This window comes from Puma concolor, chromosome B2 (genome assembly GCF_028749965.1).
Source record: "Puma concolor isolate L17-30 chromosome B2, mPumCon1.1.hap2, whole genome shotgun sequence".
NCBI classification, from domain to species: Eukaryota; Metazoa; Chordata; class Mammalia; order Carnivora; family Felidae; genus Puma; species Puma concolor.
The window spans coordinates 51,628,797-51,772,975 of NC_141671.1; the positions used below are offsets into that span (position 1 = coordinate 51,628,797).

The 144,179-nt window shown below is 42.7% G+C and overlaps 1 protein-coding gene and 1 long non-coding RNA gene across 5 annotated transcripts; both read right to left on the minus strand.

The window, feature by feature from the left end:
* Window positions 1–25,246: 25,246 nt before the first annotated feature.
* Window positions 25,247–31,848, minus strand: LOC147580988 (uncharacterized). The gene is made up of 3 exons (XR_015251293.1): window positions 29,394–31,848; window positions 27,738–27,833; window positions 25,247–26,996 (listed from the first exon to the last, which is right to left on the minus strand). It is a non-coding gene; the product is annotated as an uncharacterized LOC147580988 (long non-coding RNA).
* A 1,667-nt stretch (window positions 31,849–33,515) lies between these two features.
* Window positions 33,516–108,883, minus strand: ELOVL5 (ELOVL fatty acid elongase 5). Of its 4 annotated transcripts, XM_086707081.1 has the most exons (9): window positions 108,729–108,834; window positions 92,296–92,416; window positions 60,933–60,998; window positions 57,442–57,629; window positions 42,783–42,860; window positions 41,871–42,042; window positions 39,980–40,104; window positions 36,513–36,647; window positions 33,516–35,393 (listed from the first exon to the last, which is right to left on the minus strand). In XM_086707081.1, exons 3-9 carry the CDS (start codon window positions 60,988–60,990, stop codon window positions 35,250–35,252), a joined length of 900 nt encoding a protein of 299 aa, XP_086563207.1. In that variant the 5' UTR covers window positions 60,991–60,998; window positions 92,296–92,416; window positions 108,729–108,834; the 3' UTR covers window positions 33,516–35,249. The 4 variants fall into 4 exon arrangements, with proteins under 4 accessions (XP_086563207.1, XP_025781950.1, XP_025781949.1 ...); XM_025926165.2 differs by lacking the exon at window positions 92,296–92,416 and having other exon boundaries at window positions 108,729–108,883; XM_025926164.2 differs by lacking the exons at window positions 42,783–42,860; window positions 92,296–92,416 and having other exon boundaries at window positions 108,729–108,858.
* Between the last annotated feature and the right edge of the window lie 35,296 nt (window positions 108,884–144,179).

Here is a 144,179-nt window from a genome sequence, read left to right on the forward strand (position 1 = left end):
AGGCCTGAGCTCTTCTGGCGGCCTTTCTGCTGGTGGGCACGCACGTTCTTCCAGTGAAGGTCTTTGTTTACGGAGTGGGGGGAAGAAAAGTTAGGACTTCTAATTCTCTCTTGGCACAAACGGCCTTTTCTGAAACGATTTACCTATTTATTAATGACGGTCATCAATTTACAAATAGCACATGTTTTGTATGTGGCATTGAGCACAGAGGCCTTCATTATGAGTCAGAAGATAGAAGTTCTGCTTCCCATGCGAGCTGGAAGTCTGTGACACATTTCTTTACTCTTCGGATTTTTCAGTTCTCGGTTTCTACCTCCTCCACTCAACCGAGAATAATTTGAGGGGCGGGAATGTTCCGGTCTTCTTCATACCTTTAGTTTTAGTTTTAGTTTTTAAGTTTATCTATTTATTTTGAGAGAGAGAGAAAGAGCAGAGGAGGGGCAGAGAGAGAGGGGGACAGAGGATCCAAAGCAGGCTCTGTGCTGACAGCAGAGAGTCCGATGTGGGGCTCAAACTCGCGAACCATGAGATCATGACCTGAGCCAAAATCAGATGCTTAACTGACTGAACCACCCTGAACACTCCCTTCTTCATACCTTTGGTATCTAGTACAGAGCCCCGAAATGTTTGAGGGTCGAAATAGGAAGGGGGAGAAGAAAGAATGAAAGGGATTCATCAGGTAATATGGTCATGGGATCAGCGATATGATTACAAAATTTTGCAGGCTTTGTTGAGAGACAGGTGGATCTGGGTGGCAAGCTTTTTAGAAGGAGATGGGGCCTGTGATGAGAGCCTCTTTTGCATAAAGGGCGCAGAAAATAGAATTGTGTGTACGTACAGTCAAATGCCTAGGCAACCTTCCCTTTCCTTGTTCCTCCCAAAGCAACTAATACCACAAGATGACAAAGCGGTTCAACAAGAGGACGGCTGTCAGTGACAACTCTGGCCACTTTCTTTCCTTTGGAGATGGCAGTAAGAATGGAGAGGTCGGAGGAGCCTCAACACAGATGCAGAATGATGACTTGGTTTTGTGCCACCAAACTCACCTAATACATGTTCTTTGGTGACCTCGATTCTTCTGACCTTTACAGAGCGAACTCCCACTTTAGGAGTGTGCCAGGATTTTAACAGGGAGCTTCAGCTGCAGAGGGCAAAGGAGTCACGCTAATAAGCTCTCCAATTCTGCTTCTTGCAGACGGCTTCAGTTTTGAAGGAGAAGGCATTATTTTTAGAATTCCTTCTTGCTTTCATCCTGTGTCTTGAATGATTAACTCCTAGTGTTTCCTCTCCAATTGCTCCTGGGGAAGCAAGTGCACTTGCAACCCAAACAGAGACCGGATGTCTTTTAAAAAAATCATTTTCAATCTGCTCCCTCCCACCCCCCACTCCATCTTCTGTCCCCACCTCTTGCCCCTCCTCTATTGAAATCATCTCCTTTGAGTGTCCAGGACAGTGGCTTGTCTGGTAGGCGCTAACCCAGGAGAGACACTTTTAATAATGTTTAAAGTCCAGTTTAACCCTTCTGGTGTCTAGAAAACATGACTTCATGGATCTTCAGGCTTGACTTAGGTCATTAGAATACAGAGGTCGGGGTGAAGGGATAAGGGAAGCACACAGTCTGTGTTTGGGGGGGTTTGTTTGAAACTCCCACAGTCTTTCAGTGAGTAGGCAGTTGCGGTCACTGTTTACTTACAAATCTACAAAATGTTTTCAAAATGTAACTTCACGCTGCTGTTTGTTTTTGCTAAATTATCCTTTGCTAATTTTTGAAAAAGAAATCTCAGAGGGAAAATTATAGTTTTCAAAATTAGATGCAAATCAAAATCCATGAGCATCTTTGAGATTAAGTTTCTTAAGAGAAAAATAGATGCAAATAGCTGTATGTGGGGGACAATCTGTGCCCCAAACAAAAGAACATGCATTACGTGAGTGGGGAGTAGTTCCTAATACGGACATATTTGACTGAATGTATTATTTCTTTTTTAAAACATGTGACTATGGTGGCCAGTAAACAAGCCAAAAAAGATGTCTGACTTTATTATTTTTTTTTACAAATTTATATGTTACTTAAATTTTTTTTTTACTGTTTATTTACTTTTGAGAGAGAGCAAGGCAGAGTGCAAGCAGGGGAGGGTCAGAGAGAGAGAGGGAGACACAGAATCCCAAGCAGGCTCCAGGCTCTGAGCTGTCAGCAAGGACCCCAATGTGGGATTTGAACTCACAAACCATGAGATCATGACCTGAGCTGACGTCAGACGCTTAACCAGGTGTCCCTATATTTTCCTTTTTTTTTTCAAACATTTATTTATTTTTGAGACAGAGAGAGACAGAGCATGAACGGGGGGAGGGGCAGAGAGAGGGAGACACAGAATCTGAAACAGGCTCCAGGCTCTGAGCTGTCAGCACAGAGCCCGACGCAGGGCTCAAACTCACTGATCATGAGATCATGACCAGAGCCAAAGTCGGCAGCTCAACCGACTGAGCCACCCAGGTGCCCCTATTTTCCCTTTTTTTTTTTTTTTTATAAAGTAGGCTCCACACCCAAAGTGGGGCTCAAACTCAAGATCCCGAAATCATGAGTTGCTTGGCTCCACCGACTGAGCCAGCCAGGTGCCCCAAAGATGTTTGACTTTAAATGCAAAAACCGTAAGTGGATTTGAACTTGTAATGAAAAAGGGATGCATTTTGTGACCCTGCCAAAGGTATGTGTGTGTGACTATAATGTGCTTATTTTTTTATTATCTTTAAGGTTTATTTAGTTATTTTGAGAGAGAGTGAGAGAGAGAGAGAGTGAGAGAGAGAGAGAGAGAGGGCATACACACCCTCATGAGTGGGGGAGGGGAAAAGAGAGAGAGGGAGAGAGAGAATTCCAAGCATGTTCTGTGCTGTCAGAGCAGAGCCCAGCTTGGGGCTCGAACTCACAAACCAGGAGATCATGACCTGAGCTGAAGCTGGATGCTTAACCAACTGAGCCACCCAGGTGCCCCTAGTGCAATGTGTTTTAAGTCATATTGAGTCTGATTTGGTGGCTCCGAGATGTAATGATTAACATTTTAAATAAACATAACTTATCCTTTAATTCTTTAGAGCAAGTTTTAAATAAGCCTGAATGTGATAAGAAGTCTTACTATTCATTCTTTGCGAAGTTTCAAGTAGTCAAGTCATAAAAGTAATTTCTCAGTTTCTCTGATATGGCTCGTAGAAATAAAATCTGTGCTCTAAAGAACACAGTGTGAAGCTCTGAAATACAAAGGACTTGGGCAGAAGCACAGATGGACAGGGGGGGGGGGGGCAGGGGGAAGGGAGATGAAGGGGGAGATTGCTCTCCCCTGAATACCTTGTCCCAGAAAGGTGCCTTGTGGATAATTTTTAGGGTCCATGTTGACACGATGGTTGTTAAGACTTTGGTGCAAAAAATTTGAGGAAGCCAGTGTGAAATACTCGGATGAAACGTCAACAGTGAGATCATGAGACATTTAAAAAAAAAAAGTCATCAAAACTTGGAGTCTCTTTTATTTGCTCTCTCTCCCACTAAAACTCCCTGCTCTCATGTTAAAGAAGGAAATATTTGTCGAGAACACATTCATCCTCATGTGCTTAGGGAATGAGAGAATGTTGCAATAGTGTATGACAGATTGTATTGGTTCTTTTGATCTCAAGTACTTCACGTTGTCCTTTACTGAGCTTAAAGTTTGTCCAAACAAGTTTAGTCTTTAGTCTTTAGTCACACTCACATGCAAACATCAACCTCCCCACTCCTCCAGTAAACCCGAAACAAGTCTGTTCGGCTTGAAATAATTCCTTCGGCAGCTCCCACTTCTCTCAGGATTTAGTCTGATCTGGAAAGGCAGACACAGCTCCCTTGGGAGCTGGCTCCCAGGCTCTCTGCATCCATCCACCTCATCTCCCTATGCCCCTACGGTATTGACTTTGAGGTTCTTGAATGTGCCACATTCCCTCCTCACACCCCCCAAGCCTTTGTTTTTCCTTCTCTCTTTACCTCCATGTCTGCCTGACTCTGGCAGGTCTTTCTACATTTAGCTCAGATGTCACCTCCTCCTCCTCCTGAAAACCTTCCCAGACCATCTACTTGCTGAAATCAGGATTGGTGCCTCACCAGTGAGTTTCCATGCATCTGTCTGTGCCTCTAAGCAATATTACACCAAATCAAATCCTTTGCCTTTTCCTATTTACTTTTTTAATGTTATTATAATTTTTTTATGTTTATTTATTTTTGAGAGAGAGAGGGAGAGTGCTCGAGCAAGTGGGGGAGAGGCAGAGAGAGGGAGACAGGCTCTGCACTGATAGCACAGAACCTTATTTGGGGCTCAAACTCACAAAACCTGAGATCATGACCTGAGCCAAAGTTGGACGCTGAACCAACTGAGCCACCCAGGTGCTCTCCTATTTACTTTTAAAGTAACACAAAAACTATCCCATGGCAATTGTCCTTTGCACATTTGGTGGGTGAATTTTTTAATCAGAGTTTGTTTCTAGCCCATGTTAACGTACTTGTGTGCCTAAGTGGATGAGGACAAATAAATCTTACAGTTTGTTTGACCAAGAATAGTTTCCTGATAGTGATTTGGCAACCTGAAAGTTAGCGAGGGAAGTAAACAATAGTTACTGAACAGACTGCCATTGATTACCTTCTATGAATCATTTATTTGAACTAGGAATGCTTTAAATTATTTTTGTGGATGGACTTAGAGCCGTATCACAAAGCTGTAATCATCAAGACAGTAAGGTACTGGCACAAAAACAGATACTCGGATCAATGGAACAGAATAGAGAACCTAGAAATGGACCCACAAATGGATGGCCAACTAATCTTTGACAAAGCAGGAAAGAATATCCAATGGAATAAAGACAGTCTCTTAAGCAAGTGGTGCTGGGAACACTGGACAGCGACATGCAGAAAAATGAACGTGGACCACTTTCTTACACCATACACAAAAATAAACTCAAAATGGATGAAAGACCTAAATGTAAGACAGGAGCCATCAAAATCCTCGAGGAGAAAGCAGGCAAAAACCTCTTTGACCTCAGCTGCAGCAACTTCTTACTCAACATGTCTCCGGAGGCAAGGGAAACCAAAGCAAAAATGAACTATTGGGACCTCATCAAGATAAGAAGCTTCTGCACTGCAAAGGAAACAATCAGCAAAACTAAAAGGCAACCAACAGGATGGGAGAAGATATTTGCGAATGACATATCAGATAAAGGGTTAGCATCCAAAATCTATAAAGAACTTATCAAACTCAACACCCAAAAAACAAATAATCCAGTGAAGAAATGAGCAAAAGACATGAATAGACACTTCTCCAAAGAAGACATCCAGATGGCCAACATGAAAAAACGTTCAACATCACTCATCATCAGGGAAATACAAATCAAAACCACAATGAGATGCCACCTCACACCTGTCTGAACGGCTAAAATGAACAACTCAGGCAACAACAGATGTTGGTGAGGATGCGGAGAAAGAGGATCTCTTTTGCACTGCTGGTGGGAATGCAAACTGATGCAGCCATTCTGGAAAACAGTGTGGAGGTTCCTCAAAAAATTAAAAATAAAACTACCCTACAACCCAGCAATTGCACTACTAGGTATTTATCCAAAAGGTACAGGTATGCTGTTTTGAAGGGGCACATGCACCCCAATGTTTATAGCAGCACTATCAACAATAGCTAAAGTATGAAGAGATCCTAAATGTCCATCTATGGATGAATGGATAAAAAAAATGTGGTATGTATATATAATGGAGTATTACTCGACAATCAAAAAGAATGAAATTTTGCCATTTGCAACTATGTGAATGGGACTAGAAGGTATTATGCTAAGTGAAATTAGTCAGAGAAAGACAAATACATGACTTCACTCATATGAGGACTTTAAGATAGAAAACAGATGAATGTAAGGGAAGGGAAGCAAAAATAATATAAAAACAGGGAGGGGGACAAAACATAAGACTCCTAAATATGGAGAACAAACAGAGGGTTACTGGAGGGGTTGTGGGAGGGGGAGATGGGCTAAATGGATAAGAGACATTAAGGAATCTACTCCTGAAATCATTATTGCACTATATGCTAACTAACTTGGATATAAATTAAAAAATAAATAAAATTTAAAAATAAGTAAAAAAAAAAAAAAAAAAGAAATGGGACAAAGAGCCTTTCAATGTGAGAAACTTGTATGCAGCTAAGAGATGAGAGAGGTGTGGAAAGGTTGGAGGAATTGATAAAAGCTTTTGTGTATTTAGAATCTAGAGTTAGAGGCAGTGGGGGCCAGCTGACCCAAGCTGTGCCTGAAATGTGGAAACCTACAAGTTTGTATAGTAAGAATGGGTTTTGAATACTGTTTACTCTAGAATGGCAGTGATATTCCACAGCCACCTATGTAGGAAGATTCAGAGAACTGAATTCCAGTGGATTGGCAAGAGATTTCAGAGGGGAAAAAAGTCCAATGGTTTCTTGGGTCAATTGTTGGAATGACATGATGTCAATTTATTTATGACAGTCACTTTGTAAGTCACCTTATTATTGAAATTCTAGCTAATATTCCACTCACCTCCAGAAGAATAATTATTATCTTACAAGTGGTCTTTCCAAGGTAGAGTCCAGAGAACATATGTAATGTGAGGGCTGGTTTCTAACTATTATGCTGTCTTTAGTTAAAAAAATTTAATTTGCAATGTTGTTAATCTGATAATTTTCACAGATAATATTTAGTTTTTAAAAGTCAATGGTTACCAGCTAGAATGCTTCTGTGTGCAAAATCCAATAAATTAATTAAAAAACAGTCAGTGATAAATATCTGTATTTTAAGGGCAACATTTACATTGAAAATTGCATCTCTGTCTTGCATTTATGGTAAATAAATAAATCTAGTTTTGCAAACAAAAAATTCATTTTTGTGGAGATAACATAATAACTAAATATAAAATAATAACTAAACATAATGAAGGCCACATTTATTATGGATATATGCTAAACATCTTTTTTGTTGTTCCAAGTGCTATAATTGAACTTCAGAATTTATCTTGGAGTTCAATTATAAATTCAAAATTTATCTCCTCTACCTGGCTGACCCCCAAAACACACACACACACTCACACACACACACACTCACACAGACACACACACATACACAGTACACACCTCACATGCATTCCCTTAGAGCCACCTTACTAGATTTTGTCTTTATTAGTCCCTTGAGACAAATGTCACCACATTTCCAAAGTTGTAATAGATCTTGTAAAGGAAAACAGAAAATAATGGTAAGAAGATCCACTCAATTGGCATATGTGGCTCCCTGCTGACCTCTTCAAACAGAGAAATCAAGAGCAAAAATCATCTAAGAAGGCAAAAGTTATAATATTCTTCCAAAGCCAAGCATTGCACCCAGTCATGCGGACCTGTGCTGCACAGAGTCATTTCTGCAAGTCAGCTTGTAGAGAGAAGAGTTATTTTAGAAAGATCATCTCAGAAGCTTATTTATATTCTCTTTGAAGGGATGAGTCCAATGAACTCTTGAACTGGACACTTGAAATCCTTAATTTTTGCTGTCACTTGGAAAAGAATTACTCTTGATAATTTGTAATATAATTTATTGGAGAGCAACAAAAGTGGCTGACAATATTATTAGCTGAACTTTTGGCCTGCTTTGGTAAATACCAGATAAAATGTTTTGAGGGTGGAGCTTGAAAGTCTAATTAGACAACGGTAAGATAAATGTCTCACTATCAAGGAGAGTTTGTATTTTTAAATGGATACGAAAGATTGTTAGAACATTCTGCCCAGCAATTCTGTGTGCCAGAAAAATGAGGTGAGAGATCTGGCATGGAATTTGGCATGGAATGTTTTTCCACAGGTATAATGAGAAAGAATGTTGAGCAAGAGGCTTAAGACCGTCAGTTTTACTGAGGGTTGGTGGGGGTTGGAAGGGAGGGGAAAGTGGGTGATGGGCATTGAGGAGGGCACCTGTTAGGATGAGCACTGGGTGTTGTATGGAAACCAACTTGACAATAAATTTCATATAAAAAAAAAAAAAAGACTGTCAGTTTTAGTTCCAGTTTTGCCTCTGTGACCCTGGCCAAGTCACTTCACTGTGAACGTGGATTTCCAAAACTACCAAATAAGAGAGTTGGACTTTTAGTCTCCTTACATCTCTGATGATCTGTGTTGGATTACTCCACATCCAAATAGAGGAGGCCACATATTTTTGGCCATACCAACCACCATTTAGACAAATAACTCTCTCTGGTCTTAATGGAGGAGGAGATCATGCAGATGCCTGGTGGCCTCCCCCTGGGCGAATGCAGATGAATTCCAATCAGCAGGCATGGGCTGACCAATGTGTCTACAGTCTGTTCCAGCTCCACTGGATTGGGAGGCTTTTGGAGGCAGTTGGGTCACGCTCCCTGACCCAAACTGGCGAAGTGGGAGAGCAGTCAGATGTGCCAGCAGTTACATAACCCATCCCCAGGAGGAAGAATGGAGTGAGTGAACCACAGTTCGAGAGAAAAGCTTCATGTAGGTTATTTGCTCTGTGTCAGGGCCCAATCTCTTCAACTGCCCTCTATCCACTTGTCTTTGCCTCTTGCTTCTACTTTTCCCCACACCTTCTCCGGATCTTAGTTCCCTTCTCACTAGTGAAGCTGGATTCTTGTGGGCTCATACAGAAGACAATGTACCGAAACCATTCACCACCACCCTCTTCCTTGTTGACAGAACTCTGATTGTGATCAAGGGTGCCCCCAGGCTCAGGTAGCTAAGAGAAGAGCTCCCATGCCTCAGCCCGAGGGGAAAACCCTGAATGGTGTGAGCCAGGCACTGTGTTCCCATTTTCCTGTTATCCTCACTAGTGATTGGCTTGGGTACGGGTGTGAATTACAGTTCTGGCCAATGTGAGGGAGATCACTTGAGAGACTTCCAGGAAAACACATATTGTGTTGTCAGCATTCAATGCCTTAAATGCCATGGCCATCTTTTGAAAATGAGAGATAAGCTGACAGGCTGAGTGAAGTTGGTTGAGTAGAGAAATGGAAAGAATCATCTGGGTCGTTGGTAATATATCTGAGTTGCTTAATCAACCCTGGAACCCATCTACCTCTTGAATTCTGGCTATATGAGATTTTTTTCTTCCTGTTTGAGTCAGAAGCCAAAAACATCTTAATACAGTTCATGCTGGTGCACTGATGAGGCAGTGAGGAAACTCCTGGGCTTTAGAATTATGGGCACCTGGTTTTACATATTAGTTCCTCCACTTCTAGGTTGTTGCTGACGAACAAACTACTTTAAAACTTCATGACTTAAAAAAAAAACAAAACACTAAGCATATATTGTCTCAGATTCCATGGGTTGCAAATTTTGGGGATGGCTTAGATTTTCTCCTCTCATGAGATTGGAAACAGGTATTGGCTGGGGTTGCAGTCACCCGACAGCTTAGCTAGAACTGGTGGATCCGCTTTAAGGGACTCACTTGTGTGCCCAGTGGCAGGCCTCAGTTCCCCACTGCCTGCCCTTTCCAATAGGGCTGTTTGAGTGTCCTTTGTTTTATTAATTTTTAAATTTTTATTTGTTTTTTTGAGTCAGACAGAGAGAGAAAGAGAAAGAGAGAGCAGGCTGGGGAGGGGCAGAGAGGGAGAGAGAGAATCCCAAGCAGGTTCCGTGTTGTCAGCACAGAGCCTGACACGAGGCTTGAACTCATGAACTGTGAGATCATGACCTGAACCGAAACCAAGAGTCATATGCTTAACCGACTGAGCCACCCAGGCACCCCAAGTATCCTCTGTTTTAAATAAAGATCTTATTATTTTGGTATGAGAGGGCTAACAGATCAAGAGATGAATGCCAATGAAAAGATAATTTGTTACACAGTCAGGTCACAAGGGGAAGGCACATCTCCTCCACAGGAAGGCACTGGGATTGGCCTGGGGGGCAGAGGCAATAAGGGGAAGTGGGGGCAAGAGCCTTTACTGTGGTTTCCATGGGAAAGAAGGGGTGAAGCAGGTTGAGTAGGTGTATTAGAATTGGTTAATTTGAATTATTGCAGCAGGCCCTGGGGCATAACGGCCGTTCCCTCGTTGTCTAGTACCTGGCCTTGGGGTTTACTAGTGGCCCAGAGTGTGGGAGCTCAAGAAAGGAGGTGGTTGCGGATATGGGTCATGGACTGGTTGACTTGCATGTGAAAAGTGTGCTCACAGACACATTGTTTGTTATCTCTAGGAATTGGCTTGCCCAGGGAGCGGCAGTCCCTCCAGGGTCGTTAAAGCCCTAGATGTAAAAGCATAGAAATACAAAAATAAAAGAAATGATTAATACACCTTCACAACATGGTGGCTGGCTTTGCCCAGAGTAAGCAGTCCAAGAGAACAAGGCAGAAGTTGCAATGCTCTTTGTGATCTAGATTCAGAAATCACACACCATCACCTGTGCCATACTCTACACAGGCCAGTCCTGATTAAATGTGGGAGGAAACTACTCAGGGTGTGAACACCTAAGAGGTGGAGATCATTGGGGGTCATCTTGGGAGTTACCACACGTTTGAGAAATTACTTAACCTCCAAGACTCAGTTTGTCTGTCTGAAAAAGATGGTAATAATATTATGGCAGTCAGACTTCTTGGTTGCAAGCAACAGAAAACAATCCTGGCTTACTCAGGCAAAAGGTGATTTTGCTAGATAAATTCAGGGCAACTCACACAATAGAGGGAGGCCTGGGAGCAGGAAATGTCGTGCAAGGTGAATGGTTTGGTCAGGAAATCGGTGTTGATGTCACCCCCACGGGACACTGGATATTGCTGCCTGAGCTGAATTCCCACCACACAGCTGTTGCTATGAATCACTCTTCTGTCTCCTGAAGGTTTCACCATGCTGGCAGAGTGGGGACAGGACAGTCTGGCCCTTTCTGCTTCCAAGAATTCAACAAATGTCCACTGCTTCTTGGGATCCTCATGAAGATTAAACAACAATACATGAGGCTTTGGAAAATTGAGAGTCATCAGTAATTGGTTGTTTAATAGAAGGAAGAAAGCAGTCACCTTGGGGGTGACAAAGTGGGTTCAGAGATCTCAGGTAGAGAGGGATCTTACCTTAGACTCCGAAGCATCCTCATAACGTGTCCAGACACACTGATCACTTCTAATCACACCCTCATCCCTCCCCTGCTCTTATACACATGTACACATTCTTTGTTTTTCCACCTTTATTGAGACATAATTGTGTAAGCTTAAGGTGTAGAAGGTGATGATTTGATACATGTCTATATCGCAAATTCATTAACCATAGTAAGGTTAGTTAACACCTCCATCACCTCACATAATTATTTTTTTTGTAGTGAGCATATATGCACATTCTTAATTTGCTGAGTTTTATACAAATCCTATCTCCATTACGATGTGGTTGTTCTGTGACTGGGTTGGAGATTAGGAAACAGTGTGACTAATTAAGAAAAGCTAAAGTAGGGGTGCCTGGGTGGTTCAGTTGGTTAAGCACATGACTTCAGCTCAGGTCATGATCTCGCGGTTCGTATGTTGCAGCCCCATGTTGGGCTCTGTGCTGACAGCTCAGAGCCTGGAGCCTGCTTCAGATTCTGTGTCTCCCTCTCTCTCTGCCCCTATCCCCCCCCCCCCCACCCCTCCCAAACACATGTGCACATGCGCGTGCTCTCTCTTCTCTCCCTCAAAAATAAACATTAAAAAAGAAGAAGAAGAAGAAAATCTGAAGTAAAAGCTTCCTGTGAGAATTGCAACCGTGATCCCTTAGTGCTCTGATAGGAACCACCATTAATTGCACTAACTGGTGTTGGTTCCTCATTGTGTCATTATTACGTTTACTTGTCTCTCTGAATCGGCAAGGCATGGCAAGATGCCTCTTCCCCGAGAGCCTGCGCTTTCCTAGCTGCTGGTGTGGGTCTTACTATTCAGACTCAATCATTTCATTCAAAGGGCCTCACCTGTCTTAGGTTTGAACTCACTGTGGCTGATGTGTTTAACTTGTCAGTGGTTTTGAAACTTTAGTGTCCCTGAAGATCACCAGGAGGGCTTGCTAAAACACAGACCGCTGGGCCCCACCTCGAGAGTCTCGGATTATAGTAAGGCTGGGGTGGGATAAACATATTGCCTTTCCCAAGCTTATTTGACCACAGAGGCTTTTTAAACATTTTCCTTGACTATCTCCCTGAACTAAGTTCCACCAGACTTTTGCCAGGAAACCTTGATCTATAAGGTGTCCACTACCAGATCCCCCCAAAGTGGAAAAAGCAAATAGGTTCTTCTTGGATCAGTGGGATAGTCCTATCTATTTTCTTTTAAGTTTATTGATTTATTTTGAGAGAGAGAGAGAGTGTGAGTGTGAGGAGGGGCAGAGAGAGAGGGAGAATCCCAAATAGGCTCTGTGCTGTCAGTGCAGAGTCCAACTTGGGGCTCGATACCACGAACCGTGAGACCATGACCTGAGCTGAAATCAAGAGCTGAATGTTTAACCAAGTGAGCCACCCAGATGCCCCTATTCTGTCTTTTTTAAGAGGAAGGAAATTAATATAGGAACAGCTGGTGAGTCAGGACATGGGGTGTGGTGCCTGTCTGCTGAGTGGTACCTGTGTGAACTTGACAAGCCCTTTGTCCTTTCAGAGGTATCCTGTTCTTATTTACAAAATAAGATCTGTAGGAGATTAGGCTGCATCCCAACAAACTAATATTTTGCATCCTCACAGCTCCCAGAAACATCGGAAAGGGATGGCTGAATAATGTTTGTTAATGGGAGACATGGGAAGTAAGGAAAACAGTTTTGAAAAGTCTTTTAGAAGTCAAGGATAGATATGGGGAGAAAATATCTTAATGAATATGAGGGATGGAGAATGTGAGATTGCATTTAGTTTCCAATGGCTGCCTTAACATAGTACCACAAACTTGGTGGCTTAAAAAGAACAACAAATTTTTATCAGTTCTGGAGGTCAGAGGTCCAATATGGGTCTACTCCAGCCTCAGCCAAAGTGTCAACAAGACTGTGCTCCTGCTTGGAGGCCCTAGGGGGTTCACCTCTCTTCATTGTCTGGTTTCTGAAGGCCGCCCACATTCATTGGCTTCTGGCTCCCTTCCTCCATCTTGAAAACCAGCAACATTGCATCTCACTGACCATTCTCCCTAGTCACATCTGTCTCTCTGACCCCAGCCAGGAGGATTGTCCCCTTTTGAGGAACCTTGTGATTAGGTTGAACTCACCCAGATAACTCAGGATTACTACCCCCTCAAGGACATCTGCAGAGTCCCCTTTGCCATGTAAGTTAACATGGCTACATATTCTGAGAACCCCCATCCTTGGGGGATGAGGGGGCATTATTTTGTCTTCTATATGGATGAAATTTTGTGTTTAAAGAAGTGTGGGTGTTGAGAAGACTCACTCTTCCTTTGAGTCCCACTGATGCTCTGTCCATATCTGTACTTTCTCTGTAACTTAAAAAGATTTTTTTAATGTTTATTTTTTAGAGAAAGCACAAGTGGGGGAGTGGCAGAGAGAGAGGGAGACAGAGAATCCAAAGTGGGTTCCATGCTCACAGCAGCGAGCCTGATGTGGGGCTCGAACTTATGAACTGTGAGATCACGACCTGAGCTGAAGTTGGATGCTTAACTGACTGAGTCACCCAGGCACCCCTTTGTATCTTTAATAAAACTGTTCTCACTTCCAAAAAAAGTTAAAAAAAGAAAAGAAAGAAAGACAGGAAGAAAGAATGAAGAAAGAAGTGTAGGTGTTGACATGAAAAATTGAAATTAGACTTCATAATATATGGGGTTAAAAGAAGTAGAAAGGGCTGTTATGAAAAAAAAATCCAAGAAAGCAGGTAAGTTGCAGTAGGAACAAAAATAGTTAAGTGTTAGATACACATTAATTCTCTGTGAAAAAGCCAGAGCAAATATTGGAGGCTTAGCATGGGATTGTTTTTCTGTTATATAGCATACCTTCACAAAACAGAACTTAAAACCTAAAACTCACACCATTTAAACAGCAAGCCTGTGTTAGCTTTAATGAAACTGGTCCTGCATGGTCTAGCTTGACTTTCACGGGTGGAAGATGGTGGAGGGAGCCCCACGAATTGTCTGAAGTCATCACAGAACCCCAGACAGTGTTTGAAAGAATTGTTAGGAACCTGGTGAGGTGAGGACAGCCTTGCCTTTGTTTAGTGGCTTCAGGGATGTGGAACAAAAAGAAACACAGTATTTACATTCAAGGTGTGAGTGAGCCTGGGCCCAAGGGGTGGCCAAAGCATCATCCAAAGGTCAATCAGATGGTAAGAACTAAATTGAAGTAAAAGTATCCCAGTGAAGGGTGTACACCATGGTTTTCTCAGCCTCAACACTACTGGCATTTTGGACCAGATAATTCTTTGATGTGGGGGACTATCCTGTATGTTGTAGGAAGGTTAGCAACATCTTTGGATTCTATTCATCTGATGCCAGTAGCACCCATTCCCCATGTTGTGACAACCAAAAATGTTCCCAGGAGTTGCCAACTGTCCCCCTGAAGGGACAAAATTGCCTCAGTTGAGAACCACTGGTATAGACGGAGAACAGGTGAGGAGAAGCAGTGAGCCAGTAGGTGGAACCCAAGAGCCTAGAGAGATTTTCAGGACATGAACCAAGGGAACGGTCTCCAGGACCTTTTGCTGGACCTCGTGGGCTGGCTGGGAGCCACCAGGAGCGTCCAGCTGACTGCATATTGGTCTCTTAATGACTGTGGCAGCCTCCAGGTCAAAAGAGCTCAAGCACAATTTGTTCAGGTGTTGCACTCTGGCTATTGTCCATTTGTTATGCAAGCACAGCCTTTAAAAGACAATTCACCTGGGCAGGTGACATGTCGTTTGCAATATAAACAGCTTGGGATCTATTATCTTGTTTCGCTCATCTGGGTTAACTGTCAGTCCTCAGGATCCCTGATTTGTAGAAGAAGGACAAAAGGATGGCCGAGGAGAGATTCCTGATGCAGGCCGGGCCACCTCAAACCTATACCGATGATTTGATGCAAACTAGAAAAGTTGCACCCCTTGTGGATGAATTCAAAGAGGGTGTCCCTCTGGGCTGGTCAAGAGTGGGGCCGGGAGAGCAGATGGCACCTGATCTGTAGCCCTGGCCCCACTCAGCATGGCACCCTGCATGGTAAGCACGTGCCGAGCTCTTGGGCTGAAAGGTCAAGATCTGTGACCCACACTGGGTTTTATATATCACAGGAAACACGTGTGAAGCTTGATTTCAGACATGACGTTGGGATGCTCTAGCTATGAGATAACCTAATGCTTCTTTACCATCAGAAATAGAATTTTCCTACAACCTATGGTCAGGAACAAAGGCAATAGATTATGAAGTAATGAGCGAGAGGTGGTTTAGGAATATTCTAAGGGAGAAGAAAGCAGAATGCATAGCTAGAGGAGGCTGTACCTATTTGCTTCTGTGTGTCTGAACTATTCATTCATAAAATATAGGACCTAAGTGATGAGGGAGATGCAGAGATAAATAAGGAACCTGTGCTTTTTTTAAAAGTTTATTTATTAAATTTTTTTAAACATTTATTTATTTTTGAGGGAGCATGAGTGGGGGAGGAGCAGAGAGAGCGGGAGACACAGAATCTGAAGCAGGCTCCAGGCTCTGAGTTGTCAGCACAGAGCCCGACCTGGGGCTTGAACTCACAAACCATGAGGTCATGACATGAGCTGAAGTCAGATTCTTACCTGACTGAGCCTCCCAGGTGCCCCAAGTTTATTTATTTTGAGAGAGAGAAAGCAGGGGAGGGGCAGAAAGAGAGGGAATCCCAAGCAGGCTCCATGCTGTCAGCGCTGAGCCCTATGTGGGGCTCCATCTCACGAACCATGAGATCATGACCGGAGTTGGAGCTGAAATCATGAGTTGGACACTTAACCGACTGAGCCACCCAGGTGCCCCTGATAAGGGAGCCGTGATTTTATGAGTGAGGGCAGACCTCTGAAAGCCCTCCTAAGTTTCAAACACTGATGGCCCAAGGCCCCTGGTTCAGGAGATGCCATTCCGCAGAGCAATCATGATCCACTGCCTGCCTTCCTGTGAACTGTCTTCAATGACCCCAGAAGACCAGTGGTGTTGACCCTCTTCCTGGACGGCCTAGGTGTCATCCTGCCAAGGGGCAGAGAGATTCTAAATCAAGAAAACCTGCATTAAATGCAGACGTTCCCATGTTATACATGAAGACCCTGAAACACAGACCAGCCGCTACCATTTGCAAGGACCTGGGCTAAGAATACATGCGGAGACCCACACAGCTCAGGCCTGATGTTTAAAGAGAATTTGTTCCACCCTGTGTGTACATGGGCAAATATATCTTCACAGCAACAAAATTGGGGAAAAAAGTGAAATCTGTGGGTTTTATCTGACTGAAAGTTTGCAAAAATTTTTAAAAATGATGATTTTGTGATTATTGCACACTTGTGGGTATTGTTATAACACATTTAAATGAGCACTAAAGAGGGCGACTGGGTGGCTCAGTTGGTAAGCTTCTGACTTTGGCTCAAGTCGTGATCTCATGGTTTGTGAGTTCGAGCCCTGTATTGGGCTCACTGCTGTCAGCACAGAGCCTGCTTTGGATCCTCTGTCCTGCTCTCTCTCTGCCCCTTCCCTGCTGGCACTCTCTCTCCCTCTCTCTCTTTCAAAAATAAATTAAAATATTATAAAAAAATTAATGAGCAATAAAGACACACAATTCATGTATAACTATATATTTATCCATAAGTTAATGTTTTTGCTTTAATTTCAACAAAATCAATATGTTGTTACGATTAAGATTTTCATATAATTTGTGTTATATTGATAGAAAAACCAAACTAGATTAGCTTTCTTGAATCTTAGGTTGTTTTCCATTTCAAATTGGATAAATGTTGCTCTGCAGAGGCAGCAACGATTGAAATTGTCAAAAACATTCTTTTATTTTATTTTATTTTTTTTGAGACAGAGAGAGACAAAGCACGAGCGGGGGGAGGGTCAGAGAGAGGGAGACATAGAATCTGAAGCAGGCTCCAGGCTCTGAGCTGTCAGCACAGAGCCCGACGCGGGTCTCGAACTCACGGACCGCGAGATCATGACCGGAGCCAAAGTCGGACGCCCAACCAACTGGGCCACCCAGGCGCCCCATCAATAACATTCTTAATTTTAAATATCAAGCTTTGTAAGGGGGTCACATGATCCATTGCCATTATCACACACTATTATGAATATTGAAAATTTCATCCTATAAATTAATTTACATCATGATTTAACAAATCCTTTAGAACAATATCTTAAAACAAATCTGGATCCATATAATATAAAGAGTTGACACCGCATTTCATGCATATTATGTGGGTACCTACATACACACACATTCAAGAGTAACGTGAGTTGTGTGTGAATATTGTGCTAATTCAGGAGACCCTCTAGAACCCAGAAACTGGAACATGAAGAGGAACAAAACTCCATGGGCGAGGAAGGTCTGAAGAGCTAAGCTGTCCTTCCTCCCCTCCAGGAGCTCCTGCTGCCCGGGTCCTCCCCACTCTCCACGACAGCGTCTGTTTCTGACGTCAGCCGCAGTGCACTGTACAGACTTCTGCAGGTTTGCGTGAGCTCACCCATTCTTTGGGGAACAGAGCAAAAGTTAGAGGTTTGCCTGGGAGCTGAATGGTGTCAGCCACCAGCAGATGTTCAGGATTACAGGTTGCGCTGAGCCACTGTTTAGAGTCATGTGACAGAGGGCCTCTTATAGTGATGGGCCCTGGAACGCCCAGCCCAGGTCTGTGGCCAGCACTGTATTACTTGCTAAGTCACCAACTAGATATTACTGTGGAGGGTTGAATGGTGACCCCCCCAACAGATACAACTATACCCTAATCCTTAGAACTTGTTGACTGGGACCTCATATGGAATAAGGGTCTTAACAGACGTGTTAAATTAGGGATCTCAAGGTAAATCATTCTGGATTATCCAGGTGGGTCCTAAGTACCATGACGAGTGTCCTTACAGGAGACAAATAGAGAGAGGGGGAGAAGAGATTATATAGATGAGCAAAGTGAGGCTCAAATGGGCCAAGTAACTCGCCCCAGGCCACATGGTTGGTAAGCTGGGATTGGAACCCAGGTCTCTCGAATTCCAAAGACCTTTAAGCACACACAGAAACCTCCCTGCTGAGTCATATACCCCGCAGCAACTGAGATACACCCCACGCGTGGTGGTTTCATCTGTGCTACGTGGTTTTTGTCCCTCTGCTTAAAAGGGGGAATGATTCTTTCAGCACGCCCTCTGCCAACACCGGGCTCTTTACCAGCTACTCGCAAGTGAGATATAAGTTACAATGGACTGACTATTCTTCCAACTCAGTAGATCACGGGAACAGTGTTTCTGTGTCATAAAGAAACAAAAACTCATAGTTTTTTTTTACATCTATTTAGCCTCTGGGTCGTTTGGGTTTATTTGTAGATGTTGCCAAGATGAATCACAAATCTGGGGAAACTATTTGTCCTTGGAGAAGGACAGCAGTCAGGGTGGAGTTTTGTTACTTTCTTTTTGCTGATTTTGAATGTGTGTTAAGACTATCTCAACCGTCCCAGGAGAAATAGTTAGAAAAGTTTGTGTTCTTAAGACTTAAAATGTATACTCTGAGCTCATTTAAGCTAGAAGGGACTGTTCTCCAACTGCTGACAAACCCAAATATACTGTGGGTGGGTGTGTGTGTGTGTGTGTGTGTGTGTGCGTGTGTGTGTGATGGTGGCAGTTGGAGGAAGAAGGTCTGGTTGACATGGTTATTTTTATTTTGTTACCATTTATTTCTTTTCTTCCAAACAAAAATTTACCCCATTTTACAGGTGGAAACATTGAGTCTTGCTGAATCAAAAGGGTTTACTACAAGTTAATCCAACCAGACAGACTTAATTACAAATGCTATGCTTGTCTCCTCAAGAAACCATTCTATTTAGTGAAAACGAGAGCTGTTATACAATGAGTTTTGAGGCTAATTTTAAAGCAAGTCATGTGTCCCTCCCGTTGCTCTGAACCAAATATGAGACAGAAATACAAAGCTGCGCACAAGGAAAACCAAAATCAATAAGGAGGCCCGACATGAGCATTTTGGTTGATTACGGGAACTCAAGCCTCATTTTTCAGCCGCTGCGATGCTTCATTGCTTGGGATTCACCTGATGTTCCAGTTAGGGCACTGCCCCCCAAGGCTGTGCAGAGGGGGATCTGAGTCCAGAGCCAGGCCCGGAGATGACTTTGTGTCACTGTTCTCTCCAAACCCTGATTTCTAGAGCAGTCAAGAGATGCTAATCTGACCTCTCTCACAAAAATGGCCTTGCACTGTGCTAACATTAGCTAAGAGGTTTGAAACTCCTGTTCTCTCTTGAAGGGCTAATGGTTGAAAGGGAAAGAGTGCCAGGCAGCTGACAATCCTCACAGTGGCCTGGGCTGGGAAGGGGTAGTGCAGACAGAAGGTGCTGGAAGGTTACTCCCGATCTCACTTTTCTGGATCCCTTCTTTCTGGCCAAGGGTCCTGTACGCAATCTGCCTGGAACTTCTCTCTTCTCTCATTTCTCTACACCAAAAACCTGCTTCCAGGGAAGAATCTGATAAATGTGTTTGCATCAAGGAGAATGGAAAAACTCTTTTTTTTAATGTTTATTTTTTTATTGAGAGAGAGAGGGAGGGAGAGAGTGGGGGAGGGGCAGAGAAAGAGGGAGAGAGAGAAATCCCAAGCAGTCCCTGCACCTGCCACAGCACAGAGCACGATGTAGGGCTTGAACTCACGAACTGTGAGATCATGACTTGAGCCGAAATCAGGAGTCAGATGCTTAAACAACTGAGCCACCCAGGTGCCCCAAGAACGGGCAGCACTTGCATTTTGCAGACCTAAAAAAAAAAAAAAAAAATAGGGGATCTCTGTGTTTTTCGGATGTCAGGGCAGTCAGGGAAGAGGTATGCGACCGGCTCTGGGGGACTGGGAAGGTATGCACAGGAAGGTTCGGGTGAGAGCCGGACAGGCATTTTCAGAGAGGAAGACAGCCACTAGAAAGGGCTCCAGTGGTAAATGAAGGAAGCCGTGGGAGCTGAGGCGGCAAAGAGCAGAAAACCTGGAACTGAAAACTCATGCTGGAAGTATTCTTTTTCTTTCAAGTAAAAGATTCACGGAAAGCAAATATATGTCAAACTCACTCATTTATACTTTCATTCATTCATTCAAAGGAAATGGTATTTGCTGTCAGAGAGGTAGCAGAGAGCGAGCCACGGACAAGATATACATGGTCTGTCTATACCTGGGAGATGGAACTTTCTCTCCAACTAGCAGGGTGAGGCTAACGTAATTTCACGTGGTTGTCAGTGCCTTGAAAAGACAAAACAGGGTGAGGAGATAGGAGAGCAGCAAGGTAGTTGCTTGGGGCAGGGGTGTTTAGATGAGGTGACTGGTCAGTCTTCCCAGGTCAGGTTTCCAGATTTAACAAATAAAAATACAGGACACCCAATTAAATCTGAGTTTGCGAGAAGCGATGACAACTTTTTCAGTACAAGCATGTCCCATGCAATATTTGGCACATACAAGTACTAAAAAAATTATTTGTCATTTATCTGAAATTCATATTTAACTGGCCATCCTGCATTTTATCTTGTAACTAACCCTATCTTCTGAGACCCCCGTGAATGAGGTGAGGGAGAGTTTCAGGAGAGAAAACAGGAAGGGCCAACGTTTCCAGGCAGAAATGAACTTGGCTTGTTCAGGAAGCCTCATGTTGGAACAGGGGGATAGGGGGGCGGGACCCCAGAGATGTGGGCAGGAGCCAGATCACATGGGGTCACAGGCCCGTGTGAAAAGTTTGGATTTTATTCTCATTTGTGCAATTTTAAGGAAAGCCCTCAGCACTGCAATTACTTATTTCCATGATGTTCCAGTTGAGTATTGCGTTTCCCAAAGCAGGCATCACTGACATTGCTTTAAGACCAGAGTTTAGAATGAGAGAGTAGGTGCTTCTGCGTTGGCGGGGGAGGGGAGGAAAGAGTGAGCAATGCCTCCCTTAAATTTTCCTGACCTCACCCTTCTTCCTCACTCACTACTGCCTTCAGTTTTCCTAGCACTGGAGAAAGCCTTTCATCATACCATAAGGAATGAGCTTAAAATGCTACTGGGAGAAGAGATTTAGGGACTCAAATTCTTACTAGTCTGTAAATGACTACTCTAAAGTGTTTTGAAGGTGATGAATGGAAAAACACGTAGCAGGAGTCAAGGCAAGATGGCAAAAATATGAAAAAGGGGCATCTGACGGTGCTCACGTCAGGCACTGGCAGTGTGACTAGTTGCTTAGCTGTGACCTTGAGTGTGGGCCAAGTAGAACTCAAAACGAACTCTCCCCACCTCTCTCTATCTAGATGGCCAAGAATCTCTCGTGGAAGAGATATTCAGAACCAGGCTGGCTGCAAACCACTACTGCCAGATGGCGGAGCAGTCAAAATATTGAGCTGTGAAGCCCACACTGTTTGGGTAAAGACTGAACTTGCATTCATTCCTGCTGCAGACCTTGGTGGGCCCCAGTCTGAGAACGCTTCCTGCCGCCTCTGCCATTTCCCTCAGGGACTCACTGAATGACTCACAGCTCATTTCCAGCAGTTTGCTCCTTGCAGGGATTTCTCCCTCCCAACCAGCTTTTTCTCTGGCCTTCTAGTAAAAGACACCCTGTGCCGAAAATGGAGTCTGGACTGTATTTCTGTGAGAACAGACCTACCTTCCTTTCCATGTAATATGCATTTTAGGGACTCAAAAAGAATCTTGTGAGGTGAACAGAAAAGCAGCAATGCCCCCATTTTCTAGATGGGGAAACTCCAAGAGGCTGTCTTGTCCCAGGTCCAAGTGGAGGAGTGTGGACTTCTGACTTGTGTCTTTTCTCACACACGAGGAGCCATCAGTCCACCTGAAAATTATTTAATGGGGTGCCTGGCTGGCTCAGTTGATAGAGCATGCGACTCTTGATCTCAGGGCCGTGTGTTCAAGCCCCACGTTGGCTGTAGAGATTAGTTACATAAATAAAACTTAAAAATAAAATAAAAATGTCATTTCTGTAGAAAACCATGGTCTAGAAAGCAAGACAGTATCTTCAAGGGGAAATGAGGGTCCTCTCATTCTTACAAAGGCATTTATTTCAGATAGATTGAATCACTCTGTGGTAGACTGGTTTATTCTTTCCAAAAAATGTAATGACTCCCCCATTATACACATAATGTTTACTTCAGAAACTTTGAAAAGTTAGAAAAACAGAGACAATAAATATCACCTGTAATCCTCCCACTCAGATATAATTGCTGTTGATATTTTGATATGTATCCTTCCTATCTTTTTTCATACACATAAGACTGTATTTAAAAAAAATTTTTTTTTAAGTTTATTTTGAGAGACAGAGAGAGAAAAGAGGGGCAGACAGTGAGGGAGAAAGAGAATCCCAAGTAGGCTCTGCCCTGTCAGTGTGGAGCCCAGCGCAGGGCTCAAACTTAAGAAGCATGAGATCATGACCTGAGCTGAAATCAAGAGTCAGATGCTTAACTAACTGAGCCACCTAGGCATGCCACATATGGCCATATTATATTAAAAATTTTTTTTAACATTCATTTATGAGAGACAGAGAGAGACAGAGCCCGGGTTGGGGAGGAGCAGAGAGAGAGGGAGACACAGAATCTGAAACAGGCTCCAGGTTCTGAGCTGTCAGCACACAGCCCGATGCAGGGCTGGAACCCACAAACTGTGAGATCATGACCTGAGCCAAAGTCAGGAGCTTAACCAACTGAACTGCCCAGGTGCCCCCACATACGGCTGTATTTTAACAAATTAGAAGAAAATGTGGTATAAACTGATTGATAACTTGTTTTTTCATTTAATAATACTTCCACGATTTTTTTCTCACATCATAAATTTCTGGCATCATCCTATAAATGAGGTCCCTAATCTACTCAACCCATTTGGACTTTCAGGTTGTCACCATGTTTGTTGTTGTTGTTGTTATAAACACCATCGCAATGGGCACGCTTGGTCTTATAAAAATACAGTGATGTTTGTACCCAGTTGTTTGGGTAGAGGAAACAGAGAAAGTTGATAGGTGTCAGCTTGATTTACATCCGTCTTTTGGAGCACGGGGAAAAGTGAGGCCAGGATTTCAAGTGCCCCCACTGTAAATGCTGTTTCCCTCCCCTGCACTCTTAATTCTTTTTCTCCAACTTAACTGTCATGGTATTTATGACCCCCACTTCTCGTAGCTCCTTTGCTTTCTCTCCGCCCTGCTGTTGTTGTCCTCATCGCCACGCTTGAAACCACCTCATCAGAGCCTCCCTGGTCTCGCCAGCTGCTGGTGAGTGTTTTCTGCGTCTTGACTCTGTCTTAAATTTATTGCTATTTATTTCTATTTATTTCTATTTATTTCATTTCATTTCATTTCATTTCATTTCATTTCATTTCATTTCATATAGAGAGAGAATCCCAAGCAGGCCCACGCTCAGTGTGGAGCCCCTCGGGGCTTGATCCCATGACCCTGGGATCATGACCTGAGCTGGTATCAAGAGTTGGATGCTCAACCGAATGAGCCACCTAGGCGCTCCTGAAAAGTTATTTCTAAGAGCAGTGAATGAAGAATCCTCGACACAATATCTGAAGTCATGCCTATAAAACTCTTTGGCAGACCATGGCACGGACCACTTTGCCTGTGAATACATCCCACCACCTACTTATGCTTGGCTGGGGAAGCGGTAAGAATCTCAAAGAAAATTAACAATAGAGTGACCTCTGGATTTCTTTAATTTCTTCACTGGAAGAAGTTACCATCACTCCATTCTCTCCTCATCAAGGCACTAAGACTTTGTGAGTTCTAATAATCAGAAAAGTTGGGATGATCATAATTCCCAACCTATAATTCGAGAAGCACTTAAGAAAGGTCATAAAATCAAATAAGGCTCAACTTAAAAACACACACACACACACACACACACACACACAACCTTTGTTGCCAGATCCTAAAAATAGTTCCCAATGGTGTCCTTCACCTTCACAATTATTTTAGTCTTTCATTCTAAATCCAAATGGCACAGAGCAGCAGAATTTATACATTAAGTTCATAAGAGAGCAGACAGCTCATTAATTCTTAACATTGGTGGGATTTGACTGTTCACTGTCACGTGCTCCATTCTGAAATATATCTGGTCTGCTTTCCTGAGATGATTAAGATGTCTTATTGATAACCTCAGGGCTATTAACAACACAGTGCCCTTCTTGTGCCAGACAAGGTTAAAGCCGCCCCCCGCCCGCACCCATGGGAGGGTGTGGGCAACATCTACACTAATCATCTCAAATTCATTCATTCACAAGTTCATTTATTCAGGTATGTGAGACTTTCCCTAGGTGCCCGGCAAGAGAAGATCTTGTCCTCCAGGAGGGAGACAAAATAAGTATTTAACCTAATGAATATGTTACAAAGGAAAATAAAGCCAAGTAAGAGAATGGAGTGTGTGTGTTGGGGGGAAGGTGATATTTTAGATCTGGTAGTTTGAGAAGGGCCTCTTTGGGGATGTGGCATTCAAGTGCGGGGACGAGTCATGGAAATCTCTGGGGAAGAGCAGCAAGAATACGAACCTCAAGACGGGAAAGGCTCCACCAGAGAGCCAGCAAAGACTTGAGGGTAGCTGAATGCAATTGGAGGGCACGGGGTGATCTGAGGAGGCTGGGGCCAGCTCAGGGAGGATAGGCCATGGGAAGATTCAGCATTTGATTCTCTGTGAAGCAATTGTCTAGAGGTGGCCCTGAGGCAGAGGGAAGCTAGTGACCCTTGGTCTGCTCTACCAGGTCTTTCCAATGTGCTGATTCGCTACAGACTCTCCCAGGCCCTGCACCCAACAGTGACCACCTTGGGTCCCAGCAGGCTGGAAGCATTTAGGGATTTGGGGGAGAGTTTCTGGGGTCTTGGTCACTATGACTGTCACGTTTACTGACTTGGGGGTTTTACAATTCAGATGAGCTGCTCTGGCATCCTAGGTCTATCGGAAACAGATGAGATTTTTAAGGAATGCGGACTTTATTTCTGCTACACCACCACCTTGCATAACCATCAACTATTATGTGGGGATAATTCCTTCTGAGTCCCCCTGGTAGACCATGTGATCCATATGTATTTTCTCCAGCCCTTGACAAGGTCACATTGTGTCTTAGTTCAATACCGAAGTACCCTACACAAAGTGGCTTACAGACAGACATTTATTTACTTCTCAAATGTCTATTTATTAATTTTGAGATTGAGCAGAGGAAGAGGAGAGAGAGGGTGAGGGAGAATCCAAAGCAGGCTCCGCACCTTCAATGCAGAGCCTGACATGGGCTCGACCTCAAGAACCATGAGATCATGCATGACCTAAGCCAAAATCAGAAGTTGGATGCTTAACCGATTAAGCCATCCAGGTGCCCCACAGACATTTATTTTTTTTTTAAGTTTATTTATTTATTTTGAAAGAGAGAGGGAGAGAGTGTGAGTGTGGGAGCTGTCAGCACAGAGCCCGATGTGGGGTTCGATCTCACGAATTGTGAGATCATGACCTCAGCCATAATCAAGAATCTGGTGCTGAACCGACTGAGTCACCCAGGTGCCCCAGAAACACATTACTTTCTTTTTTTTTTCTTAATTTTTTTTAACATTTATTTATTATTGAGAGAGAGAGAGACAGAGCATGAACATGGGAGGGGCAGAGAGAGGGGGAGATACAGAATTTGAAGTAGGTTCTAGGCTCTGAGCCATCAGCACAGAGCCCGACGCAGGTCTTGAACTCATAAACTGCGAGATCATAACCTGAGCCAAAGTCGGACGCTTTACCGACTGAGCCACCCAGGCGCCCCAGACATTTATTTCTTATAGTTCTGGAGGCAGGAAGTCTGGAACCAGAGTGCCAGCAAGGTCAGGTTCTGGTGAGACCCTCTTCTTGGTTGCAGACTGCCAAGTTCTTATTGTATCCTCAAGTGGTAGAGAGCAGAGAGAGACAAGCTCTCTTATGGCTCTTATAAGGACACTAATCCCATTAATAAGGCTCCACCCGTGACTTCCTCTACTCCTAATTACCTCCCAAAGCCCATCTCTTTATACCATTACATTGGGGGGCAGTGTTTCAACATATGAATTTGTGGGGATGCAAACATTCAGTCCATGATACATGGTTATCAAGTGGTGACGGGATCTAAATTCAGATCCAGTTGGCTGGAAAACCTGTTTTTGTTTTTTGTTTTCTTAACGATGTATCTCACTGGTTAATCTTTCTTGAGTACTTCCTTTCATCACATCATTTATGGAACATGTGCTGTTTGGAGCTGTACTAGGTGGGCCCTGGGGATGGAGATACAAATAAAAGACAGTCCCTGCCCTCAAGTGTCCTAGAATAGAGTGGGCTGTCTGGAATCCATACCTCATCTTCCAGAATGGAGTGAGATCATGTAACACACAGATGCCCCACGGCCAACACACAAACCATTTTAGACTTCCTGAAATGGAGATTTGTCTTCTTCTTCTCATTAAAGAACCTTGCCAGCTGCCAGGCAGGTTGTGCCATTCATGAATAGCATCCATTGAGCCATTTGTCCTTGGCTGACATTGGTACTCCCTGTTCATACTTGGATTTCACTTTAATTTGGATCGTAAACTGTCACTTGAAAAAATCTTCAGCAAGATAGCCCTGCCTATCATGCAGGGCTAGAAAGACAAGTTGTCGATGTCGAAGCCTGCTTGTCACGCTGCGGCAGCTCAACTGAGTGATTTTTTCGCCGTTGCTCCCCCAGCAACTGGCAAGATGCGTGGAGCGGAGTGGGCATGTGCAGAGGAAGAACCAAAAACAGGGGGCTGGAGGAAGCGGCATGTGGCTGAGATGCTGTGTAACCTCCCTGTGGCCAAAACGGTTTGGAATCGTCTTTCTTCTGTGTCTGGGAGAAGCTTAAATTCAAGTCTTACTGTGATGCTGAAAAAAATAAATGCTATGTAGTTGTCTAAATATAGATTACCGTCAGTTTTTTTAAAAAAAGACTTGTGAACTTTTTTTTTCCTGAAAAAATTTTTTATCACATTTACAGATATTATTTGGTATTAGCTTTTATGACTTGGCAGTTTCTTTTACCCAGTGGCATCCCAGAAGGAAGGGAATCGTGCAATAAGTTAAAGCCCTTTAAGTATTCCAAAGCTTTAAATCAGACATTTTAATATTTGGGGTTCTCTTTGAGTGACTCTCCCAACATTCTAATCCATTAACTGATAATGGGTATTTTTCAAATATATAAAATCGCACAGATATAAAACTCGTGGGCAAATTCTCTCCCTGGTTGGAAAGGAAGTAGCCAGCATGATTCCAGTCCATGCAGCTGTAAATGCCCTGAGACGAGCTGGTCTGAGGGGCTGCTGTTGGGGCGTCTCCCTGCACAGTGAGCTCTAAAGGCATCAACATGGGAACAGAACAGCTCGTTGGAAAGCGTTGGAGGCCACGCTTTCCTCGGCAGGTCACGGCAGGGCACGTACCCTCTGTGGGATTTAGCTTCATCTGTAAAATGGGGAGGATGGCCGCTCACAGCTAGACTCAGGGCGGAAAGCACCTCTGGCCTCACTCCGTTGGCACTTGGTACTAAGCACGCGTCCTGGTTCGTTCAGGCTGTCGTTAACGGAACACACAGGCCGAGTGGCTTATAAACAGTGCACATTTATTGCTCACCGTTCTGGAGGCTGGGAATCCAAGATCAAGGTGCTGGCAGATACGGTGTCTGGTGAGGGTCTACTTTCTCATAGGTGGTCATCTTCTCGCCGTTACCTACATGGCAGAACAGAGGAGCTAGCTCTCTGGGGAGTCTTGTACCAGGCAGTAACCCCGAGCTAAGGGGCTGTCCCTCATGACATAATCACCCCCCGAAAGCCCTACTTCCAGGTACCGTCAACACTGAGCATTAGGCTTCAACATATGAATTTGGTGGGGGCGGAGGTGGGGGAGACACACATTCAGACCATGGCGCTGTCCCCACCTGACTCCCTTCTGGGATGCCTGACCCAATCAGAATGCCTTCAGGGATCTGGAAGGCTTGTGAGCACACCATTTCTATTTAGCTCAGATCATAAAAACTGCTGTCTCCAGAAAGGTGCTCCTTCTCTGGTTTTATTGCACTGACGGCTCACTTTTAATCCTTTTATCCAAACTTTGTACTTTTCTTCTAATCTTTTCCTGCCTCTGCTTCTACAGAAACCTCATTGCAAATCCTACCACAGGGCCAGGGACACAGTCCATGCTCACTTGGACCTTGGGCCAGAGAAATTGCTGAATTCCTTGACTTCATTTCATAAAGAGCCACATTTAAATCAAGAGTTATTTTCAGCAAAACACGCTGTAAAAAATATAAAGCTCTTAAATTCTCCAAACACTGGGGACTAATCTAAAAGAGCCCAAATAAGGGGCACCTGGGTGGCTCAGTTGCTTGAGCGTCTGACTCTTGATTTCAGCTCAGGTCATGTTCTCGTGGTTTGTAGGATCGAGCCCTGCATCTGTGCTGACAGCATGGAGCTTGCTTGGGATTCTCTCTCTCTCTGCCCCTCTTCTGCTCATGCACTCTCTCCCAAAAATAAACAAACAAACAAACAAAAATAAATAAAAGAGCCCAAACAAAATGTTGCTATATTAAATCCAGGCTGCTTTTCTTAAGAAGTGTTGAGATACATAGGGAAGGACTTACAGTCTATGGTCCCACAGAGCCAAATAGTATTCCTTGTATCGTGCTCTGTGTGTTCAAAGTCTCACCTTCGAGATGAACAGCAAGTATGTTCTGCCTTACGTGTCAATGTCCTGACAAGGCAAGGAGCTATAAGCAAATTCGGGCTGTCGGGAGTCCTACTTTGCAATCACACAATGTTTAAGAGGGAAGGGACCAGAATGCTCCTACAACCCCCTCGTTTATTCATGAAAGACCCAGCAAATCATGATGTATCCTACCAGAATTTCATGCCAGTTGGTGCTATTAATAGATAACTTTTGAGTGACCACTTAAGATTAGACTATTATCCTACTTAATATCATTTTGTGAGGCAACTAAATTTAAGATGTTCAATTCATCCATTTTCCTAAGAAACTTGAGTTCCCTTACCAAGAGCTTTTTTTTTTTTTTAATGCTTATTTACTTTTGAGAGAGAGAGAGAGAGAGAGACCCCCGTCCATGTGGGGCTCGAACTCACAAACCATGAAATCATGACCTGAGCCACCTAGATGCCCCACCAAGAGCTATTAATAACTGAGCTTCAACCAAGGATAGCTTAGTGCAAATAATTTGTATTGAACAGATTTAAAATTGGATACAGAATTGATCAGCATGCTTCCTTGTTTACTTACCTATGTGATCTTTTCATTCTTGATAATAAGTGACTTTTACTGCAAGGCTCCGTGCTAAACACTTAATATTTCATCTCTGCAATAAAATTTTTTTTAATGTTTATTTCTTTATTTTTGAGGCAGAGAGAATGAGTGGGAAAAGGGCAGAGAGAGGGAGACAGAGAATCCCAAGCAGGCTCCACACTGTCAGTGCACAGCCAGATTCAGGGCTCAAATTCACAAGTCATGAGATCACGACATGAGCCGAAATCAAGAGTCAGATGCTTAACTGACTGAGCCACCCAGGCACCCCTCATCTCTGTATTTAAGTTCAGCTATCTATGCTAGGTATCTATATCTCTCTTTACAGTTGGGGAAACTGAGGTTCAGAAGAGCGAGGTAATGCTTGCAATCGCACAGTAAATGGCAAAGCCTTTATTCTAACATGTACACTGTGTCACTTCCAACGATACATAGACCCCTTCTAGAACAGGTAAGAGTGCCTTTTGTACCCTAAGACTTATATCCCATTGCACTCAGTTCTAAAATAAGGGTGGAATTTAGGGTCTAGGTTGGGGCCACTACAATTCTCTCTTCTGAAGCCCTTAGGAAAGCTTAATATTTGAATTCTGACTGCTCTCTTGTTAAGGGCATGGCATGACTTTGGGCCTTGGTCTTCTAATACATTTTACTCAGTAAAATGAGCTCTGGATAGGTCCATCAGCAGGCAGGAGGGGCTTTGACAACCCCTGGTCACAAAGTTTTACAAAGAACTGACAACCGATAAGGGAGTACAGGAGGGTGTGAGATTGTTGGAACCTGGTACTGACGGTTTGCTACAAACAAGTACCTGTTTCACTGGGGACATTGCTGAAAAGGGCTAGATCGGTTAAAGCATGATCAAATTCATCAGTCAAGGGAAACCCACATCTATGCTTATCACCTGAACACAGAATGCCAGTAGTAATATGTGTTGCCATAGTTGCTTCCGAATTTGTTTACAAGCCATCATGGAATCCCACCTGTGATCCTTCCTCCAGGTGCCCCAAGGTTTTTAGACTTCAAGTGCTAGGTCTTTGGCTGGAAAGAACTGTCACCAGGGTTGAGGCCCCCTTTGCATCTGCTCAACGGACAGGCTCCCATCAGTTGATAACTAACAGGAGAGTCCCAAGTCTTATCATAACCACCGCCAGGCCCTTCCTCAGCACTGCTAGTAACAGGGAGCAGGAGGAGGGCGTCTGGGCAGGAGGCATAGTAGGGATAATCTTTTCGAGGCATAATTACTACTTCCCCTGGGAACTCTGAGCACATGTCATCAGTGGGAACACCCAAATTCCAACCTCTTCCCACTTCACCTTATTTAAAAAATAAGCAGTTTCTCTCACACAATCAATAGTTGGGTGCCATGTGTCACCTCACTGGCTCAGCCTTCTGCTCATTCGCTCCTGCAGTCTCTCTCAGGCAACCTCAGCCACCACCTACCTAAATCCAGATGGTCTGCAAAGGCTCAGATTAAGCCCCCACCTTCACAGAGCTCTTCTCAACCACCTTGTTAGAAAAGTTCTCTCCCCGGGCTCTTACAGTGATCGGTTTACATCCATCTCGTGGCACTCACCACAAACCACCCTGTGAAATCATCTGTGTGCATGTTTGATCCCGATCCAACAAAGGCTTCTTTAGGAACTGAAGTATTATGTCACAGATCCCCGTTTGCTCAGGACACCTCCCTCAGCCCTCTGTACCAAGCACTCTCCCAATGAGTCCGGATGATCTGGGAAAGGGGACATTCAGTGACAACCGTGTGATTGGTTCTCTGCCACCACTATATCGTCAGGTACTGGGTTCCAGTTGGCTTACTCCTACAACTTCCACCGCAGAGCCTGAGCCATCTGCACAACCTTAGACCACAAGCTGAGTCCAGACATTATATGAAAACAATGGCAAAAATCAGTCCTGGGAACTTTCTCCCTTTGGGTGAGTGCCATGAATATGCTGGCACTCAACATATTTATGGCACCTATTCCTCAGAAAAGGAAGCTCAAAAAAATGTTAAAAATGACAAAATGAGTTTTTTCTTTTTATTTTGAGAGAGAGAAGGCATGAGTAGGGGGCAGAGAGAGAGAGAGAGAGAGAGAATCCCAAGCAGGCTCCGCGCCCAGTGCAAAGCCTGACACGGGGCTGGATCTCACAACTGTGATATCATGAGCTGAGCCGAAATCAAGAGTTGGATGCTTAACCAATGGAGCCACCCAGGCACCCCAATAGGTGGTAGTTTTAAGAGATGAGTGGAGTGAACAGGGTCTTGAAGGTAACCGCTAACAACTTAGTTTACTCTGTGCTTGATGTGGTTCCAAGGGCTCTGTGTTGTATTTGCCTAAAGGCCATACAGGCAGAACACCAACCAGGCAATTAGGCCTCCACATTGTGCTTCTCACAAGAGGCTGCACTGCCCCTCCACATACATGGGAAGGCTGCTAAGAAGGGAAATGTGAATCCTCCCTCCCCCCACCCCCTCCCGCCCTCCCAATTCCCTATATAGAGAGAAAAGGATGGGAACAGGTGCGGCCTCGCTCTGCTCTCTTACCCACTTACGTCTCTGAGGGTAGGAGGGTGACTCTGGAGGCCGAGATTGGGAGATACACTGAACATACTTTCTCAGCACGGCAACGTCACCAGGACAGAATCTGACGCTGCAAGGGGAGCTTGGAGTTAAGGTGGGTCAATTACTGGTCAATGCAAAATATTTTAATGACCTCATCACCAGACCAACAAATACCACAAACCACTGGTGTGCTAGAGCCAGCCCTGCTAAGTTTACGTCAGTAGGGTTATCGGCCGGGGTAATAAGTAAGCCCTATTGTAATCTTAGCTTCACCCAGCCAGTCTTTCCAGTGAGATGAACTATTTTGATCTTCGTTCATCTGATTTCTAGGTCTTGTGTTTTTTTCAAAGTGTTCTGGATTTAGAGGGGAAGGGCAAGGATCGGACTAATCACCACCACCAAACCCCCATAGCCCTCTGTATTTTTCAGACGATATCCCAAATACTGAATGCAGTCTCACATGACGTTTTTAAGGTGATATTGACAAGCTGGAAGGCATTCAAAAGCTAAGATTCCAGGGGCGCCTGGGTGGCTCAGTCGGTTAAGCGTCCGACTTCAGCTCAGGTCACGATCTCACGGTCCGTGAGTTCGAGCCCTGCATCGGGCTCTGGGCTGATGGCTCAGAGCCTGGAGCCTGCTTTGGATTCTGTGTCTCCCTCTCTCTCTGCCCCTCCCCCATTCATGCTCTGTCTCTGTCTCAAAAATAAATAAACGTTAAAAAAAAAAATTAAAAAAAAAAAAAGCTAAGATTCCAGCCTACACTGGGGACCATGTGGTATGAAGGGGATGGAAGGAACATGTCAGTGCTCTGTGTACATGGTTGGATCTGTAGGTCAGACTGGGGGACACGAAATGGTCTTTGGCAAAGAAAGCGATAGGGCTTTGGGACTAAGGTGGGCTCTCATTACTCTAGAGAAGGGGTCAGCAAATTACGGCTGCAGGTCTTGTGTTTTGCAAGTAAAGCTTTATTGGAACACAGCCACGCCCATCCATACACGTATTGTCTATGGCTGCTTTTGCTCTACACAACGGCATAGAAAGTCGTGGCAGAGACTGTATAGGCTGCGAAACCTAAAATTTGTATTCTCTGGCTCTTTACAGAAAAAATGTGCAGACCTCTGGTCTAGACCTAGGAAAGTAACTAATCGCCTGAAGGTGTGGGGAGGGAGAGAGGATGGGAGGAAGGGGGAAGAGGAGAATTTTGGTAGGGGAAGAGGTGAAAGTGGGGAGAAGGGTGGAATGGAGGATGGGAGGAAAGGGGGAAGGGGAGCATGGAGGGGAGGGGGTAGGGGGAAAGGGTGTGCTTAGAAAGCTGGGACCTTTGGTTGGGACATCAGAAAAAGGCCGAGAGGAAACCATTAGTGGGGACTGACCACCATGCCTCACTACATGGGGATCTGTCCTCATGTGAGCTGAGCAACAGGATAACCTTTCCCACTGAATTATTTACATCTACCTGGGTGAATTCCTACAAGGTGAAGAAAGTGGATTTTCCTCCAATGTGTCCGAATTGGTAGCATACAAACAATGTAAAACGCGAGCACAGGTAATCAAAAATGTTTTAATGATTAATGTTCAGACATTATTTAACAGTGTGGATATACCCAGGTGAGCTAAAGCACACTTTGACAGCACACTACTGAATGTTATAGTTTCTGTATTGAAATATGTAAAGACATTCGCAAACTAGTACCTAGGAAGACACACATTTACAAATATACACATTCTAGATTTGATAAGGTAAATGTAAACAGATGCTGTGACTCCTTCCAAACAGAAAACCCACAAGACTAAGAAGAGAACCAATCGGCTCCCTATAATATGAATGTGCAAAATTAAAGCATGATAAACTGATATTTACATAAATATCAAACCAACAATTAGTTTATACATTGTCGATGACCTTCTCAGATGCGTCACGAGTGGTTCAATGACTGTTTTTTCCCCGAATGGAGAAGATATTCAGAGACTAAATTTCAACACTTTAAAATGACACACACAATAGTCCTTATTTGTTTGACCACTGCCTCAAGTGTGATAGACATGATTTTATGATAAGCAGTCTTATTTTTAAATAAGCAGTTCTACACAAATCTTTAGATTCTAAGCAGAAAAAAAAAATGACAGATACCATTAGATTTACATTAAACAAATTATCTCTATCCAATTTCCCAGTTCTCTTAGGCTATAGCTATCTGTTTAATTTTACCTTAAAATTTTTTAAGGTCCCTTTTCCCCCCGTTTATTCATTTTAATAAGCTAGGCACATTTTAAAAGAAGTTTGTGTCAAAACAGACAGCAGCACAGGAATCAATCCAAATTTGGACCCTGGCCAACTAGTTCCCCATTGTTCATCTATGGGATTCCGTCAAATGGTAAATATTCAATCATCTCTTTTGAAAAGTGTACATCCTCCCTCTGACGAGTGGAAAGCAAAATGGGCGTTGTTTCCCGTATAAAAACACTTAGCACTTCAGATATTTTAAATGTCCCACTCGCCCTACATACTTCCTAAAATCTTGAAGACAAAGAATATATACTTAGGTTTCATCAAAACTGCTTTAGAGCCCCCCTTCCCTTTTTACATTATTAATAGTGGCACTCAAAATAAAAAAATAAGATCTGTTAAAAAGTTAAACTGACTGTTCCACTAGAATTGAGCCTGCCTGATTTAAAGCCAATATTATAAAACTGAAGGTGCCATTTCTGATTTCACATATACAAGTCACTTGACATTATGTGTCACACGCTAGTTCAATAAATCATGGTCTTTGATTTTTCTAAACAGAGCTATTAAAAATGAATAAAAACTTGAGACATATCCTAATTTAAATTAATAAGCTTTGGGCCCTGCTTTTTAAATTTTAAGGCATGTGTGTTTTTCTACTGTAACAACATTGTACAAATTTACAGTCACATGCATGATCTACAGTAAAAAAAAAAAGTTTGGATTACAGTGTTTTTAAATTGTGAATCACAATTCAGCACCTATCATGTTATAACTAATAAGGCAACAGCAGTGTCGTATACTACAATAATACGCCCTCCACAGTCTAGCGCAGGGTCGGTGAGAGCCCAGAAATGTTAAAAATCTTATGCCTACGTGTATAATCTGTATGGGTATTCTAGGGGTTTTGAACTGATGAAAGAGGTCCTACATGAGTCACACTATTGTAGGCCGGACTAGTTACAGCAGCTGTTAACGAGCATCGGGCACAACTCATACTGTGCTTACAATCAGACGATGGGTTTTGGAGGTCTTCAACTCTTCCGCTTCAATCCTTGCGCTGCTTCCTTGGCTTCACATGGTTTTCCAGGGAAGAAAAGCTGTTGGTGTGTCCGTTCACAGCAGCCACGGACCCATTCTGGTGGTCTTTCAGGTGCTCTTTCCTCCGCGAGGCCCCCTTCTTGTTGTAAGTCTGAAATGAAGAAGGGCAGACAGGTCGTGTGAATGGGTGCTCTGCTGGTGGATGGGGGTGCCCTGCTTCCCTAACTCCAACCTAGTTTCCTGCTAGCATCCAATACCACGAGGTCTGCAGTCAGGTGACCCTGGGTACATTTTTTGCCACCGGTTTTAATCACTTTTTCTTTTTTGAGGCTTAGCATGAGGTAAGTTCAGGGAGGTATAGGCTGCGATGTAAGTGCTATTCTAAAAATTAAGTAGAAAATTCAATTTGCACTCTATTTGGCTTTGCCCTGTCTGTATCTGGATGGCAGGTTATCAAGGTTACAAGGCCACACCAGCTTCTCCCTCTCTGTAGTAGTAGCTCTCCCGTCACTCACATCTCTTATCTTCAAGGTCTGCTCACGAGCTCACTCAAACACACCATGTGCAGGGGTGTGTGAAGAAAGGTGCCTGTGGGCACAGGGAAGGGGCTGAGACCCCAGGTGGCTGGTCGACGGACTGGGCTTTACTGCCTCCACATCCATGGCCTCTGCCCTTGCTCCTGACCTCTGGTGCCTGCCCAGAACCAGGCACTGCACGGGAGCAGGAACACACGTCATCCAGGGGTGGCAGGGAGCCACCAAGTGATCCACGGGAGACAATTTACCTAAGTGGACCCTTCTGTGAGTAAAACTTACCTCACATCATGCACTTGGGAATGAACTGAGCCCCCAAACCCAAGCAGTGGACGTGTGAGAAAACTGGGACAAAGAGGCAGATTTCTATCTACAGCTGAGAGCTGTGAGGGAAATTTCTTTGGACATTTAATTTCATCACAAAGTTCTGAGCACTAGGTCTGTGAGACTGACTGAAATCACCCATCACGTGTCTGCAGGGGGCCTTGAGCAATCCAACACGGAGCTTATTCAACAGCTCTGCTTTCCCACGTGAATCCCGAGCCCTCTTTCCAAAGATGGAGCCCTCTGGAGGTTTGGGACAGATTTCAGCATCTCCTATGTTGGCAGGAGTCCCCCTCCTGTAGGCAGGGGCTGCCCTGTCACTGTGACAGCAAGGGTCCCACGTGTTATGATGGCCCCCTGAAATGAACAGATGAGGGGCTTTTTAGCAAAGGCCACAGAAAAGTGAGATTTACCTGAATGTAGAAGTTTGTGAAGAAAGCAATCAGAGAGATCATGTATCCGATCTGGAAGTACAGCCACCCAAGAGGGAACGAACAGGGCCAGATGACCCCGCAGCTGGTCTGGATGATTGTCAGCACAAACTGAAGCTGATGGGAGAGAGGGGATACAGCTGATCAGCCATGGCCCATGGACACAGTGCCACCCCAGACTGGCTCTCCATCCAGCACTCCTCAGTCTGTGAATGAATACTTACAGGCCTTTCTGGTGCAGAAGTCAGTCACTTCATAAACACTATGCATACATTTATACATAAATTTATCCTACACTATATATTTGCCTTTGTCTTAAAAAAAAAGAAATTTATTTATTTATTTATTTATTGGGGGGGGGGAGGGGCAGACAGAGAGGAAGAGAGAGAATCCCAAGCAGGCTTCAGGCTGTCAGTGCAGAGCCCGATGTAGGGCTCGAACCCATGAACTGTGAGACCATTACCTGAGCCAATACCAAGAGTCAGAAGCTTAACTCACTGAGCCACCCAGGGACCCTGTGCCTTTGTCTTATATATATTCTTCTCCCCTTCCAGGCTACTTCAATCACCTTTTGTCTAATTCAGAACATAGGGATGCCTGGGTGGCTTAGTCAGTTAAGCGTTGGACTCTTGATTTCAGCTCAGGTCAAGGTCTCATGGTTCATGGGTTCAAGCCTCCTGTCGGACTCTGTACAGACAGCATGGAGCCTGCTTGGGATTCTCTTCTTCAATCTCTGCCCCTCCCCTGCTTGCACTCACATGCACATGTATAAGCATGCTCTCTAAAGTAAAATAAAAAAAAATGCAGAGAATAGTTAAAAATACCATATTGTACATACGCAAGCTGTTAAAAGAGAGTAGATCTTAGAAGTGCTCACAGCAAGAAAAAAACTGGAGCTATGTATAGTGACTCTAGAGGTTAATTGAACTTAATTGTCCTAATCATCTCACAATACATACATATATCCAATCATTATACCATATACTTCATACAATGCTACAAGCTTATTATATCTCAATGAAGCTGGGTAAAGAAATGAAAACTTAATCCCCCCTCCACATACAAACTTTAGGGACCCTGTATAGAGAGATGCAAGGTATTTAAAAACAATGTTTACTTATTATTTTTGAGAGAGAGCAAGTGGGGGAGGGGCAGAAAGAGAGAGAGAGAGAGGGAGAGAGAATCCCAAGCAGGCTCCACACTGTCAGCGCAGAGCCCAAAGCAGAGCTCGAACCCACGAACTACGAGATCATGACCTGAACAGAAATCCAGAGCTGGATGCTTAATTGACTGAGCCACCCAGGTGCCTCATAGAGATGAAAGATATTTTTTTGTTTGCTTTACCTTTTTAAGGGAGAAAGGAAGGGTGTGGGGGGTGTATGTTTAAAGATAACAGTGTTATCTCTGTGGGATATGCAATCCCACTGGACACTCTTCTGATTCCTTATCCATGTACCATTTGGGTTTGAAGAAGGCTGGTCTGAACTTCTATCGGGATTTAGTGCTAAGTCCATAGATAATTTCTGATGAATAAATCTTGAAAAGCATGTGGAATTGCTTGGAGAAACAGGGAAAAGGAGTGAAAATGAGATGTGGCTCCTGAAGGGTGTTGTCTGTCCACCACATATCCCAGCTCCCAGGGTTTTTATGTAGAACTGTTTTTTGTTTTTTTTTCCCTTCTTCTCTTTTTTAAGGTTAAGTATTCCCGGCTAAGAAATAACTAGGAGTGGTGCTTAAATCTAAGCAAACTGAGTGCAATCTTCTACTTCAAAGGGCAGAGCTTAAATGGGGAACGAACTTTCCCAGTCTGTTCTTTAAATGCTGCTTCTGTGTAGCCAGGGCTGGGTGGTATAAATCAATTTCTGCATCACTTCTCAAGTGTAACAAGAAGGTTAAAGAACACTTATCCCTTCTCACAGGTGACTGAAAAAATTAACAAGGACTGCAGAGCAGCTGGCAAAGAGGTGATAATGAAATGTCAAACACATAAGTAGTTCAGACCATCTTCTCAGATTTTTTTTTTGCCAGATTATTTTTAAATATTGGAAAATCATAATTGACTTGGAAAGATTGGAATCAGCTTGGTTTCTTTAGAAAAAAGTGTTGATAGGGCAGGGCTAGGGCTAAGGGTTTAATGTCTAAACCCTCAATCAGCTAGCATTGGCCTATTGCCTCAGCATCCTCATCCTCAAGATGGGGATAACAACATGAAATGAGACTATTGGAATAGTCCACGTAAAACTGCTTCCTTACATAGACTCAACAAATGTCAGTGTTTAAGATTAGTAGTAATATTAATAATTAGTTCACGAAAGAATTCACAAGGGGAGAGAAGTATGCGTCTGTAATATGCTGACAGCTCGGGGAAGCTTAACAATGGATGGTGAGACAAAACCACCAATGCAACAGTTGCCCTGGTGTGGTGAATCTCAGGAAGGAGGCTGTCATCTGAAGCACAGCAGGTGCCATTCTCACCAACAGGTGCTTTGCTACACGGGGGCTGAGAGGTCACCTGGCACCTGCCTTCACAGACATCCTCACTGCCTAACAGCTACAAGTAGCTGGGACTCCTGCAACCTCGCCCTCCAGCTCCTTCTAAAACCCCTGGAAACACACACACACACACACACGCACAAACACACACACACACACACACACACTTTGTGCACAAACTAAGGACAAAGGGCCTAACTTGAAGTCAGGAAATTAGATTCTAGTTCTCATTCTACAACCCAATTAGCTGTGTGCCCACAGGCACAATTTCCTCACCAATTAAAATTAAGAAAATTTTCCTCTCTGCAAGTAGTTTAACTGGATCAAATAAGAAAGGGCGCGAGAGGCACATGTTAGATGCTATTACTTTATTTTTAGTTTTTAAAATTTTTAATCTTTATTTACTTTTGAGAGAGAGAGAGAGAGAGAGAGACAGAGAGAGAGAGAGAGAGAGAGAGAGAGAGAGAGAGTGTGTGTGCGCGCACAAGCAGGGGAGGAAGAGAGAGAGAGAGAGGGAGACACAAATCGGAAGCAGGCTCCAGGCTCTGAGCTGTCAGCACAGAGGCAGACGCAGGGCTCCAACTCACAAACCGCGAGTTCATGAACTGAGCCGAAATCGGATGCTTAACCGAATGAGCCACCCAGGCGCCCCTATTTTTAATTTTTTTTTAATGTTTATTTATTTTTGACAGACAGAGCATGAGCAGGGGAGGAGCAGAGAGAGAGGGAGACACAGAAACCGAAGCAGGCTCCAGGCTCTGAGCTGTCAGCACAGAGCCTGATGTGGGGCTGGAACCCACAAACTGCAAGATCATGACCTGAGCCAAAGTTGGACGCTTAACCGAATGAGCCACGCAGGCGCCCCCTAGAGGCTATTAAATAACAATACAGCCAGGAAGAGGTGGGAGGAGCCACCGAGTCCTGGGAGGAGAGTCCTGGGAGGGAGAGTTACATACCAGCTGGCCCTGAGTGATATACTTCTTCCACCAGAGGTATGGGCGCATGGAAGGGACAGATGACAGACCGTAGTACGAGTACATGAGGACGTGGATGAAGCTGTTAAGTGTGGCACCAAAATAAGCTGAAAGAACAGAGGGGATTTGGGAAGGAGAATGCATCAGTCTTTTACACATAACAAGTTAAAAAAAAATCCAAAATTCTTTTCAAATCCCCAAAAAAGATGCTTTCGAATAGGGGCTGGCAGATACTGCAGCAATAAGCACTTCACGGACCTGTACTCGGAATTCAGTTGGCACTTGGGCAGGCAGCTACTGGGATGCTTTAAGGCCAGAGTCAGCTGGAGCTGCCAGGGAGGCACTGAATACAAGAGTCAGGAGGCCGCCACCCCATTCTGGCACCAAATGGTTTTGTCGCCGGACTCCTATCACCTAGCTGCTTTTCTTTACATGCCCAAGTGCCTCAGACTGCTGTGCTGAAGGCCTGGGGAAGGGAGCCGACGAGCAGTATGTTCACAGCTGGTTGTCTGATACACGTGCTTAGGTTTGAAGAGGCCTTGGAAGGCCTACACACACATATATGTGTGTTTATATATACATATATTTTTTTTCAGTAATACAATCCAGAGTCTAGTTCCTTAGAGACAAAAGACTCCTCTTTTATCGCATGATTTTTAAATTCCAGTAGAATCACCAACTCTTTTTTTAAACTGTCCTCCTCCTCCACAGCAGGAAACACAACAGAGCTCTCCAGCTTTCCCATGAGCCGCGGTCCACAAGACTGGGATCAGGGAGTGCATTTCTACTCCTGGCTAGTACAGTAACTGGCTGTGTGACCTTGGGCCAGTCACCTGCAGTTCCTGTGGTTGTTCCTCATGGGCCCAGCGGGGCTTGTTAAAATCCACCATCCTGCCAGTTCTTTGAAAATGTAACCCACTCTTCAAATGCAATGAGACACTGTTTCTATTAGAAAGTTAAGTCATTAATCCCGAGCCATAAGATGTGATGGTGGGGGAAAGAAAAAAAAAAAACATGAGAGGGGGCCCTGGAACCTGAGCTCTACCAAACCTTCTACTATCTCCATTTCTCCCAAACCCAAAGGGAGCTGAGTTTGGCAAGTTCCCTTTCTAGTCTTAAAATTCTATGACTGCGTGAACCTTGGTGGGCCGAATTAATCAAGGTCAGTGCTATCCTAGGAAAAAACACATGAATAGACCCAAAGGTTCTCAAATTCCTCAGTGCCGGATGGCAGAAATTTTGATCAGAACATGTGTTAGAACTCCCAAGCTAAATCTAATGGTGACAATTTAATCTCTGAAAATTATGAGACTTCAGACCATAAGCTTTCTAAAAACAACACCCATCCTTCTTTGAGCATTTACTTCAAATGCTGGTGCTTGCCCCTGAAGATGCTTTGGGAGGGTCATTGTATTAGCATATATGCAAGACTTCTTAGGTGCCCCTCAGCTAAATCTGTGCTTCACCAGTAGTCTTACTCCCTGGTACTCCCTCAAGGGTGTGCTTCTGTCTTCTTGGCCTGCCTGTATCAGTCAAACACCTTCCACACTGTAGAGAAACAAGGACTAGAAATTACCTGGAACAGCTGCCCTCTATGACAGAGGACACTGTCCCTATTTATTAATATGCCCCAGGCTGGAAATCTGGTCTTTCCCTCACTTTGCCAAGTTAGCAGAGGATGGTTTATTAGCTAGAAAAAGGTTCTATCATCTCAATGAGTGCACAGCCACACTATCATGAAAGCAACTCAGACACAAAGTTCAAATGCTTGACCTAGAAATCTACAGAGGCAGCACCTTCTCTAAAAGCCTTGGTTTTAATTCAGCCCTCTGCTCGCACCTGTTCCCAGACCCCGCCTCAATGTAAGACTTACAGTGGCCACAGGGGACCCAGTTCATCACAAACCACCAGATGTTCAGCATGGAGGCATGGTGGTAGACATGCAGGACCGTGATCTGGTGGTTATTCTTCCGCAAGATGAAGAAGAAGGTGTCCATGAATTCGATGAGCTTGGAAAAATAGTACCACCAGAGGACACGGATAATCTAAGAGAAAGAGGTCATCAATGTTTCTCTGGAATATCACCCCTGACATGTTTTACTAACATCTCAGAATCCCAGGTTCACTCAAAGCCCCACTGGCTCAAGTCGTTCAGCAGCTAGGAGCTCTGGTCATTTGGAGAGCATCGCTAACTAAAGAATACTGGGGGTGGGGGCAGGGGGCGAGGAGCTTTGAAATGACAACAGGGAAAAATTTTAAAAGAACCACTGACATCCTCCAAGATGAACAAAAAAAATGACATGTTGAGATGATGACCCGAGCTGAAGAGTCGGACATTTAACCAAATGAGCCACCAAGTGCCCCATCAAATAGTTTTAAGGAGCGGAAGGACTGCCATGCTGAACATATAGCAGCAGCTTTTATGTAAAACACTCAGAGTGGAAGTCACAATGTACAAATAGACCACTCTCCCAGGGCACTCTGAGGAATGATTATAGCATTTAAGGCATTATTCATAAGATCCTGTTTATATAAATGCTGAGAAATGCATGCGTTTCCCCCCCACCTGGAAACTAAAATTAATAGGACTCAATTTTACTAAATGAAACTGTAGTTTTTATCTTAAATCTTTCATGTTGTTCTAATTTTCATACCATGTGTATGTTAAAAAAAATTCTTTTAAAAATGTCAGTAGGAATTACCTTGGGCAGTGAAGTCATGAACTTTTTGTTTTTTGTACAATTTGTTAAAAAGAAAAACTATTAAAAAAAAAGAGAGACCATACCTTCATATCTGCTTCTCCTGCGCTGCGTGTGCCCTGACAGAAGAAGTTGTACCTGCCTTCCCATACTCCTGTCACTAACTAAAACAAACAATAAAAAAAAAAAAAAAAAAAAAAACAGAAAAAGCCAATCACCAACAATATCAGAACATATAAAGCCCTACTCAATTAAACTTCAATTAGTTTCTGAATTTGCGACAACTGACCTTGGGCTGGCTGAGGCAAGTCTGCTCTTTGCTCCTGAGCAAAAATCAGGATGACAGGGAGTGTGGACAAAGGGAAGTTTAGATGACCTAAGTCTCAATTTCACAAGGGGTGAACTGGGAGTCACTCCAGGGTGCTGCCTTACCAAGCTGGCTCTCTCCACAATTTTCAATTCCCCAGGCTGTCACAAGGCCTCGACCAGCTTGGTGGCAGGCTCTCTGGGTCCTGCCCACCAGGCAGCCTCAGCCCTTCCCTAAACCAGGGGCTTCTCAAACTTGACTTTGGGGCATCAGAATCCCTGAAAGGGTGTGTTAAAACAGGATCACTGGGGATTGTTTTTGATCCAGTAGGCCTGGGGTGGGGTCCAAGAATTCCTAGGTTCCTGGGCAATATGGATGGTGCTGGTCTAGAGACCACACTCCCAGAACCGGTGCTGTAAAACCTAGGATCATTCAGTAAGCCTCGCCTTCATTATTTCCTGTTGCTGTATCATCCCCTGGGTCCATGAAGCAGACCTCCACAGTGTCACAGAAAGGACCCCAGAATTGAGCTGCAAGCTCCAGGTATCACCAGTTCAATATGAGGGCCTCAGTTTCCTCATCTGTACACAGTGAGGACACCTGGTCTAGATGAGACTTAAGGATCCACTGTAATGTCCAGAGAAGAGATTTAATTTGAACACCTGTGCATGTCCACAGTATTTTTTTTTTAAGTTTGTTTATTTTTGAGAGAGAGAAAGACAGAGTGTGAGCAGGGGAGGAGCAGAGAGAGGGAGACACAGAATCCCAAGCAGGCTCCAGGTTCTAAGCTGTCATCACAGATTCCAAAGTGGAACCTGAACTCATGAACTGTGAGATCATGACCTGAGCAGAAGTTGGACGCTCAACCAACTGAGCCACCCAGGTGCCCCCGCACTATGTTCTAAACAAACACCTACGGGGTGCTACTCCTTGTCCAGGTAAACTGTAGCTCACTGCTTCCTCCCAAAGCCTATGGTGACCTTGAGTTTTCCTGGTGACTTTCTCTCTGGTGGCCAACTGGCACTAGATGGGTACAAATGTGGTGGCCTGCCTCGTGCCTGATTTCATCTGGTATCCAGCATAAAAAACTGGCCTTGGGTCTCAAAGTGTGTTCCCCAGTCCAGCTGCATTCACATCCCATGGGAACTTACAAGACCTGGAAATTCTTGAGCCTACCCTGGACCTTCAAAATCAAAACTCTGGGGGCAGATCATCAAGATAGGGCTTCAGAGTCATGATCACAGACCTTTGGAGAATCTAATACTGTGGTTTATCAAGTGTGGTCCCTAACCTAGAAGCATCGGTATCTGCCAGAAATTTGTTAGAAAAACAAAACCACAAGCCGCACCCTAGACCTACTGAATCAGAAATTTCTGGGTGCAAAGCTCAGTGGTGTGGTAACAGGCTGTTTTACAGGTGACTTTGATGTAGCTAAAGTTTGAGAACCACCGGCTCAAAGCTATGGTTCCCATTCTAGTTGCATAACAGGATCACCTGGGGAGTTTCTAAAAACTAATGCCTGGCCTCGCCCCAGATCATTAAACCAGAATCTTGAGGGGCCTTTTACAAAGCTCTCAAGCTCTTTCAACATGCAACTAGGAGTGGAAACCACGGGTTTCATGGTGGGTGAGCCAGGAAGGATGACAAGGGCCTGAAGACAAATGGTTAAATTTCCACCCAGTCTGGCCTCAGAAATGTCGGTAGTGGGTGTGGCCACTGCACTCTCACTGGACACCCAGCTTAGAAACTGCTTTTTTTCCTATTAACTTCCTTTCTGTGGTTTGCTTTCTGGCTTTGTCATTGTCTATACATAAAAAAGCATCAGGCATTAACATGGTCTTCGTGGCCAAAGACCAGCACAGTGGTGTGGAGCACACACGAGGGAGGCATCATTATGAGATGAAGAGTCTGCATTAGGAAGCGAAAGGTTGGAGCGCTGGGCTAGCTAGGCTGCTATCCTATCCACCAAGGCCCAGGACCTGAGACGAGCCTGCTGAGTTCCTCAGGCCCTGGGTACTTTAAAGTAAAAAGATGAGGTTGGACTAAATTATCTCTAAAGGTTCTGTTCTAACTTTCTACAATTTCTATGTTAAGACTTAAAAAAAATAAACCACACACAAACTACACTGCACTATCTTTTAAATAAATTTTTTAATGTTTATTTATTTTTGAGAGAGAGAGACCAAGTGTGACTGGGGGAGGGGCAGAGAGAGAGGAGGACATAGAATCTGAAGCAGGCTCCAGGCTCTGAGCTGTCAGGACAGAGCCCAATGCGGGGCTCGAACTCACAGAATGAGAGATTATGACCTAAGCCGAAGTCAGATGCCTACCGAATGAGCCACCTAGGTGCCCCTACACTGCACTATCTTTGAAAAACCAACATCCACAAGGTAATTTATAAGGTCTATTGTCCTCTTAAGTCACAGCCAGTGAAGCACACCACATGCAGACCTTATTTCAAGTTCCAAGAATCAAGACACAAAGCCTGAACCCCAAGAGGGGTTGGGAGTCAGTGGTGTTGGCATGTGTGCCCTCAGAAGAGCTGCTGCCTTTCCTTTGACCCCCTGAAAGAACCAATGAATTCTCTTCTGTGGCTGGACGATACAGAAAGGAACTAATGGTTCTTGATGAGATTTTCACAGGACTCCTGAAAATGATAAAAAGTAAGGACAATACAGCAAAGTTCTTCATGAAGATAAATTTATGCCATTTAAAAGATACATTTACAACGATAGCCTTACTGAAATTTATAAACAGTGTCCTCATGTATCTAGGACATATTTTTGAAATTTTAGCATCTTATTAATTTAAAATTCTAGGACCTACCATCACTGTTTTCCAGCTACTATTTTGGTTTATAGTGTCTTGAGATACCCTGGGTTGGCTTGCTTTTGCCAACTTGAGATCAGAATGGGGTGTGTGTGTGTGTGTGTGTGTGTGTGTGCGCGTGCGCGCGTACCCGCACGCGCACAAAAGTAAAGATGGCTGCATCCATGAATGCCTGCCTTGGAGGTAGAGGGGAAAAGCAAGAGAGCTCTCTCTCTGAGGAAGAAGAGGACTAATCCTTCCCTGTAATCCTGCAGCCACTTTGACTGAGGAAGGGTCTGTTAACTCCAGCAGAAGGGACACATGCCTTTCTTTCAAAATGTCTTTCAGAAGGCAGCCAGGTTGGATTGCCTTGCTCCTTAAACTAATTACCTTAAAATTCCATTTGTCCCTTTTCCTTTAAATGGGGGAAAGTATCCTTATCTAAAATACCCACCATCTCTAGAAGCTCAAGAACTTCAGGTCTTGGGTGGATGAACTTCCCCAGCACTGAAACGTGAAGCAGGTACACCAACCAGAAGCTCGCATCCGTCCAGTGCCATTTCAAACTGCCCCGGGGCCCGCCATCCTGATCTCCTAGTAGGGACTCCCTTTCAACCAGGCATCTCTCCCTTGCTCACCACTGCCACTCAGCACTTCCACTGGGGCCCCAGGGTCTCCCAAACCACTGAATTCTGGGTTTAAAACCCTTCAGACTCTCAGTGCCTTCAGAACCCAATCCCAAACCCTAGGCAAAGCATTCACGTTCTTCCACACACTCCCCCAAGCTGACTTCCCCTGCTCCCTGACCTAAAGTCAGACCCCTTTCCTTCTCCAAGCATACCACTCCTCACCCACCTCGATATGGCCAAGGGCACAGAGCACAGGTTTGGGCACTAGCCAGGAGGAGGTTAAATCCTAGCATCCCACATTTTAGCTAGGTGACCTTAGACAAAGTATGTCGATCTCTACACACCTGTTTCTTCATTCCCCAAACAGGACAAAAATAGCAGTCCCACCTCTTCAGGCTGCCCTGAGAAATAAATGAGATGCATGGAGTGTACAAATGCTTATCCTACCCAAGCTGGCACATGGGACAAACACAATGAAGTTAGCAGTGACCATGAACTTATTCTTTTCAACCTGAGTGCTGTCTGCACCCAGGTACCCCCATCTCTAGCTCTAAAAATCCTATCTACCTTCAAAGCTTGGTTAAAATTCTCTTCGTGATCGTTTGCTTGAGCACTCCAGCCTGAAGTCTATCCTTCTTCCTCTAAGCTCACCCTTGTGAGCTTGTGGTATGTGCTCATATGCTCCTCCTTTCAGCCCTTTGTTAAAGGGTCTGTTTTGCTCCCTTTGGTAAGCTCACAGAGGTGGGGACTGTGGCTCCTGCATCCACAGAACCCAGCCCAGGGACTTGTACACTAGAGGTGCTGAATAAATATTTGCTAAACGAATGATAAAGAGGTCAAGCCATGGCTTTTTGCCCCTCAAATTGAGGCCTAATGTGTTATTCATAGCCAAAAAAACCCCACCAAAACAAAAAAACCCCAAACCCCAAAAGATGTCATTTGCAAATGGAGAAATTGAAACAAAGTATTTTAGTGAAACTTGAATTTGACAATATTCGTCTGGATTCTTCTGTTCACAAGTTGGAAAAACCAGTCCCCATCAAATGTCATAGTGGGGGGATATCGAAAGTTGAATTCTCAAGTATCCTCTGCTTTCGAAGGGATAGAATAATTTAACACACGAGGACCAAGCACCTGACTTAAAGTTTCTCCATAAGACTTTCAGCAATTCTCCATAAAATGGGCCAGTGCCAGAAGGTTCTGTTCCCTCCATCCCCCATCAGAGGGAAACAGCATGGGGTTTTCAAGGCTATTCCCTCCAGCTCCACTAGGAACATATCAGAGGAGACAATGCTCTAGTCAAGGTCACCTTAGCTACCACTTCCCTTCAGGGCTCAGGCCTGGCTTCTTTCCAGAGAGCTGCTTTGGTCAGTTCCCCAGAAATCTGACACACTGCTGCAGACACTGCAAAGTGAGAGGGCCCAGGAGGCTGGACAAAGGTGAGGCACTGAAAGTAAGGGTAGGTCTCTCTGTCTTGGGCTTCTGGGAATCAGCTCAAAAGAGGGCAGGACTATACCTCAATGAAAAAGTGGCCACAACGCACAGCTTGCCACTACCTGCACAGTACAGCTACTCCAAGAGCAACAGTGTGCGTTATTTACCTGGCTTTTCCCAAGTAATCAAAATACAAATAGCACTACTACAAACCATATGTGCTTTCCCCTTCCTTGGAGTAAGGCAAACTTTAATTAAGCCAGGAGCATGGAAAGAGCTATAATTAAAGCTGAGCTAGAAGCTTTTTCTTCTTAGGAGACAAATTCAATAACCAAAGGTGGTTTCATGCATCTTTTCATTTAAAGAAGAAAAGTTAGGTGAATAGCACAGCTAGGTCTGGATGATTCACTTCGTGGAGTTAATCATTTCTAATATTGAGAGAGGTGACTTTTCTCATCTAACACCACAGTTAGCCACAAATGAGGCATAACCTCTAGCGTGATAACCACTTCCAGAGCACTTTCTGGAATGCCACCAAAGCATCTCAAGAAACAAGGTCATTTAACATTTAAAGAATAAGCAGAAGAATGTCTTCTTGGGTGGCCATGATCAGCCATTCACCCCAATATTCCAAGATGTCAGAGCCACAAGATAACCCTTTTCCAAAAGGGCTGGCTGCTTTTAGTGATAGGGGTTTGGTAAGCTGTGTGGTCATTACCCCCAAGCAGACATCCATCCAATAGAAGACAATGAGACTAGAGACTGTCCTTACTGGAATTCAATTGCATCTATAGGACCCAAAGGGCATTTCTAAGCAACACCAAGTGTGTGGTTGACATGTTCATAGTTTTTATGGTTTCCATGTGAATGTCCAAGTGTGTGTTTTTTAGATTTGTGTATAAGTTCATGTTTTCAATAGGGAAACAAAGATGAGAAGTGATATGGGTGCCCCAAGGTCACACAACTTTTTGGTGATACCACCAGGCACCCAGAATTCTGGCTCTCAGTTCACTTGCAATCTCAAACGGGAGTTCAATCCTTAATAAGAGCACGATGGGGTGCTCTACCCATGAAGAATTCTCTGGAAAAGCAGACTTGTTACCTGCATCTTTACTTCAGCAGTGGTTTGGTTTGAAATTAACCACCAGCTACTCCAAAATTCAAAGTACCTATTTCTTCCAGGGTTTGGCTAGTTGCTCTTGGCTGTGCTATTATGAAATAGGGTCAGATCAAAGCACGTGGCCTTTCCGGACTATAAGGATGCCCACTTAAGATAATTCACACTCATAACTTTCAAAAGTTTTTTTTTTTTCCCTTATTACCAGAAACACCCTTGAGTTACTGCTGAATGAAATACTCTTAAGTCATAAGGACAGGCTCTATACACTAGAAAAGTCTTCAGAACAAAGCACAAAGAAACAGCTTGTCCTCATCCAAACCCAAAATAGGTATGTCTGGCATTTTTCCCTGAACCCTACACCCTGCCCTCTTAAGCTGGTAGTCCTTTTCTCTCACTTTTCAGGCCTCCTGAGGAGTGGCTTCTACTAAGTTGCTTTCATATATACAGCCAGAAATGCTCATTTTATATTTCATGGGGATGTTAGTGGCTAGGGAGAGCAAGACCTCAAGCTAAAACTCAGCACCCTGAGACAGTGGTGCACAATGGTTTAAGGCACAGGCCTGAATCCCAGGCCTACCTGGGAAGTCTCCGTCCACAGAGAGGGCAGTGGCAGTGTGATGAACAGTCAATGAGCTAGCCCACTACCTGGCGTAAGGCAGGCACCTATATAAATCTTTGCCAAGATTCTAGCCAGATGTTTGCTCCTTCTGCTTCCAGAGCATGAAAGCCCATGAGTAGGCCTGAGGTGGTGTTGCCCCTCCTGTTACAGAAGCCCCAGCCAGGGCATCCTTTGAATAATTTAAAGAGAGATCTCCATCTCTCCATCTACCAACTCTTGCTTTGCAGATTAAGACTGCTTTGGTTGAGGATTTGTAAAGTAATGTGTTTTCTCATGCCACCAGGCCGCCAGGCCAAGTTACACCAAAGGCTTGTGGGGTCAGTTTAGAGGTGTCAGGCCTGGCTTTGGACCAACTCCAAAGCTTGCTCTCAACTGGCAGGTAATCCTCCCCTTTCTGCTGGGTGTGGGAAGTGAAGGGAAGGCTGCATCCTTTTCTCCATTTGCCCAATATAAGGCATTCTCTCAGGGCAGTGCCAGATCAACTGAGGGCGCATAACTGCGTGGGGTGTTTCCACTCATTGAGATAAGTTTCCTTCTGAGCAAAGAGCTTCTGTTGCAGGGGAACCGAGAGTGAGAACTATTTTATGGCAATCATTAGGCCTTTCTGAGAAGTATTAATCTCACCAGATGATTGAACTTCTCTATACCTCTGTTAAATGAGAAAAGCAGAATAGTAAATATTGTTTTCAAAGTACTTTAGTAAACAAAATCTTTTTTTTTTTTTTTTTAATAAAATTCAATGATCAACTACCAGGTCTTTTCAGTGTTTTTCCAAATCCTATTTCCCCACAATATTATTTCTATTTTAGGAAAGCCTGAAGGGAAAGAAAAACAAGACAGTTTAGAATATAGTGTTTCCAAAGCAACTGCTCTGTGGTTCTATCAGGACCTTCAAAGCCAGAGCCCTGGGAGGAACAGGCTGTCAGGTGCTTGCCTAGCTGCTTCAACAGTGTCAACCCCACAATTACAGAGAGGTCAGAAGACACAAGCAGAACACCCATCTCGCAAACTTCTTTCATCTTTCCAATAAAGAAGCATCAGAAGCATCAGAAGTCTTCAAAAGAAGATGCAAAGGAAAAAAAAGTACGGACGTCTGGTTCTGGCAATGCAGCAAACTGAACAAAAACAGAACCCACTCCCCCACTACAAACTCATATACAGAAAAGCTGCACAGAACCCTCCAAAACAAGTGCATCACCTCTGATGCCTAACTGTAAGGTGAGGCCCCTCCCCAACGCATTATTCAGAAAGGAGGAAGTTTGCCTACATCGAAGTCCTTTTAAAATCTTTGACTTGAGGAAGACACATTACCTGAGATAACCCCACCCAGCACAACTAGTTTGGGATGCTTATCCAGAACACCAAACTCTTTTTGTTTTCAAAGAAGAGATTTCACGAAGATTTAATAATTATTCCCAGAGTATGACCTCACAGATGTGGCTGAAAACAAATGGTTAAGTTTGGAGAGAACGGTCATATCTCGATCACAGAGAAAAAAAGACCCGCGATGCTCCTACATTATGGAGTGAAACAAAAGACAAGTGGCAAACTTTCAGAAATGAATGATATACAGCCATTTGAACTTAAAAACTCAATAGATGGATGAGACAGGAGACACAAATGAAAATGTGGGTGAATCAGAAGAATGCAGAGGACAGAGATAAAGAGGCACAAATATTCAAAAGACAGCATGTGTGGAGTCTGGGACTATCTAGCATGTGTCTAACAGCAGAGAGAGGAGGAGAGGCCAGAATCTAGCAAACGATGGCAAAGTACTTTCCTCAACTCATGGAATATGTAAACTTTTGGACTGAAGGCTCACAAGTCCTGAATGAGTTACATGAAAGCAGAGGGCTACCCAGGCAACTGTTTTTAGTTTTTCATGCAGCTTAACAAGTACCTGGAACAAAAAAGATTACCTACAAATGAACAAAAACAAGACTGCAGCTGACCTCCCTGGAATAAATCTTCAAAGTGCTGAAGAAAAATAATCTAGAATTCTATGCCCCACTAAAATACTATTCAAGCTTAGAGACAAATAAAATGATGCTCAAACGGAGACTAAGAGTTTAGTCTTCACAGGAAAGAACTACTCCAGAAGAAGAAAACTGAGACTCAAAGGCAAGAATGAATTTCACAGGTCAATAGCACAGAGAAGAGCAACCCCAGAGTGTAAAGATGATGACTGTTCAGGACCTTGGAACACGCTGGGACTCAACACGACAACCAAGACATGGAAGATGGCATCAGAGCAGAAACTTCTAAGGTCCTGTGTTACTCAGGAGGATAGAAAGAATAATTCACTTTAGACTTTATGAAATCATAAAGGCATATTCAAAACTTATGGGTAACACTAAAATATACAATTAGAAGGAATGATTTTTAAATCAGTAAATGAAAAAAGAAATGTACACACACACAAAAGGTCAAAGAAATTATTCCAAAATAATCACTACACTAAATGAAAATAGGTTAAATTTCCCCACTAAAAGACAAGAGACTATCAGATTCAGTCATTAAAGTCCTATGTATATATCTGGTAAAACAAACAAAAACAAGTGACATTTGCACAAGGAGACCAAGAGTACTCAATATAACACTGTCAACTGGAAACCTGTATGTCCATGCAAAGAGAACTGCACAAAATGGTATGATAAATTGTAACACTGAAATAATAAAGAAGTTAAAATTAATTACCTAAATCTGTAAGTTCCAACATGGATTCATCTCAAAATACAATGACTAAAAGGAGGCTATTTGAAAGAGTAGACACAGTAAACCATTTACATAAGTTAAAAAAATTCCTCACAATATATTACGTGCTATCAAGTATACATACATATGTATTGAAAAGTATAAAAATACATCCGGAGAAGAAACATAGGAACTTTGGAAGGAAGTTATACTTGGGAAGGGACTGTACTTCAGATGCATTTTTGTAATATTTTCTTTTGTAAGTAAACAATTCAAACTGATAATAAAAGATCAATATTTATGAGGTAGATATTGTTTATGTGATTTTATTTTTCATATTCTGAAGTAGTTCTGAAATTACAATTTATTTATTTATTTATTTATTTATTGATTTATTGATTTATTGATTTATTTTTAACGTTTATTTATTTTTGAGACAAGAGACAGAGCATGAACAGGGGAGGGGCAGAGAGAGAGGGAGACACAGAATCTGAAACGGGCTCCAAGCTCTGAGCTGTCAGCACAGAGCCTGACGCGGGGCTCAAACTCATGGACCGTGAGATCATGACCTGAGCCGAAGTTGGACACTTAACCAACTGAGCCACCCAGGCACCCCTGAAATTACAATTTAAAATAAAAAATTCAGAGGGTAAAAAAGAATACGTTTTAGATCTATGCCAATCCAGATCCATCTATTCAGTCAGCTATCAATCATTGCTTGCTTGCTTATTTATGTATGTATATCTTTGAGAGAGAGAGAGAGAGAGAGAGAGAGAGACAGAAGAGGCACAAAGTGAGAGCAGGGGAGGGGCAGAGAGAAAGGGAGACACAGAATCTGAAGCAGGCTCCAGGCTTGTTGTCAGCACAGAGCCCGATGTGGGGCTCGAACCCACGAATTGTGAGATCTTGACCTGAGCTGAAGTAAGAGGCAAACGACTGAGCCACCCAGGTGCCCCTCAATCGTTGTATTAAAATTACACGTTAAATGTTCTGAATGCTTGAGACAGTTCTAACTGCAAGGGAATACAGATACATAAGTACTCAAAAAATAATCTTGTTTGTAATCTGTGATTTTTGTTGTTAATAAAGTAAAATGGTGGTTGAGGCCTTTTCTTTTTTCTTTTAGCATTTGCAACTGTTCTGTCCCAATGCTCAGGATACATTTGATGGAGCCCTACTAACAAAGGGAAGAGACACGGAGATTACAGCCATCCTGTAAGTGCATCATCTGTGTGAGGGACAGGAGGCAGAGGCCACACCCACGGAGCGGTTTAATGGAAAGCCATGTGTCATGTTTGTTGGAATAGCAGGAAGACAAGAGAGGCTAAAGAATCACTGCCTTTTAGAGCTTGAGTCTTCTGACTCAGTGTCCTCCTGCCTTCACAGGGGAACTGATCCTTGAGTAGTTTTCAAGAATGAGATGGAGACTGTCAAATAGAGGTGGGCTTGGTTAGGTCTGAAAGGAAGTTTCTTGGGGGTAGATGGGAAAAATGAAAGACACTGGTATTGGGGGGTTTGAGTAGAGCTAAGCAGAAGGTGCAGGCTGAGAGATCAGTGTCTCCTCCTGAGGAAAGGGGCCAGAAGTTCTTAAAGTTCAAAGCCTACCATGCAGTACTGACCCTGCTTCCTCTGCAGCTACTGCTGAGTCCCAGGATGAGTGCACGAGACCCAGGCTGATCAACAGGGATGCTCCCTTTTGGACTGTAACAAACCAAGCAATGAGGTTCTCTCAGCTTAGGGGGACAAGAGGCCAGAGGCAGGTGGAGAGCAGATATATCAAAATGGTTGGCATACAGCAGCTGCCCGAGTGGGACTCCCATGTTTGGCACATTAACAAAGGAGTCAGAAGTGGCTCAGAAAGCCTGCCAGAGGGGACAGTGGAAACAAGTCCAACTTGGACATACACCACATGATGAGGAAAAGCCACATCTGGCATTGTCTGGTTGGGGGTTCTCAATCTGGACCTCGGGGACATACAGATAGTTTGGAGAAACAGTGGGGCTTCGATAAAGCATGAAATATGCCCTGCCTCTCAGAGGCACATAAGATTTTTATATTTGCTTAGTACTAAGGATAGAGATTTACAATGGTGAGTGACACAAACCAAGCTGTTTTCTATTAACTGAAATTTTATTTCTGAGCCTCGTCACTGTGATTTTAGGTAACACCTAATTTAATACGTAAAAGTTAAAAGGCTTGCCATAAAGCCCTAGACTTTCAATCTAAAACATACCACTGTTCAAATCGGGGATCCAGAAACATTTTCTTAGAAATAAAACACCAAGCTCATGAGGTAATAAGAAGTAATGCCATGTCTCTCCTTTCAATTTTCTTGCTATCAAATGCATTAACTATAAACAAGTCTAAATTTTTTCTACATTTTAAACTCTGTTTCACAGTTTTAAAAGTCATTGTTATTTTCCTTCTTCTGGTAATTTTAAAGCTATAATGACTCTCCCCCTTTTACTTCCTTGTTACCTTCCTTCTTTCAAGATTTCTCTTTGTCTCCTGTGAGTGACAGTTAATTTTATTTGTATTAGCCTAGAACTTGCCAAGGCAGCTGTGAATTCATGCCACAGGATTAAATACACACAAATATCAATGACTACGTATTTATTTTTTAAATTCCTTATGGACCCAAGTATACAGATAAGCAGAAGGGTAAATAACGACTAATAATCATGACCCTGCCAACCCTGCCAACCGTGTGACCGCAGACAAATGGCTCCAGCTCTTGGGACTTTTCTGTGGGATGAGGGGCCCAACTGGGATCTGTCCCCTCCTCACTTTGTTTGGTCATAAAACCCCATGACTACCCTCCTATGTTTTAATATTCAGTGGAATATAAATGCTAAGTTAAAGAAAAACAGTAGCTAAAATGAAATGAAAAAATTGACAAAGGTTATGTTACAGTGATATTATTGATGGGTTTATGCAAATACAGAAAAAAAGTCACACAAACATCAAACGTAAATACTATCTAACTTGGGAAGTACCAGGGCTTGTTTTAAACTCAGGCAGATCTGATTTGGGTTTATTTTTAGAAACTTGATTTAAGGAATTGTTTTTTTGAAACACTTTTTAAAATCTTTTTTAACATTTATTAATTTTTGAGAGAAAGAGACAGAACATGAGCGGGGAGGGAAACAGAGAGGGAGACACAGAATCCGAAGCAGGCTCCAGGCTCTGAGCTGTCAGCACATAGCCTGATACGGGGCTCGAACTCATGAGCTGTGAGATCATGATCAAAGCTGAAGTTGGACACTTAACCAACTGAGCCACCCAGGCACCCCAAGGAATTATTATTATTACTGCTTAATGTACTCACTCTAAATCAGGAGTTAAAATTGTTTTCCGACTGTATATTTCTTAAGCCTCTTTATCCAGTGCTGAGACTGCTCAACGTCTTCTCTAGTCCTCACCAAACTGTCAGGGAAAATCTGTATTTCCTACTACGGTGCTTCTCGACCCTTCCAAGTTCAGTCACCTGCACACAGCAGCAATTTATACAACACTTTGCTTCCCCTCTTTACCCAAGAATTATCTGTTTGAGAGAGGTGAAATGATGAGGTTATAGCTCTGTCTCCAGGGTTTGGGAAACAGAAAAGGCAGATCCTTAACCACTAGAAGATTTAATAATCTTAAATATTTTTTTGTCTAGAATATTGTTATGCATAATAATAAACTCTATAAAAGCTTTCTTAAGGAAATGGCTGTATCATCTATCAATTGTAGGAAAGTAAACAGTTCACTCTGAAAAACCTGACAACCTGCTGCACTTTTGTTCCTTAAACACAGAGATGTGCACAGTGCTGGGCCCGGGAGACACTCCTGCGCACTGTCCCTGCCTCCAGTCCTGCAATATCCACCTTGGAGGCTAATTAAACTGCCTTCATTCTAGAACAAGACAGAAAAAAGCAAAAAGGGAGGTTGTAAGCATTTCACAGAGTACCAAGCATAAAAGTAATGATAGTAGCATCTACCGTTCTAATCGTAAACTCTTTCGCTGCCTTCTGAAACCTACCTGGGAGAACAGGACACAGACCTGGCCCAGGTCCAATCAATACCTCTCGCAATCAGACAGTGTTTCACACCGGCGTATGAACCCAGACACGCTCTTGCACACAGCCACATGCAGACAGAGATGGAGAGGCCTGCGGCTGATGGGGTGGGGGGGGTTCATGCTTTCCTCTAAACACTAATTTCAAGATTGATCCTGGTTTCTCCACTATCCCATGGAGAATTAAAGCCACCATAAAAGGTTAAAAAGCTAAATGAGAGTGCTTGCAAATGTTTATGTATGGCTTAATTCCCCACCCAGAGATTCAGCGACACTTTTGTGTGGTGAGGCATTTGTGTTGCAAGCCTGAAAGGTGAAGTCCCCTCGCCTAAAAATGTACAGAGGCCGTGCTTACCCTTGGAGGGCAGCTTCCCTCCCCCGCTTGGCTTTGAAGGCTGTGTTACATAACTGCGGGAAAGAGGGAGGACCTAAGTTTTGATTCCAGTTTCTTTCCTTTTTACTTCAGCTACAATGCTAGCCTTTGAGATCATCAAACATGGCTTTCAACATCCCAGTTACACAGAAAAAATAACTTGGCCCCAACTTAGACCATTCAAATCCTAAACGCAGATCTCACTATCCTCTCTTCTTAGCTTCTAAAAAAATAACTTGTCAAATCTCAAAGCTATTTACAGTTATCAGACCAGGCAAGAGGCTGACTTACCATAAAGCACACTGAACACAACTGCCACCCACTTCCTTCCTCCCCACCTCCAAACGAGAACCCTGCATTTATTAAATGCTCAACAATAAAACGTTCACAGGTCTGTTTTTTTCACATTTTGTTCATTTGCCATTCTTTGCTCTGCTTGCGTAAAAGTATTTCTGAAAAATTTAATTCTGAATATGAAACATAACCAAAGAATCGATAGCAAAGGCTATTTTAGATGTTCTAAAAGGCATATTTGTACAAACAACTCTTGCATTTTGAAAAATCAATTTTAAAACATACTCAAAATGGAGTCATGTATTTGACCTCCAGGTGCACCCATCCCACCCCCGACACACTGCCCTTCTTCATTTAGGAACACAATTCAGGACGGCGACTGGAACGCATTTAAGGAAGAGACCTACCTCACAGAACATATAGAGAGACAGCAATGTAAGGCCAAGGTTATACACCACTAAAATTCTCCGGCAAGAGAATGGCTGCCTATTCTTCATGTATTTTGGTCCCAGCCATACAGTTAGTAAGTATATGACAGAGCAGATAAAAGTAGGTATATAATTGTCCAGAAGAAACCATCCTTTTACTCTGGTATCTGGAAAATAATAAAAGGAAAACACACAGTGATTAATAAGGCAGATAAAAAACCACAACTTTTTTCAAACATTAAAAATCTTTCCCCATAATTTTGTAACAGTCATCGAATACTCAAGCTCCTAATGCCAGCAAAGCAGTTGGAAGAGGAAGCAGGAGTTTTCAATATTTGTCATATAAGGTGAAGCTCTTTGTTACATGTTCTGAATAATAACATGTATATCATGCATGGCTTCTACATAAAATAAAAACATTAAAAAAAATCCTTTCCAAAGCATCTTAAAGAAAGCAAGGACAAAGCTAAAGTTTCTACTAACTGTATTTATGGACCAGATCTGATGAATGATGCACAGACAGGGTAATGAAACTCCAGAAATGGCAGTCTTTGAACTCCAAAGTCCTCATCTTAAGTCAAGTGTCTGCCAGTCTGCCCAGCATGTGCAGACTCAGAGAAAACATGCTATTTATCTAGCTTAGCAACAATTACTGATTAGAAAGGCAGCATCTGCTATGAGTGCAATGGTCAACAGCAGAGAGGACAATAATTTAAAGAAAAAAAAAAAAAGACAAGGCAGTAATGACAGTGAAGTGACTATTTAAGGAACCATGTGAGCAGCAGAAGCTTGAGAGGGAAGACCTACACTGATTCGGGGCAGGGGAGGGGGCGCTACAGGTGCAGGACAGATCTCCCTTCCCCCACCCTTTTCCTAGGCAGAGAGGAGGAAGATTAGTTCCACAGAGTTGCCAGCAGCAATCTGACAGCCCTCTCCTTGGATGGGGAGAAACTCTCTGGCAGCCAGACCCCCTAGGCGTTAACCTGTCCCCTGCAAGAGTCAACTTCTGCCTGTGGCTGACTCCCAGGAAGCCACTTCCGCAGCATGTTCCCATCTGCATGCTACTTTGATGAGCCCCCAAAACCTATTGCTCCTCAATCTGATCTACCCTCTAAGGCCACCCACTCTGGAGCTCAGAGGCGCATGCAGTTTTCGCCTTCTGCAGCTTCAGAGAAGCAGCATCTAGTGCAGAAAGTCTCTGTTCCTTCTTGGACCTCCTGACTGGACCATCTTGCTACATTCTCCAATGCTTTTTCTCTTGATCTTGCAGGAAGAGCACCCATCCATTTGGGGAATGGATTGTCAGTCTCCTTTCTTAGAGACATTCTAAATTCTCCCTGGGTTTCTCTGTAGTGCTCCTCTCTTGGCTTAAGAGGAGATGCCCTCCACCCTCTCCCCGCTACTTATGCTAAGGTGGTAGAGGGGGTTACCACAGATCTGCTGAACTGGTAGTTCTTAGAAGTCCTTCAGGGAGGTGGCTGGCCACAGTGAACTTAAGGAGGAGATTCGTAGCACCTTTTGTTCTCAGCTCTAGGCCCTGGTTGTCAACTGTGAGAAAGCAAGTTCCCACACAGCAACTAACATTAGACAGTTACATATGCTTGTGTGTACATACATATCACAAACACAATAAATGTACACACAAAACCCTCTCATTTCCTTTTATTTGATGTTCTATCTTACATCTTATTTTATTTTTTTACACCTTGCTTTTAAAATCTTGTAAGGCCGTATCTGCAAGTATCCAGCCTCCATCCATACTGCCAAGTGCTGCCAGAGCGGCTGGCTGCCCCAACGGTGTCCCCAGGCAGTAAATCTTTAGGGATCTAGCTAACCATGGCAGCCCTCGCCCACTCTCTGGTGACTTGTTCAGACAACGGCATGTGAAGCAGTTGTGGCCACTGAGCTTTGAGGAGATGACAGCTGGGTGAAAGGCCCTGGTGAAGAGTTTCCTCCTTAAAGGCATGCAAATGAACAGATTTTTCCCTCCTCCTCCGTAGGTGCTGCCTGGAGCTGCTGTGGTCATCCAGTAACCATGAAAGGTGGAGGGATTTTTCCAAGGGCAGAACTGCTGATATACTGAGAATGTGAAGTAGAAAATGACAAGAACAAGTGTGCTGGGTCCCTGAAATAACTCAGGAGTTGCTCAATCTTGATAATGTAAACGGATCATTTTTGTTACTGTTTCAGCCATTTAAAGTTGGACTTTTTTTGTTCTATGAAGCTGAAATAAGGCATTATCTCAACCCAAGAACACATAAAAAAATGATCTAATTTGGTTTTGCTCATTTGGCTGTACGCTAACTTACTGAATCAGTTCCCCTACTGATGGGCATGTAGATTATTTCCAATCTTTACAAGCAATGCTATAAAGGAGTATCCTTATTCACATCTTTGCAATAATGATCAAGATTAGCTATAGGATCAAGTCTTAGGAGTCAAATAGCAGAGTCAAAAGGCATGTGCTTTTTGATTTCAATGGAAGACACAACTACCCTCCAAAGAGGTCTTATCAATTAGACTGTTTCTCCACACCCATGTTTTATCTCTACCATACTAAGAAATGCAGTTTCTTTTGCTTTCTTTTGTACTTTAAAAATCGTAAATGAAACTGACAACCTTTTCATTTGTTTAAAAGCTTCTTGCAGTTTTTTAATGACTCTTTCTGTGAACCTATAAAGTTCCTTCTTTATAGACACATCAAGAGACATGACAGATGACATTCAAAAAAAGCAACATGGAGCAGATTTACTTCCTAAAAGGAAACAAAACGTTTAAGCATAAAAAGTGAGATCAGGTGTATGTATTTACCCACTGATGTGACACAACGTGAAAGGACAATAAGCCCTGAAAATTATAAAAGGGGAAGAGTTGGGGCGCCTGGGTGGCGCAGTCGGTTAAGCGTCCGACTTCAGCCAGGTCACGATCTCACGGTCTGTGAGTTCGAGCCCCGCATCGGGCTCTGGGCTGATGGCTCAGAGCCTGGAGCCTGTTTCCGATTCTGTGTCTCCCTCTCTCTCTGCCCCTCCCCCGTTCATGCTCTGTCTCTCTCTGTCCCAAAAATAAATAAACGTTGAAAAAAAAAATTAAAAAAAAAAATAAATAAAAAAATAAAAGGGGAAGAGTTTTAAACCACCACAGCAGTGCATTTTGGAAACCAGTTTCAGCTGGATACTCAGAAGAACTGAGGAAAACCCAGCACCAATAATGGTGAAATGTGCAGCATTCTCAGGCTACAAGCTTTCCAGCACAATATGATCTCCAGCTAACGTCACCAGAGGGTCACAGCAGCTGTGTCACAGGGGACACTGCACTGCTACAAGAGTGTCACAGGACTTCTCCAAGCCCCTTGTTATCCAGGACAAAGCACTGGTCTTATCACAGAAGACGCTAATGTTTTCTAGAATCTCTTCATGCAATATTTATAAGTGTCTCTAAAGAGAGGGGAGCAAAACCAAAAACCACCTTACCTCGGGGGCCTAGCAATGCCTTGAAATAGGTACTAAGTGATGCATCAAAATTTTCCATTTTAAAACCTATTAAGAAAAACAGACATTGATTAATCTCTACTCAAAATGCTTTTTATACAGTGTTTTTTTCATAAAAGAACAAGAACAAATTCTTTTCAAAGATGTGCTATGGACAAGGTTATGTTCAAACATTTTTTTTTTTTTTTGAATTCCCAAAGTAACTTGTGTGCTAGGTCTAATTTCGAAATCAAAAGTAAAGCAGAATCTCGTGAATTCATGTTATAAATGAAGTGCCAGTTTTCTGAACTTCTTTTCGCAGTTCCATAAAAATGCTTCCCGTGAAGCTGGAATCTCAGTGGGGAGAAGAGTGGAACCGGGCTGAAAAAGGTGGCAGACGGGAGACGATCCCATCTGGGCAAGAACCAAAGCTTGAGGAAAGACTGTAGCCAAGACGGGAAGAGCCATGTTAGGAAAGGAAGGCCACAGTACAGAGATTTGCTATGCCTCAATTATTATTTAAAAATACTTCATGTCCATGATAAAAAATTCAAATATTAAAAATGAAAAGAGATGGTAAAAAAAATTTCATCGCTTTGCTCCAACCACAATCCCAAAGCCCCACTTTTCAAAGGACCCTAATGGTAACTTTTCTTGGACATACCTCTAGAGATTTTTCTCTTCTGAGCACAAAAGGAGTGATGCCAAATGGGTGTTTTTACAATTGTGGATTTCAATCCATTAATAGATGATAGGTCACCTTGGCATTAATAATTTTATTAGTAATAATAGAAATAATAACCAAGACTGCTTTGTCCCTAGTGAGAATGAACATTTTCCTGTCTTCAGTGTTACTGTATTACATTAGTATGATGATGTATAAGTACTATGTACTCTGTTGTAATATAAAATATACTCTTGCTGTGGAGGTCACAGTAAAAAAATTAAACGGAAAACAATGTTATATCAAGGGGAGTACATACTACCTGCTTGCCTTCACTTGAAACATCTTAGAGATACTGTCTCCTCCCAGTAGTTACACGTCTACCTTCATCTTCGAAGACTTTATAGCTCCCTCCAACCCCTCCATTTAAGATTTCCATTTATAGTATAGCTAAGCATCTTTTCACATGTATATTGACTAGATTTTCGATATTAAAGTTAGAAGGCATACATTTTCAATTTTCCTGGTCAGTACTCTTTACTCTTACAGAAATAACCACAAATATTTTACCTGCAAAGGGCAAAGGCAAAATTGGTTTTATTAACTAAGTAAGCTGTCAATAACTTAATGATACTTCTCTTCTTTGGCTTATGGCACTGAAGTATACATATTCTTTGACGATTTATCCATGGACTCTAGTAGTTACAACTGAGTCAGTCCAGCCGGCAGTGAGACAGAGAATCCATCAGGGAGTGAGAAAGAGACAGGTGGAACCAGCAAGAACACTTAGAAAGTAGTAGTTACCAGGTTCTGTTCTGCCATTTGTCCTGCCCCCCAGGGTGGGGGTAAGGGTGAGCAGGGAACATACTGACTCTCTCAACCCATGCCTGGAAACCATGAAGCCACCAACTCCCACATGTCAGAGTGTCAACAATTAGGTCCCTTAATAAGTACACAATCACAGTACTAGGTCCCTTCTGAAACTCAGAAATTAGACAGCTTTTTAACATACTATATTCCTAAGACCATTCTGGTCCTGAGTCATCTTCCTCTCCCAGACGGAACCTCTTTGGGGGATAGATAATTCTAAAAAATCTTGAGAGGGGTGGCTGGGTGGCTCCTTCAGCCAAGTATCCAACTTCAGCTCAGGTCATGATCTCACAGTTCATGAGTTCGAGCTCCACATGGGCTCTGTGCTGACAGCTCAGAGCCTGGAGCCTGCTTGGGATTCTGTGTCTCCCTCTCTCTCTGCCCCTCCCCTGCTTGTGCTCTCTCTCTCTCTCAAAAACAAATAATTGCTTTATCTATTAAAAGTCCTGCAGTTAAAAAATAAATTAACCATATCCAATTATTTTTCATCATCTATTGGAAATCATCTAAAATACGTAAGTTTTAGAAGACAAACATCATGTTTTTGTGTAATCAAAATCACTCTAATACAGTTAGCTTCAACTGTGATGGATCGTGGACCGTCCCCTTTGCCTCCGATCAGAGCAAACAAGCACAAGGAGGAATGAGGTGGTGAACACCATGACTACTGGATGAATTACTGATGGATAAGCTGCCCACCGGGGACAAACCCACCTCTTCCACAACAGTTTGAAATCTAGATCCGGCTATTACTTAATGGGTATATAGCTTATAATGGAGCTCATTACACATATAAAACTCAGGTATTAAACACAAAGGGGCTGAGAGCAGGTATAGAGGCATAACAGGTTAGCAGGTGATTAGGTGGCCCAGTGCTGGGCTCTTCATCACACAGTTTGGGTTTGAAACCCATTTTTCCACCTATTAGCAATGTGACTTTGGACAAGTTATTTAACCTTCTATCTATAAAATGGGGGGAAATGTAAAGTAATTGCCTCAAAGGTTAAGAAAATCAAATGACTTAATATACGTAAGACCTTGAGAGCAGTGCCAGGCATGCAGTGAGCCCTCAATAAAGGTCTCCTACTGTATGTCTGCAATAGGTTCAACTCCATAATGAATACTGCCAACCATCTGTGGCCATTGGCACTTCTCAGGAGGGGCACTGCTGGCCTTCCATCCCTGACCCCTGTGTACTCAATACTATCAGTGAGCCCCCAGTCATCATGAAACCCACCCACAATGTCCCCTTCAAGTCCTAACACCCCCTATGGGGACAGCAATGGAAGGTGGGTATGTTGATAACATCACATGAGAGAGGAGCTGGTCAGTGTGAGGCATTGTCTGAACAGGGAAGACAAGGCTAAAATGAACGTACTAATCAGATACACAAATTATCAAGCACTTACTATGTACGAGGGATAGGAACAGACACAAAGGAGCATACCTAGACACCCAGAACAAACTAGACATTCGTGGTGCAGGAAGAAGCCAGATGCTATAAACCAAGACCAAAACTCATCTAGCAAATGAGTAGATGTTAGAATAATGCATACTAAAACAAGTTGCATACTTAATAGCAAGCCATGAAGATAACACTCAAGTAACAGTATTCTGGGATCTAACATTAGGAAACTACCTGACAAAAGCAATAAGGGAATCATTCTAAATTTTAACCAAGAGGACTTTCAGAGGGGCTGTAACCACTTTTTCTTTTTTAATGTTTATTTTTTGAGAGACAGAGACAGACAGACAGAGCATGAGTGGGAGAGGGGCAGAGAGAGAAGGAGACACAGAATCTGAAGCAAGATCCAGGCTCTAAGCTGTCAGCACAGAGCCTGATGTGGGGCTTGAACTCATGGACTGCGAGATCATGACCTGAGCCAAAGTCGGACACTGAGCCACCCAGGCACACCCCACCCTTTTTTAACATAAGGATACAAGAACAACATAAGAAGGAAAAAATGTTAAAAATGATTGGAAACAGATCCGTGGGAAGGGGTTGGCAGGGGGTGGGGGGTGGGGTGGGGACATCAGCGGTCTTGGAGAAAATGGTAGAATGACCTATCGTCCTAAGACCAATGCCTAGCACATAGTTCAATGTGACAATCCAGGCTACTGTCACAGCAACAGAAAAGCAGCTTGACTAAACATAAGGTAAAGTTTCAGTCCAAGAATATGGAAGCCAGCAGCAGGTTACCAGAAGAAACTGTGAAATTTAGTATTTGGAGATATTAAAGAATTCTGTCACAAGCCATCTGTCCTGAGTAATCCCAGGCTAAACCCATGCTGCACAGAAACCCCTCAGAAGCTGGCAGGCACAGGAGCACTCTTCTGTCTTTCTAAGATGAAACATCCTTACAAAAGCACACACAAGAGGTGATTTTCTCACAAACAGCACATCTGTTCTTAGACTGCACTTCTTCTTAGCTTGGGAATTCTTGTCTTAGGTTGGCAGAACTTCTCCCAGTCAAATTTAGGAACATACGAAGCAGCCAGCCAAACCTCTCTGAAAGGACACACATGGAGAGTAACAAGAGAGTGGTGCATTACTCCTGAAACGTCTACAGTGAAGGGGGAGAAAGGAAGGGCAGAGGAGGCGCCTGGCACACAGGTCCTCAGTCAGCAGAGTCCTGACTGTGAACCACAGGCCCAATTCTGGGCTGGATTCTTGACGCGTTAAATGTTTCCCTCAAACTCTCCCCCACCACGCCCACAGCCGGACACATACCATAGACATGGTTGTTTGTTATTTTCACAGGTTACCAAGAGACAGTCACCCAAGGTTTACTTTCATTGTTGACTCAGCGTACGCTCTGGTTCTGTCCAGCCAACCACGCATCCAGCATCCCCCGGCACCATATAGTCACTTTCTCACCCACACCGTCCACTTACCAAGCGCCTACTACATGCCAGGCATGAAGGCCCTGAGGGATGGAGCAGGGAACAAGACAGAATTTCAGGCTGATGGAGAAATACACACACACACACACACACACACACACACACACACACACACACACGCATACACATGTACAGATAATCTGTTATGTAGAGTGACTATCAGCAAGAACATCATATAGCAGGGGAAAGGGGGTGGGACCATGGAGCATGAACTACTTTGGAAAACGTAGTTAGAGAAAGTGACAAGAGAGCAGGCAGGCACCCGGGTGGACACAGCATCAAAGCACAGGGCATTCCAGTTAGAGTGACAGGAGAATGCAATGGCTCCAAGGCCAGCGGGTGCCTGGCATGCTCAGAGGCCCCAGGCTAGGCCAGGGGTAGTGGATGTCAGCAGTGAAGGAGGCCTTCTGTCCCCCACTCCACGCCTGGCACCCGGAGCTCACTCAGTGCTGGTCCACAGAAAGCAACCACATGGTACAACTTGCAGAGAGCATGTGCCCCAAAGGCGGAGAACAGAAGATGCCAAACCTTAATTGCTCTCGCTGCCACCGTCCCCTCATCCTCCTGGCTGCAGCCTGCCTGCCAGCACCATGCCCTTTTTCTCCTCATCTCCCTTGCTGAGCCTATCTGCCGTGCCACGGGAACAGTACAAAAGGTCTCAGCAAATGAATTCTTCACTGCCAGCCTGGGCTGGTGCACCCTGCTGGGTGAATTGGGCACTTGCTGAGTGGCCTGTGGGCCCACCTCGACAGTCTTGCACTTTTCTAAAGGAACAGGAGGGGCAAAGGGCCCTGCAAAACCCAACACTTTGCTAGTGATCTGGAATCCTGGGAATGGCATGACCCACTTTGCACAAGACATTCAAACGTACTGCCAGGTCTGCGGCTTGTCCCCTGTCATCCAAGCCACCCACGGGCCAGAGACATCACTTCTCAATAACCTGAATCATCCTACCAGCAGCTTGGGCAAGCTGGGCCAAGTGGGAACACAGCTGTTCTGTACAATTGTACTACCAGGGGCCAAGCCCAGGCACTGGGCCCATGGAAGAGGAGCTTGGGTCCTAAATGAAGCAAAAGAATAAGCCATTCTTTGGTCTGGCTGGTTCCCCACACAGACAGGAAAAGGGCATGGTCAGCACCTCTCAGGAACCAGATCATGCTGAAATCAAGCCAAGCATCGCTTCCCCATCCTCTGTAACCCTAAGTCTCTGATGCCCACTCAAACTACAAGGCTTCCCAGAATTACAGGTCACGATAGGGAGGAACAGGATCTGTTAAAAATAAATTCCAATCTTAACAGTATTCAAAGTGTTTACCAGTTCATAGGCCACACACAGAAAATAAGGACAATAAAAATGGGATAAGGGTAGGAAACAGAGGCAGGTAAATTAGAATAGATTTTAAATTATTCCTCTTTTATGCACATTTTCCAAAAGACACCCTGAGTTGAAAGCCACTTCCTACTATCAAATTCTGGAATGTCTTTGGTAACAATGCAACTGTATTATAACTGTGCCTCACTGTAAGGATCTCACTAAGGAAACTGATTAATCAAGGCTGGTCACTTTCCATAAATTACTAGATTATAAGAGGGTGTGAGAGAGTTTAGCATACCTGCATCTGAATCAAGTATTAACTCTGTGTCCTGGTGCAAGTTCCCGCCACATATACTAAGAGTTTTAGGACTGAGGTGAGCCTCAGGCCTGAATGTAAGAGAAAACATCGGAACTACCACTGCACAAAATGCAGAAACCTGGACATACTGACGAAAGCAGAACAAAAAAAAGGGCAAAAACAGCATCCTCCAAAGAGAGCCCTGCTTATGTGGAAAATCCATCTGTCAGCTCCCTCCATGAGGGGGTTATGCCCAGGTGAATCACCTGCATGAGTTTAAATAAGCATTAGTGTTCTCTTTGATCTATTATCAAAGAATTTGCTAGAGGCCTGTTTGGGGGGGAAAAAAAAAGACATCAAAATAAGTTTTAAGCAAATCAGTGTGCCCCTCTCTCTTTCTATTTGGGTCCCAAGAGGGGCAACAAAATGTGACAGAATGGAGGTGTGTGTGACAACAAAAGGGTGCTGGGGTAAATGAGAGACAGTGTAGAAAGTTGCTTCCATCACAGTTCTCAAGATGAGCTTTTGGTTTTGATAAGAATGCAAACGCTGGGGTGCCTGGGTGGCTTGGTTGGTTAGACAGCTGACTTCGGCTCAGGTCATGGTCTCACAGCTTGTGAGTTCAAGCCCTGCACTGGGCTCTGTGCTAACAGCTTGGAGCCTGGAGCCTGCTTCAGATTCTGTGTCTCCCTCTCTCTGCCTCTCCCCTGCTTGTGATCTGTCTCTGAAAAATAAATCAATGTTAAAAAAAAAAAAAAAGAGAATGCAAACATGAATCATGTTGGCTGTTTACCTCTGGAGCAGGAGGAAGCGGGAAGGCTGATCAGCAACTGTAAAGTACTAAGATCTTAGGGCAAATTGGTTTTAAAAGACAAGATTTTTAAAAAAATGATGATAGTAAAGAAAGTTAATTTCCTAAACTCACAGCAGGAAAGATCTTCAGAGTCAAGTCGTGGCTTTTCTTGCTGCTAAGGCAATGGTAGCAGGCAGCTTGCTGTGAAAACTCCTTTTCCTGTGGTATCATTCGAGTCACATTGTTTTTGGCTTAAAAATGTGTTTGCTGCAGACGTTTAACTACTGTTTAGCATAACTTCCATCATATCCTGTTGTATTTATTTTTTGAATTGTCACAGTTCATCTAAAAATGAGTCATTGGAGCTGATGAGCTGTAAGGGTTCAGGATGAAATTTCCCTCCGTTTTTTCTTCTCCTACCCATTCATCTCTTTAACAGTCAACTTGCATTAAGCAGGCATGGGAACATTCTTCAGGTTGGCTGCCAATAACACGAAAAATCAAATAGTGCTTTAATTTGGTAGTCACAACACTGTTTCCGGAATGTAAAAAGGTTTCTCTAGGTTGGAGAAAATCAGGTCCAGAATGAGAGGAGGAACATGAGCCATACCTTGCTCAGAAATGTTAACATTAAAATATAAAATATGAAACTCTTGTTAACACTCTGACACAACCATGTGTCTTACCATACATGTACAGAAAACACAGTCCTATTTGGAGCTTCAGATAAATAACTGCCAAATTCGGGCGCTAATATGCACTACAAAGGACTGCTTCAGGTTAGCCACATGGCTAAAGAAAGCTGAACAGCTTCATTCTGGTATGTTTAATTTGGGGAGGGGTGGATTTTAAATACTGCAATAATCAGGTTTCCTTAGTACATGGGTACTAAGGATCAGACAGGTTAAAAGAGAAGTGCCCATCTCCCCATCCTTGGTTGTCACCAGTTACTTAAGAGGTACTATTTTCGCCACTGTGGGAGAAGGACAGTCTTCCAAAGGAGCGGAGTCACTCTGGTGGCTTTGCCCTCCAGTGAATCAATCACCTATGGATCTTTCCTCTCTGCTCTCCCTGGTCTTCACTTCCAACCCCTCTCTAAGGCCCAGATCAGGTGTTACAAAGGCTCTCCCTTTGACCTCTTACAGCTTTGCTGTCTTGACAACTCATTTAGCAAACAACAAACTTCAACTTGGATACTTATGTTTCCAGGTATTATGGAACATACTCTGCACTTCCTCAGGTAAAGCCCACATCCCTCAAAGGGCAAGTACGCCAGTTTGTTCTATGTATGCAATGATTATCTATTGGGGATACCTAAATGAGGAGATAAACCTTCTATTACAAAACAAAACAGAGGGAAGACAGCATCAAGCAGTGGCGCACACTAACCCACAATAACAGCTTCCTAAAACACGGACTAAGTCCTGGTTGTAGAAGGTGTTCTCCAGAGAAGAGCTCTTCCATGCTAGGGATGTGGAGCTCTGACAGAGATGTTCTCCTCATAAGGTGTGAAACAAACAATAACAAAATACCACAATGATTAACACACACACCCTTAAACAGCAGAAGAAATTTCTTCAGAGAGAGGGAGAGATGGGTTTTTCTAATTTTGGAAGGCAATACAAAAATATACTCAATCTGAGAATTCAGATGTAGATACATTTTTCAGCAGTGGGAAGAGGGAGAGTAACATAACCTTCCAACTTTTCTCTAGGGGAATTCTTATCCATAGCTAAAGAAAAGACTATGCCACCAAGTTCAAAGTTCTTCCCCCCCAGTTCTCAGGAGGGGGAGGAAAGGGCCCCACAAACCAACCCACTTACCCAACAAGTGTTTGGAGAGGGGTTCACTGAAAAAAAAAATTACTCTTGTAGAATTCTATTACCTTAAAGATGACAACTTCATTCTCACTTAACACTAAAATTAAGAACTGGTGATGACTTCTACTTGGGTGAAGCACACGGTCATTGGGAAAAAGACCGTGCTAATGTACACAGAGAATACTCCTTACAGGTGGATGAAGGCCAGATGGCTGCAGATGGCTCAGAATTCTGCTCTCATGGTCTTGCTGACAATAAATAATTAATCCCCATAAGGCTGCAAGTGAGAGACCAAGGCAAAAAAGATCAAGTGCAGGGATTGGGTCAACCCTGTGACTGATTTTATTTCTGCACTTCCAAAAATTCTCACAGGACTGCTCTTCACTCTACCAGTCATCTGAGTTAACAAATGCCTACCATGTGCCACACAGCACACTGAAGCAACAGTGACCAATACAGACGTGACCCTATCTTCCTGAAAAGTATAGTACTAGATGGCGTGAGTCAATCACTTTGGGGAAGCAGTGGTTAGGAGGACATGCTCTGGAGTCACACAACCTGGGTTCAAATCCCTGCTCCATCATTTACTAGCCATGTGAGCTTGGGCAAGGGACTCACCCTTTCACGCATGCCTTTGTAAAATAAATACAATTACAGTACATTCCTCATACGATTAAATAAATCAATACATGTCAAATACTTGGAATAGTGAGTGCATGGCACATAATACATGTTGCATATATATGTGTTATTATCATCATTACAAAAGCCTTTGGCATTGGCCAACTTCACACTCAATATTTATGAAAGTTTTGCTAAGTTATAATCGGAGTTCCCCACAAAGGTCATGGGCAACGAAACATGCTCATATCCACCGCTCACAGTTCTGATATTCTATATTTTGGACGGATCACATGCCATAATGACACTAATGAATATGGAGATTTTTAAGAGACTCTAGGTAAATCTCTCTGGAATGTAAAGGGGATGTGGTCATAGACTCCTCTGTGAGTGGAAGAGAAGATCGGAGTTCATACCATCTTTAGTACAGAGTGAAAGGCCGTCTGTATCTGAGACGCCTTTTTTTGTATTCCCAGCAACTAGCATATGGAAGATGCCCTATGTAATTCATTTATTACAACTGGGGAGGTAGCTGAGTTGACAAAGGTCACAGGGCTTGGGTGGAGACAAAATGTGAAGCCAGTTTTCCCACCCTATGATCTATTGCTCTTAACACAGCCCATGTAAACTTTCACAGAAGCATTTTCATATGCTTATTAAAAGGATGGTGACTATGTATAAAGATTGTCTGAGTTCATATCCATGAGATAATTAACTTTTGTTTTTTTCAAAAATTTATTTATTTTTGAGAGACAGAGAGAGAGAGAGAGAGAACACACATTCACAAGAACAAGTGCAGGGGAGTGTCAGAGAGAGAATCCCAAGTAGGCTCTGTGCTGTCAGCGCAGAGCCAAAAGTGGGGCTCGAACTCGTGAGTGGGACACTTAACTGACTGAGCCACCCAGGCACCCCGATTAACTTTCTTTTAAACAACATCAAGTTAAAAAACCTTACCTATGATGCTTAGTAACAGAGGCCCCAGACATCTTCCCTAGATGGGAAGATGATGGAAAAGAGAGCAGCAAAATCCCCCTTGCCTCCTTTTCATGTGCCCATCACCACTTCCACTATATCTCAATCAGTGATAAAATTATAGGCTTATATTTTAAATGATGTGATTATCAGTTATACTGTAATTATCTGTTCATTTGTTCACAATCCTAATTAAGCGTTAAGCTCTTCAAGGACAACCTTCTGATGTTCCCATTTGTTATCTCCAAAGAGCCTCCTGGATCGATGCCCGACAGATGGCTGATTACTGGTTGAAACCATGAATGAATGAGTGAATGAATGCCTTCTTGCCTTTTAGAGTGTCTTACCAGAGTTCTCAAATTCGTGTGCATCTGAGAATCACCTAGGAGCTTTAAAAAATACAACGCTGTGGTCCCACCCCTAGAAATTTCTGGCACCCACTCTTAGAAATTCTGATTCAATAGTCTAGAGACTGAGAAATTTGTCTTTTTGAAAAGTTACTGAGGTAATTAAGATGAACAGCCTTCTTTGGGAACCACTGCTATATATATATATATATATATATATATATATATATATATATGTATACATATATACATATATATGTGTATATATATATGTATGTGTGTGTATATATACATATATATCAATTGGGCTTGCGAACGCTAGTAAATCCCCTGTAGTTCTTCAACTTCTGTCACCCAGACAGTATCCATATATTGCATTACACCGACAGAGTCTAGACAAGGACTGTGGTCTCAAGGACAGACTATTTTTCATTCTAACAAATTTTGTTACAATTCCCGGTTTGCTCTAACTCCACCCACCAGAAAAACACAACAACAAAATATCATTTCAACTCATCTCTCAAGCTGAAATAAAACTCCATTAAGTTAGAAATCAGTTCTCTTATCTTTCAAACACTGTGTTACACAGTACACATCACATATAACCAGCATGCATTAAATCACTCTAAATTCTCTTTCCCCATTCTGGAATGTCTGTCAGTAAGAGAGAGCCCTAATGCCTATCACCACCTCCTGAGCCAGGCATCAGTGGTGGCCAAGTATGCAAAGCTCCATGAGGGCAGCAAACTTCTCTCTCACTCCCTACAATCCCCAGCAGGTGTTCTTGGCACACAGAAGGAATTGAGTAACTACTTGTTTAACTGGATTGGACTAGGCAATGTGGGATGCCACTGAATGGGTGCCACCGCCAGAAATCATGGTACATACTTACTTGGCCACAGCCAATTGGGTGTATTCCTTGGAAGGAGATAAAGTGGGCAACCGTTAGAATGTAGACATTGGCTGGTATGTAGGCTCTGGCTTGGACCCTGTTACCATCAGTCCTAAACTGAGCCATTTCTTTTCTTTTTTTTTAAGTGTTTATTTTTGAGAGAGAGAGAGACAGAGCATGAATGGTGGAGGGGCAGAGAGAGAGAGAGAGGGAGACACAGAATCCAAAGCAGGCTCCAGGCTCTGAGCTGTCAGCACAGAGCCTGATGCGGGGCTTGAACTCACAAACTGCAAGATCATGACCTGAGCTGAAGTCAGACACTTAACCAACTGAGCCACCCAGGTGCCCCGAAACAGAGCCATTTCTTACTGGTTTCATTATCTGGATTAGATGGTCAAGGTTCCTGGGTGCCTGAGTTGGTAAAGTATCCGACTTCGGCTCAGGCCATGATCTTATGGTTTGTGGGTTCAAGCCCCACGTCATGCTCTGTGCTGGCAGCTCAGAGCCTGGAGCCTGCTTTGGATTTTGTGTCTTTCTCTGCCCCACCCCTGCTCGTACTCTGTCTCTCTGTCTCTCAACAATAAAACAATAAATGAATGTTAAAAAAAAAAAAAACAAATTTAGATGGTCAAGGTTCCTTACAGTGAATGTGGTATCTGTGAAAGGGTGGCCTTTAAGATGTCCACCCCCAGACAATCCACTCCCACAGTGAACAAGGGTTCTGTGCACGTCCAACAGAAAACAGCAAAAGGGATGGCATGACCCTTCTTGGATTAGGCTTTTAAAATCACCGTGACTTCCATAATTGTCAGTCCCTGTGTTTCTCTGTCTCTTTTTCAGATCACTAGCCCTGGAAACAGCCAGCTACATGCTGAGAGCAGTCCTATGGGGGAGGCCAGCATAGCAAGAACTGAGGCCCTCTGCCGATGACCACCTGAGTGAGTCTGGCAGCAGACCTCTGGCCCCAGGGGGCTTCAGACGGGGGCAGCACACCTTTAGCTGCTTGAAACACCCTGAGCCAGAACCACTAGGCTAAGCCTCTGTGGGATTCCTGAACCCCACAGACTGAGGGAGACAAAGCATTGCTGGCTTCAGCTGTTAAACTTCACAATAATTTGTTACTCAGCAACAGATGCAAGCAACGCTTAGAAACTAACAGGTCAGTGGGGTTGGGAGGGGAGGTTCTTCCACATCTACTCTCCTTTCTCCCTTGCTAGCTTTCCTGTTGCTTATTGACACATGATCAAGGCACCAACTGTCAGGACAGCCCTTAAGAATAAATGCTCCCCTCATCCTGATTGAGTTGGCACTGCTAAGAAAATGAAAAGGTTTGTTATCTAAAGTATAGAATTGGGTTATGAAAACAACATAATACTTTTGTTACTAGCCTGAGGCTTAACAGACAAGGAAGCTAACTTTTTTTGATTAACTGCATACCCAGCTTTTCAAAGACTCAGTAAGAAATTATCCTTATTTTTTAGATGAGGAAACTAAAAGTTCAGAGTTTAGGTAACTTGGTCAAACAACAGTCATTTACTTATCTGCAGGTTAAAAAAAATTTTTTTTTAAACCTTTACTTATTTTTGAGAGCCGGGGGGGGGGGGGGGGGGGGCGGAGACTGAGGGAGGGAGAGAGAGAACGTGAGCAGGGGAGGGACAGAGAGAGAGGGAGACACAGAATATGAAGCAGGCTCCAGGCTCCAAGCTGTCAGCACAAAGCCTGACGCTGGGCTCGAACTCACAAACCGTGAGATCATGACCTGAGCCGAAGTCGGATGTCCAACTGATGGGGCCACCCAGTTGCCTCTCTGTAGGTTTTATAACTAGGGGTGGCCTACTGTCCTGGTTATTGGAATTCCAGGGTTTCCTGAGATACAAAGTAAGTGGGGGAAAAAAGACCCTGGAAAGTCCCAGGCACACTGAGAAGAGTTGATTACTATATTCACATCTTGGGCTCTTTGCAGATCACCCTGCAGTTGATTTTGTTTTAAGTATATTTTAAAACTATAATTTTGTCAGCTCATGACTGCAAAATATATTTTGAAATGTCCCCTACGAAAATAAAAACCACAAACCTTTCTATATCTCAAGCCCATTTTTTCTAGATTACCAGGCATTTAGAGAAATGAAAACCTATGTTCACACAAAAACTTATACCTGGTCACAGCTTTATTCATAATAGCCCCAAACTGGAAAAATCATACCATGAACATTACTCAGCAGTAAAAAAAAGAGCACTCTACTGATACACATTAACAACCTAGATGAAGTTCCAGAGAATTATGCTGAGTGAAAAATGCCAATCCATGTACATGATAATTTTGAAATGACAAACTTACAGAGGTGAAGAAGAGATGAGCGGCTGCCTGGGGTTAGAGATGGTGCAAAGGCAGGAGACAAGCAGATGTGGCTAGAAGTCTGTATATTGACTGTGACAATGTCAGTATCCTGCTTGTGACACGAGACTACAGTTCCGCAGGGAAACTGGGAAAAGGGTACTTGGGATCTTTCAGTATTTCTTACAACTGCTTGGGGATCTAGAATAATCTCAAAACAAAAAGTTTAATTAAAAAAAGAAAGATCCACAAAAGTGAGGAAAACAAACCAATAAATAAGACTAAGCTTTGTGATTAAAAAAAAACAAACTCAAAACACCATTCCCTACAACCCCTCCCCAATCCAATGACACATGGCTCTGACCTTCTGACATCTGTAATAGTAAAGGAAGGTTTGTGCTGGGAAAGAACTGTGTGAAATATGATTCCATTTATGAAAGATTAACCCTTGACCTAAATACTGGTATTTTACCTTAAGTTTTATTTTCACAGTCTAACAGAACTTCTCAGTAAATGCTTATTTATATCCAGACTACCCAGGCAATGGGGAATACTTTTTTTAAAAAATATTTTACTTATTTTTTGAGAGAGTGCAAATGGGGGAGGGGTGGGGGGTGGTGGAAAGAGGATCCGAAGTAGGTTCTGTGCTGACAGGCTGACAGCAGGGAGGCCAATGTGGGGCTCAAACTCACGAACCCCAAGATCATGACCTGGGCCCAAATCAGGACATTCAACTGACTGAGCCACACAGGTGCCCCGGGAATACTTTTTGGATCAGCTTCATGTTCTGATTCACTTTGAGGGATCATACAGCTTACATGGGCCAGTATTCATAGCATAAGAAAATGACTAAATATATCAAATAAAATCTACCTAGGGGTACTCAACTGGCTCAGTGAGTAGAGCATGTGACCCTTGATCTCAGGGTCATGAGTTCAAGCCCCACAGTGGGTGTAGAGCTTAAACAACAACCAAAAACTAATAAAATCTTCTTAAATAAAATTTAATCTCTCGCAATTCTGAGGCATTTTGTGATCTGAGTGTTTCAGAGTCTGAATGATGAATGCCGAATCCCGTTTTATTGGACTGCAGATGAGCAGGCATGGAGAACTGGGATAAACCTGTAAATACACTATGCCTCTATAGTTTAAATAAGTTCCTGCAACCTGTCGTTTCCTTGCAACTTTCCATCCTCATAAACGGAATGCAGAAAACTTTAGATAGCAATCGCTGTGAGCTGTCAGATTCTAGATGTTTTATGATAATGAAAGATATTAATAAAAGGTTTACTGCACTATGAAAGATCAAAACTGTGCTTTCGTCTACCTTTGGGGTCATTTTCGTGTCAATGCACTGAGAAGCAAAGTGGTAAAGAAGCACTTTTATAACATGAAGGAGTCCTTTTGTGACATGCTTTCGCGGTTCGGTGGGATGAGCTGCATGCAGTGGTCACACGTGTGATCCACAGAGGCTCTCCGGAGGACAGCTTTCCAGAAAAGGCTGAGATGGCCTCTTCTGTAGCTCTCTGGAAATTCTCTGACAAATCTCCATCTCTTCCTAGCAATGCTTTGCTTCTTTTCACCAAGTGTTACTTTCAACAGGTGCACCACTGTGTTTAAACCCCCCCTTGACAACCATTAAAGATGAAGTGCTGAGAATTGGGCCCTAAGGTGATTACATTTTAGTGGAAATGCAAGCATTTTAGCAAGTCATATTAATGTAACTGAATATTCTGACTGGCTAATAACAAGACTTCCCCTTCATTTCAATTCTCCCCAAGTACCAATATTCAACTCTGAGCTGTCATAAAAGCCATTTTTTGCTGTAACAAAATGAAAAAAGGGAAGCCAGCGATCAAATTAACATGGAGTCAATTAGGTGCTCACCTACAGCCAGAACACCAAGAGAGAGACACTAACAAGTCCCCAAATGAAAATTAAGAACATAGTTAAGGAGGAAAAAACAAACACCTATTTGTGCACAGAACTTATCAAAAATTCTTTCTGGGAGATGTCGATCAGGTGAAAATTTTAGGCAAAGAATTTAGGTTGCAGAATGGCATATATCATTGTCTAACAACGTGCCTTTACTGAACACTAGATATGTTTACGGGATTACGGTAGGTGGTAGAGACAAGAGAACATGGTCCTTTCCCATAAGCTCAGAAATCTAGCTTTGGAATCCATGTTTGTCAGTTCACTTCAAAACACAAATTTAGCACAAATCAGCAAAACAGCTCAACAGCCCCCCCATCTCTGAAAGGCAAGAACATTTAGTTAGTGGTGGTGGTGGGAGGGGGCGATACATATAAAATGATACTTAATATCCTGCTTTGATCTGGAAAAGCTATCACATTTTCTATGAAGAATCAAAGGAAAACAGTTACTTGAAGAAAATTAATGTGACTACAGAAGCAGTGACATGTTTACAAATGTATTATGGTTTTTTCCAGTGATTTTTTTTTTCACAGACAAGAACAATACAGGGCACCATCTAGGAGAAGGGAAGGGAGAGGGTTCTAGCTCAGGCTGCTATAATAAAATCCCACAGACGGGTGGTTTCAATAACGGCCATTTATTTCTCACAGTTCTGGAGGCTGAGACATCCAAAATAAGGTGCCAGCAGATAAAGTTCCTGTTGAGTGCTCCCCTCCTGGCTTGCAGACAGCCAGGCACCTTCCAACAGTCTCCTCACAAAGTGGGGGACACAGCACTCTGGTCTCTTCTTAGAAGGGTACTAATCCTATCATGGGCATCCTCATGACCTCCCCTAACCCTAATTACCTCCCAAAGGCCTCACGTCCAAATACCAAATCACTGGGGGTAGGGATGGGGTGACAGGCTGGGGGGTGGTGTTAAAACTTCCACGTATGAATTTGGTGGGGAGGGATACACACATTCAGTCCACACCAGACAGGCAACCTGCCATTTAAGATCTAACAAGGCACCTAGGTAGCTTAGTTTTCTTTAGACACTGTAAAACAGTAATTCTCATTAGGGCTTTTTTTTTTTTTTTTTTTTTTTTTTTTTTTTTTTTTTTTTTTTTTTTTTTGAGAGAGAGACAGTGAGAGCAGGGGAGAGGCAAAGGGAGAGGAGGGAGAGAGAGAATATTAAGCAAATGCCACACCCAGCACAGAGCCTGAAACAGGGCTCGATTCCACCACGAGATCATGACCTGAGCTGAAATCAAGAGTCGGGACACTTAACTGACTGAGCCACCCAGGTTCCCCAAAAACAAATACTTAAAAAAACAACAACAACAAAACACCTGATATCTGAGGTGAGTCATTTTCATTCATCTAAGTTATCAAAACACATAATCTTGGTGAAAGAAAAGGCTATGTTCCAGATGTTAACTTGTAAACTAATCTTCTGGTCTTTGGAAAATTCTATTTTCTATAGAAATAATGCTGTATCAGTAGTTATAATCTTTTGGGGATCCCACACCAATTGTAAAAATTTGACTAAAGCAAAAGAGACCTCCTCTCTCTCTCCAAATGATAAAACTACCATTTAGAGTCTTCTAAATCCTAGGGGACCCCCTGTCACCAAATTAAGAACCCTAGCTGTAAGCGGTTGATAGATCTCCAGATTGGCCCTACATCACCTAACTGATAGTGAAATGGCACCTGTAGGACTACAGAGTCTCAATATTTCTGTAAGAAAATATAATCTGTAATATTTATAAACTGAATTATAATCCTGTGCTCTGATACAACACTGTAACATAAAAGGCTTGGAAAGCTGCTACCTTGTATAGACCTCAGTTTCCTGATCTATAAACATGTGCAAAATAATGCTTATACCTCATGGGGTTGTTGGGAGAATTAAATGAGATTATATAAAACACCTGGCACAATGCACAGTCCCTCAATTCATCGCAGCTCTTTTATTATCAGCAGCGAACATCCATCAAACATACACTGAATGCATCACGACAGAGAAATCCACAAGACAATAACTCTGCCTCCAGAGAGGTCAGAGTCTAGCAAGGGAGAGAGAAGTGATAAATAACTGTAATAAAGTGACAGAGGTGCCTTGACAAAGGACGTACAGGGGGAAATGGGAGAGTAAAAAAAGAACAATTTTATGTAGGGACAAGTGGGTCAGGTGAGGCTTCACAGAGTAATGCTTGGGTTAAGGCTTGCCAGTGGAGGATGGGATAGAGGGGAGAGGGGTGAAAAATGCTGGAGAGCAGGTAATGGCTCTAGTGTTTTAAGCTGGGGAGGGAGAGCAGGAGTGGGGGTGTGCAGGAGGCTGTAAAGAAGGGGAGATGAAGGTCACATCACTTAGAAGACTACTGCCATGGACAGAAGACTCTCTAAGGCCATGTCGGGGAGGGAATGCAGGTGCCAGAGGGAAGAGATGTCCAGGGGCGGGCCAGGTGAGGGAGAAGAAGGAGTCCAAGCTCTGGCTTCCCACTCTGCACCCTGGATGGGGTGCTGCTACTCAAAGGAGTCAGGGAGCACTGGGGCAAGCAGGCTGGAAGAAAGGAGCAGGGAAAGTTCTGGCCATCTAGAAATGTACTGCTCTCCAACTAGTCAATCACAGATCGATGATACAGTTTCAGATGTGCCTGTTGAATTACTGGGGTGCAAATTACTGAAAATTCACTACACTGACATGTTCCCTTCCAGGGAAGACATTTAGAAGATGAGCTGTGCACTGAGTTCATGATGTTAAGTACAAGAAGTTCAAGCTTATGCTGGGACCTACGCCACACCTTTATTTAGGGATTCACGCACCCTTGTCCAAAAAAACGACATTAAGCCTGCTATGTTACTACATGAATTACAACACACTTCTCAAGGCTGAATTCTTTAGCAAGCTGCTATTTCCCTTTACTAAATGGTCTGCTAATCACTGCTACAAGTTGGCTTCTCAAGCCACTCTATCACATTAACATCTCTCCATGTGAAGCTAATAACCACTGAGAACCTAACCAGCCCACTATTTCAAGTGATTTTTTTCTTATTTTCAAATCCATTTCTTTGAGGATCATAATGATTGTACTAGCAACTAATACTCAGTCCCTACAATGAGTCAGTAGTTTTTCTGCTATAAATTTCCAAGGATGATTTCACTTAATTCTCCTATCACTCTTTCACACATCCCCTTTGCACAGATAAGTACACTGAGGCAGAGAGCAGCTGAGCCACTTATCCAGGCCAACGCCAGGGCCTGCTCTCTTAACTACCACACCTACTGCCCCTCCAATGTTACAATAAAAATAAAAAAGAGATATTTACTGCAGGAAATTTGGAAAAGCAAAGGGTTTTTGTTTGTTTGTTTGTTTTGTATCATTTTAAAGTAAAAACAGGGGCACCTGGGTGGCTCAGTTAGTTAAGCATCTGACTTCAGCTCAGGTCATGATCTCGCAGTTCGTGAGTTCAAGCCCCGCATGAGGCTCTGTGCTGACAGCTCAGAGCCTGGAGCCTGCTTCAGATTCTGTGTCTCCCTCACTTTCTGCCTTCCCCTGCTCACACACTGTCTCTCCCTCTCTCTCAAAAATAAACATTAAAAAATTAAAAAAAAAAGTAAAAGCAACGAAGAATGTAGCAGAATCCATATTTCCCTTCTACCATTTATTAGAGTGATGGTGGACAAGTTAACTTCTGAAAGCCTCAGTCTCCTCATCTGGGATATTCCCTTCAACTAGCAATAAAAATCATACTTTCAGATGAGATGATTCATGTAAAACATTTAGCAAGGAGCTATGCTAATATTCTATAATGTACATATAAATATTTAAAATACGAATCTATTTCTTCTACTTTTTTCTGTACTTTAAGAAAGCCCATTCTGGGGTGTCTGGGTGGTTCAGTCGGTTAAGCATCTGCCTCTTGATTTCGGCTCAGGTCATGATCTCACAGTTAGTGGGTTCCAGCCCTGTGTCAGGCTCTGTGCTGCCAGGGAGCCTCCTTAGGATTCTTTCTCTCTCTCTCTCTCTCTCTCTCCCTCTCTCTCTCTGCCCCTCCCCTGCTAGCACACTCTCTCTCAAAATAAACATTAAAAAAAAATTTTTTTAAATAAGTAGAAAATAAAAAAGCCTATACTTATAATCTTGCATTTCAACACTGTAGCAATCATTTTCCTCAGGAACCTAATTTGAGTTCTGGAACAAGACTTCTATAAATGCTTTAATTATTCCCCTATTATTAGTCATTTAATCTGTTTTCAATTTTTACTATTCTTTTTTTCTAACGTTTATTTATTTTGAGAGAGAGAGAGTGCACACAAGTGGGGAGAGGGGCAGAGAGAGAGAATCCCAAGCAGGCTCTGCATTGCGAGCCCAGAGCCCGACATGGGGCTCAAACTCATCATCCATGAGATCATGACCTGAGCTAAAGTCAAGATATGGCTGCTTAATGAACTGAACCACCCAGGTGGTCCCCACCTTTTTTTTTTTTTTTAAGTTTGTTCATTTTTGTGAGAGAGCAAGAGAGAGCGAGAAACAAAGAGAGAATGTGCCTGTGCTCCCCCCACCAGGGGAGGGGGGGAGAGAGAGAGAGAGACAAGAGTATCCCAAGCAGGCTCTATGCTGTAAACCTAGAGCCCAACGTGGGACTCAGGGCTTAAACTCCCAAACCATGAGATCACAATCTGAGCTGATATCAAGCGTCAGATGTTTAACCCACTGAGCCACCCAGGCACCCCTAAGTTTTACTCTTTTAAAATAACACTGCTGGGGCGCCTGGGTGGCGCAGTCGGTTGAGCGTCCGACTTCAGCCAGGTCACGATCTCGCGGTCCGTGAGTTCGAGCCCCGCGTCAGGCCCTGGGCTGATGGCTCGGAGCCTGGAGCCTGTTTCCGATTCTGTGTCTCCCTCTCTCTCTGCCCCTCCCCCGTTCATGCTCTGTCTCTCTCTGTCCCAAAAATAAAATAAAATAAAAAAAAAAAAAATAACACTGCAATGAACATTTCTGCATGCTAAACTTTAGCTACAACAAGCATGGATTTTAAAAAGCATAGTTATGGGAATGCAAGCTGGTGTAGCCACTCTGGAAAACAGTATGGAGGTTCCTCAAAAAACTAAAAATAGAAGTACCTTACGACCCAGCAATTGCACTACTAGGTATTTATCCAAGGGATACAGGTGTGCTGTTTCGAAGGGACACATGCACCCCCATGTTTATAGCAGCACTATCCACAATAGCCAAAGTATGGACACAGCCCAAATGTCCATCGATGGATGAATGGATAAAGAAGATGTGGTATACACACACACACACACACACACACACACACACACACACACACACACACACACAATGGAGTATTACTCGGCAATCAAAAAGAATGAAATCTTGCCATTTATAACTACATGGATGGAACTAGAGGGTATTATGCTAAGTGAAATTAGAGAAAGACAAAAATCATATGACTTCACTCATATGAGGACTTTAAGAGACAAAACAGATGAACATAAGGGAAGGTAAACAAAAATATTAAAACATGGAGGGGGACAAAACAGAAGAGACATAAAAATGGAGAACAAACTGAGGGTTACTGGAGGGGTTGTGGGAAGGGGGATGGGCTAAATGGGGTAAGGGGCACTAAGGAATCTACTCCTGAAATCATTGTTGCACTATATGCTAACTAATTTGGATGTAAATTAAAAAAAAAAAATTTAAAAAAAAAGCATAAAGCATTTGTTGAGTTTCTATTTTGTCTAGGCACATGGACTATTCTTTTTAAAAATTTTATCTATAACCCAACCACAAAGGAGCCCTATAAAACAACAGTAAATTTGATTCTAGTAAGAGAGGGTCATTAAGGTAGCTTTAAAATAAGCAAATGTTAAAAAGAAGCAAAAAAAACCCACCCAAATGTTTCATGTATTTAATAACTCAAAGTAAGAAGACTACCAGTTGGGTTTTTTAACTGTGTACATAACATTTTGCAGAAGATAGGTCATTTTTTGCTAATCGGTAGCAGAAACAGCCAAATTCAGTTTATGTCATTACTAGTGTTGTCAATAAAGTATCATGAAACAGTCTGATTTTTCTCAATCCATGAGGGAGGAACTGATTAGGCAATTAGAAAAATATTTTGACTTGCTCACAGAGAATTTCATACACATTTCACAGGACGCAAATGAAAAACCCCAAAGAGTCCTCTCTCTTGCCCACACTTTTTAGCTCAGTCACCACATCCAGAATAAATAAGTGGCGTAAGACCCAACGGCTTCAATTTAGAAATGAACCACCTGCTACTTGGGTCACAAAAATCCTCATGACGACAAGAGGCACACTATCCAAGAATTAAGTCACAATGAAAGGAAAACTTGATCAGCAAAATGTCAGGCAGGCCCTAGGATAAGCTATCCAAGGTCTAATAGGATGAAATGGCATTAACTCTGGCCTAATTTGTTCCAGCATCAAACAAATCTCCCATCATTCTAGATTGTAATGCCTCACTAATGAGTTAAGAGGATTTCATTATGAAACCATAATATTCTTCCTTTAGACAGTCCCTGGCTTGGGGATGGGTAACATCATTAAAAATAGAAAACACAACAATGATAATCATAATTGTAACTAACACTGAACACTTAGTACTGCTAAGCATCATATCACACATTTCACATGCACTAATTTTCTCAGTAACCCTGTAAAGGGTTATTTCCTCACTTTACAGAAAAGAAAATGGAGGCTTACACACTAGAAGTTACTGCACACTACCACTGAGCCTGTGCCTGGTTTATGGGATTCAAACCCTGGCTGCCTGCTTCTACAACTTGAGCTCTTTAATTTTTTTTTTTTTAATGTTTATTTTTGAGAGAGAGAGAGAGGCAGAGCATGAGTGGGGGAGGAACCTAGGTGGCTCAGTCGGGTGAGTGTCTGACTTCCACTTAGGTCCTAATCTCACAATTTGTGAGTTTGAGTCCCCTGTTGGGCTCTGTGCTGACAGGTAGGAGCCTAGAGCCTGCTTGGGATTCTCTCTGTCTGTCTGTCTCTCTGCTCCACCCCTGTTCATGCTCACTCTCCCTCTTAATAATAATAATCAAAATTTATCTACAAAGAAAATAAAAGTATTTGCGTTGGTTTCACATATGAAAGAACAGGCCCATGGGGATGTTGCATAAGTAACATCCTACCTCTCTTCAATGGCTGGGAGCACAGATCCACTTGAAGACAAGGATTTTGTCAGACACGGATAACCCTATTCCACACAGCCTGAATAAAGGCAGCAGAGCACTGTGTTAAAGTCTCCCCATTTTGCCCCACCCTCCAGGTCTACTTTCTAATGTGAAAATCCTATCCCATAGTTAAGTTCTTTCAGGAAGGTCAGTTTCCAACTTCTCTTCCAAAATTCCATTTGTTTCCCACTCAATTTACTACTGACCAACTTCTCACATGTTTAGATGTTCTATCCCAGCACAAAATAATTTATGGAAAGAAACAGCAAGTAGAATCATTTGGGCATTAATCATCTGAAACACAAATTCTAGGCTACCCATTACCGTGTCACAAGCCAAATGTATGATATTTATATCCAAATGCTGATTTTTTGAAGTGCCCATATCTTATCTATCACTTGTGGGAATTTACTAGGACTAGAAGTCATATGTAAATAGTTGCACATGCCAACTATTTACAGGTACTCTTTTGGATGGAGGAAACTTTGAAAGAGTCTGTAATTATCTACCGTAACTGGGATTACATATACATGGAAAGTCAACACCACAAAAGCAACCAGTAAGAGGAGAGCCAAAGAGGTGAGGGCTGTGGTAAGAAGAGAGAGAGAGATATGGTGTTGGGACATGAAGAGAGCCCAGAGCAATGGCTTGACCTGACACAGCATTAGTAGGTGTGGGGAGGTCAAGGAATGAGGGAAGGGTATTCTAAATACCAAGGGGTGGAGGGATAAACAGGCTGCCATACTGTGGGAAGAACTACAATACTGGGCGGGCCTGAGGAATGTTTCAGATTTTACCTCAACTTGATCAAGCAGCTTGAATAATTGACATGCAGGTGACAACACTCCGCCTTCACTAGAAGATCAAGTCAGCAACGAGTTAAAGCACTTTGAAACATGTGACAGCCCCCTAAATATTTGTGAAGTAGACTGCTTCTGAACAGGACACAGGGGAAGCCTACACACAGGTGGTATGTGACCAGGTTATGAAGGGTTTTACAAGGTGGAAGGCCCAGGAGGCCAAGTGTTGATGGGTACTTCAAGCTGAAGGCACAGCACCAAAAGGGGTATGGAGATATGAAAAGATACAGTAGGAAGAAGGGGCAGGGTAGCAGAGCACTTGAGTCATCTCCTCCCCTGATGGTACCATCTCCTGCTATCCTTATCACATCCGCTTCCCATCTGTGCAACAATTCCAGACCAGGGCACCATTGTCTTTCACATGGACCCCAGCGGGATTCCAGGCACCCAGTCCCATCCCTGCCCATTCATCTCCACAATGCACCAGAGTATTCTTTTTAAACCAGCAAAGTTGATCAGGCCACTCCTGCCCCATCTTGGATGCAACTATGTCCCTTGATCTTGGATGTAACGTACAATCGCTCACTTAGCTTATGAGTGCCCTCTTCATGCACTGGCTCACCCCGGCTTCCAGCTCAGCTTCTGCCCTCCCCTCCTTCACTCTGCACCCCAACCACACCTGCATCCTTCTCTCTTCTCCACTGCAGCCTTTACTCTGGCAGATCCTGCGCATGGAAATGCCGTTGTCTGCCTGCACCACTTCTTACTTCCCTTTATTTAGTCTGCAACCCTCCTGTTAGAAGATCAGTTACCCCAGAGAAATCTTCCCTGACTCCTCCCTCAAAGCCCCAGGCTAGGTTAGGTCCTTCAGTTGACTCTCCACCCCAAATGCAAATGAATATTTAATTAGTATCTAAGGCTTGAGGGCTGTGCCTGGTCTGGTACACCAGATCCCAACAGCTCAGTGCTTGAGACACAGGGGGTACCCATGGTCTATCTGCGGAATGGGTGGTGTGCTGGGTCGTGAGGCTGGAAAGCAGACTCAGGACAAAATGGGTGAAGGTCCTGTAAAGCCAGTAAGTCCTTAAAACTTTCTTCTGTAGACAGGAATGTAGACTTGCTGTCAACACTACTGGCCTCCATCACTAATCTCAGCACCAACCAGAACGGCTGACTCGACTTCGAGGAAGCACAAAGAAACTCTAGGTCCGCTTCCTACCACCCTGCTTCCAGCTGAGTGAGCAGACCTGACAGCAGCAGGCTCTGCGTCACCACCCGGGAGGCCTTCCACCTGACTTGCCTCCTTAGAAACTTGGGTCTGCCCACCTACTCGCCGCAGTGAGCAGTTCTGGGGGGCCCCTGAGTGACGAACACACGACATTAACCCCCACTTTACATGGGCTCCTATTTCCACATCTATTCTCTAACTTATGACCCTAAATTTACCCTATTTTGAAACAGGACATTCCGTTCCCTCTTAAAGCAAGTTCCTTCCTATCCACTCCTTCCCATTTCCCCCATGGCAGTCATTTTGCTCCTGGTTATTAGCATCAGGAGATTCAGACCTTGGCTCCCCACCTCCCCTGCTCTGGCCCCTGGGAATGCATTTCTCTGCTCAGACTGGACCTCATGGTCAGCCACTCCATAAATGCTCTTGATCCTCATCTATCTCTGTGGAGCCTTAATCAACTCCAACTGGATGAACTGATGGTTTTGCTGAGACTCAGGGATGCCAAGATGACCTCCTTAAAACTCTTTTTTTTTTTTAATGTTAAACACTTCTTGTAAAAAAAATTTTTTTTTTACATTTATTTGCTTATTTTTGAGAGACAGAGCACAAACAGGGGATGGGCAGAGAGAGACGGAGACACAGAATCCGAAGCAGGCTCCAGGCTCTGAGCTGTCAGCACAAAGCCTGACGTGGGGCTGGAACTCACAAACCGCAAGATCATGACCTAAGCCGAAGTCGGATGCTCAACCGATTGAGCCACCCAGGCACCCCAAAACTCCTTCTAAGTCATGTCACTTTTTACATGCTGCTACCTGGATGAACCTCAAAAACATTATGCTAAATCAAAGAGGCCAGATACAAAAAGTCACATTTTTTTTAAGGGTTTTTTGTTTTTTTGTTTTGTTTTGTTTTGTTTTGAGAGAGAGCATGCATGACTGAGAGCACACAAGCAGAGAAGGGGCAGAGGGAGATGGAGGGAGAGAATCCCAAGCAGGCTCCATGCCAAGTGCAGTGCCCAACATGGGGCTCGATGTCACAATCGTTAAGATTTTGCCCCAAGCCAAGAGTCGGATGCTTAACTGATTGAGCCACCCACAAAAGGTTACATATTGTAGGATTCTACTTAAATATGCAGAACAGGCAAATCCAGAAAGATAAAAAGATAAGCAGTTGCTCAGAGGCTGCAGGGCGGGGACAACAGAGTGACCACTATGGGGCACAGGGTCTCCTTTGGGGGTGGATAACAATGTTCTGAAATCAGAAGTGATGGAGCATAGGAGCGCCTGGGTGGCTCAGTCGGTTAAGCTTCTGACTTTGGCTCAAGTCATGATCTCGCAGATCATGAATTTGAGCCCTGCATCAGGCTCTGTGCTGACAGCTCAGAGCCTGCAGCCTGCCTTGCATTCTGTGTCTCCCTATCTGTCCCTCCCCTGCCCCACTCTGTCTCTCTCCTTCAAAAATAAACATTAAAAAAAAAATTAGAAAAAAAAGTGACGGAGCACAACATTGTGGTTCAACTAAACACCACTGAATTGTTCACTTTAAAATGGTTAATATTATGTGAATTTCAAAAACATTCAAATACTTAAAAAAAAAATCATTCTTTACCTTCAAATTCATAAAGAGTGGCTCTCCTTCCTCCTACTTGCAATCTGGATCCTTTCCTGCCTCTTTCAAGAATTTATTCAACTCTCATTTTTTTTCATGTTTATTTATTTTGAAAGAGAAAGAGTGAGAGTGGGTGAGGGGCAGAGAGACAGGGAGACAGAATACCAAGCAGGCTCTGTGCTGTCAGCACAAGAGCGTGATGCAGGGCTTGATCCCATGAACCGAGATCATGATTTGAGCTGAAATCAACAGTTGGACATTTAACCGAATAAGCCGAATAACCACCGAAAGGTGCCCCAACTTTCATTTCCTTTTACCTTTAAATTCCCTTTTTCTGCTGACAGATCTGTTCAAGCCTTCCCAGCCTAAAAATCCTTCCCTTAACTTTGTTTTCCCCTTAAATCTCATCTAGAAGCATCTCAACACCTCATAAAAAGCAGCCAACATCAACAGCCTCCATTTCTTCAGCTCCAATACTCCCTCTAGTTCCCTCTCCAGTGATAAGGCAGTCTACAGATAGTGAAACTTAACTGCTCTAAAATTGGTAAGATACACAAAAAGGGTTGTAAAAATGAATAGATGAGCCTGTAAGAAACTGAGGTCAGGAATGAGCCAGGCATGAGTCATTAAAAAGAAACATCCAGACATCCCTGGAGCTGCACTGCCCAATAAGAGAAGACGGACAGGAGCCCCATGCGGCTGAATGTAAATTAATTAAGGGAAAAACTCAGTTCCTCAGTTGCCCTAGCGATATTTCAAGTGCTCAATAACTACCTGTGGCTATTAGTGACTATTACATTGGTCAGTGCAAAATATATCCCTTAGAAAATCTTGGTATATAGAAATAGTGCAGCTCAATATGCACCCGATGTAGACAACACAGAACTGGAGAAGATAAACATTTTGAAAGAATCCGCTAGAGTAAAATAAAGGAGAGGCACATGTAGGGTTTACTAGTCCCCAAACTAGAGCTCTACATGATCAGACATTACACAAAAAAGGCTAGAGAAACCTTTAACACATGAAATTATTAAGGTTAAATGGGTAAACAGAACAAGATGGAGAAGTGGGACATGATGCAGCAATTTTTTATTAAAGCAAAAGCACTGTCCAAAATCAACAGTTAACAACAAGAGCAACAAAAAGTAGTATCAAATAGGCATGAACAAAAAAAGAAACCACCTATTTTAAAAACTATTCCAAACGACAGCCAACCTGAAAGCCCAAATACTATAATGCATAAATAGCAAACAGGATAAATAAAAAAATAAAATGAACATCTACAAAGCTCTATTTATGCTATTGAGACCTTAATCTCTTTTTCTTTTTTAAGCATTATTTATTTTTGAGAGACAGAATGCAAGCAGGGGAGGGGCGGGGGGGGGGGAGGGGACAGAGGATCTGAAACAGGCTACAGGCTCCGTGCTGACAGCAGCGAGCCTGACGTGGAGATGGAGCTCACAAACCACGAGATCAAGACCTGAGCCAAAGTCGCATGCTCACCCAGGTGCCCCAAGACTATAATCCTGGAATTTACCCCTTTCTACTTTGGATTTAAAAAAACTAATACAGTGTTTCATGAGCATCCACACAGTGACCAATACTGTTAGAGGACATGGATTTACTTTTAAATATTCTCCTAAATAGGGTACCCCACACATTTATTTGATAAAATGACCAAAACGAGTCTACCTAATGATGTTCAAATATGAAGATGACATTTAGAGATCCTGTGGCATAAATCAAGAAATTTACTCAGGCAGAGAGAAACAGGAGGTAATCGGTGCTGAAATAAGGAAAAAAAAAATGTTTTCATAGCAAAGTAGAAAAGTAGTGCTTATTTAAAAATAAAATAGGGGTGCCTGGGTGGCTCGGTTGAGCATTCGACTCTTGATTTTGGCTCAGGTCATGATCCCAGGGCCGTGGGATGAGCCCTGTGTTGGGCTCCACACAGAGCATAGAGCCTGCTTAAGATTTTCTCTCTTTCTCTCTCTCTCCCGGCCCCCCAGCCTCTCTCACCCACTTGTGCGCTAAAAAATTTAAAATAAAATAAGTAGGATCTGATTAGAACAGAGGTTCTCACAAGTATAGCACAGATACCACTAAGGGTCTTTGGGCCCTTTTTTTGGGTTCCACAGGACCAAAACTATTTGTGTTACATTACCAAGAGATTACTTGCTTAATCTCATCTCTCTCATCATTGTAAAGTGTCTCAGAGACTGCATGATGTATGATAGCTCAAAACACTGAATGTAGAAGCAGATAAAAGAACCCAGCTCTCTTTCCTTAAGCCAGATATGTAATATGTTGGCAAAAATGTCAAAACAATGCCTGTTTGCACTAATTTTCTTGTTTTGGAAAATATATTTTTCATGAAAATATAGTTTTTTTAGGTTTTCATGTAATGGGCTCAGTATTTTTAGATGTATTATTCAAATCGTTACTTAAAAACAATCTAAGAATAATTTCGGATAGAGTAAATAGTAAAATATAACCCACATAAACAACAGCTCTGACTTCTCAATACTTTTTAAAAGTGTAGGTCCTGGGGCACCTGGGTGGCTTGGTCGGTTGAGTGTCCGACTTCGGCTCAGTTCATGATCTCACGGCCCGTGAGTTCGAGCCCCGTGTCGGGCTCTGTGCTGACCACTCAGAGCCTGCAGCCTGTTTCAGATTCTGTGTCTTCCTCTCTCTCTGCCCCTCCCCTGTTCATGCTCTGTCTCTCTCTGCCTCAAAAATAAATAAACGTTGAAAAAAAAAATTTAAAAGTGTAGGTCCTAAGACCAAAAGTTTGAGAGCTAATGTATTAAGAATTGCATACAGAATCTTTCCTTCTCTATAAGGTTTTATTTCTAAAAAGATATTATAAATTTAGCGGCAAATATCCCAAATACACTTCAAAAAGATTTTGTCTTTATACTTTAGTAGGGGTTAAATTTAACTTAGGAGTACAAAGTTTAAGAAGTCATTATACAGTCGGTTGAGTGTCTGACTTCAGCTCAGGTCATGATCTCATGGTTCGTGGGTTCAAGCCCCATATCGGGCTCTGTGCTGACAACTCAGAGCCTGGAACCCGTTCTGTGTCTCCCTCTCTCTGCCTCTCCTCTGCTCATGCTTTGTCTCTCAATGAATAAACATTAAAAAAAATTTTTTTTAAATGTAGTCATTGTGAAAGGAGGCTAACAATAATGAATAAACCTTATAATAAACAGATTTTAAAGTACTCCATGAGATAATTAAATTCTTACTGGTTCTCCACCAGCTCATCACATTATACATAATATGGTACGCTGAGACACCCAACACAAACAGGATGAGCTGATTTTCACGTTACTATGTGGACATAAAAACTCTGAAAGTTCCTTTAGTCAAAGCGTGATACTAACTTCCCTTTCAGATGAGGATACTCCTTGTGGAAACTCTTACCAAAAACTAAAATTTTAAGTCATAAATTGCGAGAGATCCAAATTTGCTGTGGCTAAATCACATCAGACAGTTCTGCAAACAGAGTATGTTCACTCATCAACCACTATATAAAAAGCTGATGTCTTTATACATTTTCATAAAAAGAGAAAATGCTAGCTTAGAAAGTCAAAAATTCATTTTCCTGACTTCGATTTGCCACAGCAAAACACCTTTTACAAAAACACTTTCCTTTTGTCTGTTGTCACCTCAGTTGTCCAATTTTCACCAGGTCCCAGGTTTCTTTGACTCATTTAGCAATTCAGTTCAAGCCAGCAAGTAGGAGGTTTTTCAAAACTTCAAAATGCCGCCTCCTCAGACAGAAAGCTTCCCCCCCACGGGCTGTGGCACGGCCACGATCTACTGGCGGCATCACTGGCTGGCCTGTGGGCTCACCTCCTTTCTTCCTCTAAATGGGGTGTCAGGTGCAGGCACGGCCCTGGTATTGTACAGGAATATAATTACCAGAAGCAAAGCAGAGTCCCAGCCGAAGGAAGAAAAAGCAGGTCAGCACAGAGAGACAGAGAATGAATATGACAGAGAAATTACATGACACTCCCTTCTCCTCTAAAATAAGAATCTGAGAGTGACATTTCACCTCTCCAAGCGTGACTTCCACTGTTTGAAGCATATTTATTTGAAAAGAGCAGTGACAATGAGAGAACAAATCTTGTGTGAAGCTTAACGCTTACTTGGGAGTACATTACACACTCCCATCTGTTATGAAGACTCCATCATGCTTTTCAACTAGAGCTCAGAGCATTCACCTTCAGGTCATAGCCACAGAGCAGTCATTTGTAGGTTTCTCTCTACAAAATGTTATCTCTAGTTGCTTTCTTAGTTTGGAAAATGTTACAGAGAAAGGCCTATAAGCCAAGCAGACTGTTTCATTAGGGGAAACAAGAATTCAATTCAAGGGGGAGAAAAGCCACACGACCTTGTTTACAGTGGAGAGTATAGGTGAACTGTTAAAGCACGCAGCACAGGATCAACATTTCCTCCTCCCTCACCTCCTTCTCAACAGGGCTGCAAACTGTGGTGCACTTGGTGCCTGCTCTCCGGATGTTTCGGGAGCTCTGTCTTACAGAGATACTGATTAATGTAAATGACAACCCACGATTTAGCATGCATAAATCTTAATCGAATCAAAGGGCAGAAAGAACAGAAAGTTTAGTTGGTCAATGAATGAGATCTCTTGTTTCAATCTTACTTCCTTTTCTGGAGAATGAAGAAGTATCTCATTGAAATCAAAGTGATTTCACGTGTGGCTTATGGAAGTCATTATTAGTCATACCTCCTATCTTTATAGGCTTAAAAAAACTTAAGTTGTATTCAGCACAGGCTTCATTGAAACATCTTTCTTCTCTCTTTTAAGCTTCGATTACATGGTGCAAATGCCACCAAGTGGAAGGACACTGATGAAACAGATAAAACAGCAACGACAGACAGGTCAGAAGGCAATGTGATACACAGAAAAAAATTTTGTAATCTCAACACATTCTACATAGTTGCCATGAGATGGTTTCTCTCCCATTTCTCAGAAATAGGCTGTAATTTCAATCATTACAACCAAGCACTTTATGAAGAAACAAGAAATTTGGAAACCATAACTTTCCAGATGTAACCACATCTAAACTAAGTGTACATATAGTTCAACAGCAAATTGATACTTATTTTTATTTGGCTTATTTAAATGTATTGGTCATTTACTTAGTAGTACCTTAATTGTATTTATTAAAAAATTTCAGGGTATAAGGAATTCGAATGGCAGCAAAAATAATTTGGTAGAATACTAGGAAAAACTCCTTAATTTTAAGGAATATAATGTAACTGGATTTTTAAAAAAGGGTTGCCAAGTCTCTATACTGGAGAAATTTCAAGAAACAGTACAGATAAAAATCACAACCAATGACGCCCATTCCTGCATCCCAATCCCAGACATCAAGGGCCAGTTTGCCTCTGATCTCTCTCCACCTACACGTGTGGTGCTCCTGAACTTCAGAGTCAGTAAGCCAGAAACTGAATTCATTATACTTGTATAACCTTCTCTTCCGATTCCCCTATTTCTGTTACTAGCCCCAGAACCTTCCCCAGAGTCCAGCCCCCAAAGTATGCTCCATTCCTCGCCTGCCCTGGATACCGGGCCACCAGGGCTTCGGGTCTGAGTCCTGTAAAGGTTCGGCAGTTTCACCCACCCACATCCCCACCCCTTCCCCCTCCAGTCTCACCCCATCACCTCTCTACCAGAACAGTTTTCTACTTGGCCCCCAGAACCTCCTCCTTGCCAATCCCTGTTACAAGTGAATCTGTCCCATTGATCTTTCTTAAAGCACAGCTCTCATTCACTAGGTAAACAAATACCGACCATTGTTTTAGTTTTCTATGGCTACTGTAACACACTGCCACAAAGTAAGCAGCTTAAAACAACACAATTTTGGGGCACCTGGGTGGCTCAGTCGGTTAAGCGTCCGACTTCAGCTCAGGTCATGATCTTGTGGTCCGTGAGTTCGAGCCCCGTGTCAGGCTCTGGGCTGATGGCTCAGAGCCTGGAGCCTGCTTCCAATTCTGTGTCTCCCTCTCTCTCTGCCCCTCCCTGACTCATGCTCTGTCTTTCTCTGTCTGTCTCTCTCTCTCTGTCTCAAAAATAAATAAATGTTAAAAAAATTAAAAAAAAAACAAACAACACAATTTTTCTCTTACATTTCAGGAGATCAGAAGTCCCAAATGAGTCTCAATAGACTAAAATCAGAGGTGGCAGGAGGGCTGCACTCTTTTCTGAAGCCTCTATAGGAGAATCCTCTTCCTGTCTGCATTTCTTGGTTCCCAGTCCTTACATCCACCTTCAAAGCAAGCAACACTGGGCCAAGTCTCCCTGTGCTGCCACTGGTCTGGTTCTCTCCTGCCTCCTTCTTCCACATTTTAGGACACCTGTGATTACACTGAGCTCACCTGGATAATCCGGGCTGGTTTCCCTATTTCAGTCAGCTGATCAACAATCTTAATTCCATCTGCAACCTTAATTGTCCTTTGCCTGTAACCTAACATATTCACAGGTGCTGGGACTTAGGACGCAGCCATCTTCGGGGGGGCCGCTGTTCCGCTGACCGCAACCACCCGCAAAAGCACCGAGACAAGCAAAAGTTAAACAAAATGCAGACGCTGCTGTCAAGATGACATTAAGTCCTCTGATACTAAGTGTTAACTGGCTCCCTGATGCTTAAGGAATTAAGTCTAATCCACTTAGTCTTATATTAAAGGCTTCCATGATTTCAAAATACTTCTGCAGCATTATCTTCTATTACTTCCTTGAAGTTTTCTAGAGCTGTACTCACACTGCAGAACCCAGGAGCACCAAACACAGTTGAGCTCCACACCCAGGCTCAGGTAATCTGCTCTATCCAGAGGCCCCTGTCCATTCTCCTGTGCACATTATTCTCATCTCTTAAGGCCCAGCTCCAGAGTGGCTTAGCTTCTCTTTAACTTTGCCTTCTCTGAATGCCCACAATGCCCTGTTCTGCCAAACTGGCATATCAAGCAGTGACCTAAGGGAACGAGTTCAGGCAGAGAAAGTTTCCAGGTGCTGCTCCACAGCTAGCTGGGTGACCCTGAGGAAGCTATTTAAATGCTTAACCTTGCTTTCATCATCTCTCAAGTGAAAAAGCAGACCATGGTTATTTCTAAATTCTTTCCCAGTTCTTAAACTCCATGAAACTGATAGGAGTTATATCCATCCACTTCTCTCTATCCCCAAAGCCACTGTTCTGGTAATGCCCTCCCTCCTGATGGATCATCCCTGCCTCAAGGCTTATTCTGCTCCCCACCCCCAAAAGACATCTTTCTAGGTTACTCACCTCCTCACTACCGGTTAAAAGTTTTCAGAAAAATGTCCAAACTCCTCAGTGTGGTTCCCAGGGCTCACGTGATCAGGCCTATGCTTCCTCCTCTGGTTTTCCTTACTGATTTTTTCAGTTCCTCACATGTTCCTCCCTTCCCTAGCCACCTGCCCCTCTCTCTTCAGAGCCTTTGCTAGAATATTTGGCCCATTTCCTCTTTCCATCAGACAGATTACTGCTTCTCCAGGCAAGCTTTCCTGATCCCGTATTAATTAGGTGTCCTTCCTGTTTGTTCTCATTCACATGAAGTCACATAGTCCCCATCACTGCAGTACTCATATCTGTTCATCTGTCAATATCTTCTCCTGAATCTAAATTTCACATGGGCAGGACTGTCAATCTCATCCACCACCTGTGGTACAGACTGAGCGTTATTGCCTAATTTCTGTATATAGAGTAGCAGATTTCTGGCTGCCTATGGCCAGGATCAAATGAGACTTTGCCAGCTTCACGTGGCCACATGCTGAAGTTCTGGCCAAGGAAACAAGCAAAATTATCCAGGGGCAGTTTCTGGGAACTTCTCCTAAAAGAAGGCACAATACAAATCAAAACCACACCGAGATACCACCTCACACCGGTCAGAGTTGCTAAAATTAACAACTCAAGAAACAACAGATGCTCACAAGGATGTGGAGAAATGGGAATCCTCTTGCACTGTTGGTGGGAATGCAAACTGCTGCAGCCGCTCTGGAAAACAGTGTGGAGGTTCCTCAAAAAATTAAAAAGAGAATTACCGTATGATCCAGCAATAGCACTACTAGGAATTTATCCAAGGGATACAGGAGTGTTGATTCAAGGGGCACATGTACCCCAATGTTTATAGCAGCACTTTCAACAACAGCCAAATTATGGAAAGAGCCTAATTGTCCATCAACTGACGAATGGATAAAGAAGATGTGGTTCATATATACAATGGAATACTACCTTGGCAATGAGAAAGAATGAAATCTGGCCATTTGCAGCAACATGGATGAAACTGGAGGGTATTATGCTAAGTGAAATAAGTCAGGCAGAGAAAGACAGACATCATATGTTTTCACGCATATGTGGATCTTGAGAAACTTAACAGAAGACCATGGGGGAAGGGAAGGGGAAAAAATACAGAAAGGGAGGGAGGCAAACCATAAAGAGACTCTTTTTTTTTTTTTTTAATTTTTTTTTTTCAACGTTTATTTATTTTTGGGACAGAGAGAGACAGAGCATGAATGGGGGAGGGGCAGAGAGAGAGGGAGACACAGAATCGGAAACAGGCTCCAGGCTCTGAGCCATCAGTCCAGAGCCCGACGCAGGGCTCGAACTCACGGACCGCGAGATCGTGACCTGGCTGAAGTCGGACGCTTAACCGACTGCGCCACCCAGGCGCCCCCATAAGAGACTCTTAAATACAGAGAACAAACTGAGGGTTGATTAGAGGGGGCGGGGGGGGGGATGGGTGATGGGCATTGAGGAGGGCGCTTGTTGGGATGAGCACTGGATGTTGTATGTTAGCGATGAATCATGGGAATCTACCCCCGAAACCAAGGGCACACTGTATGTTAGCCAACTTGACAATAAGTTATATTAAAAAATAATAATAAAATAAAAGAAGGCCTGGATGACCCCTGTGTCCCTTCTTTGGTCTCTTCCTTCATCCTGCTAGTTGGAAGACAGGGATCACAACCTAGGCCTGATGCACAGTGAGCTAGAAGTGAGTCTATGGAAGGTTAAACCAGCCCTGGACTGCCTCAGCAACCTTTTATGGGAGATAATGAATTTCTATTTTACTTTAAGATCCCATTGTTGAAGCCACTATTATTTTGGAAGCTTCATCACTTACAGCCAAACCTTACTGCAAAAAAAAAAAAAAAAAAAAAAGGGCATATCTGCAATACCAGTAATTATGTTGACTCAAGTACATACTTCACCTCTTCTCCTGAACTACAATCTCTTTGCCAGTGGGTGTATGGTCATGTGTTACTACAGGATTTACAGTCCTTAGCAGAGGGTAGCACACAAAAATCCTCAATGGGGAGTGTGAATGATCAATGAACTAATGACCATGGGGCTACTAACACAGACAGGCTCTGTCCAACTTATATGGTCTCCTTCAACCTCAGATTGATGTTGTGGCCCACCAAAACAAGGTTAGAAAAGTATGTCAGTCTCCATCATTATTTTCTCATGGAATAGCCAGGTGCCTAAGACACCAGAATTTACTATTCCTTCCTTGGGTGCAGTGCCACTGGCATGGTATATCACTGTCATGCTCTACTTGAATGCTTAACAAGGTTAATATGCAAATAAGCAAAGCTCTTTAAAATAATAGCATGTGTCACCTTTGCTCCTGGGTGAGTGGATATTTAGCAATTTGTATGGTCTGTGGTTATTGCTGCTTTACTCCCACAGTTTAGAGTGGGAGGATGGAAACATTACAGGCAGGGAAGCCCATCCTTCAGAGTCTCCTGCCCAGGTGGGCTCCTCATTCATGAATTATGTATTCTCAGGCTACCCAGGTACACTCATCTTCACACAGCCATTAGCACAGATTACTGTGCTGTACTGTACTGAATTGATCCTTGAAAGCTACATCTTTAGAGACTCATTCGTGCAAATAATTTCTAGACAGCTACCACATAGCTGATGGCATATAGGTACCGAGGACACAGAGATAAACATGCCAGACACTGAGCAAAAAGAAAACCAAAGCACTAGTTATTCTCACTTTAAGAATGAGGAAACTGAGGCACATGAAGGTTGGTATCAGAACCAAGAACATCTGATTCCATCAAAAGGATCAAAAGCTCTATGCTGTGAGGATTTGAAGAATTCATGAAAAACAGGGCTTTTTTTTTGCCATTAAATTTACTTTGCTCTTGTGTTCGTTTTTTTGGTGGGGAGCAATCGATGAGGAGGCATCCAAATACAGCCTATGTGGAGTAGAAATGGGACATTTGTTCTATTTTTTCTTTTATTTAAATTTTTTTGAAGTTTATTTATTTTGGGAGAGAGAGAGGAAGAGAAAGAGAATCCTGAGCCGGGCTCCACACTGCCAGCACAGAGCCCAATGTGGGGCTTGAACCCACGAACTGTGAGATCATGACCTGAGTTGAAACCAAGAGTCAGACGCTTAACCAAATGAACCACCCAGACACCCCTAGACCAGGCACATTTGGAGAAATGAAGTCTGTGGTGTGTACAGAGTGAGGAGTGCAGGCAGGAAAGTGGCAGGAAATGAAGTTGGATGAAGGATGGCCCAGAAGAGGGGGAAAATGAAATTTTTAGGATGAAGTGAAATGATCCTATTAACGTGTCAGGAGACCACTGTGGCAACAGAGTAGGAACCTGACCACAGGGAAGACCAGAAGGAGCCAGGGAGAAACTGTAGTTGTTCAGTTATCCAAAAACTCACGCGCTGCAAGGGTTGGGCCCTAGGAGGGAAAGGGGCCGTGGAGAGGGACAGAGAGGAGCCTGAATGGACACTACTTGGTGACTGACAGCTGGAGTAGAAGGAAGGACATGGCTGATGAGAGAGAAGGACTCAAACACTGCTGCCAGCTTGAAGGCTTGGGCAAACTGGTAGACGGTAGTGCTCTTCACCATGCTGGCCAACAGGACAGAGCAGTTAGTAGGACATCTAGGTGAAAACTAGCTGATGAGAGGTTCAGTCTGCAGCCCAGACGGGGATTAGAAATAAAATGGACAGTGGGTGGATACTCAAGTCTATGGACAAGGAGAACACCCACCGAGATTGGTCTTCCAACGATACTTTGCAACTACTCACCTAAATCTTGAATTTGGGGAAGTCCTTTAACATATGCCAGTCCCGTTTCTCAAAGATGATGAACTGAAGCATGAGGCTCTATCTCTATCAATGCTCAGTGAGAAGCACCTACCTCACGGCACGCTGCAGTCACAGCCGTCTTCCTTTGGGGTCACTGAGCCTATTCCAGACCTACCACTCCTTGCCAAGTCAACAAAAAGGAGCTGCTCTGAAGAGGAAGTGAGTGCAGTATTTAAGGGGTTCATCTGGAGAAGCTCCAACCTGCTTCACAGAGCAACCACCGTCTCCTCTACAAGCATGATTCAAGAAAATCAATGGCCAAAGCAGATCATGACCATCAAGACCTTCTGCATGCCTCTAATGGTTGCTTTAAAGACTAAGCTTAAGGCTGAGAAATGCTTCATATTCCTAAACGTCTGAGACTGCCAATTGCAGATAACTGGGAGACAAGGGGGCCTTTAAGCAACATTTTCTGCCACGAGCAACTACTTATAATTCTTATCTGATTGCAGTCTCTTAAGTGATGTGATTACTTGAATATTCAAAATAAATTATCATGTTCTTCAAGCTAATTTGTACAAATACACAAAGGCAGCATCACAGCCTCAGCTGAAATTAAAAGAGGGTGGAAAAACATAATTAACAAAGATAAGTTATGCAACCCCCAAGAGAAAAGGTCTTGAAAGATTTAAATTCAAACCTGTGTAACATACATAAGGCATGTGACATGAGAACACATTTCTTTGTTTAAACTGAATCTAAACACCCACATTTTACAAAGGTTATTGGGTAAGGAGGTGAATGGGGAGAAGCAGAGTTAAAATGTTTAAAAAAAAACAGCTTGCTACAATGTGGCACTTTAAAAAGCAAACACAATCTAGTAATCATTTATTCATCTCTTCTAAAGAGTGTCTCCAAAGTCAACAGTTATCACCTGGTCACATTTCATGTTACTATGTAGGCCACTCTGGGAATTTTGTGATTCTCTTATTTGAGGAACCGTGGTACTAATAATCATCATAATGTTGTCAGATCTACTGACCCAAACCCAGAAAGAAAATGAAGTTCTAAAAGAGTCTAATAATCCCAGGAGAACTAAGGATGGTGATAAACCTATCTATCTTGAGCCTGAACAGGTGGCCATTAACGGGGCCTGTGTCAGAATGACCTAGTAGATGTTTTCAAAATACACATGACTTACACCTCCGTCCAAGGGAAATCAGACAATCTGGAGACAGAGGCCCCCTAGAGGATTTGGGTGCCCTCCCCTCCCAGCCCACACCTCTCAGGTCTTATACACCTTGTAAATCAAACCCAGGTGGAACGAAGGCCAGGTAAGGAAACTGATGCTGGATGTCCTTGGCCAGTCACACTGGTTCAGCCTACTGGCAACTGGGCTTTTGATCACTGATTTTTTTTTTTTTTTTTTACACCAAATAACTATAGAGCTCTTCTGTGATCTATGCTTCTGATTACACCCAAGAAGAGAATGCTTCAGTGCAGAATTTTGAAAAAAAGACTCAGAATAAACAAAAGGTTACTCTTTCAAGGACTAATCATAAGTATTATTCTTTTAGCTTTCTTTCTAAAAACTTTAGTTACTGTCAAAAGTCCTATATTGGTTATGCTGTTAACCTCTCAGAACGTAATGATGAAGAAACTCAACTTTGTTTCTTTTAGTTCTATGGGTAGAACTGCAAATGCAAAGATGACTACTTAGGGTCTAATAAGCATACAGCGTAGCAGGGTAGCTAAGGTGACTGCAGCTGGACTGCCTGGGTTCAAATCTTGGCTCTGCCAGCTACTGGCTGTGGAGCCTTGAACAAGTCACTTAACCTTTCTGTGCCTTAATTTTCTCATCTGTAAAATTGGAGTACCTACCTTGTGGGGTTTTGTGAAGCCAAAATAAATCAATGTATGTAGAGCACCTTAGAAAAGTGTCCAGTACACTTCTCCAAAGAAGACATCCAGATAGCGAACAGACACATGAAAAAATGCTCAACATCACTCATCATCAGGGAAAGACAAATCAAAACCACAATGAGATACCACCTCACACCTGCCAACAGGTGTTAGAATGGCTACCCTTAACAACTCAGGCAACAACAGATGTTGGTGAGGATGCAGAGAAAGAGATCTCTTTTGCACTACTGGTGGGAATGCAAACTGGTGCAGCCACTCTGGAAAACATACGGAGGTTCTTCAAAAAATTAAAAATAGAATTTCCCTATGACCCAGCAATTGCACTACTAGGTATTTATCCAAAGGACACAGGTATGCTGTTTCGAAGGGGCACATGCACCCCAATGTTTATAGCAGCACTATCGACAATAGCCAAAGTATGGAAAGAGCCCAAATGTCCATTGACAGATGAGTGAATAAAGATGTGGTATATATGTACAATGGAGTATTACTTGACAATCAAAAAGAATGAAATCTTGCCATTTGCAACTAAGTGGATGGAATTGGAGGGTATTATGCTAAGTGAAATTAGATAAAGACAAATATCATATGACTTCACTCGTATGAGGACTTTAAGATAGAAAACATGAACACAAGGGAAGGGAAGCAAATATAAAAACAGGGAGAGAGAGAACAGAGGGTTGCTGGAGGGGTTGTGCGAGGGGGAATGGTCTAAATGGGCAAGTGGCATTAAGGAATCTACTCCTGAAATCATTGTTGCACCATATGCTAACTTGGATGTAAATTAAACAATAAATAAATTTTTAAAAAAAGAAGAAAAGTGTCGAATATATGCTATTGAGCAGCTACATTCAGTATATACAGAAGAGGTTCATTCTTTTTACAAGTTGCAAAGTATATTCCATTGGCCAGCTGTAATTTATTCTTCTGAAAGGCATTTATTGTATCTTTCAATCTTTTGTTATTATAAACAATGCTTCAATGGACATTCTGTACAATAGAGAGATCTTTTTACCATAATCATTAAATTCAGTCCCCTACTTAACTTTCATGTTTAACATTGATGGTTTGAACACCCTTCCAAAGTAGGCACCTGTATTATCACCTCCAAGTTCTACATACGAGTCTCAAAGAGAGGAAATGACTTACCTACCATAGCCTACCCAATCCTAAGTGGCAGAGTTGGAACCCCATCCAGATGTGTGGCTGCTAACCTACAAGGCATCTTCTTCAATCTGCTTCCTACAGCTTTGCTTACTTAAAAAAAACAGGATAGTTTCTCTTATAAATGCACCTCAGATCCACAGTAAATATCTACAAGTTCTGAAAGAAGTAAAATTCAAATTTTCAGAGGTGCATATCAGCTCACAAATATAGCAGATGGAGGTGTCAACAACTTCTGTAAATATCAGTAATTTATTTCTTCTGCCAAAGGCCGAAGCAGAGGTACCCTGAACACTATCCCCTAAGGATGCACACCACACTGCCAAACTCCCAGAGAAGTAAATGAATATTATTGAATTTGGTATCATGAGAACTGTTCTTTGGGGAAAGAGAAATTCCTAACGATTACTCTGTGGTAGTATTTGCTATTCCAAGACAAGAGGAGAATAGATACTCTGGGGTTTAGCATTAACAGATTCAGTAGAGACCTGAATGGCCAATTCTCCAGCGTGGCTTTAATTAGGTCTTTTTAGTATGGGCTTATAAAGATTTGTTCTGAATGGGTGAAACTGTGACAATGGGGATAGGAAAGGGCAAAGGGAGAACTTCACAGAGATGGAAACTTTAACCAGAATGTGCTAGCAGGAGGGTTCTAACCAAGTATTAGGATTATAGTTAGAAATCACAGGCGTTTCAAGAAAATGGTTATTTTCCTAACTAGAGAAAACATGACTGTACCAGGACTAAAAATATTTTTTAAAAAAGATTTCCTAAATCCCTGTCAGCAAAGACATCAAACAAAAGGTACAAAAGTCTAATTTAAGAAAGGTTACATACCACTTTACTTCAAATACAACTGGCAGGGGCTGGGGAGAAGGAAGGGTGGGAATTTAGTCTTTCTGAACATTCAGCAAGTACAAATAATTTATATCCAGGGACCATACAATTCTAAAAGGAAATACACATGAGACCAAAAAAAAAAAAAAAAAAAGTTCCCATTGAGAAAATATGCCAGCAGGAACCCAGTGGGAACCAAACAGTTTGGAAATGATAACATTTATGAGTTCAAATAGGGGTCGGGGATGTTTGTCAGGGGAAGGAGGGGTTCTATTACACAAACTCAAAATTAGGTCAGGTTATCTTCCTAAATATAATTCACTTTGCTAGGCCAGAACATGTCCAGTAGTTATGGTTAACAACTAACTTCCATCACTGATCCTGATGTTGCCTAAGACCTAAATGATTTCAACTTTCCCTATTCCTAGTCAAACAGAAACAAAGGGTTTGCTCTTGGCAAAAGTGAAAATAAAAAATTTTAGTTCTGAAAGGGACTTGGAAAGCACCTCAGTTTAATCTTTTAAAGAAAGAAACCAATACCCAGAGTTGATCTGCTCACGGTTGGTGGCAAATTAGGACAAGGAATCATGGCAGCCAGGTTCTATACAAGGATGAGGCACCCTACTTAAACTATGCCTTCCCATCTTCTCAAATTATTTCAGTTGTAATAAAGAAATATGCATATGTTTTACTACAATCCTGTATCATGAGGCAACACTGATTTTAATATCTGTCATATAAACTGAGGAAACTCAGCTGATGGATGCAGCCCAGAAGTCATGGTTCTTCTTCCTGGCTCTGCCAAGCAATCGGCTGCACAAGATTTACCAATACAGGATTTTCCTTCTCTCACCAATGACACTTGATTAAAAGTTGGGAGGCAGTCGGATAAAATGTGGAGAAGTACCTGCAGTGATTTTACGATGCCACTGATTATAAGCTGCATCTCTACCGAGATATGTTAAAATACGAAAAACTGTCTGAAAACGGATGAAACATGGAAACACATACTTGTAGACGGGCAACAAAAAGAAGTGGCCGCAAAGACGGGGAAGAAGCAACCTGTCCAGATATGTGTCTGGGCCGTTTGGATATTACACCTGATTGCAAAGCTTCCTCCTTCTCTCTTTGTAACACCATGTTTCTTCTACCACCCAGTCTTACAAGTGTTCTTTGTCTTGTTGGTCCTCAAATCCAACTGGTCTCCAGGTCTCATAGATCTTAACCTAGAAATAATCTTGTACAATTGATTAGTGCTCTCCAGTCTGTGCTCATGGCTGTAGTTCCCGGTGGGGCTTTATTGTTCTCCTAGGCTACCTCTAACAGCTTCCCAACCCCTCTCTACATTCTTAGCCTCTGTCCAGGCCAATCCATCTTACACATTCTGATAAGAGTCATATTCCTGGAGTACAGCATTCATAACACTCAGTTCAAAAGCTTCAGTGTTACTGTTACCTCAGGAGAGAGGGCAGGCTAGGGGATCAAGATGATCTGGGCTGGAATGTTTTGTGACCTTGGCCAAGTATCTAAACTTCTCTGAGCCTCCATTTCTTCACCTGTAAATGGGGAATGCTCACAGTACCAATTAATAGTAACTGAGACAGGGGCGCCTGGGTGGCTCAGTCAGTTAAACGTACAACTTTGGCTCAGGTCATGATCTCATGGTTCGTGGGTTGGTGCCCTGCATTAGGCTCTGTGCTGACAGCTTGGAGCCTGGAGCCTGCTTTCAATTCTGTGTCTCCCTCTCTCTGCCCCTCCCCTGCTCACGCTCTGTCTCTGTCTCTCTCTCTCAAAAATAAACATTAAAAAAAGTTGTTTAAATAAAAAAAAATGAATAAACATTAAAAAAATTTTTTTAATAAAATAAAAAGTAGTAATTGTGATAAATCCACATAAAGTGTCCACTGCAGGGTTTGACACATAAGAGCTCAATAAAAGATAGCCATTATTATTATCATCAACAACTTGCCTTTCTAACTTTTTCTTCCACTTCTGCACTGTCAACTTCAGCCAGCTGGGCTGGGCTACTTGCTTTTTGCCCAATGATTCCACATTGTTCTCCAAACTCCTCCTCTCCTAGAATGCCTGTCTTCTCTCTCCAAATCAGTAAGATTCCTCTATGAAATGTAAGGCTACATTCAAATGTTCATTCAGTTCTACTTACTTTAATCTATTCATCTCTTTAGAACTGGCATCCTTGGAGGCCTTTACAGTCCCCATAGTGGCTGACTTCCGCTATGTCCACACTGGCCCTTACTGAAGGTATGGCAGCGGCCAAACAGGTGAGGTGGGATTTAAACCGACTTCTTCAGTTCTGAGATGGGGCCCCCAGGTTATCAGATTTCCATTGTTCTAGTTACTAGTTCAAGTGACCAGGCTGAAGTTAATCACCTCAACGCCAAGGGCCCTCTTTGGAAGGTGGTGGGAAGTGAAGTTCCCATATGAGAATATGTTAACGGGGGTCCAGACTGTTGCTGGCAGTCATCTTGCAAAATCAGCCTGTGGACGTGACACCTAAAAGGACCACAGAGAAACTGATAGAAAGTTTTGCCCTCAGGACCTTTCAGGTGGTCATTTAAGCCCATCCGAGTTGGGTTTCCAGTTTCCTGTACTGAAAGCATCCTAACCAATCTTGCAGTGGTAGGCACTGATATGTCTCATGTGGATAGCTCTGCCACAGAAAGCTTACCCAGACACAGTTACACAAGTCTCCCAGAAATCTGCTTCTGAACCCTCTTCAGTCCAAGGTATAGATTCAGTATGGGAATGAAAGGATTAAAGTGTAAACTAATGCAGGAAGACCTTTGGAGTCAGAACGATGTCATTAAACTTCGTATATAAACCTCTCCCAACACACACACACACACACACACACTACACATTCAATTAACTGACAAGCCAATGGATTTGTAAAAAGTGCATTAAGTAAGGAAAAAAAGGATGGGAACAGATTTCAGGTAGATCGGAAAGATGACAAACTGTTAATCTTGGGTTGACTACCTTAGGTTTCTAAGTTACAGAGTAACAGGATTTCACAAATGGCACACAGCTGACTGAACAAATCCTGGCAGTACAAGGATAGAAGAAGGAGCAGTACCATACTGGAGACAGAGCTTTGTGAATTTGGAAAAGTCACTTGACATCTCTAGGACTCAGGTCTCAATTTTTTTTGTTGTTTTTTTAAAGTAGGCTTCATACCCTGCGCGGAGTCCAATGCGGAGCTTGAACCCATGACCTGAGCTGAGATCAAAAGTAGGGCTCTTAACTGACTGAGCAACCCAGGGACCCCAGGTCTCAATTCATTAAAAAAAGGAGGCAGGGGATAAGGATGTTATAAGAATTATATATGGCAAACAACTATTAATTGAAAGGTGCTCACATCAGCAATACCTGAAACTGAACGCACACACAAAAAAGACATATTTATGGATAACTAATGGAAAGATCATCCCATCAGTAACAGAAGAGTTAGTAGCTCAGATGAGGAATTAAAAAACAACATTTCTTAGGGGAGAGGAAGAATGTGGCCAAATAAAAAAGTAAAACTGTCGCTCACACTCTATTATCTACTTGAGCACCAAAGTTATCCGAAACGAAGTTAACAGTTTGGCCTTGATTTGTATAATTCATGTTGGAAATAAGACGCCCAAGGACTGAGACTCACCTCTAGAAGCAAGAGGACAATCAATAACTATGCTGAGAGTAAAAGAAAAGGTAGTGAAAAAAAGATCCTTGCAATCCCCAAAATTAAGGTCTCTAACCAGGGAATTAAAAAAAAAAAAAAAAAAAAAAAGAGGCTCTGCTGATCCAAGGGAATAACTTAGCTCATTTTCAAAAGTGACTTCATAGGCATACAGGAATAAGTGTAAAAAATCTGAAGTTTTGAATATTTTCCCATTTATTTAAAATTCTTGAGCTTTATTCTTGGCCACATCCTATAAATCTCAGTTCCTCTTCCCCAAGAATAAGGAAGCATTTATTAAACCACTATTTGGTGGACCCCAAGATGGGCTTTCATTTGTATCCATCTCCTGAAATCCATAAAAATTCTGCATCAGAGGGGCACCTGGGTGGCTCAGTCGGTTGGGCTTCGGACTTCAGCTCAGGTCATGATCTCACTGTCGGTGAGTTTGAGCCCCATGTCTGGCTCTGTGCTGTCAGTTCAGAGCCTGGACCCTGCTTCAGATTCTGTGTCTCCCTCTCTCTCCACCCCTCCCCTACTCACGCTCTGTCTCTATCAAAAAATGAATAAACGTTAAAAAGATTTTTTTAAAATTCTGCATCAGAAAACACCCACGTATACACAAGGAAACTGAGTCAAGGGAATGAGGTCAGCGTTTGAAGTTACGAGGTACTTTTCTTGAAAAATCTGACGAGTTTTAATACGCTTTCCACTTTCACTTTTCAGCAAAATTCTATATTCTGTAAAATTAGCCATCTGTAGCCATCAATAACATTTTCCTTTTTGTCTTCAGTTAGAAATGGAAAAGAAAATGCAAAAAGAGAGAACAATATAGGAAAAGCTCCTGGCAATGAGAAATTACAACTTTGGGGGGTAAGAACCTAAAAGGGACATGAGTTACATTTCTCTTTCAAGTGCGGGGCTTTCTGGGAGAATCCCAGGCAGCATCTGAGCTGACTAAAAAAGTGATTCACTTGTGTCCTAACCGAAGATGTAAAGTTAAAGTGTTTGTCCACAGTCATCGAATGCAAAACTCGCTACGTCGGTATCTGCAGATTCTGCACCAAATGTTGTTGGCTGAGACATGCAAGCAAAACAAGTGCAAACCAACAGGTTATCTACCTAAGTGGTTAGGGGAACACGTTACAAAACCTAACAAGCAACATTAGCTCCTCCGTACACCTCTAAAAAGCACTTCCTGCCAAGGGTCCGTTCTTAAAGAATTAAGGCTGCTCGCTGGCCGCAATTACCTCCTCGCCCGAACCTCCTGGTTTCCCAGCCCAGCTAATAAGTCAAGCACTGAATTCTTTCATACAGGACCCCTACCCCCACTCCAAAATTGGCCTAATACGCTCTCCAAATCTGCAATCAAGAAGCCGGGAAATGAGCTTAACTACAGTTGTGAGAAGAGGAAACCAACACCCTTAAAGTGCAAGAGCACGGAACGGTTGCAAGAGACAGTTTAAAAGAACTCTTGCTCCAGGCACGACCTCCCCCACCCGGACGCAGGCGGGCAGACGCGGCAGAGAGGGGCAGGTCTTATTGGCGTGGAGACTGTACAAGGGCACTTTTCCTTACAACCCCCAACAGCCGCGACCCTAAGGCTTCCCCGGCCCGGAGCCGCTCCCGCGCCGCGCGCCTCCCTCCCAGTCCGCCGCTCCCGCGCCCGGATTCCCCAAAGGGCCGCCCAGGTCGCCCTCGAGTCCCCGCCCCCCGCTTCCCCGTCGGCCTTATCCCTCCCGGAGTACCGTTGGGCTGCAGTTCTCTGGTTTTAATAAAACCCGAGTGGCCCCGGGCTAGCGGGCTTTCCTCCTGGAAGCAGAGGCGGGGAGAGGAAGGGAAAAAAGGAAAGGCCGGAGGGTCCCCTCACCGCCCTCCCAGAGCTCCGCGTGGGGCGAGGGCGGGCGCGCCCCGGCTCTCGGTGCCGACCCGCCCCGCGACCCCGCAGAGGCTCTCTGAACTCAGTCAGGTTTTGTTCTGCCCGAAAAAAGCACTCGCTCTCCCAGACGGCGCTTCCCTGGACCTCCCATCCGCGAGTTCGTCCCGACAGGGCGGGCGGACCCGAGCTTACAGACCCATCCCTGCCACCCGCGCTCAGGGCACAGCGTGCGGCCCCGCGGCGCCTGTCAGCGTGCAAACCCGCCCGCCTGCTGCTTCCTCCGCCGAACAGGTGAGACTGCGGCGCGGTGGCAACTCCCGAGACGCCCAGCTTCTCCCTGGCGGCCGGCGAGCCGCCTCGCGCCCGCCCGGAGCTCCCGCGCCCGCCGTCCGTGCCCGGGGAGCCGGGCTGGGGCCCGACAGGCTTCTCCGCCACGCGGGCGGAGCGCGGGCCGCGCGGGGGGCTGTAACTCGGCACTGGGTCTGGTCCTAACGGCGGTTCGCAGCCGTCGCGTCCCGGCCGCGCTCTCGCGCCGGTGTCATGGCCGAGCGGCGGCCCCAGGCGAAGTTTCCAGGAGCTGACGGCTTACCTCGTAGTCCGAGAGGGCAGCGGTAGCTTTGAGAGGCGGCGCGGCGGCCAGGAGCGCCCGCGACCAGCGGAGCGAAGGAAGATGTGGGAGGGAGGCACCGGTAGCGAGGAACCGCGGCGATGGGAAGAGGAAGGCGCCGGGTATCTACAATCAGAACGTGGGCTGACCGTGACGTCACAATGGCGCGGCCAGCCAATCGGGGCCCGAGGGATGAATCAAGCGCTATGATGTCATGCGGCCCTGGAGCCAATAGCGAGACAATAGAACTTTCGTGATTGTAAATTCCAGAACCCGTTGCAGTGGGGAGCCAAGGCCGGGGTTGGTGCCCTCGGGTTCACATGTGTCCTGGCAGTTTTATCCCTTTTCTTCCTAACAAGGCTGCGCGGAACGCAGAGCCTGCGCAATAGCTGCCGTGAAGTTCCTGATGCCCTGAACTCTGAATCTCTCCAAGCCAGGCAGGGCAAGGTTGAGTTGCCGCGTTTTGGACCGCAGAAGCCCACTCTCGGAGCCATCTCCTTTACAATTGTGGAAAGGGATCAGTTCTCCTCGGTTTTAGCTGGAAGGGTTAAAATGCATACGGGAGACCACTGGAGCGAAAGTCTGCTGTTGAACAAGATAAGGCAACAGCGAAAAGCACTCAAAATTGATGTTACAGCTTCACTCCCTTATGATAGACTTAATGTGATTTTTATTAAGGATTCATACTTTTTCTTAGAGGTCACTGCCAACTTTATGTCTGCTCCAGAGATTATTCCAAAGGCGTTTAAAGGGAGGAAAGGTGAAGTAAGCAACGCCTTTTTCAGCTAGACAAATGTAAGTACTTTTAAGACAGTGTGTTGTGGTCAAGGAACGAATAGAAGATCCTTGCTGTTTTTCATTGATATTGGATAACTTTGGGCCTTCATCATCCTAATATCCCACACTTTCCCCATATCAAGCCCCAGAAATTATGTCTCTCTCTTTGTGCCCTCTTATTAATCCATGCCCATTATCTCAACATAGTCAACCAGTTAATGTAGGCAAATTTATTCTTTTACATAATTACAATGTAATGTTTATCCTGTGCCAGCTGTGTTGTTCCAGGCACTGGGCCATTGCACTAAGAATACAGGTGTACAAACTGTATACAAATTAGGTAATTTAAACATACACAAATAATTGAGATTTTTGATAGTCAATTGTCATTCAATTCCATAAACACTGAATGGTTTCAGTTTGTTAGATACAACCCTAGCTTTTAGGAATAAAAAACTTAAAGGACCCCTGGTGCCTGTAAAGTGATACAGTCAGGAAACAACTACTGTGCAGTGGTAAATGCTACAGTGGAAACCAAGATACACAGATTAAGAGATTTCTGATAAAGGACCTGTGAAAAGCCTCAAAGAGTTTAGTGAAGGAATATCCTCTGTTCTTCACTCTTTTTCTTTTTGTTTTTAAATATTTATTTATTTATTTTTTAAATGTTTACTTATTTTTGACAGGAGAGACAGAGCATGAGCAGGGGAGGGGCAGAGAGAGAGATGGAGACACAGAATCCGAAGCAGGCTCCAGGCTCTGAGCTGTCAGTAAATGTTTATTTATTTGAAAAAGAGAGCACTAGATGGGGAAGAGGCAGAGAGAGAGGGAGACACAGAATCCAAAGTAGGCTGCAGGCTCTGAGCTGTCAGTAAAGAGCAGAGCCTGTCTTGGGGCTCACACTCACCAACCATGAGATCATGACCTGAACCAAAGTCTGATGCTCAACTGACTGAGCCACGCAGGCACCCCTGTTCGTCACTTCTGCTATCAGCCCAAGGCCAGAACTTGTTCAGCTCTCTATTACCCTATCCAAGTCCTGTCTTTCCAGGTTTTAAAAGTTTCAAATTTAACTTAGTATTCCAAAAATCTCAAGTTTTACACTACAGTTGCTTTTATTGTGCTCACTTATCAATAAAGTATTTTAAGCCTATACTACCAAAATATTTGTGTTTATTTTTAAATTATGGACTCATGTAACTGTCAAGTCATACATGAAATATTAAACTTTTTTTCTTATTTTAAGGTAAAGGTAAATATAAAGTGATACTATTTTATGCATGTTGCTTTCTGACTACCATCTTGCTCAATCCATGGGATGCTTGTACCCCCACTTTAAAGATCACTGCTTTAGGTTGTAAATTCCATTAGAAGGGGAAACATGTTGAATTTTGCTCATTGTTTATCTGCTGATCTTAGTACAGTCCCTGGTATATAAGCTTAATAAATATGTTTTGAGTGAGTGAATGAGTGAATTCTTACTCCCTCTCATCCTCACCATCATCCCCCTGGTGCTTTCATTTTCTGTTCTAGAATTCCAACCCCCCCCCCCCCATAGTCATGCCCCACGACTATTGATTCCTCTTAATCCTAAATGAGTGAAGTCATGTTCTCTTTCTTCCTCCAGCCAGAGACTTAGGGTTCTGGATACATATATGATTTCAGGAGAGTTTCCACCCCCCCCCCCACAACCACACCTCATCTTACACCCTACAGTGTAAACTACCATGACCACAGTACGGATTACTGTAGATTGCAGCACCATCACATTCATGGATGAAGCTTCAAGGAAAGCAGTAGAACTGAAATGAATCCCCAACTTAACTGTGGGTTTTTTTTTTTTTTTTCAAAATAAATCAAAAGAATGCCTAGGATTCAATGCCAGCATTCAAGAAAGGTGTTTTAGTTAGAGTCAGAATCAGATTCTTGGCCATCCAGGTTCTAGACACTGCTGGAGCCATCCCAGTCCTTATAACCAACATATCCAAAGTAAGCCCACATAGGGTGCAGTAAAAAAACAAACAAGAAAACCGTAGCTCTTGCCTTTTCCTTTACAATGTCCATATGATAGCTCCCCAAGAAGTGATTACTGAATTATTTTATTCCTTTTAATCTTCCTCCTCCTGCTTTTCTTTATTTTTAAATTCTGGTAGCAGAGTTTCTGCTCTTAGTTTTCATCAACAGTTTGAAACTTCCTGCAACCACACACTTCCAAGCATCTGGGAAAGTCACTTCAATATTGCTCTTGAGAAAGAAAGTATTTAATATCCTGGAAAATACGTTCCGTTACTATAGCATCTGTAGTTGAATTAAGAAATACAATTGAAAGTTTCATTAGAATGCAATTCTGATGAATGAGACGTGTTTCATGTAAGGATGAAATACTATATCATTTAGGGGATATTTGTATAACATAATATCTGACTTTTGAGTAATGTTTGCCTGTGGATGTTTGACAGTTGACTAAAATATAGGCCAAGTATAAGCTAGTTTATGTTAAGGACATCACTATGAAGTCTCTGATGGCTCCTACTGTTTCTTTCTCCCTATTCTTTATGATCTTACTTTTTTTCTTATCTTCTAATTTGTATTTTCTGTTATCTTGGGTTCCCATTGGCCTGGCTTGTCTTTGTGGGAAGCAGATAGAGACTAAAGGCAGTTTCCTTTCCTCCCCAGAACAAGGAGTAATTTCTAGACTTCCATTGTTACTTTCCTGCGACTCGTCTTCACTGTACTGGGGTTTATCTCTATTCCTGTCCTTGCATGTTCATCTTGACAGATGTGAACTACTTGAAGGCACTGTCCAGGTCTGGTCTACCATATTGTTTTCCCAATGGCTAGTAGGACCTCTGGCAAACAGTGTATGTCCATAAATATCTGTTGAGTCAATGAACAGTTTGAACTATTTCTGGATTCTCTAGCTTTCTTCTCCCCTTCTTTTTATACTCTTTAGTACTCTATCCGGGAGTGAGTGGACAACAAAAGGGGTCTGTATCCTCAGTCCTCTCTATATACATTTACTTCCTAGGTGTTATTATCACCTCTTTCATGGCTTTGGATTTTATCTATACTCTGCTGACTCCCAAATGTGTTTCTCCCAAATGTATTTTTCCCTGAATTCTAGACCTACATACATAACTGCCTATTAATGACTTCTCCTCTTGGGTGTCTAAAAGGCATCTCAAACTGAAAATAACAAAAAATGAACCCTTGATTTTTTCCTCAAATCCATGGTCTATCCCTCCTTTATAAATGACAATTCCATTCATTCGTTTTCTCAAGCCAAACACCTTAGCATTCTGTTTAGCTCCTCTCTTTCTCTCACATCCTACGTCCACATATTGGCAAAATTCTGTCTACTCGGTTTTCAAAATATATCCAGAATCTTACTACTTTTCACCATGTTTACCACAACCACTGGTTTGAGTCACTATACACTGATGCCCAGAATTTTGCAATAGCCTGGACCTCTACTTGTGGTTTTGCCTCCTACAGTCTATTTTCAACCCGGCAGCCTGAGGGATCCTCTTAAACCAAAGCCAAATCATGTTACTTGTCTGCTTACCATCAATCAACCTTTCCTCTCAGTAAGAGTACAAATCAAAACCCTTACAATGGCTTATCGGGTCCTTCATGACTTAGAACCAGGCCATTTCTCTGACCTAATGCTACTTTGTCTTCACCCACAAAAGCCTCCTTGGCACTAGACTTGCCTCAGGGCCTTTACACATACTCTTCTGCCATGCCTAGAATAATGTCACCCAGAAATCTCCAAGGCTTATATTCTTGCTTCATTCTGATCTCTATAAATGTCATTTTAGAGAACTCTCCTTAAACTCTCTAAATTTGCAACATCTCCCTCCCTGCCTCCCATTTTCTGGAACTCTTTCACTCTGCTTAATTTGTCTCCTTAAGCACTTATCACTATCTGACATACTATAGATTTATTTTTATTATTAAGATTGAATTCAAGTTTCAGTTCTCAACTTTTTCAAAGGCTTAACTGTGTTAAAGATTTTAAACCAGGACAGATTCTCAATATGTCTTTTACTTTGCTGGCTATCAACAGATAACTTTCATAATTGATTTTTTAAAATTCTATAACACATTAAAGAGCTAAAGATTTTTAGGGAGTAGCCAAAACCAGACAATAACCAAACTTCTAGCCAAAAACTATGTGCAGCTGGCAAAGAATAGCCATATGGTGTCTGTTGTTAAGGAGTATGTCTAGTAAAGCAGAGTGTTCTGGTAAAGCAGTGTGTTCTGAAAGTGCACTATATGATTTTGGTGCTGGTGATATAGAATGGAATATGCTTTGCTCTTTTCTATCATTTATGAAACAAGTTCTCCAATAATTAGTCATATGCTTTGCCTTTTTCTATCATTTATGAAACAAGTTCTCCATAATTAGGTCATGTTATATTTTAGTTATATGTGCTATAAAAGACCTGGCTTGTGTGCACCTGCAATATTAGACATGCTCTTACATGTCACAAAACCGGTAGTACAATTTCTTTTTGCAATCTTAAATTCACGGTTTGCCAAGAGTGAATGTGGCAAGTGTGTGAAGTTATGAAATTCTACAAGTGTGTGTTGCACTTCAGTTATTTTTGCAAACTATTGCTTGGCATCTGATTGTGAAGCACATTTTTGTTTTCCAAATTTATGTGAATGTCCTAATGTTAGGTTCACTAAGTCAATTCTCTTTCAGCTAAATAGCATGCAGGATTGTCTTCTAATCCGAGTGATTAAATGACACACTGCACTCTATCAGATGTATCTCAATAGAATAAAACTCAGGCATAAAACTGAAAAAGCTGTCAGATACCCTCTATGCATAACATTGAGGCAATTTTAAGCTATTTAAGGTCTAGAAATAAAAGGTACGGTAGTATGTCATTACTTCTGCATTTTGCTGATCAGTAAGATTAACTTCTACATAGTCTTAAACTTTTTTTTTAAAGTTTATTTATTTATTTTGAGAGAGACAGAGACAGGGTGAATGAAGGAGGGGCAGAGAGAGAGGGAGAGAGAGAATCCCAAGCAGGCTCTGAGCTGCCAGCACAGAGCCTGATGCAGGGCTCGACCTCATGAAACCACGAGATCATGGCCTGAACCAAAACCAAGAGCCAGACCCTCACCTAACTGAGCCACCCAGGTGCCCCAACTTCTACATAGTTCTTTTTTTTTTTTTTTCAACGTTTATTTATTTTTGGGACAGAGAGAGACAGAGCATGAACGGGGGAGGGTCAGAGAGAGAGGGAGACACAGAATCGGAAACAGGCTCCAGGCTCTGAGCCATCAGCCCAGAGCCCGACGCGGGGCTGGAACTCACGGACCGCGAGATCGTGACCTGGCTGAAGTCGGACGCTCAACCGACTGCGCCACCCAGGCGCCCCAACATAGTTCTTAAAGTATATGTAATCTTTTCATTTTTTACCATTTTCATTTCTCCACCTCTCCTATTCTTTCTACTTCCTTGAATGTGACCTGGAACAGAATGTTTCTTTCCGATTCTCCCCATAATCAGTGCACTCTATGCAGGCCTTTTTTTTCTTTTGATGACTTATAATATTAACATTACGATTATTTGCTTATACTTCTCTTCCCCAGCTCAAGGTGAGAAAATGTGTCATGTGTCATCTTTGTTCCTCTAGTTTTGTGCTATGCCAGATATTTAGCAGGCATTCAATAAATGTTTACTAAATTAGATTCTCAAAAGACCATTTGCATTCTTGATAATAAAAACAGCAAATGAGACATGGTAAGCTGTTTCACATTACACAGGAAAGACTTTTTGGAGCCCCAAGTTTCTATCATCAGTTTAATGTGCTCTGATAATATGATTAGCAACTTCTGAAAGTGCTCCCAAAGATCTTTGGCACCTGATCTTCATGCCCATGGACTGGACCTAGTGACTTACTTGCTCCTAACAGACAGAAAAGAACATGGCAAAAATGATGGAATGGCCTTTCAAGATTAGGTTAGAAAAGAATTGACTGCTATCTTACTGGCATTCTCTATCTAGTTTTTTGGATTACATACTTAAAAAAAAATGTTTATTTATTTTTGAGAGAGAGAACATGTGAGCATGAGCGGGGAAAGGGGCAGAGAGAGAGGGAGAGACAGAATCTGAAGCAAACTCCAGGCTCTGATCTGTCAGCACAGAGCCCCACCTTGGGCTCAAACCCACCAACCATGAGATGGTGACCTGAGACGAAGGTAGACACTTGACTGACTGAGCCACCCAGGTGCTCCTGGATTGCATACTTTGGTGAAGCAAGGTGCCACATTGGAGATGCTCACAGGACAAGAAACTAAGTATGGCTTCTGGCTAGGAACAGAGGTCCTCAGTATGACAGCACACAAGGAACTGAATCCTGCCAATGACCACATGAGTGAACTTGGAAGTGCCTCCTCATCAAAGCCTTAAGATGACTACAGGCCCAGTGGAGATCTTGACTGCAGTCTGTGAGAAACCCTGAAACATAAAACCCAGCTAAGTAAGCAATGCCCAAATTCTTCACCTACAGAAACTTTGAGAGAAAAGAATGTTGTTTTAAGCCACTGTTTTGGGATAATTTGTTACAAAGCAATAGATAACTGATGCAAAGAAAATCAATAGTTTTACTTTTTAAAACAGAATCAGAGACAGAATAATTGCAGTAAAGTTTATCTACATGTCAGAACAGTCAAGGAATGCCTAGTATTTTGATAACTATGTCAATATTTTAGTTACAACAAATTTGCCTTTCCCAATATGGTTTTTCTCCTATCTCAGAAAAACATTTACACATATGGCAATAGGTTGCCAAATTGCAGTAGAAGGAGGTAGAGATCAAGGCAGGCCACTTTGGAAACAAATCAAGGTACTGACTGCGCCAAAGAAGAGGGCTTACGGTGAAGGGACCTACATTCCCAGCCCAACCTCAGTAAACACTTCTGAATGCAGGGGGCTAGTCAAGTGCTTTAAATTTTCATTTATTACTTTGAGTTAAGGCATTGCAGGTTACTAATAAAACAAACAGAAAAACAAACACATTCTATAAGAAGAATGATCCACTGTACTTTCATTCACTAATAGATAGGCCTAATTAGTTTATTGGATGAGCCAATTAAGCTCTGAAAGTGTGAAAGCCTGGTAAATTTGTGGTTAAGTAATCAAGAAAAATCCCAAAGGCCAAGGATAAAGGGTGCCACGGTGGATGTACAGGACAGGTATAAAAACACAAAATTAATATTCAGGAAGCAGTTATGAATGCTCAGTCCACTTTTTAAATTACTTTGGGCACCTCACCTCACAGCATATCTGGAATCAGTGGATGCTGAGTATATATTTACTGAATATTCTTTGGGGACCTGGTATGTGCCAGGAATTGAGATAACGAAACCACAATACTTGGTGAAAAGTGATGTATCTTAAGAAGTGCAGAAAAAGTGCCATGAAAACTCAGATGTTGCAGATGAGAAAAAGGGAGTGAAGCAGCAAGACCTTTGGGAAGGCTACGCTCTCTCCTTAAAACTGCTCGACTTAGAAGTCGCCTTTTCAGATAGGTCTTTCCTATTACCCCGGGTGAAAGGAGTCACCTCTTTTCATTTAGGCTTTCTTGGCCACTAGTCAATACTTAGTTCTTAGCACTTTGCACAATCCGTAATTGTTCTGGTTATTTTTATCACTACCTTACTAATTATCCTTTAAACTTCAGGATGTGCGAAACAAGTCTACCTTGCCTACTGGGGTGTGCCAAGCATAAAGTATGCACACAATAGATACTTGTTGAGTGACCGAATGTAAAATATGAAGTCAAAAAAGGGTACCGGTGTAGGAATGGAAAAAAGCTGCGTGCCCAGACAGGGATGTCCAGACATGGATTCCAATCATAGCTCTTACTCCGGTGAGCGAGGCCCTCTTTTGCACTAGGTGCTTCGAGCACCCGGGAGGGATTCTCAGGGGCGGGGACGCCCTTTGCCCGTGGCCTGAGCAGCAGGCGCGGCTTCTCCTTTCCCCACCCCCACACTCCTAGTCAGAACCGCAGCTCCTCTGGGGCCCCCATCGCTCCCGAGCCCCCACTCGCAGGCCCAGTCCGGGGACCAGAACCCGCCCCGCGGGTCCCCTCCTCCACTCGCACGCTTTGGGGACCGTTAGCCGCCCGCGGCGCAAGGGCGGTGCCGCCTTCGGCGCGCGCCCCTCGACCGCTCTCCCCCGCCCGGCGCTCTCCGCGTCCCCGCCCCGCTCCCCCACCGCGGTCACCCCATTCATCCCGCGGCCGCACCCGCCAATCACCGCGCACCAACGGCGCCGCATCTGGCGATAGGGCGGGGCCTCGCCAGGCGCGCTCTCGCCCCTGCCCCGCCCCGAGCTCGCGCCCGGGCTGGGTTATTCCCGGGCATTGACCGGCCTCGTCCCAGCACTGACCCGGCCGGGGACTTAGGGTGGGGGAGGCGCTGAGCGAAGGAGCGGAGAGTCGTGCGGTCCGGACTGCCGAGATCGGAGAGATCGGAGGGTGGCCCGGGCCTTGGGAGAAGAATGGAAAGTGGCTTTGACTCCAGGGGTCCCCACGCCCCTCACATCCAGCCCAGAGCTTCCAGATGGGCGCGTATTACGTTCTCAGTCCGGAGACGCGCGACTGGGTGCAACTACGTGGGCGGGATAAAAGGGGGAGATGAGGCAGCAAAAAAAAAAAAAAAAAAAAAATGTGTGGCTGGGCAGCTCAGCCCAAGGCTGGTGCTGGGAAAAGCCTCTAGAGAGAAGCTTTAAATCGTTACTCATCTTTTGGTCATTTTTTAATAATCTGTGAATTAGCCTTGTGCTGTATAGACTTCGTTAACGTGTGTCCTCTGCCGTGAGAGAGGTATAACAAAAGGCTGCTTCTGTCGAGGTTAAAATTGTATTTAATTGTTGTATCCTCATAAATTGAGATATTGAAAATATTTCCCTTGGATTATTTCATAAATGCGCTCCCTCCGCCGCCGTCTGATTTATCTTCCATAACGTCTTATTCACCGGGAAGGAAAAGAGGAAACCTAGTGGCTTTTCTATTGGCGGCAAAGGTCACTCCCTCACTGCCCCCCACCCCCACCCCCGAAACACTTAAAGGCACAGAAAGCAGTTTGATCGCAAACTGCTGGCTAGATATTTTCACTTCTCTTTTTAATTCTAACCAGTCTGTAGGAATAGGTATTATCACTCTTTTCAGATGTCAGAACAGGCTCAGAGATTAATCCGGCCAAGATCACAAGTTTGTAAATTAGAGTTTGGTCCCTGTCCACATTTCCTTCCCCCAGGTTATGAAGTTTCAATCCACAATAAATGTAAGGTGGAAAGGAATCCAACGCTTTGAGAGTCCTTAGCTAAAGATGGTGCATCTAGCCAAGTGCAGACACCTCTTGGAGATGGGTTTGTGTTTCTTGAGAACTCTGTTAAGTGCATAGTTTTCTATGAACTTTGAAGGGTTCTGGAAGGAGAGTTCCTTGAAGTTCTGAAATACCGGGGTCACATATGGGCCGATGCTTTTTGCAACCCTAGCTTGACCTGAAACAAAACTCCTTTTTGTAATTAAGTATTGCCAGTGGGGATGCTGGAAGGCTGCCCAGGTCTTGTTCAGGGACTTCAGTCTTTGTGACAAGCAGAGTACAGAAAAGTTGGATCAAAGACAGAGTTAATTAGGTCACAGAATGCTTTTTGTGGGTAGAAAGTAGCAAACTATGATCAGACTTTTAACTCAATCTGATTTAAAAGATTGGCTGAGTATATCTGCTCCATGCTGCATGCTGTGGGTACACAAAGATGAGTGAGAAGCTCTTCCTGCCTGCTGGAAAGGATCACAGTTGGCTTAAGCGTATTATTGAGTCCAGTGTATGAATAACAGTAAAGGAAGGCAGCACATAAAGTGACAATAGCTAAATACAAGGCAAGAATTATGGATGAGTTTTTACCAAGCAGTGTAGGTCAAAATGCAGAAGGAAAGGAGGCCCCTTTAGGCTCCAAGTTGAAGAGTCAGGACTTTCTTCACCAAGCAGCCAGAATGGCCTTAAAAAAAAAAAAAGCCAACCCAATATCATTAAGCACTCTTTAATAGTGTTCCCATTGCACTTGGTACTAAATCCCAAATCCTTACCATGATGTGAAGCCCTGCATGAACTGGGTCCTGCTTACCTGCCCATCCTCCTGGGACACCACTGTCTGTACTTGTACCATACTCTTCATCTCCTTGTTTCTCAGAGATGAGACTTTTTCTTAACCTGGCCTTTTACACATGCTGTCCCCTCTGCCTGGTCACCTCACTACCCTGTCCCCTGTCTATACCTCTTTCCCTAGCTCATCTGTTCTTCCATCTCAGCTTCAAGTTGCTTCCTCTGAGAAGTTCCCCTTCTAAAGTCCACTGTTATAACTCTCATCAGATCTTTTTGGCCAGTGCACTTATCAAAATTTGTAATATATTGTTATTTGTGTGATTATCTCTTTGATATCTGCCTGTACTGTCATGGAACCATTTTTTCCTCATAGGGCTTATAACAATTTATAACATATATTTATTTGGGAAATGATTTGTTTTTTATCTGCTGGCCCCACCTGTTTTGGGCTCTGTGCAGACATGGTTTTATTTCTTACCATGTCCTGTGGTTAGCACAATGCTTAGCACATTGTCAGTGTTCAATAAATATTTCTTGAGTTAATGCTCAGGGGGTGCCTGGGTGGCTCAGTCAGCTGAGCGTCTGACTTCAGCTCAGGTCATGATCTCATGGTTCATGAGTTCAAGCCCTGTGTCAGGCTCTGTGCTGACAGCTCAGAGCCTGGAGCCTGCTTTGGATTCTGTGTCTCCCTCTCTCTCTGCCCCTCCCTCACTCACGCTCTGTCTGTCATTCTCTCTCTCTCTCTCAAAAATAAATAACCATTAAAAAAATTTAAATTAAAGCTCAGAATCTGTCCACCTAGAATACATGCTGAGGAAGAGTGGGAGGCAGGCTGAGAAGGTTGGATGGAGCAGATGCAGGGGGCAGAGAGAAGTGTTTCTACCCTATTGTTTGGATCTGCCCTGTTCAGTATGGAAGGGTAATGAAATGTGACTGAGGAACTGAATTTTAAATTCTGTTTAATTTTAATTAATTTGCATGTCCTAAACTATATCTGGAACAACATGGATATGTAAATCTACTTTTTCAACTATAAATTTTGGGAAATCTAAATACAGATGAATTTTGGTGAAAATTTATCATCTGAACTGGATTTTGACCTCATAGAAAAGAAGATTATAAAAGATCTCATTTTTCTCTACTGATTACATGTTGAAATGGTCCTATTTTGGATATATTGGTCTAAGTAAAGTATATGTTTAGAGTTAGTTTCACTAATTTTGGTATATACCCAAAGGATTGAAAACAGGGATTCAAACAGATACTTGTACACCACTGTTCATAACAGCATTATTGATAACAGTTAAAAGTTGGTCAAACCTAAATATCTACCAACAGATGAATCCATAAACAAAACAATATATGTATGAATATATGAATATTATTCAGCCTTAAAAAGGAATGAAAAAAAATTTAACAATCTTTTTCTTTTTAATATTTTAAAAATATTTATTTATTTTTGAGAGAGAGAGAGAGCGAGCACCAGCAGAGGAGGAGCAGAGAGAGAGGGAGACAGAGGATTCAAAGCAGGCTCTGTGCTGACAGCAGAGAGATCAATGCAGAGCTGGAACTCACAAACTGTGAGATCATGACCTGTGTGGGAATCAGACATTTAATTGACTGAGCCACCAAGACACCCCAGGAATGAAATTTCAATACGTGTTACAACACAGATGAACCTGGGCAGTGAAATAGATGAAATAAGCCAGTCACAAAAGCACAAACATTGTTTGATTCCTCTTATATGAGGTACTTAGAATAGGCAAATTCATAGAGGCAGAAAGTACAATAGAGGTTACCTGGGGCTGGAGGTATTGAGGAATTATTGCTTAATGGTATGCAATTTCTGTTTGGGATAATGACAATGTTCTGGAAATGGAGAGTGGTGACATCTGCACAGCATTGTGAATATACTTAATGCCTCTGAATTGTACACTTAAATATGGTTAAAATGTGAAAGGTATGTACATTTTACCACATTTAAAAATGCAGTTACTAGAAATATTTTATTTTTTTTATTTTTTAAAATATAATTTATAATCAAGTTAGCTAACATACAGTGTATACAGTGTGCTCTTGATTTTAGGAGTAGATTCCCGTGATTCATCACTTACATACAACACCCAGTGCTCATCCCAACAAGTGCCCTCCTCAATGCCCATCACCCATTTTCTCCTCTCCCCTACCCCTCCATCCACCCTCAGTGTGTTCTCTGTATTTAAGAGTCTCTTGTGGTTTGCCTCCCTCCCTCTCTTTTGTAACTATTTTTTCCCCTTCCCTTCCCCCATGGTCTTCTGTTAAGTTTCTCAAGATCCACATATGAGTGAAAACATATGATATCTTCTTTCTCTGACTGACTTATTTCACTTAGCATAATACCCTCCAGTTCCATCCACGTTGCTGCAAATGGCAGGATTTCATTCTTTCTCGTTGCCAAGTAGTATTCCATTGTGTATATAAGCTACATCTTCTTTATCCATTTATCAGTTGATGGACATTTAGGCTCTTTCCATAGTTTGGCTATTGTTGAAAGCACTGCTATACACATTGGGATACATGTGCCCCTATAAATCAGCACTCCTGTATCCTTGGATAAATTCCTTGTAGTGATATTGCTGGGTCATAGGGTAGTTCTATTTTTAATTTTTTAAGGAAACTCCACACCATTTTCCAGAGTAGCTGTACCAGTTTGCATTCCCACCAACAGTGCAAGAAGGTTCCCATTTCTCCACATCTTCGCCAGCAGAAAGATTTTAAATTGTGTATGTGGCTTCCTTGTTATGTTCTATTGGACAGCACTGGGTTGGGTTAGACAATGGAGACCTTGGGAGAGAATGAGTAAATTTCTGTGGTGAAGGTTTCACTAATGTCTGTGGCACCAGGAAGGCTGCTTGTAAGGAAGGCAAGAGGGTAGCACATTATGATGAATCTAAGTATTTAAGAATTGGAAGAATAAGTTATGTATAAAAAGATACATACAGAAAAGGCTAGATGGGCAATGGGGGGGCAGGTGATGCACAATAGGACTAATCTGAGAAGGGCTTTCTTTATGGCCGAAGTGGGAACCTTCTAGAGGTAGTGTTTTCTCTGCTGTAATGGGATAACTTGGCAGTTATCCCAGCGTGATGTTCCTTAATTGTTGTGGGATCAAATGAGTACCATGTGTGAAAGAGCTTTCCGATCTGAGGTGAGAGGTACAGGTGAGGTGAGAGGCAAGGGTGAGGCACAGGTAAGGTTAATCACAGGCATGGGATTTCTTCAGTGTGTTCATGGTGATGCTTTCCATCTGCTCCAGTTTCTGTAAAGCACTAGTTTAGGAGGATTTCAACAAGTGCCACGTGATCTTTGGTATAAAACTGTGAACAGGCTCCTCCATCTTGACTCCCTCCGTGATAAAACCCACTCCTCCAAAATTGCACCAGCATGATATTACTCTTGGAGATGGCTTGTCTGCACACATTCAGCATTGTCCTGTTAATCATGAAGTTTTCAATCACTCAGAAGCCAGGTAAGTACTGACCCAAACTCAGGAAGGAACACTGGGCCCAAGGACAAGAGGTATAGGAGAAGGTGACAGTGGGAGATGAATTTGTTGAATTTGGTTTGCCACTCAGGGGAGCCAGTGTAAGATGCATGATCCAGAACTGCCTGAGGGCTGATCTTGTGGGTTCTTGGGGGTCTGAGTTACACTGGTCACCTGGACTTGACTCCTTATGACCCTCCAACATCCTTATGACCCTCCAACACTTTAGGAAACAGTCTGGTTCTTTGGACTTGCCCCAAATTAAGAATGGCCATTGCTGGGGCTACAACACCAAGTCCACCCTGGGTGGAATAACATGTGCCCCTTCAGAACTAAAATTTCACCTGAGTTGGGCCGAAAACGGCTCTGGCACGGGAAGAGGCCTATAAGGGGAGAAAGGGAAGTTCATTGGAGAAAAATCCATATACTCAAAATATGAGTTTAATATTCTGCAAAACAATGCAGGGACATTCTCTGCCCAAATGGAATCAGAAGCATGGTAGAACTGCTAAAACATTTGTACCAAATAAGTTTGTTTTTTAAAAAAAATCTATGTACATTTATATTTATTGCTGTTTTTAGGTTAGTTTGGTGTGGCTCACTTCTTTTAAAAGATCCCTGGAAGGCCTAAGATTATGTTCTGGTCTGACCATTTCAATAGTTATCAGAAGTTAGTTCCTGAACCAACTGTGTATAGCATGGTTGCTGGTATGGGATGAAAGAGTAGGTTTTTAATACCATCCAAATTCCTACATCCCACCTCTGGCATAAATAGTGCCTTTGGTGGGACTTTACCCTTAGCTCCGGTTGTGTTGGCCAGATCATGGCTAAGAGTTTTCTGTTTCTAGAAATCACAACTTACTAGAGTAAACTGTTCCTTTTTGTCAGTTCTGAGAAGAAAGCTATTAGTGTGCTCCACTATATCTAAGGCATTTCATGGCTAGGTTTGCTCTCAATAAAGTAAGAAGTAGAGGTGGTTACCTGAAAATAGAGAAGATCTACTTTGGCTTGAATCTCTTAAGGCACAGCTGATTTTATTCAACCTGGTAATGATTCCAGCATCCACCAATTCCCACTTCAATGGGACATATAAGCATGACACAGATTCCCAGGGAAATGAAGAGGCATGGGGAAAAAGTACTCATCTATTACTTAAATTGCCCGAGATTAACTACTGAGATTGGGATCCAAAGTAGTAGGAGACTACTAAACACTCACTATTTTATAAATTAGCAAGCTTGTTGATTCATCCTTTTTTTTGTTTTTAAGCATATTTATTTATTTTTGAGAGAAAGAGGGGTGGGTGGGGAGCAGAGCGAGAGGGAAAGACAGAATCCCAAACGGGCTCGAGCACAGTAAGTGCAGAGCACAATGCAGGGCTTGAAACTCACAAACCAGGATATCATGTCCTGAGCCAAAATCAAGAGTCTGACGCTTACCAGCTGAGCCACCCATGTGCCCCAAACTTCTGGATTCATCTTAACTGCAGTGTAGAGAATACATTGCAGGTAAAGGTGCAAAAGGATTAAAATCTAGCAACACCAGTGAACGTTAAAGTCAAAGTTCCTTAATCTTTTGAATGGTTCTGGGAGAGCCACAGTGGTCTTACATGCATGTGACTGTAATATCTGCACACTAAATTGTCAAGATGCCAACATTTCTGGGTTCTAAATTTCTGGTAACAGTTGCTGTAGTTGTCCCTTTGTTCTTTCAGAGGTTAATGGCATGATCTGTATTGTGTTTTGTCCTCTTCTCTACTGACAAATCTAACCTATTTTGCTAAAGCCCAGTAAGTATTTACTCACTACACTAATTAGAAGTCTTTATGGGAAAGGCAGAAACCCCTGCTATTAGCTGTTTTTTTTAATGAAGGATTCATAAAATCTCAAATCCACGTATTGCTTGGTTCTGAATGAATACAGATTTTTAAATTCTATAAGTAATTACAATTAGTGTTTTTCCATGTGCTACATTATCTTTTTAAAAATGTCCATTTAATAATTGTCCCATACTGTTGCTTAAGCCATTGCTGCTCAATGCACATTTCTAGGTGTTGAACCAAATCTACTGAATCCAAATATTGGGGGTGAGCTAAAGAATGTCTGTTACATAACTTGTGGTTTTATAGAGCTGGCTATGAAAGTCATGATTTTCCATTGTTGTAAATTAATTTTGCAATAAATGTCTTTGTAAACTTTTGTTTTCTTTGGATAATTTCCTTATTTTTTGACATGTCTTTTTTTTTTTCTAAAGGAGATGAACCAAAAGTATGTATGACTTTTAATCTATTTTCCTAACTTTCTTGAATTATTTTGTCATATTAATCAACAGATATTTCCAATAATCTCGATTTTTTTTTTAGCCACATTTTAAATTCTAGATGTGAGACAGCCAATAGTTTAAATCTAAGGAGGTAAAGAGACAAAAGACCATGTTTCCACACTCTACTTGATTGACTAGGTTAGGAAAGAAGGCAGTGAAGATGCAAAGTGGATTTGTAGCCAGCCACATAGTGGTCATAATATTCACTAATGTTAGTGAATGTTCTTCATACCTAGAGAGCAATTTCATGTTCATTATCTGCTGATGTTCTCTTAATGCTGTGAGCTAGGTATGATTATTCTAGTACTACGTATAAGGTAGCCAAGGCTCAAAGTTACTAAGAAACTGCTCAAAGCAGGAGTTATTATCTGAATGTGAAAGCTTCTCTGCCTGTTGTGTTCTGTGCTGCCTCACCTCAAAGGATTTCTTTATTGGGGGTACCCTTTTCTTAAGAGAATTATCAGAGATACTCTTTATCTCTAATTTTGTTTTAAAAATTACACAGTTGTGGCCCAGTCAGTTTAATGACAAAACGAGTTAATAGCAACAACTAATTACAAGGTATTCTACTAGGTACTGTAGGGAATATAAAGATGAGAGGGCACAGCCCAGGCCTCTAGGGACATTCATCTGGGAAATACAAACCACATGTTTAAGACAAGACACCAGGGACCATAGGAGATTGAGAGGATTTCTTCCTTGATGGTTGAGTAAACAGAGGCCTAACATCAAGGATTCCCTACTTGAGTTACTCCAATTATTCTATGCTGGACTCCTTTCATGAAGTCAAAGCTCCCCAAGAATGAGACATGGTTTCCCTATGCCCTTGGCTGTCTTCAGGGCTCATTCACTGCCAGTTAGAGTGGGCACACATTAAATGCATCTTGACCTCAATTTCTTCCATATACAATATGCTTCATGACCTTTGCCCTCATGTAACAGGTATTTATGTAGTTTCTACTATGTGGCAGGCAGTGTTCTAAGAACTTGGGAGATGAGGGAACATAATAGACCAGAATCCCTGCCCTCACAGAGTCAAAATGTAAAATCATAGTTGTGTTTTCCAGGAGTTTGATACCTGCATGATGTATAGCACAGGGGAAATGTTGAGCATCTAGGCTTCCAGCTTTAGTTCTTCTGTACTCCGTCAGCTAAATAAATGCATGACTACTAATAGCTGGAGAAGTTTCAGGTATCTTCCTTTCACTCTGTTAAACTTGTCTCTACATAAATCAGCTTCATTTGAAATTGTAGAGACATGTCTGGGGAAGGACATAGAATGATGAAGGGTCTGTTTGGAGGGCGTGGCTCGTAATGATGATTAACTGGAAATTAGGGCCCAGCTAAATCAGACTAGAGGGCCTTGGAGAAGCCATTTGGGTTTTGGGTAAGTGAGAGTGCTTTGAAGTTTTGAGGAAGAAAACTAAAGTCTGACCTGTACGAGGAAGGCTTCCTTGGTGGTGGTGGTAAGGGTTCATCAGAGAGGACTAAGACAAACTAGGGTCTTCCACAGAGCCTGTTAGAAAAAAATAATCCTGCAGCAGGACAGAGGAAATGAGTGAGAGGGGAAGATGCACCAGTAAAAACAAAACAACTAGGGGCTGCTGGGGAGAATTGGGGAGAGTGATAGGTATCTGGGAGAATGTGGATGACATTTGCCATTAAAAATGCAGGGCGGGGGCGCCTGGGTGGCGCAGTCGGTTAAGCGTCCGACTTCAGCCAGGTCACGATCTCGCGGTCCGTGAGTTCGAGCCCCACGTCAGGCTCTGGGCTGATGGCTCGGATCCTGGAGCCTGTTTCCGATTCTGTGTCTCCCTCTCTCTCTGCCCCTCCCCCGTTCATGCTCTGTCTCTCTCTCTACCAAAAACAACAACAACAACAACAACAAAAACAAACAAACAAAAAAACGTTGAAAAAAAAATGCAGGGCAAGGGGTGCCTGGGTGGTCAGTTGGTTAAGTGTCTGACTTCAGCTCAGGTCATGATCTCAGAGTTTGTGGATTTGAGCCCCACATCTGGCTCTCTGTTATCAGTGTGGAGTTTACTTCAGTTGCCCCTCCCTGCTCATGCTCTCGCTCTCTCTCAGAAATAAAAACATTTAAAAAAAGGGCAATGAAAAGGCTTTTAATTCACAAATGTGAATGATATAATGAATGCAATTTTGGATATTTTCCGCCAGTTCTGTAGGACAGTATAATTCCTATCATTTATGCCAAATAATTACATTAAATTCATCTCCATGCACATTTCTAGGGTTCCTACCACTTGCTAAGTATTACAGATCACACAAAGATGAATAAGACAAATTTTGCCTCAAATAGCTTTCAGATTGATGAAGGAAATACAAAAACAATGATAAAGGTAAAACACACTATTTCATGAGAGAAGTATAGGAACCATCCAGACCTGAAGAAGATTATAGTCCTTTAGGGGCAAGCTGTGATGGTTAGGAAACAATTTTTTTTTTAATTAAAAACCCTTTTCCCCCTTAAATGCCAAAAATATCCATTGAAATAATTAAGTTCAGAAATATTAGCAAATGTTAACTCTTTGCACTCAAGTGTAGTGAACAGACAATGAAAATCTTAGTGAATTCCTTCCAGGGGGGCTGGCATGGGATGCTGTTGGTTTATAATGCCCCTGAATTTCTCTGGTGAAATCTGAAACAGCAGCTGTACCCAGAGGGCAGGGAGAGACTGAAGAAGAAAGAGGCAGGACGCCTCAGGTTCATAGATGGCAATTTTAATAAGCAAAGGGGACTTGCATACAAGGTTTATCTTAGAAGGCAGGAAGATGAGATTTTTTTTTTTTTCCTGAATACAGATACAGAAGTTTGCATGTTTTGCAAATACTGCTTCAAAGCAACATTTCTATATACAGCACCTTCTGTTCTGACAGCTTGTAAACATAGATGTGTATCAACAGTGCAATGTTGGCACATCAAGGGTCCACCTTGCATAACACCTATCATTTGAAGAAACAATGATTCGTCAAACCAGAACTGTTTTTGTCCAGGCAGTTTGTTTTGTTTTGTTTTTTTAAGGTGAATAGTTTTTCTCAAAAGAAAACTTAGGTAGTGTACACATTTTGAAATGGTAACAGTAATCTTTGCAAATAACAGTTTCCAGTGCTCCAAAGTGGGGTTAATTCATCTTGACCCAGGAATTGGGGATGGAGCCCCTCCACGTGGCTTTAAATTAGAGAAGCACACTGAGGTTATCAGAACTTGGAATCTGCCCTGTTTCCCTAAGGACAAATGTCACAATGAGTGAAATAGGATTATTTCCTTGATGGAATTTAAGCAATAAACCCAATAGCCACTTTGCAAAATGAAGGTAATTCAGGTTCCACTTCCATTTTTGAAAAACACATGAGATTGACTCCCTTAAAGTTGTAGCTTCCCCAGATGTGATGCTTAATGTATTTTCAGAGAAGAAAGATCAGTAATCTAATATAACAGTCATACCTCATACCTTTTGGCTTGCACAGACAGGCCAAATCTTAAAGTTAATAAAGTGGCCTTCACCGGGTTCAGTCATGTGTATGGTGTCAGTGTTCTCAATAACCACATCACTATCTCAAGGTTATGTCCTTGGAGCAGCCTCTGGGAGAGGCAAGCACAACCCACATCCCAGGGACAGAGGTGGGAGTGAGGAGCCTCTGGCAATCATGTCTTTTTTGATGACGTTCCCCAACAGATCTGTGAGTGAAAATCCAAGCCTATAAACAGCTAAGAAAAAAACTGGCAAAGTTGATCTGGGAGATTTCAACTTACTGTGGTCTATACACTTGGAGCCTGTAGGCATACACACTTGAGCAGCCTCTACTGCTCTTGAACACTGACCTAAACACCACAGTTTAGGCTTCCTTTGGGCTGGTCCATCCCCAGGCAACTTGGCTGATGAGGGCAGCCTCTTTAAAGACTGCCAGGGACATTGTAAGCACTGGGACAAACCTCTTTTGAAACTCGTGGGTCTTTCAGTACTATTTTCCCTAGTTTGAGAAAAAAAGATGCATTTTCTTCTAAACTGTTGGTAGTAAGTTCTTCAGTAAATGGTATGTGATAGCCAGGTTGTATAGCAAACTGGCCAGTGTCTATTTCCTTCCGCATATATAGGTGTCTCTAGAAGTTCATGCCTAGTTGAGCCTGATACAGGTACAGATAGTGTATTTTTTTTCTTAAGTTTATTTTGAGAGACCGAGAAGGAGAACCTTAAGCAGGCTCCACACTGTCAGCACAGAGTCTGATGAGGGGCTTGAACTCACCAACCGTTGAGATTGGTGGCCTGAACCGAAATCGAGAGTCAGTTAGATGTTCAGGGCACCTGGGTGGCTCTGTGGGTTAAACTTCCGACTTTGGCTCAGGTCATGATCCCACGGTTCCTGAGTTCAAGCTCCGCAACGGGCTCTTTGCTGACAGCTCAGAGCCTGGAGCCTGCTTTGGATTCTGTGTTTCCCTCTCTCTCTGCCCCTCCCCTGCTCACACTCTGTCTCTCTCTCAAAAATAAGTAATCATTAAAAAAAAAAAAGAGTAAGATATTCAACTAAGACACCCAGGCACCCCCAGATAGTGTATTTTTAATTTTTCCTTAAAATATTCAACCATTGCCTTAGAGTAGACAAATACTTCAGCAAGTATCAAGCATTACATCAGGTCCTGCTCTTTATTTTTTTTTTTTTAAGTTTATTTATTTTGAAAGAGGGTGGGGAGGGGCGGAGAGAGAGAATCCCCAGCAGGTTCTAGGCTGTCAGTGCAGAGCCTGACTTGGGGCTCCAAGTCACGAACCATGAGATCATGACTTGATCCAACGTTGGACACTTGACTGAGCCACCCAGGCGCCCCAGCTTCTGCTCTTTCTGACCAGGAATGCTTCAATCCATGTACTTTCTCCTCTTCTCCTTATGCAGTTTTGTAGTGGACTCTTGCCTTTGCAGAATAACAAGCTGTCTCATGTCTTCCAGCCTGGCAATATTTTTTTCACACCTCTAGGTTCTTTGCTTTATTTAATAATCGTGTGGCTGGCTGCTAATGACACGATCATTACTTGAAGACTGAGATCGGGAGGTATGATTCTGTGTCCTCATAATAGAGCTGATGAGTCATTGATTTCAATTTGATTGTCATTTGACCATCAAGCAAGAGAACCTGTACTCTCATGCTTTTCCAAATCTCAGGACTAGGAGGGTTATTGGGAACACTAGCCAAACCAGACTTCCCATAATCTGGCAGCCAAAGCCTCTGCCCCATCCCAGACAGGATGCTGGAGTTAGCTTTGGCTAAGAATCGTGATAGGGGCTCTATAGCAGGGAGTGTTGCATTTAAATTTCGTTTTTTTACTTTTTAATTTTTAAAGTGATTTTTAAAATTGTTTTAATGTTTATTTATTTTTGAAGGAGAGAAAGAGCATGAGCGGGGAAGGGGCAGAGGGAGAGAGGTGAGACAGAGACACAGAATCCGAAGCAGTGAGCTGTTAGCACAGAGCCTGACTCTAGGCTTAAACTCATGAAGAGCCATGAGATCATGACCTGAGCCAAAGTTGGATACTTAACTGACTGAGCCACCCAGGTGCCCCTTTGCTTTTTAGTTTTTAAAATTATTATTTTTTTGCTTTTAAATATGCACTGATTCCAGCTGTTTGGATTGAGCATCTATTTAGTTAAAAAAAAAATCCTATTTCCTTTTTGTATGTGTTTTGGTATACAAAGTAATATAGATTCATTGTAGAAAACTTGAATTATAGAATGCTAAAGTGTGAAGAAAATAACCCAAACTACCCATCATATCGTAACCCATCATTGTTTTCTTTCCTGTCTTCATAAAAACATAATTTATACCTATACATTAGCCATATATGGATGGATATATATATATATATGCATATGGATATGGATATATATATATCCATCATATATATTCCTAATTTTTCTTTCTAATTTTGCTTAGCAAATTTTGTATTTTTTGTGTTTTTTACATTTAAACACCTGATCCTTTGCACCCTGGTCACCTTTGGAGTTGTCTTTGTTTCCTTCTGTTATACATTTACTCAATACCTGGGCCTTTGTGTCTGGTCCGCATGGGACCTTTGGCCACATTTCAATAATAAGGCAAATGCCCAGGACAGGGGAATTACACCACTTTTCCAATTCTGATTAAAGTATCCTAGTGCAGAAGCTTTCATTTTAATAGCATAATGTAGACTTTGATTATTCTTCTATAGGATGAGTTGTGCCAGGAGCTGTGAATTTCATAAAGGATTTTGACCTGACCAGAGGCTATTCAGTCAAACAAACCCATACAATGCATGCCTGAAAAATGACTTGCAGAGAATTTATCATTGTTTGGTCAGATGCTCAAAATCCCCAGTTGCTGTTGTCATATTTATATAAACTCAATAGTGTCATGGTTGATGACTGGCTACAGCCGTGGGTGGAAACTAGTGCATTCAGGGGGTATGAAATTAAGGGAATCACCTACCATCATCTCCACATTTTTTTCTCTTTTGGAACTTTGCTCATGGCCACTTCAGTGCAGCCCAGGCCTAGAACTTCAATTGTGTGATTGTGTTTCTAGAAACCATATGTAAGGGGTCACTGTGATCAGTTCTTATCAGGTTCAGCTGGAAAGAAGGAAAGACCATTTCTGAGCTTTATTGATGTGTGGAATTTTCTAAGCAAGGGTATCTGAAAATTCAGAAAAGACACCATTTTCACCTTACTCCCTTGAAGAACATCCGCTTAGCTGAAACTGGCTGTAAAGTCAGCTTCCGCATTGCTAAATCCATGTTTCGTGTCCACTCAATTGCCAACTGTAAGCATTATGTACTTCCATAGTTGATATTTAGACAAAAAAGCTTATGTTTTCAAAATGTCTTGTTTTAATTTCGGTTTTCTGTGTAGTGTTGGCTCAAGAGTGCTTCACTTCCTGTCAGAGAAAGATGCTATTACAGAACCTAGCAAATATCAGTATTCTCTAACATTGTACCCAGTGCAAACTAGAAGAGAACACGGCACAGGTGTGTATGTGTGGCTCATGACAACAGCAGACACTCTGGCCAATCTCAGAAGCGACTCTGTAGTTGAAGGCCTCCGAGACATCGTCTCACCCTAGAAATCACTGGAGAAGCCAGATGTGTGAAGACACCATCAGTGCGAGGGCAGTTGGCCTCCATGAAGTCAGGGCAGCACGCAGGTGCTGAGCTGGTCTTCTCGGCTGCCTTGAGCATCGGATAACTGCTGGCCAGAGAAACCCTTGAATTGCAGACAACTGCTGTTTGCAGTCCTCTTTGCAATAGCAAAACGCTGAAGACAATCCATTAAGATAAATTATAGAACAAGATAACAAACAAGAGCATCCTACCTGGTGGTTGAGAAAGAAGGAGACGTCTCCTTAAGTTCTGACACAGGAATGTATTTAAGTGTATTTTTAAACAAATGAAAAAGATTACATAATGGTATATATGTTATGATTCCATGGCAGAGGGGGCAGTGGAGAATAATACTATATGTGCCTGTGCCTGCATATAAGAGTTCTCTAAGGATATAGAGAAAACCTGTTGGCAGATAATCGTTGAAAGCTCTGAGGAGAGAAGGGGGGAAGGTAAGGGGAGGGCAGATTTTGACTCTTTACCTTAGGCACATCCATAGTACTTGAATTATTTTGAATGCACACACCATTTTTTTTTTTTAACATTTTCAAGAGAGTGACCGCGAACAGGGGAGGGATATAGAGAGAAAGGAGACAGAGAATCTGAAGCAGGCTCTGCGCTGAGAGTAGAGACCAGATGTGGGACTTGAACTCATGAACCATGAGATCATGACCAGAACCGAAGTCTGCTGAACCACCCAGGTGCCCCCACACATACCATTTTCAAAATGAAAATAAAACGGGAAAGGAAACATCGTGTTTGTAGTTAACAATATTGTTTTGTATACTTAAAAAATGCAAGAGGGTAGATCTCATGTGTTCTTACCACAATAACAAAGTATAAATGAGACATGCTTGAGGTAGAAACTTAAAAATGTAAAGAAGTATAAAGAAAAATAGAATTCATCTGTGAGTCTATCAACTAGAGACAACCACTGTTAATATTTTGTGATGTTCCTTCCAGTGTATGTTCTGTGGACATAATTAGAATTTTATTTTGCACGAGAGCATACATATGTATGGTTCATCACGCTACATTTTATTGAGTCTCCTTTTCCAGATTAAAGAAAACCTCTCTAAAACACCATTTATGATTATATAATATTTGGTTTTATGGCGATACTAGAATTTGTTTACCCATTTATCTGTTTCTTCACTAGATTTTAAGCTCTTTTCCTAACCCTAACCCTTAAACAATCAAATGTGCCTGTTACTGGCAAAGCTCTGGGCTTTAACCACACTGTGTTGACTTACTCCTCAGACCAGGGTGAGGATGGCCTCGGGGACCTCCTGGCAGCATTTCATGCACAGGTTAGCATCCCCTTAGAGGGAACTACCTACCTGATTACCATTCCCAAATATCGGTGCCCTTTATCACTCTTTAGCTACTTACCCAGCTTTCTATTGTTACTAGTAGTGTAGTGGGTAATGTTTTTGATTGCCAGCATTGTGGCCACCTGGCCATGCCATGTATGGCTTTGTTTATTGTCTGTCTCCCCACCTGACTGTAAGCTCCACAGATGGTAGGGCCTTTGAGTGGTTTTGTTCTCTGCTATATCCCTTGTACTTAGATCAGTGTTGGGCATGTGATGGGTTGTCAACAAGCACAAGCATACAGGAGGAGGATCTCTATTGCTCCTACTTCTCTTTTGTCTTTAAAAAAGGTAATCACTGTTTGGTTCCCGAGTATAAATACTACCAAAGCAGCCCTTGTGAAGTCCGTATGATGTACTTCTTGGGTTCCTACTGTTTGCTCTTAGAGTTACCAAATGTTAGACCCAATCTGCCTTTCACAGGTAGAACGATAACCTAGGTTCATCACAACTGTAAGGGTTGAAGAAGTCAAAGAGGGAACAAAATGATTTAACTCTTCAAAAAGTTCACAATCTAGATGGAAAGATTAAGACCTATGAACAAATAAATGTAAACATTTTGTGGTGACAAATCATTGTGTGTCAGATTTGGCGTGTAACTCCATTTCTACCTTTGGGGATTTTATAATCTGGTAAGAAACTATTTAAACAAAGGATGCATTTACAGTGTTAAATAAGGCTGAAGCAATAAGAATTGGAATAGAGAGGTAAGTTGGGGAGCAGACTGGAAAATTCATTTTGCCTGGAAAAGCCGGGATGGTTTCGAGTTGAGAAGGAATATTTCAGCTGGTGTTGAGGCCTATGTAAGGAGTACAGGTCAGAGGTGGGGTGTGGGGAGGAAAGTATCAGGGGCAGAGGATACTATACAAGCAAAAGACAGAAATAAAAACCCTTGGTGTGATTGAAAAATGGCCACTCTGTTGCACTTAGAAGACAGAAGGAGAGGGATATGTGTGATGAGGGCTGGCCCAAGAGGGAAGGAGTGATGGACTATGAGGCAGAAAATGGTCTTGGGCCAGATGCCTCTGTGCTGCGGGTTTGGATTTACCAGTGATGTAGTGGGGAGACAGGGTTTCTCAGCAGAGATGTGACAAAAAATGATCTGTGTCTTAGATGATTGATAGGATCAATTCCATTCTGGGATTGAGGTAGAGAGAAGAGCTAGAAACAGTGGAAAAATGAAGACTCTTGCAGTTGAAGGTGATAGCGTAATGGAGGACTGAATGAGGGAACCCCTTGAAATGAAGCAGAGATGGTTTTAGATACTCCCAAAGTAAACTGATTGGAAGGCCTTGGAGACTTCTGAAAGCCCTCAGAGTGTTTGTTTTAGGTGACATAATGATGGACTGTGCTATCGGGTCTGGAGAATCTAAGTTTTCAGATTGCTGCCTTGGCCAAGCAAACTAGGGGAGCAGCAAAACAAAACAACACAACAAAACCATAATAGGAAATGCTGAAAAGTAAAAGGAAACAAAGTGAATCTCTACCTTCACCCGGACCTCAAGTAACTGACCTCAAGTAGTTTGGGTCCTTTGTGTTCTGAGTCCCAACACAAAAGCTGCAGGTTGAAATGCCCAGGGAGTCTGATTCAGCTTTTCCTCTCCCCTGCATCCCTGGCTTCTTCTCAGAATATGCTTCCAAGAGTCTCTGCCTGAGGCAGAAAAGCCTTTCCTGGTTTTCACAGTCTTCCCCCTGCATTGGGTAGATCCTTTCCTTGGCTATATTGGGAAAGAGCCCATTGCCGCCCAGGATGGCGACCACTGGGGAATGCTCTGTGACTAATCCAAAAGCAGGTGTTCACGAGGCTAGAGTCATCCTAGGGATTTGGCTTTGAGCTGTTAGAAACTATGTTAATGTTTGTCCAAGTCTTTACAGGCTAAGATGGGGACCTAGTGAGGGGAAGGGCTCAGAAACCTGGCTAGAGTTTGGATCAAGCAGAGAATCTTTGTCATTAGGTTAAGAAAATAAAGAAAAAGTGGGAAAATGTCTACTTGGATCTCCATAGAAAGTTTTGAGTGAGACCAAGAGAGGAACACTATAAAGAAACAAGATAAGGGATAGTTTTAATTACACCACCCACCAAAATGACTGCTAAATTCTAATCACCAAAAACTAGGTTTATCGTCCATACGGTGTGCTGCTAAAATCCGAAAAAACAAACTGTTTACTTCATCTATATCTAGTTTATAAAATGAATAAAAGTTAATATTGTGAGTGGTATTTTAAATACCTTGCACATTGTAAATTAGTTCCTAATGAAGCACAGAAGTAACGGTATAGATTATGACTTGTTAAAGACATTGCTCCCTTAAAACTAAAGAAAAGTGACCTTTGCTTTCAGATATCCAGCTTGATCATTTACAAATAGTTACATATTAGCTCATTAGCCTTTATTATGTGTACTTTGTTTTTTTATTATTTTTAATTTTTTTTTCAACGTTTATTTATTTTTGGGACAGAGAGAGACAGAGCATGAACAGGGGAGGGGCAGAGAGAGAGGGAGACACAGAATCGGAAACAGGCTCCAGGCTCTGAGCCATCAGCCCAGAGCCCGACGCGGGGCTCGAACTCACGGACCGCGAGATCGTGACCTGGCTGAAGTCGGACGCTTAACCGACTGCGCCACCCAGGCGCCCCATTTATTATGTGTACTTTGTAAATGTACAGCGTTCCTTTTTATTTCATGTTTCTTTCTATTTGAAATTGGTAATTCAATTTATGTTACTTGAGCTTCTGGACTGCTGGTGGTTTATAGCCAGTGACATAGGGACCCCTATTGCCCCACATGGTGTTCCTGATAACTCCCTTCATCATGGTCCAAAAGGCAAAAAGAGGAAGTGGGTTTGTATAGGAATAGACTTCAAATATTTATGTATTCTTTATTGAAAACAAAAGTATTAAGGTGCTAGAGAATGCATAATGCAGCTCTGCAGGAAATGAATTGTTTGATGGAGATAGAATTCATACCTAGTGAAATGCACATATCTCAAGCCTACAGTTAAACCAGTTTTACAAATGTTTACACCCATATAATTCACACCTCTATCAAGATAATCAAGACAGAAATATATTTCAATCAACCAGGAAGGTCCCGCACACCCTTGCCCAGTCAACACCCAATACTTACAGAAGTAACCACTATTCTGTTTTCTTATAAATTGATTTTTTCAGCTACAGAACTTCATATACCTGGAATTATACTTTTTGTACTCTTTTGTTTCTGACTTCTTAAACTTGGTATAAAGTTTTTGAGATTCATTCATGTTGCTAGTAGTTTGTCAATTTTTATTATTGAATAGTATTCTATTGTATAAATATGCCAGAGTTATTCAATTGATGGATACTTGGGCTGTTTCCAGCTTGGGGCTATTATGAATAAAGCTGCTATGCACATTCTCATACAAGGCTTTTTGTGGACCTACATCTTATTTCCTTTGGATAAACAGTAGCATTAGCATTGCTGGGTCATAGGATTAGATGTATGTTTAACTATTCAAGAAATGTCCAATTTTCCAAAGTAGATGTAGCATTTTACATTCCCACAAGCAATGATAAAAGTTCTGTTTGAAAAAAAAAAATTCTGTTGGCTTCACATCCTTGCTGGTAGGTGATGTTTCCACTCTCCAAATTTTAATCCTCCTAGTGAATTTGCAATGATATCTTATTAAAGTTAGTTTACATTTCCCTAACAAATAATCCTCTTGAGTACCTCTTTGTGTGTTTATTAGACATTTATATGTTTTCTTTTGTGAAGTGTCTGTTCAAGTCTTGTAACCATTTAAAAATTTGGGTTGTTGATCTTTTTATCAAAAGTGGTCTAGTTTCAGTCTTTTGCATGTAGGTCTCCTGCTTTCCCAGCACCATTTATTGCAGAGAGTGAATTTTCCCCATTGCATATTCTTGCCTCCTTTGTTGTGGGTTAATTGACCATATAAGTGACCATATTGAGCTCTCTATTCTGTTCCATTGATCTACGCATCTCTTTTTGTACTGGTGCCTTTTGATTACCATACTTTTGTAGTGTATCTTGAAATCTGGGATTGTGATACTTCCATCTTTGTTCTTCTTTCTCAAGATTGCTTTAGTTATTTGGAGTTTTTGTGATTCCACACAAATTTTAGTATTTGTTGTAGTTCTGTGAAAAAAATGCTGTTGATATTTTGATTGGGACTGCACTGAATCTGTAGATTGCTTTGAGAGGTATGGACATTTTAACAATCAACATTAAATCTTTAAACCTATAAGCCATAATATGTCTTTGTGTTGCCTTCAATTTCTTTCATTCGTGTCTTAGAGTTTACAGAATGCTTTTCTTTAACCTGTTAAATTTATTCCTAGGTATTTTATTATTTTTGATGCAATTGTAAATTGTTTTCTTAACTTATCTTTCTGCTACTTTGTTATTAGCATATAAAAATACAACAGATTTCTGTATAATAATTTTGTATCCTCAACTTTGCTGAATTCATTAATTACTTTTAATAGTTTCTTGGTGGAATCTTCAGGGTTTCTATGTATAGTATCCTATCATCTGTAAATAGTCATAGTTTAACTTCCTCTTTACGAATTTGGGTTCCTTCTATTTATTTTCCTTCTCTTATTGCTGCAGCTAGGATTTCCAGTACTGTGCTGAATAAAAGTGACGGCAGTGGACATCCTTGTTTTCCCTAGAGAAGCTTTCAGTTTGTCTCTATTGAGTATGATATTAGCTGTATAGTTTTCACATATGGTCTTTATTATGGTGTGGTATAGTCCCTCTAAACCCACTTTGAGAGTAGAGAGTTTTTATCATGAATGGATGTTGAATTTTGTCAAATGCTTTTTCTGCATCTAGTGAGATAATATGACTTATATCATTTGATTTTGTTATTGTGGTGTATCACATTGATTTTGTGAATATTGAACCAGTCTTGCATCTCCAGAATAAATTCCATTGGACCATGGTTAATGATCCTTTTAATATACGGTTGAACGTGGTTTGCTAATATTTTATTGAGGATTTTTATATTAAAACAATTTTTTAAATTTATTTACTTTGAGGGAGAGAGTGAGAGGAGGAGGAGGAGGAGAAGTAGTAGTAGTAATGGGGGAGGAGCAGAGAGGAGAGATAGAATCCCAAGTAGGCTCTGCACCGTCAGCACACAGCCTGATGTGCTCAACTCACGAGCCGTGAGATCATGAACTGAGATCAAGGGTTGGTCACTTAACCAATTGCTCCATCCGGGTGTCCCTTATTGGAGATTTTTATATCTCTGTTCAATATGGCTGTGCCTTTCTTTTTATACTTTATATAATTCCTCATTTACTCACTCTTCATCCTTATCCTTCTCCCTGACTTCTATTGTCATCCATATTGTTCTTTTAACTATTTACTTTTTTCTCTTAGTATACCATTTTCATTCCCTAATGTTCATCCTACAAACCATATTGCTATCTCCCCCACTAGACTGCAAGCTTTGTGAGGGAAATAACCATGCGTGTTTTATTCATGACCATGTTCATAGGCTCTACTAAGTGCCTGACAAATGACATTTCTTAGTAAATCTTGCCAAATGAAGAAATAAATGAAAAAATAAGATCTATTATATGCAATTCCTTCCCTGTTTTATGAGGCAGGTTTTAAATTTTAAAGAAATAAATTATTTTATCTGGGTTAGGTTGGGGCCAGAAGATATTTTGTTTGAACTTAAGCATACTATAGTACCTAGCATGCACCTATATGAAAGTGACTATACATGTTTTTTTAAATCTGATAATACTGATTTAAAAATGTTAAATAATTCAGGTTTGTGTATATGAATAGTTTGAGAACACACTTTGAAAAAATTATTTTAGAGAGAGTGTGAGCAGGGGAGAGGGGCAGACAGAGAGAATCTTAAGTAGGCTCCATACTCAGTGCAGAGCCCGATGCAGGGCTCAATCCCACCACTCTGGGATCATGACCTGAGCCAACATCAAGAGTTGGATGCCCAACTGACTGAACCACCCAGGTGCCCCTGAGAACATACTTTTAAAAGCAGAGCATGGAGCACCTGGGTGGCTCAGTTGAAGTGCCTGACTCTTGGTTTCAGCTCAGGCCATGATCTCACAGTTGGTGAGTTGAAGCCCTGCATCAGGCTCTGCTCTGCCCGTGTGGAGCCTGCTTAGGATTTTCTCTCTCCCTCTCTCTCTGTCCTTCCCCCACGCATGTTCTCTCTTTGTCTCTCAAAATAAATTTTAAAAAACTTAAAAAAAAAAAAAAGCAAAGCAGAAATAGGTATACTTATTTCTTGACTCTTTAATGGTATCCATCCAAGACAACATCTGTGAAGGACCAGGTTCCTCTGCAAACAAAAGTTTCTGCTATCTGATTCTGTTCTTGATGGATTTGGTCTCAGGAGGCATCCCTGGACAGGCACATCAATTTTGGTAAAAGGAAATCAGGTTAAAACAAGTGTCAAGGAGAGCACTAAAGAGAGAATAGAAGCTTTAAAATGATCAAAGACAACAGATAGTCTTTTATGCTCAGTCTTTACCCTTTTTCTGGCTGTACTAAGTCATGCCGTGGTTTTGACCTAGCACGCTATTGATGACTCCCATCTCTCCAACCACTTTGTTCTCTCTGATACCTCAGATTCAACATGTCTAAAACAGAAGTCACTATTTTGCCTCTCCCCTCACAAAAGTTTAGCTCTCTCTGCATTTCCATCTCCCTTCCGTCACTAAAGGAAGATGCTGCTGAGTCATACTTGATCTCTTCCTCTGCCGTGCTGCTAAAGCTCCAGTGAGTTGAACTCTAAAACTCCTCAGTCTTTTTTTTTTTTTTTTTAAATTTTTTTTTCAACGTTTATTTATTTTTGGGACAGAGAGAGACAGAGCATGAACGGGGGAGGGGCAGAGAGAGAAGGAGACACAGAATCGGAAACAGGCTCCAGGCTCCGAGCCATCAGCCCAGAGCCCGACGCGGGGCTCGAACTCACGGGCCGCAAGATCGTGACCTGGCTGAAGTCGGACGCTTAACCGACTGCGCCACCCAGGCGCCCCTAAAACTCCTCAGTCTTAAGTGTTATGCTAAGTGAAATAAGTCATACAGAGAAAGACAGATACCATGTTTTCACTCCTATGTGGATCCTGAGAAACTTAACAGAAGACCATGGGAGAGGGGAAGGAAAAAAAAAAAAGGTTAGAGAGGGAGGGAGCCAAAACATAAGAGACTCTTAAAAACTGAGAACAAACTGAAGGTTGATGGGGGGTGGGAGGGGGAGGGGAGGGTGGGTGAGGGGTATTGAGGGCACCTGTTGGGATGAGCACTGGGTGTTGTATGCAAATCACTTTGACAATAAATTTCATATTAAAAAAATAATAACAAAATAAAACTCCTCAGTGTTTTCTCCTTGTCCCCTTTCTCGTTTCTCTGGCCTTGATTCAAGATTTCATTAATCTCGTTGCAATACTTTTTCACTGGCATGCCTGCTCTGACCTAATCCATATAACTTTTGTTCATTTATTCAAAGCGAAGATATTTGGTTCTTATTGGGTGCCAAGAAGTAGGCCAGGCACTTGAAGTGTCAAGGATACTAAGACAGCCCTGGGCCTCAAAGGGCCACAGTCCTTACCCCATGGTAGATAAGTGAACAAGTGAGTAGAGTGAGTAGAGAATCATTTGATAATTGCAGTGATAGAAAAATACCTAGGGTATTACGGCAGCATCGAGAAGGGTACACAACCTAGCTGGGGTGGGAAGTGTGTACGCATATATATGTGTGTTCAGATTAGTGAGGATGTCTTATAAGGTGATGACTTGGTTGGGACTTGGAGGAAGGTTTGAGTGAGGTTGTGAAGACTGATGAGACCATAGGAGGTTGGAGAGAAGAGACGTTTCATGCTGAGGAATAATCCTACCAAAAGCTCAGGAGCAAGAAACAAGACGGTATGTGTGTGGACCTACAAATATTTTTAAAAATATTTTTTTAATGTTTATTTATTTTTGAGAGAGACAGAGACAGAATGCGAGTGGGTTAGGGGCAGAGAGAGAGGGAGACACAGAATCAGAAACAGGCTCCAGGCTCGCTCCGAGCTGTCAGCACTGAGCCCATCATGGGGCTCGAACTCATGAGGTGTGAGATCATGACCTGAGCCAAAGTCAGACGCTCAACCGACTGAGCCACCCAGGTGCCCCTACAAATATTTTTTATACTGCTGGTACATGTAATGTCCAAAGGGGGTGGTGAAAGATGAGACTGTGTAAGTAGGCAAAGGCCAGATTATAGAGGGCCTTGTATAGCCAGTAAAGGAGTTGGGACTTAATCTAGAAAAATGAAGGAGATGCATTGACAGTTCCATGCCTCAGGATAACATGGACTAAACACTTTAGGTAGATTATTCTACTAAAGTGTGGCAGGTGGATTTGAAGAGACATCTGCTGTAGTAGAAAACCTGAACTGTGACACAGAGATAGGCATGGAGTTGGGAAACATACAGGCCATGTCCTCAGCAGGACCTGGCAATTCCCTAGATGTACAGTTTGAGGAAAAGAGAGAGTAAGGATAACATGGGTTTCTAGATTAGGTGTATGGAGGTACCATCGTTAGAGCTAGAACATGTAAGAGGAGCAGAAGGCTTAGTAGAAAAAAAAATGATAAAGTCACTTTTGGATGAGTCTGAGGTATTTGTGGGATGTTGAAAAACAGCTGGATATAAATAAATATCTGCAAAGGAAGGGATGAGCCCCAGACGTCCTGGTGAGAGGTCATCAGTTGCCTGCATACAGCTGTCCTGCTAAGGTGCTCAGTGGCAGGCAGGTACAGCCCTCAGTGGACAGGTGCAAAGTGAAGGAGGTGCTGATTCCCTCCAAGCACTTCTATGGGATTTAAACCTGACAGCATGATCCTTGCTCTCCAGCTGACTCCTACAAAAATGGCAGATCGTTGGCTAGTTAAGGGTGAATTTTCATTGGTGAGCATGGTACCTTTGATCCTAGAAAGAATATGGGTTAATAATTTTAAAAACCTCTGCACATAACAAACCTGTTTCTGACTTTTTTTTTTTTTGTCCCTGGCTGATTTGCCCATTATAATTTATCCAGTGTGTCTGTAAGTGGAGTGGACCTAAAATGACGACTGTTTTCCCTTTGGTTGGAGGAGGAGGTTGGGTGACACAAGAGGATGTGGTGAAGTTGGTGCAGAGGGCCATTGGGCAGGCTGCAGTTTCTTAGTTTATCTGGTCTTCATTTGAGGTTGTAATATTTCTTCAGTCTTCCTCATCTTCCCCATGTCCAGTAAAAATACAGAGTGCTATCCTTATAATTTCAGTATACTTTCAATGTTACAGAGACTGTGCTATGTGCCCAGTACTGCTTGAAATATAAAAAGGACCATGACCTAGCTTTCATCCTTAAGGAACTCAGCCTATAGTGTTAGTTCTCAATGATAGCTATACTCTAGAATTACCTGGAGCTTTAAAAACCTCCCAGTGCCCCATCCCAGACCAGTTGAATAAGAATCTCTGGCATAATGTTTGAACATTAGAATTAAAAAAAAAACCTTTACAATGGAAAAGTTAAAAATAGAACTTTAACTATCAAGATAAAGGTAGAATAGTGTAATGATGCCCTTCCTTCTATATGTATCATCCAGATTCAACAGTTATCAACGAATGGCCAATTTCACTTCTTCCATAATCTCCCCTACTCCTCATCACTATTCAATTGTTCTATAGAAAATCCCCCAAAGCATATATCATGTCATCTTTGATGACTTAGATATGTATATCTAAAATGATATGTAAAGCATGGTATCTTTATCATACCTCAAATAATAAAATCCCTAATGTAATAAAATATCCAGTCAGTTGTCACATTTCCCCAATTGTCTCATAAACAATTTTTTGAGCTAGGTTTGTTTTAATTAGGATCCATGCAATGTTTACACATTGCATTTGGTTAGTGTACCTCATACATTTATTTTAATCTAGAGGTTCCTCTACACTCTTTTTTTTTCTTTGTCACTTTTTTTTTTTTTTTTAAGGAAACTGGTCATTGGTTTTGTGGAGTTTCCCACATTTTGGATTAAAAAAAATATATATATATATATGTACAATTTTTGTCAATTATGCCTCAAAGCTCGGGGGGAAGAAAGAAAGCTCTGGGTACAAACGGCTTTTCTTGTGAATTGTATCAAACAC

Coding starts and splice junctions, on each gene's coding strand:
- ELOVL5 (XM_025926165.2), bottom strand. CDS start 60,990: ATGGAAAATTTTGATGCATCACTTAGTACCTATTTCAAGGCATTGCTA. Junction 42,861..57,441: donor CTCTCTATATGTTCTGTGAG/GTAGGTCTCTTC, acceptor TGTTTGTTTTAG/TTAGTGACAGGAGTATGGGA. Junction 40,105..41,870: donor CTGGGTCCCCTGTGGCCACT/GTAAGTCTTACA, acceptor CTGTTCTTTCAG/CTTATTTTGGTGCCACACTT.